At 45.4% G+C, this 105677-nt stretch overlaps 2 protein-coding genes and 2 long non-coding RNA genes across 7 annotated transcripts; 3 read left to right on the top strand and 1 right to left on the bottom strand.

Moving 5' to 3' along the window:
• Window positions 1-2302: 2302 nt before the first annotated feature.
• Window positions 2303-26606, top strand: LOC309351325 (uncharacterized protein; the record flags this gene model as incomplete). The annotated part of the gene is made up of 19 exons (XM_081878898.1): window positions 2303-2456; window positions 3500-3634; window positions 5177-5291; window positions 7100-7274; window positions 7829-7940; window positions 9257-9363; window positions 10591-10717; window positions 11672-11792; window positions 12182-12267; window positions 12515-12645; window positions 14199-14258; window positions 16322-16388; window positions 17244-17338; window positions 18761-18889; window positions 20769-20883; window positions 21661-21798; window positions 22755-22921; window positions 25417-25508; window positions 26091-26606. The coding sequence occupies 19 exons, from the start codon at window positions 2303-2305 to the stop codon at window positions 26284-26286; spliced, it is 2322 nt and encodes a 773-aa protein (XP_081735024.1). The 3' UTR covers window positions 26287-26606.
• Window positions 26607-28236: 1630 nt separating this feature from the next.
• LOC309351391 lies at window positions 28237-31958 on the top strand. Its single transcript, XR_014160817.1, has 3 exons — window positions 28237-29426; window positions 30913-31177; window positions 31263-31958. It is a non-coding gene; the product is annotated as an uncharacterized lncRNA (long non-coding RNA).
• Window positions 31959-33528: 1570 nt separating this feature from the next.
• Window positions 33529-102954, bottom strand: DENND2A (DENN domain containing 2A). Of its 4 annotated transcripts, none has more exons than XM_081878830.1 (20): window positions 102564-102954; window positions 74541-74639; window positions 71710-72909; window positions 69514-69641; window positions 68254-68375; window positions 61800-61997; window positions 60216-60312; window positions 59327-59377; window positions 57871-58067; window positions 56772-56885; window positions 55594-55659; window positions 53588-53665; window positions 52537-52677; window positions 52082-52230; window positions 40753-40930; window positions 39512-39553; window positions 37661-37778; window positions 36321-36560; window positions 35148-35234; window positions 33529-34256 (listed from the first exon to the last, which is right to left on the bottom strand). In XM_081878830.1, exons 2-20 carry the CDS (start codon window positions 74624-74626, stop codon window positions 34225-34227), a joined length of 3324 nt encoding a protein of 1107 aa, XP_081734956.1. In that variant the 5' UTR covers window positions 74627-74639; window positions 102564-102954; the 3' UTR covers window positions 33529-34224. The 4 variants fall into 4 exon arrangements, with proteins under 4 accessions (XP_081734956.1, XP_081734958.1, XP_081734957.1 ...); XM_081878832.1 differs by having other exon boundaries at window positions 57880-58067; window positions 102564-102952; XM_081878831.1 differs by having other exon boundaries at window positions 60216-60309; window positions 102564-102952.
• On the top strand, window positions 95790-98862 carry LOC309351399. Its single transcript, XR_014160826.1, has 3 exons — window positions 95790-95951; window positions 98048-98265; window positions 98612-98862. It is a non-coding gene; the product is annotated as an uncharacterized lncRNA (long non-coding RNA).
• Window positions 102955-105677: the final 2723 nt, after the last annotated feature.

The raw sequence follows: 105677 nt of genomic DNA, 5'->3' as shown, positions 1-105677 counted from the left end.
GCATTTTCACATTTAATGTCAAATTGATAGACTCAAACTTCTTAGTAAAATTCTTGCTTGCTTTTTTTTTAATTTTAAAAATATAATTTTACTTTTTTGTTTTCAAACATAAAATATACACCACCACTATAGCAAACTTATTTACAGTAAGAGGTCAGATACAAAACAAAAGCTAGGTCAAGATTATATAAGCAGTACATTGTTTGGTCATATTTTCAGTAAAAACAGTTCTTTTATTTTCATTAAAGAAGTTTCCTGGTAGCATAGAAAAGTAGCCTAAAGCATTGTCCCATTAGAGGCCATGCATGTTTAGAGGACACAATGCATTTTCATTATATGTTATATGTTTAATAAGGCAAAACCAAGTTGTTTTAATGCATTCTTAGAACATGGATTATGTAATGGTCCTTATTTGTTTTGTTTTATTTTTAATACTTTTGCAGGTAGCACTATTCCATCATGTTGACACCAGATTTTTCTAGTGTCTTGCAATGGTTTGGTGGGCAGCTTCCAAGAAGAATCTCAAGAAATATTTATGTAACTTTTCTTCCCCATTTCCATTGAAAATAGAAAGAAGTGTCTTTGTGCTATTTATCTTATTTTTCTGTTTTATTTTTCTTCTTTTAATAAGCTGTATAAGCCTCTAGGCAATGCACTTCACTAATTAAAGAAATCCCAAGATCTGGTACCTCGGGTTAAGTACTTAATTCGTTCCAGAGGTCCGCTCTTAACTTGAAACTGTTCTTAACCTGAAGCACCACTTTAGCTAATGGTGCCTCCTGCTGCTGCCGGAGCACGATTTCTGTTCTCATCCTGAAGCAAAGTTCTTAACCCAAGGTAATATTTCTGGGTTAGCGGAGTCTGTAACCTGAAGCGTATGTAACCTGAAACGTATGTAACCCAAGGTACCACTGTAAACAGATAATTCATACTAATAACTAAGCCAAGCTGCAAAAATAAATAAATAAAAGATTCGCAGCAGTAATGATCACAAGTCAGTAATTTCTTTGAAGTCTCTTTGTTGAAAAATGGCAACTTTCAGTTCAGCAGCAGAGTGTCCTGGGGTACCACAATGTTCTGTCCCTGGTTTCTGAATGTTGCCATTTTTTAATATATTTGTGCCCACTTATTCTTTCTCACACCGACCTGCTGTATAAGAAACACAGTAATGAGTGAGGGGAACAGCATAAAACACACACACACAGGTGAGTGATCCTTACATGTTTTCAAATACATGTTCATTTCAGTAACCCTTTACATGTTTAGGTGTGCTTAATGTGTGAGGAGATTCATCATTCACTCCATGGCTCCTCCATGTGTTGTCATCATTTGTTAGTATTTCACTTATCAGGCTCTATCACAATCAAAACTGGGCAATCTGCAGCCTTGTTCAATCCAAGAAACTGTTATTGTAACATTGGAGTCTTAATTTTCTGTTATAATACAGAATTTATTGACAATGGAGGGCAGCAATCCAGCGTGGCTGATTAATGTTAAAACGTACCCCACCTTTTTAAAGTTGCACAGCTAGGAAGAGAAGTATAACAACAGGAGAGTATAACTGGAGACCTAGAAACATTTGCAGATGTGAATTGTGTGTAAAATGGCTTCTGTCAATCCACTCCTCCCACTGTCACACTTATTCATTCACATCCATATAAGTACATCTACACTATTTGCATACAAAAGTTAATTCAAAGGTTACTCTCACCATTTAACACATACACACAGCCTAACAACTGAACAGTGCTTTGATGGCACAGCTTTCTACCTATTCTGAATTGTGACCCTTGAACACAACACAGCCCCATCTGTCCCTGAGACTTAGGCATGCACAGTTTGTTTGTTTTTTCATGAAACAAAACTGAGGAGTTCATAAACATTGCATAACAGCTCAGCAGCTGAGCAATGTTTAGGGGAAAGGGGCTCATTTCAATCAGAGCTAGTACAGCTGATAGCTATGGCAGTTTCAAAGAGTGCAGCCTGTGTTAATCTCAGATTCCACCCCCTCCCCTTTTGTCAAATTTACCTGATTTTGGGTGGCAAATGGCAAAACCAGTATTTTCCTGCTGTATTGCATGTTTTGTGCTCTTGCCTAAAACCACCATAGGAACTCTGAAATATTATCCAAAACTGGCTTTGACTTCTCCAGAGAGATACATGAAATCGACGGTGCTGAGCATGGAAAAGCACCAAAAGTCATGGAGATCACAGATGTTTTTTCCAATTTGACAACAGCCTTCCCTTTCCCAAGGCAGAGAGTGGTTCCAGAATGCCAGCTGCTTTATCCTGTTAATGATAAATGGACTTGCTTGGCGTGGAGTCCATGGCTGGAATGCAGGACAGCTGGAGCCAAGATCAGTCTGTTGCAATTCCCAACAGGCTCATCTTCTTGCAGCGCTGGTCATATGGAAAGTTCAGCCAGCATATGGTGGAAACAAGGAGCGCTCGTAGAGGTAAGGAACCAGACACATTGCCACCTTCTTCTGCTGTCAAAGGCCAATGCTAATTAAATACCAGATTGCTAAGAGGGTGGGAAGAATCAGAGGTGCAGCTGGGTGAAACCTGAAATAAAAATGAGGGTCCTATCATTAAGAATGCAGGGTTTGCTCAGGAGAGTAGCGTAAGTTAATTTTTAAGAATACATTGGTGACTCTTGCTTAGTTTCAACAAAGTGTAGACAGTTTTTAAAAGGACTCATAGTGAAACCAAACTGCATTTGCCTGAAAGGTAAACTTAGTTGATATTTAGTTTTTAGTATTTCACATCAGGGTGGCTAGCACACAAAATTTCCTGTGTGCAATGCCAGCAACAATTTGTATGCCTTTAAAACGATATACACAAATAGTATACTTGGTGCTGAGCTAACTAAGCTGAGCAGTATAAACCTCACCATGTAACTCAGTCCTTAACTCGAATGGAGAAATCACTCTAATTTTGGATAAATTGTTCTAGGAACTCTAATTATAGTGATCCTGTAATGCAAGGCCGAGAGCACTAAATTGTGTGGTTGGTCCTGGACTAGTTACCTGAATTTTTAGCTTGTGTCTTTTGTAATTCTATTATAGTTAGAAATGTAGGAAGCTGCCATACTCAGACCACTGACTGGCAGCAGCTTTTGAGGATTCTAGGTAGGAACCTCTCCCAGCCTTCCTACGAGATGCTGAGGGTAGGACCAGAGACCTTCTGCATGACAGGCAGATGCTCTTCCCGTGAGCTTCCATTTGGGCTGGAAAACTTTGAAAAAGGAAGTTTGAGGTTTAATCTGAGGTTCTCTGTTTCATTTCCATTCTCCCTTAGTTTCTCTTTTATCATGAATATTATGCAGTTTTATAAATTGATGGGTTTACTTGTGGTCTTTGACTACACATTCGAAGCCACTTTTGAGGGGCGTGATGTGATGATACAATGAAATAAATGCCTAAATAAATGATAAGGAAGGGACCGGCTTGCAAGTCAACGAAAGTCTGAGAACAGACACAAACCTTGCTCCTTTCAGACCCACTTTTTGACAGCGTTGGTCTTCATGAATTGGCCTTCAATCAAAGAATGATTTTGAAACCTGCCTTTACCTTGGGAGGCCGTGTGGCTTCAGTGGCTTGTCGTGTTCTCCAAATAAGAAGATACTTGAACAGTGAGTGTTTCTTGAAGAGATTGCATTCTCTTTTTTATGCCACCCTTGTGTGCGGTATTAAGGCTGGTTCATGCATACATGTACATCACCTGATAGCTCATTATCAGTCAGGGTTCCCTCAGACTGCCATTATTTTGCAGGGTGCATTCAAGTGCACACCGGAGCATTTAATTTGTGCATTTGTAGTGGATTGATGCTCTCTGTCACCCTAGTTCAGAGGCAGTGTTAGGGTAGCGCGACTAGTTTGGCCACATGGAGCACCGCACTGCAGGGAGCACCACAAGAGTGCTGCAGAACGGAGCACGAGAAGGGGAAGCATACGCCAAATTTTAGTGTTGCACAGGGTGCTGCTTGAATTTGAGAGCCCAAAGTCCGCCACTGTCCTAATGTAACAAATCTGCTTTCAAAACCCAGGCTTTTTGTAGTTCAGAATACACATCATGAGTAGTTGTATAGTTAGGTATTTTTAAATCTACTGCACTGGAGGGGGTTTGGATGAGACCACAGTGTCCCTCTGTCCCCCTCTGTTTGGCTGTGCTGGGCTCTGCCAGTGGAGTAGCTCTGCTGCCTCAGAAGCCCCAACTGCACCCGCACAAAACTGTTAGAATTGCTGATCTATGATTGCAGTCATAGGATTGTTGTCTTTCACATGAGGGTATATGTTTTGACTCCACAGAATGGGAAGTGGTGGAGACAGGATGTTTGTGTTACTGTGTTCCATGGAGTGGGACTATTGTCCTTTGTCCTTTTTCTCTTTGTGGTCTGATGCTAGAGAGAGAGGGGGGAACCATGTTGCAGTGCTCTGTGTGTGTTTATATGTAAATAAAGTAGATTAGCCAAAATGCTGAGTTGCTGAGGTCTGTTATGCAAAGCTGCGAAGACTCTGCAGATCCCTAAGTGTGCCGATGTCTGTTGGCATCAGTCGCTGTGATGTTTGGGCTGAAGAAAGCTAATGAAGCTCCTGAATGATCGACCAGGATGGAGGGAACATGCCAGTCGGGCGCGTGTCTCTGCCAGGGTCCTACTCCAGTGTAGGCTGAACTCCTGACAAAAACAACACATTGGCAGCAGCTGCCACTGAGGTTTCCCATAGGTGGTAGCTGGTGCATGTGTGCCCCCCCCCGTGGGGCATTTCAGGAGTGGGAGGAGGGCAGGGGGTGGATGGCCCCAATCTAGAGTTTTCTGCTATGGCAGCCTTGCGCAGGTCTAGTAAAAATACAAAATTTTCCACTCCTCCTCCACCTTGCCTTCTGTTTTGGATGGCGTGAGCGGTGGGGGCTACAGATGTGGCAGTGGTTCCCACATTCCATTGAGCCCAGCTGCTGTTCACCAGAGTTTGGACTGCACCCTTAATGGCCTTACAGGGGCTCCCTCTTTAAATGATCATGTGTGTCACTTCACTTACATTTCAAAATGCAAGCAAAGCCCTGCTGTATTTTGGAGCCCTTTTGCTCTTTGAGGCCCTGGACTCCTGCCCCAAAGTCCTGCCCTGATTGTCACACTTTCCCATTAGATATCGACAGTGTTTACATTTTGTTCTAGGCAGCGACTTCCGCATTCATCCTTTGGTGAGGGAGGCCCTGGACAGCAGGAGGCCTGTTGTTGCCTTGGAGAGCACCATCATTACACACGGCATGCCATATCCCCAGAATCTGAGGTAGGCAGAGACTCTAATTTTCTTGCACAGTGAAAGCTGCAAGCTGGACTAAGCCAGAGACTGATGCACACATTCACACACCTCTCCTGACATCTCATTGCTTGTTGATCTGCAGCTAAACTGAACTCATGAACTGCCTTCATTGAAAAGGACTATTTCTGGGGTCACCAGGTCAGGGGCATTGCTAGGTATTTAAAGGACTTGAAGCAGAGGCCACTGACACAAATCTACATAGAATTTGCATGTGCTAATTTAGGTAGATAGCCCTGGGAAGTTGAGGGGGTGGCTGAGTGGCAGGGGTCTTCGCCAGTAATGCATTTTGCATTGTACCCAGCCACTGGGTGAGTGGCTTTTGGGGAAAATTTTAAGAAAATGGAAGTGGCAGAAAATATGGGACCCACCACAAGAGCCCCCCCCCCCGGGCCACACCGTAACAATGCTGAGGTCATCAGGAAAAATGACAGCTCTGTCAATTACATTTGACCTTCAATGACTGCTTCAAAAGTTCTAGCTATTGCCTGAAGTTGCAGTCACCAAGTAATAAACATATGCATGAAGGTAGGATCCACTTAAGCCTGTTTCATATTCCTATAACCATACATTTTTGATGGTAGTGAAGCTTGATAAGCCTATCTGGGGCAGTCTTTGCACAGCAAATGAACAGATGGCACAGTCTCTTTAGGATTAAGGTACCACTGCAGATTGCAAGTGAGGGAATTGCATTCTTGAACACTCCTCTGGGTGGAGAAAGTTCATTGACATTAGAAAAGCAGCGCATCAGGGAATGTGTAGAATCTGAGGAAGGATACACCAAATGATTTATCTCTATGTAGATTGCCATTCAGAATAGATAAAACCAGGACATTTTTTCAGCCGGAGCTCACTAGAACCTAGTCCTGGCACCTCTCAGGTGGGCTCCATTGCCATCATAAGAGAACAGGGGAGGGGGTCATGGTGAGTTCCAGCACCTCTTTTTCTAGAAAAATAGCACTGGTCAATAACCTTGACATACTAGAGAATAGGTTTTATGTTGGCTAAAGGCAGGGCTATTAGGACAGTGGGGATCCCAGATTGCCACCTACATTTTTGAGCAGGGATTGGGGAACCTATGGCACTCTAGATGTTGATGGACTCCCATCAGCCTCTGTCAGCATTGCAGAATGGTCAGAGGTGATGGAAACTGTACTCCCAACAACATCTGAAAGGCCAAGGGGTTCCCCATACAGTGGTGCCTCGCAAGACGAAATTAATCCGTTCCGTGAGGCTCTTCGTATAGCGTTTTTTTCGTCTTGCGAAGGAAGCCCATTGATAGCTTAGCGGATTAGCGCTATTAGCGGTTTAGCGGCTTTTAGCGATTAGCTGAGAAGCGGCTTATCAGTGGATCAGCTGATAAGCGGCTTAGCAGCTTAGGGAAAGGGGCAAAAAAGGGGGGAAACCCGCAGGAACTCGCAAGACATTTCGTCTTGCAAAGCAAGCCCATAGGAAATTCGTTTTGCGAAGCACCTCCAAAACGGAAAACCCTTTCGTCTAGCGGGTTTTCTGTCTTGCGAGGCGTTCATCTTGCGGGGCACCACTGTATCTGATTTTTCCCTGTGCTGGCAATCTGGCCATAAATTGATAACACAAGAACCTCATTGCCATTAAAAACTAACCCAAGATTTGTTAGGCATCAGATTATGTAGCCACAGGGGAAGGAAATGAAATGTAAATAAGGGTGTGGTGAGGGATTGGGTGATGGAGTACAGTTTTTAATACCATGGCAACTTATTTTGCCTTCTTTTTCTTTTGCGTTGCTCGCAATGCACCAGCATGGCCAGAGAGGTAGAAGAAATAATAAGAGCAAATGGGTCTGTGCCAGCAACTATCGGCATTTTAAGTGGTCGCATCCACGTGGGCCTCCAGAATGAACAGCTTGAGACTTTGGCCAAGAGCAAAAACGCAATAAAGGTGTCTCGGAGAGATCTTCCCTACGTTCTCAGTCAGGTATTGGATTGAATTCTCGGGGGTGTGTGTTTTCTTTTATGTTCCCCTGGTTCAAATCTCTGTAGAGCACACATAATCTCTGAACATAACATAAGAACACGAGAAGAGCCTGCTGGATCAGTAGGACTGGAACCACGGCAAAGCAGTGCCACTTACCCCTAACTGAGACAACCACTCCAGAAGGATATAGTGCTTGATAGTATTGAAAGCTGCTGAGAGGTGGAGGAGAATTGACAGGTATATTTCCCCTGAATCTCTCCCAGCAGAGGACATCATGCAGGGTGACCAAAGCAGTTACTTGCGAGCCAGATGGGGTGACCTAGTAAACTTAATTAGGTCCAGGTTCTCCATCCCTGTAGCTTACAGTTCTTATGACCAGTGGCCATGGATAGCCTTGTCTCCATTAATTTGCCTAGTCTCCTTTTCGAGCCACCCAGGTTGGCTTACATTGCTGTATTTTGCCCAGTGGTGGAACGATGTGAGAGGGTTGGAATCTAAGCACTCCTTGCTGAGGGTCTTGTGCAATCTAGATTATGACTGGCTGTTCCACACAGGGCTTGTCTGGTGGTACAACTGTGGCTGGAACCATGATTGTGGCACACAAAGCAAAGATCCCTGTATTTGTGACGGGAGGAATTGGAGGGGTTCACCGCGGAGGAGAGAAGAGTAAGAGAATTAATTTTATAACTAGAAATTAAATTCCAAATGCTGTTTTAATTTTATAACCAGAGGTTGAATGCTAAATGCTGTGTGTGTGTGTGTGTGTGTGTGTGTGTGTGTGAGAGAGAGAGAGAGAGAGAGAGAGAGAGAATATTCTAGGCTTATAACCACCTATCATTTTATGGATTTCCTCTAGGAATGGAAAACTTGGGGCCTTTCAGATACTTTTGCATGCTAATTCCCATAAGCTCAGCCTACAAGGATGATGGGAGTTATAGTCCAGCAGCATCTGCAGGGCACCACATGGGCTACATCTGAGTTAATGGCATTTCTCCACATTCTTCCCTCCCTACCCTGCTTCCTCTCTGTTCTAGAGGTGAGAACCAGGACACCCTCCCCAATTCATATACAGCACAGTCTCAAAACTGATCCATCCCACACACCTTGTAGTTGCTACTTAGAAACACATCGAGTTAAACTCATTCACTCGTTTAGCGCTACAATCCTATACACACTTGCCATGGGGTACACTCAGTGTTTTTTTCCCTTAAAAATGTTTAGGGGTACTCTCATTTTGACTCAAGAAAATCACCATTTTATAGTTCAGACTGGGAAAAATAAATACAGTAAATGGACAAAAGTACAAAGATTCACAAAATGTTTAAGGGTGTGTGTACCCCTGCGTCCCCCCAGAAATAAGCAGTGGGTACAATTCACTGAAACCAACATGACTTATTTTGGAGTAGCCATGTATAGGATTAATCCAGGGCCAGCCAACTCATGAGGTGGGCTGAGGCAGCCACCTCAGGTAGCAGAAGCCCACGAGGCAGTGCCTCTGCAGGAATGCTGCCCACCCCACCCCACCCCCTCTGCCACCGATGGAGAAGCAGCAGTGCCGAGATCTCACCGAAATACCACAAAATCTCTTGAATTCTCATTTGGTCCATGAGATCTCGCCACTGCCGTTTTGTGGATGCTGCCAAACAACCCAGGTAAGGGAGGCTTCAGCAGGGACGGTGGCAGCGAAAGGGCAGGGTGGCACTTTCCTGTTTCACCTCTGGTGGCAACATGGAATGCACCACTCTTGGATTCTTCTGCTGAAGTTGCGTCTTGTTTGACCTTAGACCGTAGAAAGCCACAGCCAATTAGAGTGGATGGTAGTGGCAAGATGAGCCAATGGTCTGACTCATTATAAGGCAACTTCATATGTTACTTTAATACAGAATTATGATGGTTCCCACCCTACCAGTTTGCCCATTTTGGTGGCTATGAAATTTGGCAGGGCAACTGTCTTTTCAGTCTTTTCTCCCTATCCTTTTCAGCTTTGGATGTGAGTGCGGACCTGACAGAATTAGGCCGTACTCCAGTTGCCGTGATTTCGGCAGGTGTGAAGTCTATACTGGATATTGGCAGGACATTGGAATATCTGGTAAGGAGCCACAAATGCAGTGCAGAGGGAAGGAACAAGAGACAGGAGGCTGGTTAATCTGGCCTTTCTCAGTTCTGTCGTTCCAGCTTCCCGTAGAATTTACTCCCATATTTCAATGGATAGTTGTACTGTCATGGCTGTCCTGCTCAGAACTCTGATATTCTGAAGTAGGGATAGTGGAGAATTTGATAACGTTCACATTTAAAGGCAAGCCTCTGTAATTTATACTTTCCAAAGCGATGTGCAAACCAAAACACAGCCAGCTTTCAGAATTTTCACTTCTCCGAATTTTGCAATGCGGTTCTCTGGCCAAGTATTGTGTACAAAAAAGCATATGCTGGGGCAAAGTATGCATATGCTAGTGAAAATAACCTACAAAAATGTTAGGGGACATTGCTTTGCAAAAAATTCTATATTAGGCAAAATTGCATGTGAATGTAATTTGCACTAAAATGCTTAGTAACTTTTATGAGAACTTTAAATTGTGGAAAACTGATCTTAACATTGGGAAAAGGAGAAATTGAAACTGACAGATATGCCTATCCCTCTTTTGAGTGTAGTGGAGGTGAAGGAGGCAAATTATCTGTTTTTATGAATGTTTCTACGCAACCAAAGTATTAATCAAATTGATTTGAAACTGGCCTAAGTTCCTAACACAGAAACTTTCTCACCTAATTTATTTTTAAAGTAGTTGGGTGACTTGTGCACTCACAGTGGGCTGCAGTGAATACTTCCACGAGCCACAGGCAGCCCACATGCATTATAGAGATTATAGCAATTAAAATGTATATATTTTGAGGTTGTAGACACAGTTCAAAGACAAAACAAGAAAGAGATTTGCATCTAGTTCATGAGATCGGATTCTATCAAGTCCATGGAGCTGGAGGAAAGGGCATGTATTTTATCCTTTTGTGTGAGAGTGGTAAGGGTTTCCTGTTTGGGGAGGGGCTGTACCTCAGTGATACAGCTTGTGTCATGGGTGCAAAAGTCCCTAAGTCCTGACATCACCAGGCAGCAGGGCCCTCAGCTAGTCAATCTAAGAAAGACACCTGCCCATTGCAGCAGACAGTGAAGAGCTAGCTGGACCAATGGTCTGACCTGGGATCATGGAAATGTCATTTGATTCTGTTGAGTGGTAAGTGATTTGGTCCATAACCCAGAAAGATGGCTTTTGCTTTCATATCACATACAGTATTTTCACTTTGCCCCCGCTCTTCACCTCTGCAGGAGACTCAAGGTGTCTGTGTGGCCACCTTTGGAGACTCCAGAGAGTTCCCAGCCTTCTTCTGCCATCAGAGCGGCTTCCAGGCCCCATATCATGTGCAGAACGAGGAGGATGCTGCACAGCTGATTGGTGAGCTGTCTGTGGAACGCTGCGCTTTTTGAGAATGGAGTGTTTGAGTTCAAACCAATGAGTTTCTCAGTTTCCCTGAGGCTGCAGTTCATTGCCCACATAGTGGGGAACAAAGCCCATTGTAGTTGGGTTTACTTTTGAAGAAATGTGCATGGGATCAGGACAAATCTGTCCCACATGCTCCTTTCCATCCTTGGATATCTTCTCTTGTTTTCAGTATCCTGTTCTTAACAGCAGGGCTGGTGTTGAGGCTTGGAAGGTGCAGCAGCCCTGGCAACCTCTCACACCCCATGTGACAAGAGCCCCCCCTGGACCCAGGGCTTTTTTTCTGCTGAAAGAAGCTCAACAACTTAGGGTTGTCTGTCCAAAAGAGGTGGGGGTTCCTGCACCTCTTATTCTAGAAAAAAAAGCACTGCATGGACCTACTGAAGTTAGTGGTGGGTGGCCACCTTGTTTCAATCTGCTCTTTAGAGTGAATATGCCTGTTTCACTGTCTTGGCTCTGCGCGTGGATTGGAATGTAATGTAAGCGAAATAATTATTATCTATAATTATTTATTTTTAAAACATTCTGTTGTGACTTGGAGCTGCTAAGTAGCAGGATGCTGTACTGGTAAAATCTCTTTCAGAATGGTCGTCCAGGAAGTGACTGTATGTCATAACGTGCCACCTGTTTCCAGGGAAATTGTACAGAAAAAAAAGGATGGCTGCCCCCACGTATCTATGCACTCACTGGGGCTGATGGGAGTTGTAGTCCAAAACGTCTGGACGGCACCAAATTAGTGACGGCTGCATTAAACTTTGTTGGGTGCAAAGCAGTTGACATCAGAGGCTACTGGGATGAAGAAACAAATTGCAAGCACAGGCATATACATCTATAAGCGATGAAATTTGTGATGCCACCTTTGCCACCTGTTTCAGCAGAGAAACACAGTTAATGACCTTTCTTCCTCAGCCAGGTCCCTAAATTTGCAGTTGGCCAGTGGAGTGCTGATTGCAGTGCCCTGCCCTGAGGATCAAGCTGCTTCAGGACAGCTTATTGAAGAAGCAATCCAGCAGGCTTTGAGAGAGGCTCGGTAAGCTGCTGCTGCTGCTGTGAAATCCCATAACTTTTCTTAACACAAATGTTCTGGGTTTGTTTTGGGTTTCCATAGCCCTGCTAGAGCACCAGCCAGAGGGGGGCGGGCAGTTGTCCACAGATCCCTGCGGCTTCTTACACCCAAGCTCCAGCCAGTGGGTGCCCTCTAGGGGCAGGTTTTCTCCAGTCAAGTTCCTCCACTTAAAAGCCTGAGCTGAGCTCACCTTGGATAATCAATGCATATATTTATTAAGTTTGTAGCATAGATAGGGCTACCTGATGCATTTCCCCCTTTTTATGGATAGAAAGATGATTTATTTGTGCTCTTCTCATATACAAATATAAAATTACTGGTTCTCATCCAGATTGCTCTTCTTACATTTGCAGGGGAATAGGGATTACAGGAAAGGAGCTTACACCCTTCTTGCTGCAGAAGCTAAACAAGTTATCTCGTGGGGAGTCACTTAGATCCAGTATCCTTTCCTGAAAATGCTCACTTCTTACTTCCCCTCCTCAAAATCCAATTACATAATTCCCCCCCCCATGTTCTCCATACTTTCTGGGAATCTTACACTGCCCCAGAGCAACATTACATTGGCAGCATTTTGGGAAATTAAAATAGAGGGGGATCTTTGCACCAATTTCTTACACCTACTTTTCTTTTAGTTCTTGGGTTCTTCCGCTTTTATTTTCCTTTCATCATACCCTTCCCCATATCAGATATTGCCTTGATCAAGAACAACGCCAAGGTGGGCAGCCGCATAGCTGTGGCCCTGAACAAGATTCAAAGAGCCCAGGGCTGGGGAGACGACTTGGCTCAAAATGAAAATGTATCTCCTGTACCAAAACCAGTGAGTGGCCTGCTCCGTAAGGGTTGCCACTCTCTCAGAAAGAAACAGCTTGGCTGCTACAGCTCATTTGCACATCGCCTTAACCTTGCGGTCTTGGCCTCGGGCTCCTCCAGGCAATGTGATGATTGAGCATTCATCCAGATTTCTTTGCACAAGGCTTACCTGGTGGTTAGACTATGTTAAATGAGGGTCTTTAGGTCAGCCACCACTTTTGCCTTCTCTAAGACTAGCAGTGCTTCCCTGCAAAATATTTTTTCTCAAATGGAGATAATCTCAGTGTAGGTAAAACAACACAAAAAGTCACAAATGTGGAGCTGAAATGACGAGATCTTAAAAGTCATCTAGTCAAACTCCTCGCTGATGCCAGTTTATGATGTATGTACACCAATCGTGTATGAAAACAGAATGTCTCTTTTGTCACAATGATGCTTGCTTGGAAATGCAAATGTTGCAGTCATCGAACAAGAAGAGCAAAGAGGCATGACTCAAGGAAGTGCTTTTAAAAGCAGTAACTTTTAGGAATGCCTAATGCATTTTCAACCACAGGCCATCCACAGGGGCACTAACACAAACTAACACATCCTTTTTAAAATGGATACTCAAAAATAACTTCCAGCAAACATGCTGAGTTGTTTATCAGCTGTCTGATGTTGCATTGAATGTTGGACAGTGAATATCTTGAGAGTTTTTAAAAATGCAATTTGACAATCATTTTCTACTTTCTCTCTGGAGGTTGTTTATTTACAATTTGCATTAGGGCTTTGCATTTATTTACTTTTTTCAATACGTACTTTGTTTTACTGCTCCTAAGGAAAACCTTTTGGTTGAAATGCACTGACCATTCTTCTGCGGACAAAGTTGATTTATTTGCTCCCACTGCCTTTCAGGGAACCCTCTCAAGGTGGCCTATGGAAGACTTTTAAAATGCAACATAATGTGAGGCACATATAGATAACAAGGTGCCCCCATGTTATGGACTACAACTCCCACCAACCTTTACCATTGGTCATGTTGGCTGAGGCTGATGGAAGTTGTAGTCCACAATATATACAACAGATGCCACCACATTGTCTGTCCTTGCTGTGAATTTACTACTTTCAAGCATCTGCTTGAAACAGGCCTCCTCGTTCTCTTGTCTGATAACTGCACACCAAGCTTTCATTAATATGAGGGGCATATCTAGATCAGCTCCTGCGCAACTTCTGATCCACCAAGCCAAGTGTTGATCATTATTAGCCCACCAAGGACTCAATAACCCTCCTTTGTTTCTACTGCCTCGGTGGCACTGCAAAAACTGTGGTTGTCTTCTGCTTTGAGCAGGGCTGGGGAGACTGTGGCCCTCCAGATGGCGTTAGACCCCAGCACCCCTAAGAACCAATCCCCATGGCCAAAGGTCAGAGTTGATGGAAGCTGGTGTTCAACCATGTCTGGACAGCTGCAGGTTCCTCAGCCTTGGCTTTGTGGGCATGTCCTGGAAGACGGGCTCTGGAAGAGAGCTCTGCTGATGGCTTTCTCCCTCTCACCCATCCACCCACCTCTTGTTTTCCTTTCAGGTGGTCATTGGTGGCATCAACGTCGATTTCATAGCCAAGGCAAGAGATGCAACAATAGTGGTAATTGCACCTAGCAATATTTAAGCTGCATTTTCCTTACCCTAACCTGTTGCTGTAAAGCTCATCGGATGCAAGGAGCTCACATGTCACCTTTCCAGACTATTAGGAGGTATAAGGGCTGGCAGTCTGGAGGCAAGCAGGTACTACCCAGGCAGGTAACCAAGCCTAAAAGGTGTTAGGCAAGCAAACAGGTGTATAGGTGGTTAGAAATGGGCTGATCTGGCAGATAGAAATGGGCCGTCTGAGGATTTATACCAGGCATAGGCAAACTCAGCCCTCCAGATGTTTTGAGACTACAATTCCCATCATCCCTGACCACTGGTCCTGTTAGCTAGGGATGATGGGAGTTGTAGTCCCAAAAAAAAAATCTGGAGGGCCAAGTTTGCCTATGCCTGATTTATAGAGATGTTGATGATGTTGATGTGAAGGCTGAATTTGTGTCATCAGAGAAATGAAGGCGGGGGGAAGCAGTCTTCAGGGTGCAATAGAAAAGCCCTAGCTCACGGCTTTTCCCAGGTATGTCTGTCTGCCCCACGTGAACAGCTCATTAATTCATTTATTTAACAAGATTTATAACCCACCTAATCAACAAAAACCTCTAAGTGGTTTACATAAAACAATATGAAATATCCATGAGAAGCATACCATTAAAATATAACTTTAGAAACAGGTAGATCTAAGATTTATTGAAATATAAGTAAAACCAGCAGTTTTGGAACACATGCCTAACAAGTTGGTGTTTGGGAATATGTACTTGAGTGACACGTTGCTTAGACTAACCTTCACCAATCTGGTGCCCTCCAGTTGTTTTGGACTACATGGCCATGTTGGTGAGGACTGATGGGAATTGTAGTCCAAAACATCTGGTGGGCACCAGATTGGTGAAGGCTGGATTAGACTGGGAAACTGGTTCAGAGGCAAAAGGTTTACAGGATCAGGCAAAAGCCTATTGGTCCCTTTTTCCCCACCTGATTTGTGCTAAGCTGCAATACCACCCTTTGGCCACATGTAGCAGTGTCACTGTAATGCAGTAGTTTGTCGGGCAATTTACCACAGTGGTGCAGAGAGTAAGCTACTTGTTTCCTGCTGCCAGAGATGCCAGCGCCCTACAGGAGGAAAGAAGGGAGCATTCTTCCATAGGCAGGTTGCAGCAGCGGCAGCTTAACACTGCCTTGTGGTGCCTAGGTGTGGTACAACTTGCCTCCCAGCCACTTCTTCTGGGTCACAGGTGTTGCTATGATAAAAATGATGGTTGTCATCATCATACACATGGACCCATGAGCTAAGAGAAATAAAAACGTTCCATAATAAGTGATGAAAACTCTGCGGAGTGCGGAAAAAGAAGAGGGTTTAAAGCTGATAAATAGAGTTGTTCACCCTATGTCATCTAGTGGAACATTTGATGCCAAGTGATGCGACACACCTCTTTGGTAAAAGTGAGCAGAGTTCCCTAGCCAAATTTCTGGCCTCCTTTCTGATTAGCTGACAAGTGGATGAAGACAGAAATGGAAGAGTGCGATGGTTGTTTAATTAACAATTAACTAAGAAAACACTTCTTAATCCTTGGAGACAGAGAAGAAAAGTACAAACCATGATGAATGTTGGCCTAGTGGATGATTGGATTTTATAGATTTTCCATTTCTAGAAGAAATATGGGAACCTCAGCTGATGACAGAAATAAGTTTATTGTAAGGAATGGCTGTAGCCTAGCTCATTTTGGATGGGGAAGGACCATAGGTGATTGTCAGAGCACCTGCCTTGCATGCAGAAGTTTTGAGGCTCAATCCCTAGTGTCTTCTTATCGGGCTGGGAAAAGCTCCTTTCCGAAATCCTTAAGAGCTGCTGCCAGTCAGAGTAGACAATGCTAACTAGATGGATCAATAGTCTAAACTTGGCAGCTTCCTGTGTTCCAGTCCCATGAGATCACATAAAGTAGAATAGTCTCCAGAGAACTTGGGTTTAACTGGAGCCAGTGTTGACAGCAGTAGCTTTATAGTACCAGCTGGGAAAATCAAGGCATATCTAATTTTTGTCCTGTTCTGTTAATTTCTCTGCATTTGCAGGGCGGAGGACAGACAAATCCATCAATAGTGAGACAGTCGTTTGGTGGTGTGGGGAGAAATCTAGCAGGTAATTTATTCTAATTTTGCTCTCTGCAGGGAGATACTGGGTCCAGCATATTGCTATGCTCAGCCCCCACATCATTGAGCTAGGAAGTTCCAGGGTCTCAACTCTCCCCAGATTTGTTGGGAAGGAGGTCATTGGATGGGCTTGTTTGGTGCTTTTGATATTTGCTTTTTATTTACAAATAGACAGGTTGTGGGAACAGTCCATTGCTCCCAGATCTCTAGGGAGACAGCCAGCACCCCAAAACACTCTGTTCTGGCACTTCCACATGACCTGTTTATTGAACATTCATCCTCAATTGTTTGCAGGGAGATTAGACAATGTTGGATATTTAATGAGGTCCCATTCTGATTTGTTTGTGGGGAGGTTTGAAGATGTTGCATCAAACGAAGTGTTATCCCACACTTCACAGGGTGTGTTCTTTATTGCAAAAGGTCCAATCTTTTGGGGAAGTGGATTTGTTGCGCAAGACTCCCAACCAACAACATTTGTGCAACTTGAATTTGTCAGTATGCGCTTGAATCCCGCCAGAACATGATTCTGAGAGTGTTACGTCTCTCTTAGTCTCCCTCTCAAACTGCAACCTCTCCTCACATGCAGACCTAGATTGCATCATCCTCAGTAAGGAGTGGGAAAAGGGCATCTCTCAGGTATTTCCTAGCTGTTCAAAAGCCTGATTATTGATCCTGAGCTAGATGGATAGTTTGGCCTGGTAAAAGGCACTTTCCTATATAAATTAAAAAGAGTGCAGTAGATATTTCACTGACTGATGACCCCAGAATGCTTCTACCTTGATTTTCAGATTCTAGGGTAGTTGGCAGATAATCCAGCTTTGTTCCATTTCTCTTCCATTTTCAGATTGCTTAACTCGTCTTGGGAAGACCCCGTTCTTTATCTCCGTCATGGGGAAGGATGAGCATTCAGAGTCCGTCCTACGCTACTGCAAGCATATGGTAGCTCACAGCTTATGGTTATTCTAAACTAATCTGTAGCAGGGTGGCTGTTTTTCATACTGCAGATCACAAAATTTCATCATTCCAGTCCCAGATACCCACTCTCTGCTTACTATGAGATTCCTTGTGGGAGCTCTTCATTTTAGGGACACAGGAAGCTGCCTCATAACTAGTCAGAGGTGAGGTCCATATATAATAATAATAATAATAATAATGTTATTAATTATACCCCACCCATCTGGCTGGATTTCCATAGCCACTCTGTGCTGCTCAGTATTGCCTTGGTCCTGTATACCTGAAGGAGCGTCTCCACCCCCATCGTTCAGCCCGGACACTGAGATCCAGCACCGAGGGCCTTCTGGCGGTTCCCTCATTGTGAGAAGTAAAGTTACAGGCACCCAGACAGAGGGCCTTCTTGGTGGTGGCGCCCGCCCTGTGGAACGCCCTCCCATCAGATGTCAAGGAAATAAGCAGCTATCTTATTTTTAAAAGACATCTGAAGGCAGCCCTGTTTAGGGAAGTTTTCAATATTTAATGCTGTATTGTTTTTAACACTCGATTGGGAGCCGCCCAGTGGCTGGGGAAACTCAGCCAGATGGGCGGGGTATGAATTAATTCTTCTTCTTCTTCTTCTTCTTCTTCTTCTTCTTCTTCTTCTTCTTCTTCTTCTTCTTATATAACTAGAGATGCCAGGGATTGAAGCAGGGACCTTCTGCAGGCAAATCAGATGCTCTGCCACTGAGCTACAGCCTTTCCATAGCAGGGAAATTAGAGGAGGGGAATCTCAGATCCACCTGACCCTCCAAACTCTCCCCAGACTACATCTGCCTCGCTCCAGGTCACAGCCCTGAGTAAGCAAGGCCTGGCTGGAATGTGTCTTTGAACTCTGATAATGGCTCTTCCTTGTCTGGACGGAGGACCAAGAGTGGCTTGTGCACAGAAAGCAGCCTACTGTACAAAAGATGTAAATTTTACATTCCTTTTTCTGCCCACTGTTGTGTCAGTCTCCACCCACCACTGGAATGGGACCCTCAGAAGGATGTCCAAAAGGGAATGAGGCTCTCTGGCCTAGAATGATTCATCCGCCCCTCTTTTAAGCTAAAGAGAATGTGGAATTGAGGCAGCAGATTTAGAAGGCAGCAGAAATGAGCTGGGGAAAGTTGAGAGGCCTGCATGCTCCAGGGCCAGGGATATCAGTGAGACCCAGGTGCATCTGGGATGTGCCTACCTGTCCCAGTCTGCGCCTATGTGACGCTTCCTGGATTAACATTTGCTTTGTGGTGTTATTCCAGGTCTCCTTGAACTGGAGGCCAGATTCATCATGCAGATGAGGAAGCACATTCACTAGCTGGGCAGGCATTTTGCTCTGAATGAGCTGCAGAAAACAGAACACTAAATTTGTCTTTCTCCCCTTACCTTGAGGACATGAGAGGTGTCTTGCGACTGGAAGGGCACAACACAGCCACCTATTGTTCCGTGTTCACAAGCAGCGGAGAGCTCTCCCTGGGCTTGGGAGACATGGACATCCACCAGCAGATCACAGAGCAATACGTAAGACCCTTCTGCGTACGGCGTGAAATCTCAGTGCCTCTTTTCTGCTTATGGAGCCCTCTGCTTTCCTAAGGGGCAGAGGATATTTTCTCAGGGTACCTAGGAGGGAAACAAAGGGGAAATCCAGAACTGGGTAATTCTGGAAGGCGGCACTGTGATGGAGTGCTGAAAGCCACCTTTCTGCCACTGCCGCCTCCACCCACAACTCCTTCCAGACTCTGTGTTTTTGGACGTGCCGAGCTGTAGAAACACAGATAAACACAGCCTCCTTGGTGGCTGAGGCGTATTTTTGGGACACTTAATGGAAGGGGTGATTAGGAGTGATTCAGGTGCAACCCCACCCTTTCTCCCATTAATAAAAAAAAGCTTGTTGGAGGAAAAAACTCAAGTCTGCACTTAACAGCTGATACTGTTTGGTTAAGAAGGTATGAATGCCTACCAGTAATCCACTTATCAACAAGACCCTTAAAAGACTGGAGCTTAGCTCCTGGAAAGAAAAAAGTGGTCATTGTTCCCACCCTCTCTCCACCTTTTTCCGATCCCCATTTCATTTATTAAAGGAAGGAAAAAAGGAGGCACAGCTATTAAACGATATATGATTCCCTTGGATTCCCACAGAATAACACAGCAACAAAAGTGCCTCAGAATTTCTGCCGGCTTCTACCTGTTGATGGATGCTGCTTGCAGTGTCGCCTTCAGTGAATGCAAGAGGCTGCTGGAGCAGGAGCGGGGAGCCTGCTGGACTACAAATCCCATCAGCCTGAGCCAGTGTGGCCAGGGATGATAGGAATGGCAGTCCAGCAACCTCTGTTTGATCAGAGGTTTCCCACCCCTGACTAGGATGCTGGGCAAAACGTTAGGCTAGGTCTACACTAGTTAACTCGTATAGCAGGGTTGGGACTGCAATCCTATGCCTACTTACCAGGGGGCATATCCCATTGAAACCAACAGGCCTTACTTCTAAGTAACCATATGATTCTACTGCTTGTTTTAAAATAATGTGAATGCCTTGGATTTGTTGGATCCTGTTCATGTTTGTTGAGAACTAAGCCCCATTGGTTTCAGTGCGGAAGGCATCTGCCTAGACCAGGCTTCCTCAGCCTCGGCTCTCCAGATGTTTTGAGTCTACAGTTCATATCATCCCTGACCACTGGTCCTGCTAGCTAGGGATCATGGGAGTTGTAGGCCAAAAACATCTGGAGGGCCGAGGTTGAGGAAGCCTGGCCTAGACCTTGGAGACCTCCTTCTGAGGCTCTGCCAGATGACCTGGTCATGGAGCATCCTGAATTGCTTGTGCAAAGATGGCTCAATATCTGCTCCTTACTAAGCATCCTGATGTGTTTGCAGGTTGGCTATATGCCGTCACATCACCATCCCACATTTTTATAGTGTTTCCCCATCACTTTCCGATCCACAAAAAGTTCATTTTTGTCCTAGCTCCAGTCCCAGTGTGAGTAAGCTTTTTTTCAAGGCTTACAATGGCATAACTCAGGCTGCAGGTACAGATCATCCTAAGGCACTGCTGTAGAGTTCAAGAATGACATCAGGGTTCTTGAGACCAGGACTAAAGCTATGGAGATGATTCAGCAGCTGGTCCCACCCATCCCACCAGAATTTGAAGCTGAGTCGTGGCAACACTCACTTGTGGGACTCACTTTCCTTTGAGTTTGGTGCTCTTGGAGCTACATGCTTCTGCAAGGGACCTGGGTCTGTTGCTGATGGTGGATCTGCAGCAGAGTGGTGTCACTGGGCCAAGTGGCATATGCCCAGCCACAGAATTTCCTTCTTTTACTTTAGGAAAAGAGGAACATCTCATTCCTGGAATAAACATGGATTTCCAATTGCCAATATTGTCTGTCTCTCATGCAATTTCCTTCAGGTGTCCACGTTCAAGGAGACTCTGTGCTCAGCCCCACTTGTGTGCATTGATGGGAATGTGCCCGTGTCCACTATTCAGTATGTCTGTCAGATTGCCAGGGAACATCACCTAGCAGGTAAGAAGGGACACTCACAAAGCACAGCCTAAAATGCATTGTGTTAACAGAACATAGGAAGTGGCCTTATACAGAATCAGACCTTTTGTCTATCTACCTCAGTATTGTCCACACTGACTGGCAGTGGCTCTCGAGTTTCAAGCAGGGGCCTCTCTCAGCCCTATGTGGCAACATCATGGATATTACCTATGACCTTCTGCATGCAAAGCAGCTGCTCTGTCACTGAGCTACGTCCCTTTCCACCTTCTCCTAGTAAGGGAATGTTCCCGGCATCATCTCACTCTGGCTTATTTTGCTGCTTATTTCCAAACCGCAGAAAAACTATTACGCTCAACACCCTGTGTTCTGAGAGAGGGTGGCATATAAATAGAATCTTGATGACAAGGATATATATTTTTTCTTTGCATTTAGCTCTTGTACAGTAAATCAACATTTTAAGAATGCAATGTGATGAAATCTCAAGTGACTATGAACAGGGAATTAACCATTGTATTTGAATAGTGACATCTTTGAGTGTCAGTGGAGGGCTCATCTGGGCGTCCCTTTGTGCTGTGTTTCTAGGCACAGGTCTGGACTTTAAAGCTCCATGTCCAAGCTGGTTTTTTGTGTGTGCCCTGGTGCTTTTCTCAGCAGCCAACCAGATTTATAGCATTGGTGCTGCCCTGGACATTTTAATAGAAAGCAATGTCTGTAAACTAGACAGATGCATCATTGAATACACATGATTCACGTTTGTTGGGTCATTATCGACTAACCCCATTTGATGCTCTTCTGAAGTGTGTTACGAGCCGACAGATGTGGACAAGGCTTCTAAGCCATTCCTTTCAGAAAGCTGGAGAGCCCTGGCTTGCATATCTCCCAATCTACGGGAACTAAGAGCAATCAACCGGACCCTGGGACATCCTGTTTCGGCAGGTGAGGAACTGTTGAGAGTGGAGACTAGGAATCTTTTGTCCCCTCCATCAAAGCTAGGAATATACTGCATTTGCTTTATATACTGAGTCAGACTGTGGCCAAACTATCTTAGTATTGTTTGTCCCAGGTTGGGAACCTGCGTGCTTCAGGCCACACCTGCCATCAGCCCTGATCATTGGCCATGCTGGCTGGGGATGATGGGAATTGTAGTCCAGTAGCACTATGGGTTAAACCACAGAGCCTAGGGCTTGCTGATCAGAAGCTTGGCTGTTCGAATCGGGATGAGCTACAACTGCTCGGTCCCTGCTCCTGCCAACCTAGCTGTTCGAAAGCATGTCAAAGTGCAAGTAGATAAATAGGTACCACTCTGGCGGGAAGGTAAACGGCGTTTCCGTGCGCTGCTCTGGTTCGCCAGAAGCAGCTTAGTCATGCTGTACGCCGGCTCCCTCGGCCAGTAAAGCAAGATGAGCGCCGCAACCCGAGTCGGCCATGACTGGACCTAATGGTCAGGGGTCCCTTTACCTTTAACACCTGGAGGGCCACAGGTTCCCCATTATTGATGTAGAACCATGCAGTCTTACAAACACATCTGTCACTAGATCACCATCTGTCCACCACCACCATTAGTCCCTTCCAGCTGACTTTTCCTACCATGACCCTACCTAGGAAAAAGGTTCCCCACTTGTAGCCCAGAATGACAAGACAATGACAACAATTTTATGTATAAAAATACTTGTTTGCCGCCATTCCGTAAAATATATCAAAGCTGTTTACAGCAAAACTCTGTGATACAATGGCTCAGCACGTCTGGCTGTCAACCAGGAGGTTGGTGATTTGAGCCCAGCCAGGGATAGCTGTGGGCAGGATTCCTGCACTGCAGGACTAGATGACTCTAGGGGTCCCAACCCTATGGGTGGCACTGATGCTCTGTGAATAATTTTCCTTCATTCTTAAAGATATGCCATCTACATTGGAAGATGCTGTCAAAACCTCTCTGACCCTGGTCCGGCCCTTACTGGGAGAGTTGCATTGCGTAGTTGTGACACTTGGCCAACATGGTGTCCTGGTTTGTGGCCGGAACATGGATGGGAGGCTTTCTCTTCACCCTGGAACTTTCAACAAGGTAGGAGCACGAGGCAGCAAACTTGAAGGGATAAAAACAGTGAAGGCAGGAGGCGTGAGCTACAGGTAAAAGGTGCTTGACAGGCAGGGAAGTCTGATGCAAAATTCTACATCAAGCACAATTTCCCAGAGTTCCTTGGGAGGAAATCTTTGACAGTTAAGCATTAAAAATCTAGGGATATTGTGGCAACTTAAGCTGACGTTTAGCTCGCAGATTTAATATACAGAATAAGAGAACAAGAAGAACATACGTTTAGAGAAGACTGGAAAATGTTTATTGAATATATGGGGGGAAATTGTGTACACTTGAAAGCGTTGGCAGCATTAAGATAAATTCAGCAGTGTAAATAAGTTTTGATGTGATGTAATAATGGAGTGCTGAATGGTTTAGTATATGTAAAATATTCAGGGATTTATGATCGGCAAAATGAACCATGGAAGGAGAAGAAGGGAAGTCATTGATATTTTAAGGATGATTAAATGAGTATTCTAAATTGTAACACAGAAAATTTAATAAGAAATCTATCTATCTATCTATCTATCTATCTATCTATCTATCTATCTGAGGATAATGTCAGTGTAGGCAGAAATTTGACCCTGGGAGACGGAATTCAAATATTGCAGAAAAATGGAAGCTATTAAAAATGTTGTCCCATCCTCACTTTGGTTTTTGAGTTTTCAGTAGATTGTGTAGGCAAAGGGAAGTTTTTCTCCGTCTTTCATAACACTAGAACTCATGGACGTCCCATGAAGCTGAATGTGGGAAAATTCAGGACGGATAAAAGAATGGACTTCTTCCCACAGTGCATAGTTAAATCTATGGAGTTTGCTTCCAGACAAGGCAACGATGGCCACCAACTTGGATGGCTTTAAGGGAGGAGAATAAGACAAAGGCTATCACCGGCTACCAACCTACCGCAATACTGTGCCTCCACTGCTGGTCAGAGATGCCTCTGAATGCCAGCTGCTGGGAGTCACAAGTTGGAAAGAGCGCTGCTGTACTTGGGTCCTCCTCTCAGTCTTCCCACAGGCATCTAGCCTGGTTGCTGTGAGAACAGGATTCTGGATTAGAAGGACCATTGGTCTAATCTGGCAGGACTCAACCTTTGCGAACATGAGGACCAGTAACTTTCTCAGAAAAAAATGATAACCTGAAATTTTCAGAGTAGTCAATATTGCTGTTATGGAACAGTTTCAGTCCAAGAAAGCATTCATGAAGCAGAGTACATGTGTATACCCCTTAAAAAACAAATAAATCCAGAAATCCCACTTTTCAGCTATTTGGTGAACTTTTCAATCTTGTTATTTCCGTACTTTTTAGATCTGTTGTACTGACTCTGCTGTCAAGTTGATGATTTTATTCTGGACAAGATTTAATCTTTGTTTTATGGTTTTAATTGTTGACTTGCAAACCCCTGGAGAACTTTTGTTATTGTGTGGTACCCATCAAAATGTTTTGGGGGGGGCCGGAACTTAGCCATATTTGCAAATAGATTTCTGGATGTCCATTTGCAAGTATGGCATTTGAGAATGAATTTTCTTGGGTTATCACTCCTAAAATAGAAATCAGCTTCACCTGTGGAGGTACTCCTGACCTGATCCCTAGGGTAATAACTGCTTACTAGTATGACACAACACTTTATCAAGCAGAGCTTATTACCCGCTCTACTACTGTTACATTTCTATCTCATCTTTATTCCAAATAGCTCTAGGAAGTGTACATTTGTACCTTGGAAGCTGAACGGAATCCGTTCTGGAAATCCTTTCGGCTTCCAAAATGTTCCAAAACCAAAGTGCGGCTTCTGATTGCCTGCAGGAGCTTCCTGCAGCCAATTGGAAACTGTGGAAGCCCCATCGGACATTTGGCTTCCAAAAATAGTTCACAAACCGGAACAGTCACTTCCGGGTTTGCGGCGTTCAGGAGCCAAAACTTCGAGAACTAAGCTGTTCGAAAACCAAGGTACGACTGAACTTAGTTCTCATCTTCATTTTACCATGAAAACCATAGCTGTCAACTTTCAGATTTGAAAATAAGGGATCAGCAGCCTCACCTGTCCCGGGGACAGTCTACAGGATATCTAACAATCCAGGATAGCAGTGGGAAACGGCGCTGGAGTAAGGGAATTTCCTGCAAAAGAAGGGAAGGTTGACAGCTATGATCAAAACCCTGTGAGGTTGCATAGGCTGAGCAACCGTGAATGGCTCAAGGCCAGCCAGTGAGCTTCGTGACCCAGGTGGGGATTTGAACCCTGGACTTCCATGTCCTGGTCCCACACGCTAACCTCTTCACCGCACTGGCTTCTCCTGAAACGAATGAGAAGTTCCCTTCTCGTGCCAACTCCATGCGTAGTTCAGTTGGGTCTCTGGCTCCCCACCTCTAGGGTCTTTTCTACCTCTAGCATTCACCTGACAGTGTATAAAAGGAGCTGGCATTCGTCTTACACTTCTCCAGGTTCAGGGTGTCTCCCCCATTCTCTCTCCTATCTCACCTTACAGGCCACTGCTGCAGAAGAGCTGTGTGCTGTTCACTACCCAGCGATCCCTGTCCCCGCGGAGGAGATAGTCAATGTCTCTGGAGCAGGTGACAGGTATGTTGCCAGCTGCCCAGAGAGGTTCCTGCCATAGCATCAGGCTCCTCCACCTTCCTCTCCTTGGCCCCTGCCCCCCTGGTTGCTGTGACAACATAACAGTGCCTGCATGTACACGGCATTGCTAAGGAATCACTAGTCCAAATATTTATCCAGAGGTGGTGAGAGAAACGGGAAGGCTTATTGTGAGCTGTCATTTTCCTGAGCCTTTATATGAAAGAAAGAGAAATGGAGGCAATTAAGTCTCAACAAGACATTGACATCTTTGCTCCACGTGCCTCCAGACGCCGCAATTGTAAAAAGCACCTGGAGCCTCTTAGTGGGGCAGTCAGGCTTTGCTGAAATGGGAGCCTTCAAGACCTTGACGTCTCAAAAGGTTCTCCATCAACTACTCATGGTGGTGCCAGCACCACAGTCATCCTCTGATGCTAGGGAAATGTGGGTCTGGGAGAGGGACAAGGGGTTTATACTGGGGTGCAGGATGAGAACACTAAAATAAAACCACCATAAACGGTGAACTTCAGTTGCTGAAGAGCTTAGTCTTTTCCTTTGGTAAGCTGAGTTGGCCTCTTCTCTCTTCAGCTTAATGGCTGGAATCCTCGCTGGGCTGCTTGCTGGAGAAGACATAGATGATTGCGTCCGGATGGGCCTCTTGTCCGCCAGCTTCTCCCTCCGTTCGTATGAGCCAGTTTCTCCAGACATCAGTGCCACCAGCGTGAATGTGGCAAGGCTCAAGGCTCAGCAGTGGCCTGTGGCAAAGCGCTGGAAGTTGACTTAAGAGTCGGGCAGCCCCTTCTGCACCCTGAAATGGGCAGATGCACCAACATCTCTCTCTCCTACCTGGGCCTGCTTTTGAACTGAATTAAGGTGGGCTCCGTGATTGCATCAGGAGAAGAGGAAGGGAGGCTGGCTGGGTCTCGCCATCTTCCCTTTACCTCTTCACCATTCTTTATTGCTAGGCCCAGTGCTTTTTTTCTTAAAAAATGTTTAGGGGTACTCTCATTTTGACTCAAGAAAATCACCATTTTATAGTTCAAATTGGGAAAAATAATGTGGACAAAACTACAAAGATTCACAAAATGTTTAGGGGTATGTGTACCCCCAGAAAAAAAGCACTTGGCTAGGCCTATGACCTAAAAAATTTAAAAATGGAAACCCTGCACCAAGAAAAGTTGAATTATGCAACCTGTCCCCATGAAGAACTATTAGAAATAAAAAAAAATAATTAACAGATGGTGCAATGTTAGTAGTAGAAGATGCAAGAAGCTCATTTTGAAACTGAATGTAACGATTTTAATTTTACTTTTATTTTAATTTTACCTTCAAGCCAAAAGGCGGCATTTAGCCTGGTTACACAGTCGAGACACTGCTACCTCTATCATGTTACGTGACTCTGATTTATGTATGTGGGAGGTGGGCTCAAATGTGTTTTAACTCAATTAAGCGGTGGCGGACTTTGGGCTCCCAAATTTCAGCAGCACCCTGTGTGACGCCAAAATCCCCCCGTCTCTCATGCTCCGTTCTACAGCATCGTTGTGGAGACCCCTGTAGTGCAGCACCCAATGTGGCGACCTAATCGGTTGCCCTCCAACTCTGTACTTTATCACAGATATGCAGCATTTTGTTTTCTCCTATGACTCTCATCCGCCCTAGGCAGTGTGGCCATCAGTCAAGGATGGTGGGGGATGCAGTCCACAACATTTGGAACGTACCACATTGGCCACCCCTGCCTTAGGCTGTTTTCTGCAAGTGATGGTTTGAACCAATTTTCTCAAAGGTGGGGTGTGCCAACCAAATTGCATTCCCGGACTAGGAGCTCTTGTAGTGTCACAGAGGCTGCTGGGAACAGCAGTGTGGCAAAATGGACCCTAGTGTGGGCATTGCCCCAAGTTACATGTCACGGTGATGACTCAAGAGAGCAATAGGCATGTAGTGTCTCTGGTCCAATGCTTGCAGGTGGGGGAGGATTTGTTTAGCAGCACACAAGATGGCTCAAAGGAAACGTCCCACAAAAGGGCAGTTGTGGTTTTCCTCTCCAAGGTACTGTACCAGGCACAGTGGTAGGCTAAAACTCCAGGCCAGCCTCCTTTAGGGGGGCTGAAATACTTTCTGCCACCAAGCTTAGATCAGAGCTCAGTTTAGGGTAGTGCCTGTGATCTGAAGATGCTTCACAGCCAACATTCCTATCCAGTAGAACAAAATGAGCTGAAAATGCCAAGGAGGGGTGACAAACAGGACTGATCAATACATCTAAAATAAGGCATTGAGTGCAAGAAAGTACCTTTAATCTGTAAAGTAAAGGTAAAAAAGGTAAAGGACCCCTGGACGGTTAAGTCCAGTCAAAGGCGATTATGGGGTTGCGGCGCTCATCTCACTTTCAGGCTGAGGGAACTGGAGTTTGTCCACAGACAGCTTTAATCTGTGCACACAAGTGACAGACTTTTGCCCAGCCTGGGAAAGCTTTTTTTTAAAACCAGCACAGCTCACTCAGTACCTTGCAGCACCTGCTTAGCTAAAATAATAAAAATCAAATTGTTCCATGACCACAATGGGGAAAGGTGGCATTGAGCGGGAAGGACATGCTTGCGTTTGACAAAGGAGTTGGGTGTTGCTGCTGAGGGATGGGGGTGTAAAGGAAAGAGGGAGGGAGGATTTTCCAAGCAGAAGGCACAAGCTAGAATTTCAGTATCACAAAAAGGGGAAAAAGGGAGTGGGGTGGGGGGTTAAGCTGGGAATCCAGATGCATAAAAGGGCTCCCACTCTTCACGCAGAGACATCACCCACATGCATGTGTGGCTGGTTTTAATCTCTCCGGCAAGCTCCAAGGCAACAGCAGCCCTTTGCCCAGAGAGAAAACCCAGGCAGGAAGAGAGGATGAGGGTTTCCGCAGTGGCTACCTTTGCGGTGCTTTCCGTTCAGTTTTGCACCCTAGCTCAAGTCCATGGGAAATGGGCTGGGAAAGGGCTGGTGGACCCAGCAGGGGCTGGAGGAGCCAAGAAACCTCTCCACGCGCCCTGTGAAGGAGACAGAGAGGCGGAAGCCCAAAGGCTGCCTTCTGCCAGGTTGCGGAAGATGGACGGAGGAGCTGGAGCAGGTGGCAGAGCCCACAGCAGAGCGGCAAGCAAACCCCAACCAGGACATGTCAAACAGAAGGCCAGCGGCAAGAAGCAGGTTCCCCAGCTGTCCCCTCCGAGAAGTATGAGCCAAGGACTTCAGAACTACTTGAAAGGACATGGGAAATTTAACACGGATACGGTGAGTAAAAGCCCTCCTTATGGCAGTGGGGGCTAGGGCCCTCCAGATGTTGCTGAACTACGACTCCCATCGGGACAAGCAAGCATGGTGGATGGTCAGGGATGGTGGGCAAACAAGAGCTAGAGTCAAACAAGAGCTAGAGAGCCACAAGTTCTCCAACCCTGCCTTAGAGGTACAGAGAAAGCAGCCTTGAACAAAATCAGAGCACTGGGTCTGTCTGACGGGAAGTGGTTTCCAGTTCTGTCTTGAGATGCCAGGGACTGAACTTTAGGCCTTCTGTATGCAGATAATAAATGAATATATTGTTGGTTTTTGCCCTCTGCACCACCCAGAGGCTTTTGAACCATTAAGTGGTTCATAAAGACTTTTAAACAGACAAACAGACTTATCCAGGATCAAAGACAGTCGGTGTCTAAATTTCTGGGAATCACAGGCAGGCAGTGTGCTGCTGCAATGTGAGAAGATAGTGCTGGATGCAGCAGGCCAAGCTCTTCTTAATGCCTTTAGCACTGGTGCCTCTTTCCTTTCCTTCTCAGTATTCCTGTCCTGGGATTCAGTCAAAGGCCTGCAGAAAACCCTCAGACTGCGATGGCTGCCTGGGCCTCTATACCTGCAAACTGCCGAGAGGGAAGTGCGACCTGAAAGCAGTTTCCCGTGAAACAGGTAATACATAAAACACAGCAGAAAGCCTAAGACACTGGTGAATGGGGTGTGTGTGTGCTGCTGTTGGACATACTGAAATAAATATCCTTTGTGTGAAAGTTCCCAATAAAAGGTCAAGCTCTTATTGTGGAGCTAACTCTGTATCTGGGGCTGCACCACTTTAAGTGTTCCTGTGTGCAAGGGAAGTGTGTCATGTATTTTGAATCCTCCCTGCAAAAACAGAATAGAAAACTAAATAGCAGGGGGAAGGGTTCTAGCCAAGCATTCTCCTCCTTAAAATGTTGCTTTCTATATGCGGAGGGGACGCGGGTGGCGCTGTGGGTTAAACCACAGAGCCTAGGGCTTGCCGATCGCATGGTCGGTGGTTCAAATCCCTGCGACGGGGTGAGCTCCCATCGCTCAGTCCCTGCTCCTGCCAACCTAGCAGTTCGAAAGCATGTCAAAGTGCAAGTAGGTAAATAGGTACCGCTCCAATGGGGAGGTAAACGGTGTTTGTGTGCTTCTCTGGTTCGCCAGAAGCGGCTTAGTCATGCTGGCCACATGACCAATAAAGCGAGATGAGCGCCGCAACCCCAGGGTTGGCCACGACTGGACCTAATGGTCAGGGGTCCCTTTACCTTTATATGCAGAGGGTACAGATTTTTTAAATATACAGAGGAGCATTTCATCATGATAGATAAGAGTCTAGAAACTAGCTTATCAGTCACAGGAATAGATGCGGTTCTCAAATGATATTTTTGAAACAAGGACACCATGTGGCATCATCCACTGTTAGCCAGCAGGAGGCACTGCAGCCACAAAATAAGGAAACAGATTTAGGGTGTTCCCACTCACAATCTGCACATCTCTCTCCATGCCACACAAACCTTTTAAACCTTTTAAACATTGTTGCTATGGGGTCTGGCATTGGGCCCCATTGTACTAGAAATGAATGAAATGGGAAATGACAAGGTAGCATTACTGAGCCATACTGAAAGGTATGAATGAACGAATTGATTTATTTCAGTCACTGACCAGAGTGCATACTGAAAGGTAGTACTGAGGACAGGGATTGGGACGTAGGGCAGTAGAATCCTTGCAGGTTACTCCATTCAAGTCACACTCAGCTACAAAATGAATTGTGCTGGCTACCTACTATGTAGATGCAACCTGAATGTTAAGGAGGCAAACTATGGATCTGTTGTTGCACTTAATATCTCCACCACCAAGATTCAAGTATTAAGTCAGTTGTGATTTCCTACTGAATGCATTCAGATACCTCACTTTCAAAACTTCCTCTGTGTTCTTTGATAACACAGGTCTAACCTTTCGGCTCATCTGTGTGTGCTTTTTAAAAAAATTTTAAAGGTAGTAGTACATTGATAAATGAATATTTTATTTAATGGATACCTCAGATAATCCATGTCTGCTTGTAGGAAGATATTGAGGTTGGTGTCTCATCAAGGAGAGTTGCCTTGATGATTTGTCTGTCTGCTCTCTCCCACAGGTGGTTTCTTCCAGAATATCCAGAACAGATAAAAGACACTGAGTTCCTGTCAGACTTTTAAAAAAGGAGCTGCCAACAAACCCCAACAGGTGTTCATGCTTCTAAAGCTGTACAATTTGGGGGAGGGAGAGAGAGAGAATTTTTTAAAAACTGATTTTAAGTGGCATTCTGTTCAAACGTTGCAAGTTACGTTTGCTCACATTATCTAAACTGATACAATCTCTTAATAAAGGACTTTCAGTTTATTTTGACTGTTTTGATTTCGGTTACCCCATCAGCACTTCCCATGAGGAGGGACCTTCAACAGGTATCCCTTCTCAGCTTGAAGGTGAATGAGCAAAGAGATAGAGCTTTTTTGTCTTCACATTTTCTGAAGAAACCCAAGAACTATGGCTGCTGCTGCTGCAACTTGTCTCAAGGTCCAGGTCTACTCTGGCACAAGGGCACCAGTTGTGATCTTGCAGCTAGGCAGAAATCCTTGATATGTTCAAACTTTGGCAACAGGGTATAGGATCCTAAGTTTAGGCTACAACATGTAAGTCAGCACTGGCCTCTGTCCCAGAGCCCGGGTGTAAAAGGAAAAGGCACAAGGTGTGCATGGACCTATGCAAGCTTTAAAAAAGTCCTGGGGAATGGACCCTCAGAAGACAAACGGCTTGCAAAACATACAGGTTTCCCTACTGACACAGTGTGCCCCTAGGGAGGGACCATCGCTCACTGATAAGAGTCACCTGAATGCAGCAGGTCCCAGAGTCATTCCCTGGTATATCCACTTCAAAGGATTAAGTAGCAGGTAATAGGAGAGACCTTTTGCTTGCTGAGATGATGGAGAGCTTCTGCCAGTCACAGTAAACAGTACAGGGCTAGATGGGCAAGTAGTCTGACCTGGCAGAAGGCAAACTCCCAGTGTTCCCACGGCCAACTTTCATTCTCAGCACTGACAACAGACAGAAAGGCTGGGGGAAACACGACCTTCCGTTTTGAATCCGCCATGAGCAGGAAGATAAAATAGGAGCTTCCTTTTGATACAAAGTCGAGACGTGCTCTGGTGGAGATGTCAGGAAGCAAACCTCCGCCACATCTTATTTGTGTGAGAAATGCAAGAATAAGGTGGGGTGGGGAGAAGGAGCCTTAAGTAAAAATGGAAGCTAACAAAAATGGAGCCTTTCGTTGAATTTTTGGCAAAACCTCTGCCAACACAAAACAGAAGAGGTGGCTCCTCAAGCACCTTGAGTCAGATTTTAGGTCCCAAATTTTATTGTTGTAGAAAGCTGCTTTATATAAAGTTGGACCATTGGTCCATCTAGCTCAGTATGGTCTACATTGATTGGCAGCAGCCCTCCATGCAGGAGGAATTGAACCTGAAGCCCTCTGTGGGCAAAGGAACTGAGCTACAGGTTTCCCTCCTAGGGTACCATTACTATTTCCACAGCCAGTACTCCCCGATCCCCATTGTTAAGCACAGGTGTGATATAAGGTTCTGGCCTACTGATGAGTTTTCAGCATGACATCTTCCACCCAACAGAGTAACTGGAGGGGCCTCTTAACTAGGGCTGTCCATGAAAGTAGAAGACATAATGGAAAAGGTTCATCGCTCGGTGAGTGCATGAACAAATCACCACAGGTTTCAAATCGTCGATGCAATTTTTGTGCCACCACAAATGCAGCACTTTTCAGCAGAGTGGCTTCACACACTCAGCAGTCACTAAGCCAGAGCTTTCCAAACTTTTCATACGGGTGTCACACTTTTTAGAAAGAAGCATTTCGCGACATGGTAATTCAGTTTTACTAGCAAAATGGAGGTTAAACTAACCCCTTTCCAGCCCCCCCCCCCAGGAGGAGCGTTCATGTGACACACCTACACACTGCAGCTGACACACTAATGTGTCATGATACACACTTTGGAAAACTCTGCACTAAGCATAGGCAAGCTTAGAGAAACCAAATGATATGCAAGCCTGTGTTGAAAGATCCACATGAGAAAGCAACCGATTTACACTTTTTTGGCCACCAGGGGGCCTAAGACCCCATAACAACATCATCAATATTATTCTGATAACAGCTCCCAACGTTATCTCTTTGGACCAGCCCGGGCTGTTGTTGTTTTTATATATGGATGTTGCAGAACATTGCCATTGATGTAATCATAATGCATTAATGGCTTTATATGGAACTGTCTACACATCACTCCACTTATGATGCTTCCCCCACTGTTCCCACATTATTTCCACCTGGAGGGGCCACTTTTGCCGTACAAAGAAAACTGCAGAACATTTGTGATATGAAGAGTTGCATTTCAGCAGGCAACTATGGAACACGAGCTCTGTGGATCTGTCCTGAGATCTGCAAAGAAAGGGTGGTATGCATATTTAATAGATAATAACAACAACAAGCTCTGTCCTGAAACGTTTGCAGGGGCAAACTGAATTGAAAGCAGGATTGTGTAAAACAACCCCAAGTACCATCACAAGCCCAAATAGTCCTGAACGCACAATGAAAAGGACATCTGGAGGCTCTCCCTTTCATGCAAAACTGTTTGGAGCAGAGAGAAACGAAAGAGGAAAAGAACAAAGTCAGGTCAAAGCCACTTGTGAATGGTAAGAACGACTGGACACATTTTCTTTAACATCACTCACTTTTAATTACATCGCATCAGCCTCTCAGCTTACTCCGAGAAAGGATGCCCACTAGGAGGGACGGCAAATCTTCCATCCCATAGTGGTTGCTGGAGTGGGTATCAAATTCTCAGCAGCTTCAGTGGTTCCCCTGCCTCACCTTCCCTCTAACTGCCTCCTGCTTCGCCCCCTTTTCATCATATGGTCCCCGTCAGTATCTGAGAGTCCAGGTTAATGCAGCTTCCATCCAGCAACCTCCTTGCTGCCATTTGAGAGAGGAGCCCGGGGCAAGTGTCATTGGCTAATACTCTTCTTAACCTCAATATAAATAAAAAACAACATTTCAAAATGTTTAATAGCTAAGAAATAGGGAAAAAAACAAACCCCAAACCACCGTGAAATCTGCAAAGCGCCAATGGAGAGAGTCTCGAGAATGCTTTGTCCAGTGCATGTTCTTGGTAGAAGTGGAGAGTCCCCTCCCAGCAGCCTCTTCGTCTGTGTCCCCCTTAGCGCTATTCTAGGAGACCAGAGGCCAGCTCTTCATCTAAGCACAACTCCCGGACACCCTGCTTCCTGGTTTGGGCTTTCCCCTCCTTGGGAGCAGGCAAAATGGGAATGGGGAAAAAATTGGTCCATTTTCCGTCTGCTGAACTGTGAAAGAAATCACTTCTCCCTGCAACAGTGGCACTCTAAGGTCTCATTTCTTGTGGAGAAATTTCATTCTGCTACCTGGAAGGGATTGATGGGTGGGAGGCAAAAAACAAAGAAAGAAAGATATAGAAACCATGTGATTTTGGCACAATGGGATTGGATTAAAGTCCCCCCCGTCTCCAGAAAACAGATAAAAACCAACCTCACCACATTTCCCCACCTGCATTCTACACGGCCCAGTATTTATAAACAAGTGCAAGACCCAGGCTCCTCACTATACACACCATAAAGTTTGCAAAATGGCACGTTGCAAAGTTTACACAACATAGCAATGACATAAATCCCATCCAAAGACGGCTGATGACATTTATGGAGCCACAACGCAGATGGTAAAACATACAAAAAGTAGCAGCATGCTTTGCTTACAAGTTAACTGCATTTCCCCAGCAGCTGGGGATTTTGCTTTAAAAAGCCCAATATTCCCAGCAATGGAAGCAATACCTGACACAAGAAGCTCTCAATTATACCTGCAAAACAAGGAGATTTTGCCAGGCACGGGAAGAGACCCTTTCAAGTCTTTGCAACACTGCCGTATGGGAAGAAGCAGCTCCCTCTTCTACAGAACTATAAAAGAGGCAATAGCCTTCAAACTGGAAGGATAGCCATCCCTGATTTACATCTAATACCTGTAATCCCTCATCCTTAGTTAAAACATACCCGAAACACATTTCCTCACGTTCATCCCCTGTTACAGTAAACCTGTCCTCACCCATCAGAAATTACATTTAGAATGCAGTGTCCTTGGGGTAAGGATCTGCCCTTTTTCTTTTATTACTGTGCATAACATAAATACAGCAGTGATGGTGCTTATATTGCAAATAAACCCACACGCATTGTGATTTGACTTTAGGACACGTGATGGGATATAAAAGCACACTGCGATCCAAAGCAGCAGCCAGGATCTCTTACCTAACCCTTTCAGGAATTTATTGACTCCACTCTGCTCTCCACTGGGAAGGGTTTCTAGGTACTCTTGGGCACGTACCTCAAACAAACCTACAAAGGGGTGGGAAACAGAACGCAGAAAGAAAGAAAGAAAAACCTGGTGAGTTCCAGTTGCAGGTGCTGTGGGATGTAACATCACAAAAGCAGTCAAATACATCATTTCCTGTTTGCCCAGAGTGGACACACGGGGGAATGTTGCTCCAGCCAGGAGGACTTCCTGTCACACCTGGTCTGGAGCATCCTCCCCCTGCGTGTGACCAGGTAGATGGGCGTGACCCTGGCAGACCCTACAAGGGGTCATGCAGCCATCTTCCTCTTCTCTCTTTTGCTACTGCTCTTTTGCTGTGTGCTGGCTCTCAGCCAGCAGCACATGGGCTCATCCCTCACAAGAAGATGAACCCACACTTTTCTCTGTAACTAAAAGGAAAAGTCTGCCTTCAGGATCATACTGTGAACTGAATGTAAGCAAACCTTATCATTACTTTCTAAAAGAAGACTGCTGTGTCATTGTTGCTTTTAAAAGGGAACAAAAGGGGATTTACCAGGAACAATCCAATCTGGACAAGCCAGACTGGATTGCTTAACTCAAATGGTTCTAACAAATCTATCAACTAGCTTTCTGCTATATGCAAGGGATGTGCGCTGCTACTAGCTCACTAGCGTGAGTGAGGAAGGATAATATTTAATCAATATATCCTCTCCGGTTCGAATCCCCATGACAGGGTGAGCTCCCATTGCTCGGTCCCTGCTCCTGCCAACCTAGCAGTTCAAAAGCACGTCAAAGTGCAAGTAGATAAATAGGTACCGCTCCGGCGGGAAGGTAAACGGCGTTTCCGTGTGCTGCTCTGGTTCGCCAGAAGCAGCTTAGTCATGCTGGCCACATGACCCGGAAAAACTGTCTGCTGACAAACGTCGGCTTCCTTGGCCAGTAAAGCGAGATGAGCGCCGCAACCCTAGAGTCGTCCGCGACTGGACTTAACTGTCAGGGGTCCTTTACCTTTATACTATCTTCAACATTCCCACAGATGTCACCTGAACAGTTCTTACATGATGAAAGGGCCAAAGTAGAAAAACACCTGACGAAAAACACGCTTAATTAATCGCATGCCCCTTTCACCGTCCTCCTGCTTTCCTCACCTTTAGCACCCTGTTTCCGCAACTCTCGCTCCTGAATGAAGCCCCCAAACATTTGCGTCTCCATGAAGACCTCCAAGAAACGCCGGAGGCTCTTGGAAGAGACCGACTTCCGGAAGGCCTCCCGCTGCAGGGTCCTCTCTTCCCTCTCGGAGGGAGTCAGGAAGAGGGAGTAGTGCCCCACAATCTCCACAAAGAAGCGGACGAACGCTTCCGACACCACTTCGTTCAAGGGGCTGGACTCTGGATGGGGGAGGCATAAGTAGCAGGGAAAACACTGGTTAGCGGGAGACCTGGCCTTAACCTGTTCTCTTCCAGTCCCGTCCTTAGAACTCGCCGGTGTGTAGGTTTGGGATGGGAGGACCGTAGCTCAGTAGCAGAACACCTGCTCTGCACACAGGAAGACCCGAGTTCAATTCCTGGCATCTCCAGGAAGGCTTGGGAAAGGCTTCAGCCTGGAAGCCTACAAAGTTGCAGCCAGTGTTGTGGACACAGACACTTGGAAGCTGCTATATCTCGAGTCAGACCATTGTTCCATCTAGATTAGTACTGTCCACCCCAACTGGCAGCAGCTCTTTGGGATTCCGGACAGGGTCTCTCCCAGCCCTACCTAGAGTTGCTGGGGATTGAACCTAGGGCAGGTGCTCTCCCAGAGCTGTGGATCTTCCCCAACACTGAGCCAGGTGAACAAATTTTCTGACTTGACATAAGGAAGGTTTCATACACAGGTCCAGCCACACGGTTAAGCCCATCCTTGTGGCATCTCCACACCCACGCAGAGGGGCTATGAAGTGGACATCATGAAATATTTGGTATATTCTAGTCATCTCATATAAAAAAAGGATACCAGGCTCTGATCCGTCCAATCTCTCACAATGACAATAGAAATAAATAAATATACAAATGAAGGACCTACCCAAGTGATGCTGACACCATACACTACACAAACACTATGCAGAATATAGAACAAAGGAAGGCTACCCTCCCATCTCTCTCCTCTCTCTTTACCCCCAACTGCATGGTGTCAATGACGATAATGTCTCATACAGTATGTAAACAAACTGTGAAAATGACTATGAATCAAAAATGGAGATGCCTTGTTTATTTGTTTGTTTTGTAACACAAGAAAATCTTAAATAAAAGCTTTTTTTTTTTTAAAAAAAAAGGAGGATACTGAGAGTTGGGAAAGGGCAACCCACATGCTGAAGCACCTTCGCTCCGAGGAAAGGCTAATTTTTTTGCCTTTTTAATTTTTGGAAGGGAATGACACGGTAGAGGTTTATAAAAGCTCAGTGCGATTTTCCCCGGCGAAAAATAAAAAGGTGAGAGGCTTTAAACCTTACCTTGCTTGCCGTTGGGAGCGCCCTCTTCCTTGTCACTTGCCAGCTCGTTCCTTTGCTCCAGGATGTGTTCGAGCGCTGCTTGCAACTTCCGAGGTAAAATAGAGTCCTCATCTTCCATCTTAAAAAGAGAGAGGGCATGTGCTTAGGCATAGGGTGAGACCAAACTGCACACTCTGGGATAAAAGGTAAAGGTAAAGGGACCCCTGACCATTAGGTCCAGTCGCGGATGACTCCGGGGTTGCGGCGCTCATCTCGCTTTGCTGGCCAAGGGAGCAGCATACAGCTTCCAGGTCATGTGGCCAGAATGACTAAGCCGCTTCTGGCAAACCAGAGCAGCACACGGAAAGGCCGTTTACCTTCTGCTGGAGCGGTACCTATTTATCTACCCGCAATGGCGTGCTTTCGTACTGCTAGGTTGACAGGAGCAGGAACTGAGCAACCGGTACTCACCCCGTCACGAAGATTTGAACCGCCAACCTTCTGATCGGCAAGCCCTAGGCTCTGTGGTTTAACCCACAGCACCACCCGCTTCCCACACTCTGGGATAAACACTCTAAAAGCAAGCTTGGCCAGCCGGTGACCCTCCAGATGTTATTAGACCTCAACTCCCAAGACAGCATGGCCAATAGTCAAGGTAGCACACCAGCACCTAGAGGGTTAAAGGCTAGACCCCCTCTAAAGGATCCACTTTTAAGCCCTTGCAAATGGCCATTGCACACTGGAAGGTGGTGGTGTGGCAGCTGCTTCAGAGAGCTGTAGTGGAAACTTTGCAACGGTGCTGTCAAATCTGCCAAAGCTGAGCAGAGAACTAGCACATAGTACAGTCTTGGCATGGAGCAATGACTGAGGTGAGCCTTTTGCGATGGTCACCTGGCAGCCACAGATACTGGAAGGAGGAGAAGCACCTCCACACGGGGAAACAACAGAAAGTGGCACCAAAAAGTACAGATGTTGGGCCTTGCAAGAGACCGCTCTTGCACTCACTGCATTAACTATAGCTCATGGTCTGCATGCTGAGCAGATCTTGCTGCTGTGTGTCTTTGAAACAGAGACGGTATGCGTGCAAAGCGTGCTCTTCGCCTCTGAGGTACGTACCACCCCTAAAGAATGATGTAGGCAGGGACGTCCCAAAGCATTGGACTTAGGAAGCAAAAGTGTGTGTTGCCTGAATTCAAGGTGGGATGCCCACTGGCACAACCACCATCCCTCATTGCAGTCACCTTTCCTGTATCTTCACTTTTGTACTAATACATTCATGCATTTTTTTTGCTGCTTATGATATATCCACTTACCCTCCTTTGACCCCTGGTTAATAGGTCTGGCAGGTTTTAGAAGTTTCAAAAACCTGCAGAACCCTTTGACTAGAGGATGGAGGAAGACGTGAAGAAACATATGCACAAACACCATGGAAATCAAAGCCTCTTGCAAATGATTTCCAACTCTCTCAATGACCATTTGTCTTCAGGCTCCATTTACCATCACCCTCTTCAGTGCTACCTTTCTAGAAAAAGAGGTGCTGGAACTCACCATGAGCGCTTCCCTTGTTCTCTTATAATGGCAATGGCGCCCGTCTCAGTGCCAGAACTGAGTTCCGGTGAGTTATGGCTGAAAAAAGCGCTGATGAGCATCCAGCAATGAAACAGAGCAGACATCCTTGTTCTTATTCTCTCCTGTTCCTCCCTCCCTCAGACAGAACCAGTGTGGGGAACATTTGGCTCGCCAGAAGTTGCACTCAGGCCAATGACCATGCTTGCTAGGGCTGATGGGAGTGTAGTTTAGCAACACCTAGAGGGCCAAAGGTTCCCCACACCAGAGATTAAATGGACATGACTGGAAGCAAGTTGTTCTTACCTGCCTGAGAAACCGGTTATTCACAAGGTCAACCACAAGGACCTGCTCGGACAGAAATACACAGAAAGAAAAAGGGGAGAAGAACATTACTGGGAATGGTCATCAGCCTCCTTGGGAAAATGGTGGCCTTGTATATAGCTTTTTGGGGGGGAAGGCCCTGCCTTATTTATTTATCTGAAGCGTTTTTACTCTTCTCTTCGGCCCAGAAAGGCTCCCAAAGGCCTTGCCCTACCCCAATTCCACCGAGCCTCAAAGAGATATGAAAACCAGCCCAATCCCAGGGTGGTTTTTATGACTTTTACCACAAACCACAGAATGACAACTTTAAACATAGGGAAGCTGTTCCTCTTGAGTCTCTTACACACACTTTCCCCTCCTTTCCCTAAACCACACAAGTTATTCCACACAACAGGGAAGAAGCAATAATTGGGTGGGGAATCAGAGATAGGAGCATGCTCTTATCTAACACTTTTGAAAAAAGAGATATTCAATGCAAGTATGGTACCAGCAACTTATAGCCTGGAGGAGCACCCTTTGGACTTTAAAACAAAGATATTTTGGTGCTTGGAGGTAAAAACAACAACCCCAAATACTAAGGATGAGACAATTAAGCCAAAATAGATCCAAGTGTTACTGGGTTTGCAGATTTCCTGGTCTTATTCTGGCAACTCTTCTTTGTGGATCTCATTGTAGGGCTGCCTTTGTATAGGTTAGAGTTATCGCCCTGCCCATGTGGGGCTTCAACCCAGTACTGTGGCTGAAGTGCCCCACCCCAGTCTCTTCCCACTGGCTGTTGGGGGCAGCTCCATCCAGTCCTTGCGTTTACCATCACCCAAAGGAGAAAAGGGCCTCTTCTCTTCTGTCCCACACACCCAATCTCCAGCTCAGATGCTCTCTACATCTAAGTTAGAGGTAATGGATTCTAGATATCATATCGTCCCTAAGCCCACCTGCCCCGGATCATCTTCCATGCGGACGTACCATGGTTAAAACAAAAGCCACAGGGGCACTCTCAACGCCAACTGAAGAAAGATGCCAGCAAGTGTTTCACATCGCAGCCAGTTGGCCCTTTCTCCAGCCTAGCATGAATAAACCCTGCCATGAATAAACCCTGGCCCCAAAGCTCCTCCTCACACCCCCAAAACCTATGTCCTGTGAGGACGGTGCTCTCTTGAACCCAGCACTGTTGTATCAAACAATATCCATTCTGCCGCCCTCCCTTTCCCATACTCTGGCCTCACCTCTTCCACGGGCAGCTCCTTGAGGCGGGACAGCGAACTGGAGAGCAGGCCGATCAGAAAGGGGGTTGGCGAGCACACAATGTCAATCATCGAAGGGGGAAGCACAGGGATGTAGGTGTGCTGCCACGTGAAGGGGTAGAGAAGGGCCACCATGGCGTGGCAGCATTTCGACAAGGTGCTAGGAGGAGGAAACAGACGCAAGGGTCAGTCTGAAACTCTCAGGGCCTCTTTGAGATAAGAGACATAAATTAATAGATGGTAACTGAGAAGGTGAGGTGGGGGAAAGACAGCTGGCTGCACGCATTGACACCTGGCCAGGTTTTATTCCGGGACCATGCCAGGCTTCCCAAGAACCTAAGCTTAAAAGGAGAAATCAAATTAATAGTCCTCACGACTGCAAAGAGGCGAATTGGAATCTGTCCCCTGGAGATGATCAAAGTGCCTAGAGACAGTCAGTCAGGTTGTGTATCCGCAGCAGTGACCCAAGGAGGAATGACTGCTGGGAGGAGCACAGAGAGAAGAAACACTATGGTACATCTGCAGAAGCACAACTGGACACCTTCATCTGCCCCAGCTGCAACAAAACATGTCGCTCCTGCATCAGTCTCTACAGCCACAGCTGGTGCTGAAACCTTCCAACAGTTTGACCTCACCCCTAAAGGTGCACTCCTACACTGTCTCCCGAGACAGATGGAAGCCAACCATCTAGTAGTTCAAGGTCAGGCAGGTACATAGGAGCATTGTTGAGGTCATTCTTCTCCCCCCTACCGCCTCCATCCAAGTTTTTAGATCTGATGATTCCTCCTTCATCACTCACAGGTCTTTTCTCCCTTACTTCTGAAGGCATACAAATTTGCAAATTTGGTAAACCAATATTTTTGTGCGTGCAAATTTACCTTGCATGGTTTCTTTTGAACTCAAGAGACTGCCTTTCTCTTTAGATTGTGCAGATTTTAGATTGTGCACACCTGTTTGCCACATGGAACGTCCCCAACCCTGTCAAACATATAATGTGAGCTGCTTCCTTCAGTTTGAGTGGCCACAGATTAGCCTGGAGCTCTCTCTCAAAAGCGTGTTGTGGGGCTCGCATAGTTTTTGCACATGCTTCCCTCCATACAGGCACAGCCAGCGAATGGACTCCTGGAGTCATGGGATTAATGGAGAGTCTCTCTTTTCACACTGTGGTCTCTTAAATATGGGAAGGCGTGGAACAGTCCCAGAATTCTTCCTTTTTTCCTGCTAGCTAAGCAATCTGCTAGAAAAGCCAAGCATATACCTCGGCTGAGGTCATCTCTACATGGGAAGACGGCACCAGAAAGGAACAAAAAGAGAGAGGAAACTAAGGAGCAGACATACTGCTCAGGGCATAGTCAGACAGCAGGCTCTTCTCAGCTACCCTCATGCCTTCATGAGTGAGGGACCTAATAATTCAATCGGTCCATTACCTGCACCGACATGAGGACTCTGCCACTCCCATCAAGTGATAATCGCTAGTTCACATGGAAAAGCAGGATCAGCACAGGCATTACAGCAGTCGTGGCGTAAAACAGGCTTGGGGGACTTGCGGCCCTCCAAATATTATTGGACTACAACTCCCATCATCCCTGGCCATTGGCTGTGCTGGCCGGGCCAACTGAAGTTGGAGTCTAACAAAATTCTGGAGGACCACAGGTCCCCCGTACCTTAAGATCAGCCTTTCTCAACCTTTGGTCCCCAGGTGTTCTTGAACTACAACTCCCAATAATTCCTAAGGCACTGGCCATGCTGGCTAGGAATGATGGGAGTCGTAGTCCCAACAACATCTAGGACCCCAAGGTTGAGAAAGGCTGCCTTAGAGAGCAACAAACATGGAGGAACTTGCAGATTCATTCCTTGGCTTGGAATGCCCATTCGGGAAGCTCAAGTCTGGAAGCAAAGATGCCACTGTGGCCCTATGAGCTAGAACAGGGGTGAGGAGCCACAGGCCTGGAGGTCTGAAGTTCAAATGTAGGTAAAATGTGGTTCTCTAAGCCAGGGGTGGGGGCCCTTTTAAGCCCAGCAAGCCAGACTCATCTCCCCACACCCAGACAAAGTTCTACATAATGACACCAGATATCATTTTCAGAGTGCTATTTTGCCCAATGCTTTGAAAGAGGCCTCTGAAGAACTGACAGCCACCTGAATAGGCAAGACTGCAGGAGATGTGTGACCAGTCTCCCCGTGGCTTAGGCGAAACTCAGCCATGTGGGCTGGTGTGGGCATGTGCCCACATGTGTGCACTTTCCCTTTGGACTGCACTCCCCCCCAAAAAAAAAACACCTTTCAGGCTCTCTCATGCTTCTTGCCTTCCTACCAAGAGGAAGATGATACAGGATACCCATATCTGATCACATACCTACCGGCAGCTCCTAACAAACGATTGGGAAATGGAGGGAAAATAAAACGATGTAAATGCATGTGTATGTGTGCATGCGTGGAATTTGGGCGAAGGATGATGTTGCTTTCCAATAACGAGAAACGGATGCGACTACAAATGCCTCGCTGGCAGATGCAGATTTTCAAGGAAGATTCTGCCATGGAGCCTTCACTTCTGCGGCATTAAGCAGAATCAAGCAACGCTGTTTTCACATGAAAACAAAAGCCAAGCAGCACACACCACCCTCAGAGGCAGGTAAAGGCCACTGGTAACTCATCAGCTATGTAGGACTGCAAACTCCTTCGAGCATCTGGGGGAGGGCTGGTATGTTACTAAGCCATGCACATCACGTCATTGGGTTTTATGAGCCAAATCTTGAATGGGAGAGAGGGAGGGAGGGAGGGAGACCGTGCAGCCTGAAGGAATCATATGGCCAGGAAACCACTCACAGCTGGCTTGAGTTAAGCACCATGAGGGAATATACACTGAGCAAGAGAAGGAGAAGGAGAAGGGGAAGTGTGTGTGTGTGTGTGTAAAAATACCCCAGGCCTGGCAACAGCTTCTGCAGTTTTACAAGGGAAATGGAAAGGATGCTTGCTGAGTATGAACTTATTTTAAAAAAACCAAAATAGGACTGTTTATATTTAGTACACATGCTGAGTTGCAAGAAATTCCGGCTTCCCAGAAATCTTTCAAGTTCTCTTGCTTTTGTTTTTTAAAGGAGGTTTCTAGTCCTCATGACTGAAAATTAAATTGTTGAGAAGACACTGCAGGCACTCAAGGGTTTTGTAATCACACTGGCATAATTTGGGTACTCCACACATAGGGAAACAGACTTGTGCCCAATTGGCAGCAGTAAGGGAATGCTTGACCTGTTGCCCCTGAGCCTGGCTTCCCTAGGTGGGAAATCCTTTCCGGCCCCAAGGCCTGGATGAAGCAATAAATGCAATTGTGTCTTTCTGCAGTAGGCACACCCACACACAGTCTACTCTTATCCTGAATCCAGGCAAGCAAATTTCATCAGAGTTTGAGGGCACATTCCAGATAAGGCAAACACCCGAACAGACTGTGAAGCTGGGGCAGTGAAGAGTGTGGCCTGGACTGAAGAGTCTCTTGGGCCATGTTTGGCCCATGGTTCCCCACTCCTGGGCTACTTGCTGCTAAATTCAGCCTTGGGGATGAAGGAGAAATAGCACTTTGACAGAATGAGTCCCGCAGGGCACTTCTGAGTACGATTCTGCACCACTGAATCCTACAGAGATAGTGAGAGGCCAGGCAGAATGAGTTTTCTTCAAACCACCACGGCAATCAAGGAGGGATTGGGGAGGGAGAAGAAGAGGCTTACTCTCTCCACTCAATTGACTGTCGTTTCGTTTTCTTTTTGCAGGTGCCCACTTGCTCACTAGGAAACCTCTTCTGGGGGTCTGGCAGTAGGCATTGGCCTGTATCTCAAATAACTTTCCCTTCCTCTCCTCTCCAGCCCCTGAGGATCTGCTCCAGAGGATGCTCTGGTTGCTGCAGGAGATGAGGAAAGTCCCCCTGTGCAAACTGAAATCTGTTGCATGAGTGGAACAGGTACAACCCACTGTATGGACCATGCTAAGAGGATACAAAACAAAGCAGTAAAAACTTCTGAACGTAACAGTTGCATTTGAAACCTTTTTTTTTTAAAGTACAGTCGTACCTCTGAAGTTGAATGGAATCCGTTCCGGAAGTCCATTCAACTTCCAAAATGTTCAGAAACCAAGGTTTGGCTTCCAATTGGCTGCAGGAAGCTCCTGCAGCCAATCAGAACCCATGGAACCTGCGTCGGACGTTTGGGTTCCAAAGAATGTTTGCAAACCGAAACAGTCACTTCCGGGTTTGCGGTGTTCGGGAGCCAAAACGTTCAACTTGCAAGGTGCTCAGGCTCCAAGGTACGACTGTACTTTTATAATCCCCTGTATTTTGCAAAGATGTTAGCTGAACTGACCACTGAAACGGGACACAATTTTTAAAATTAAAACCAAACAGGTTCACTTGGCTTTTTCTTTCAGCCTCAAAGCAAGATTCACTGAGGACCTCACCCCGCTTGCCACTCTGACGCCTTTACTGATTATTTGATATCATCTTGTGGGCTCTCCTTCCTTGGAGGTTTTCAAGCAGAGGTTAGACAGCCATCTCTCCTGGATGCATGAGCTGAGAGTCCTGCATTGCAGGGGGTTGGCCTAGATGACCATTAGGGTCCCCCCTATTGGCTGTGTGATCTGCACCATCCTATTTGTGTCTTCTAAGAAGGAATTCCCACTGAATTCAGTGGGGCTTACTTCCAGGGAAGTGGATACAGGGTTGCAGCCAAAGAGAAGAGGAAGAAGAAGGAAAAAAAAGAACTACCTTGGCCTCCACAATTTATTTCAGTCACAAATTATTGGAATCTTTCCCTGCTCAGAGCTTGTGCATCATTTGCAAGTCTAACAGAAAGATTAATTTAATAGACTGGATTGGCTTTTTACAAAATTAAGTTATTTTCCCCGAGTTGAAAAGGGATGTTTACTATAGTTACTATGGTAAGGGGGAGGGGGAGGGGCAAAGGATCAAGACTTTCTTTCCTTTTCTGCTGGCAAGGTTTTCGGAGTGACAGATCTTTACAGAAAAGGATAGAAAAGGGGGAAAGAAAAACAGCGTTTGGCAGGAGGCCCTCAGGCAGCCAATTTTCGCAGGAGTGGAGAGATGTAACAAATCACACAAGTGCACCCCCCCTTTGCATTGTCCACACACGAGATGTGTGCAGATACACAAATGATTCACGCACCGAGGGCATCTGTATGATCAACTGCGGAGGAGCGTGATAAATACGATCTATCATATGCCTTTCTTCACCTGCACAGGCTCATTAAATAACCTCTGCTGAATTACATCGAGCATTCCAAACCTCTGAGCAACTTCAAGCAGCTGCCTTAGCTTAAAGAGAGAGAGACGGAGAGAAAAGTAAAACAAGAAACTTGCTGCACAGAGATCTTAAATTTCTTTCTTCAGAAATGTAAAACAACCCCCTCTTTCCCAAATAATCATCATCTGCGAATTTGTTACTTATGCTCTTGGACTGATGTGCCATCCTTCTCTCAAATCATCAAGGCCTTCAATAAACTATACAGTTTTAAACACAATAAAACAAGTACATAAAAATAAGCTGAATGCAGCAAATCTATAAAAACAAAATTAATATACACGGCAGAATAAAACAGATAATCTTTAAAAAAATTAATTGGGGGAGGGGCACATGATTTTGGCTGGTGCCAGAAATATTTCCGAGTGGATGCCAGCAAAACCTTTCTAGCGACTGAGATTAAGTGGGCTGCAGTCAGTGGAAGCTTATGCCTTAATAAAGATGTCAGCCTTTAAGGCATCTTTGGAAGACACCTGAAGCCAGCCCTGGATAGGGAAGTTGTTAACGTTTGATGCTTTATTATGCTTTCATATTTGTTGGAAGCCGTCCAGAGTGGCTAGGGCAACCCAGTCAGATGAGGGGTGTGTGTACAAATAATAATAAAAATATTGTAACAACAACAACAAGCCACAAAACTGTCCATCCCCTCCAGTCATGTGGCCAGCATGACTAAGCTGCTTCTGGCGAACCAGAGCAGCACACAGAAACGCCGTTTACCTTCCCACCAGAGTGGTACCTATTTATCTACTTGCACTTTGACGTGCTTTCGAACTGGGAGGAGCAGGGACTGAGCAACGGGAGCTCACCCCATCATGGGGATTCGAACCACAGACCTTCTGATCAGCAAGTCCTAGGCTCTGTGGTTTAACCCACAGCACCACCCGCATCCCTACTAGACCACACTAATTCTGATGTCCACCACTTCAATGATCTGCATTGTTGCATAATGTGGTTCATGAAGCTCCTCAAGCTCCTCTTTTAAATTCAAAATGAACTGCACCGGTCTGCAAGACCTCAAATGAAAACCAGCCCACTCCAGTCAGCCCTGAGTGTTCCTGCTAGATGCTGCCAACACGGAAAACTTTGCAAGTTTCCCCTCTGACTCTCAAGGCTAGAAGCTTGCTTAAGGGAAGCTGACATTGTAATGTTTTAACTATCTTCCATTTTATGTCTTTAATTCCCCCAAATCAAAGCCAGGTTTACTACTCGATATCTTTATTTTATATGAGTATATATATAAATATACCCTGTCCTTCTAATACAAACACATCACTCAAGGTGGCTTGCAGTAATTAAATTCACATCGTCATACCACAATGTCAAGCAAAACACAATGAAGACAAACTTCAGGTAAAACAAAACATGGAAACAGCATCTGCTTCCCAGAGCAAAAGCCTCCTGGAATTTTTTTTCTGCCCCTCCTTTCCATCACTGTTTATATTGTTTTCATTTCTGTGCCCCACACCCCTGCTGCCAGCCTGCTCAACTTCTCTCCCTCCAAACTCTCCACACCTGCATGAAATTAGACCGAGGGTCAGGTAGTTCAATGATACAACAGTAAATTGAGTACATGGATAAACTCTTGACAGTTTCTGGTGAATTTTTGAACAAAGCTGAAAGTGCTGATTTCAACTTTTTAAAGTCTTCGCTTTCTTGGCCGTCATCTCTCAGAAAGCTGCCTAGTCATTAAACTCCTAATGTGAGGTCTTTATTCAAGCCTTCCTGCCTCTGGAAGTAAGGCAGGTAGGTGGTGACCACAACAGGGCCTTCTCAGTGGTGGCACCCTGCATTTAGAATTCATTGCCCAGGCAGGTTCAGAGGCCAATGTCCTGGCTTCCTTTCTGGTTCCAACCAGATGAATCCCCCCCCCCCCAGCCATGGTCTTAGGAGATCTGTTAGTTTTACTACTTATTTTGTTTAATGCTTGCATATATATTTTTACTGTTCTGGTCCTTGTGTTAATATTGTTTACCTATGTTATATATAATTTAATTTGCTCTTTATGTATTGTAAATGTTGTTCAATCCTTCTGAAAGATGTTCCAAAAGCTGTGCCTGAAGGATGGCTAATACATACCTTAAAGTCAAATTCATGTCCTCAAGTTTGTGAAATTTAATTTACGTAGAGAGGAGGTGGGATATTTTCTTGGATGTAAAAATAAGCATCACATTTTGGGAAACAAATATAAGGCACAATCCTGTCTACAGTTAAGCATGATCCCTCCCCACCAAGTTCACCATTCCATTGTGTTTTGTGCTGGATAATATCCATGTTGTTCAAGACTGAAAAAAACACTTCAAAAAGTCATACATTCACATTTTTGCAAAACATTTGATGGAGTGAGATGGACAGCAGACAGGCAAGAAGAAAGAAGCAGAAGGGGGCAGTAACATGGCTGGGCCATAGAGACAAAGTCTCATTCAGAACATCTGAGCTTCTAACATTTTTTTCCACACAAAAAAGGAAGCCTTTTGCTTACATCCATGAGGCCTAGAAACTTCTCCCCTAACGTTCAAAGCAAAGATTCTCAGGATTCCAGGTCATATTGCATGCCGATGTACTCTGTCATTCTCTGCCCTATTTTCCCATAGCTTGCCTGAATGTTGTTCTGGTCCACCTTAAAAAAAAACAAAAAACCCACCCAAATGTGGCGGATGAATGAATTTTTGGCTCCCCTTAAGGCAGAGACCTCTACAGCTTTTCCCTTCCTTCTCTCAGCCCCATGGATGCAGCAGGACTTTCTGGGAATTGTGAAAACAGACAGGCTGTTGAAAGCTGATCTTGAGCTTATAAGCGTCATTACTCATCTGTTAAGTTTTGCCTTGCTGGCTTGAAGAGAGAACTCAACTCCCTCCATCCTCAAGTGTTTAAGAAATGGCCGCGTGCCAAGCACCAACTGAAGAAAATCTTAAAGAAATCTGCTCCCCTTCCCCCCCCCCCTCATAAAGTGTGGGCGGAAAAAGTTTTGCTTGGATCACTTGCAGACAATAAACTAACAGCCACCTAAGCTAGTGGTAAGAATGCTAAGAATTGCATTGCCACATTAGACGAAGGTCCATCAAATTCAGCGAATCTTCTCAAGCAGTGGCTAACTCTGAAAAGCTCACAAATAGGGCGCGAAAGGGGTGAGCATCTGATGCTACACGTCCCCAGGTTCTGGTACTTAGGGGTGTTACACTGGAGGCTTTTAAAATATGAAATTCTCTGTTAGTTGTTATGTTGAATAGCTGCTGACATTCCTATTCTCCTCAAATCTGTCTTAATACTTTAAAAAAACCCACACATTTAATTTTAGTTAAAGCCATATAAGCCTTCACACATAACCACTGGCAGTGTAATCTCAATTATCTCTCAACCATGATGCAGTACAGACACCACCAAGATGACATTTCAGTGATAAATAAGGGTTGGGGATGTGTCTGCCTGCAAGGCGAAAGCAATCTTGCTCCACATCCATCCACAGAAAGCTCGGCCAAGATGTCCCACACACCCATGCAGGTTATGCACAGCTGTGGGTGAACTGAAAGGCTTCCGGACAATTAAAAAAAGTATTATATTTGTGCAACGTATTGTCCTTTGAACAACCGGAAAATCAAAATCCCTGAGATATCCCTGAAATGGACTAGAAACCATAAAGTCGGGGGTGGTAACCTTTTTCTGTCTGAGGTCTCCATTACCTCATAGGCAACTGACCGGGGTGGCAGTGGGGGTGGATGGAGAGGACATCCGTGGTGGGTGGGACCTGAGGTTAAAGTGGGCGGGCCAACAGCTATAACCCCTAACCTTTCTAAGGTAGGGTACATTCCAGCCACGCAAGAAGCCACAGGTTCCTACACACATCTCTCTCTAGGAGCAAGCCAGCAGTAAATGACACCGTGCCAGTTATTAACAACAACAACAATTGTATAGTGGTACCCTCAGGTTACATACGCTTCAGGTTACAGACTCCACTAACCCAGAAATAGTACCTCAAGCCTTTCTTTTACACATACAGTGGTACCTCGGGTTACATACGCTTCAGGTTACATACGCTTCAAGTTACAGACTCCGCTAACCCAGAAATAGTGCTTCAGGTTAAGAACTTTGCTTCAGGATGAGAACAGAAATTGTGCTCTGGAGGCATGGTGGCGGTGGGAGGCCCCATTAGCTAAAGTGGTACCTCAGGTTAAGAACAGTTTCAGGTTAAGAACGGACCTCCGGAACGAATTAAGGTCTTAACCAGAGGTACCACTGCATACCGCCCTATACCTGCAGGTCTCAGGGCAGTTCACAGGATAAAACCACAATATAAAATCACAAAATACATAATCAAAATAAAAACAAGAACAACCCAATAACCCCCTCCACACACACTCATTTTAAAAGGGCATTGAATGTCAGTCAACCAAAGGCCTGGTTAAAGAGGAACGTTTTTGCCTGGCCAGTTGAGGTGATTAGCAAAAACAGTATCTGCACAGACATGGCTGAGAATCATGAACACAACAACTCATCCCCAGGACGTCTTGCCTCTGAGAAGCAGTTGCCGAGGCTGAAGATCCCTGCCTCCCCACAGCTGCCTAAGTCTCCTCCTCTCCAGGGGTTTCCCCAAGCAATCGGAGACTGCATCCATGCGCCACCTCTCCTTCCTCTTTTCATGCCTCTTCTCATAGCTGTCAACTTACAGATTTGAAAATAAGGGACCAGCAGCCTCAAAAATAAGGGATCAGCCGCCAAAATAAGGGATTTTGCTATTGTAAAGAGTTACATACATTGGTAGGATTGACAGATGCTGTCAATCTGGCATGAGGCGGTTGTGGCACCGTGGCGGCAGCTGAAGTGCCGCCCTTCTGCATCCCTCCCATTCCCCTCCTCTTCCTCCTCCCTCAGGCCGCCTCCTCAGCTGCCACCACCGCTGCCGCCTCCGGGCTCATGGGCGGCATGGGTGAGAGTCTCTCTCCCTCCCCTCCCCTCTCCCAGGCGGAGAAGGGCCGATGGAACTCCTTGCGCCAGCGCATGCTCTCTCTCGCGGCGGAGGACCCCGAGCCACTGCTTCCCTTCCGAGCCGGGCGAGCATGAAACCCGAGAAATTTAAGGGACATCATCAATAAGGGAGAGCAGTGGGACACGGCCCTGGGATAAGGGAGTTTCCCGCCAAATAAGAGACGGTTGACAGCTATGCCTCTCCTGGTTCTGGGAGATCAGGGGGGAGGGGAGCTTGCTGCAGCAGGAGGGGGAGACACCTGTGACTCTTCCCCAGCCTGACTCATCTCTGCCTCTTGGCCTCCCTCCTGCTTCAGCTTCAGCCTCTGATTCTGGACTTCTTTCTGAGACACACTGTCCCAGCTCACTGCCCCTCCAGCTTCCAACACCTCCTCTTCCCAGTCTTCTCCTTCTGACCACTCACTGTTGTCCTACCACCACTCCCCTGCCTCTGAGCCGCCTTCTCTTGGTGGATCCCCACTCCCACCATTCCTCCACATCCAACCAGCCCATAACACCAGGCAAGCAATTGGCAGCATCACAGTTCAGGGACACATTCCTGATTAGCAAAGGCACTCAAAGAAAGGTGCAGGGTAAAGGCTGATAAAAGGTGGAGCCTGGAGAGAAGGGGTCCCAGCTGGCCCACAAACCTGAGGTTTCCCACTCCTGCAATGAGCACACTTAATGGAGGTGGTATGGAAATACCTGCTCGTACAGAAAGGCCGCCTGAAATAAGGCAGCAATGGTAGTAGAGAGCAGTCAGCATGTGAACCCAGCTTGAGTTGGAGCCGATGGGAAAGAAATATGCACCCCAGAAATCTCAGCTGCAGAGGTATTGTTTTGCAGCTTCATTTCTCCCTCTTATGTCTGGAAAGATGGGAGTAAGCTGGCACTCTTGATATCTAGGCCACATTGGAATATTGGGTTCAAGAACGGAGATGTGAGAATGAATGAATGAATGGGCATCAGAAAGGGGGAAGCCAAGCAGAACAGATAGTAAATTTTCTATACAATGTGAGGCACAGAAAAAAGCAGCAAAAGCCTGTTACCTGAGTTTGTCTGCTATAAATATCACCCTCCTCTCTAGCAGCAGGGAAGCAAAGACTCTGCTTAAGTGCCGGATGCTGAGCGAGGAGAACAGGGACTCAAAGTCAACGTGCTCGAGCCTCGAGTCAAGTGGTCGGCGCAGCTCTATTACCTGAAAAGGATAAAGAATGCAGCTAATGCAGAGTCTGTTTTATGCATAAATAGTCCCAGGTTTAACTCCCAACATCTCCAGGTCCTCTCTCTGAAACACTGGAGGTCTGCTGCCAATCAGTGCAAACCATACTGAGCTTTGGTGGACCAATGGTCTGGCCTGGTATAAAGGCAGCTTCCTATGATGGCAAAAGTCTGGTGCCTAAAATCTCACCCGAGGTACTTAAGGAGCCATCTCTGCCTGTTAACATTGACTTCTCTTTGAACTACCACTCTACTTGCTGTCTCACTCTGGTTTTGAGCTTACTTCTGTCCCGGAGCCAGGTAGGAAGTTCTTGATGCTGATGGTTCGGCCCAGAGCTGGAAAAGGAGCCTCCATGACGCTTCTCATAAGGGGCTGTACCAAAGCAGGGGAAATCCCACGCCTTTTCTCAACCTCATCCAAGATCTAAAAAGGCAGAAAAGCTGGTAAGTATAACATCTTCTACAAAAGACATGTCCGTTTCATAAGAGTTCTCACTTCTCTTCCAGTTTTTCCTCTCTCTTTAGGATCCAACAAGACATTCTTTCTTTTAAAAAAATCTAACTTTGGGAGATTCTAATCCAATGATTTCTTGTTTTGTTTTTGTTTGCTTTTTTAAAGAGGAATAGAGGGGAGAGGATTCATAATATATTTCAAGAGCTGTCTCTTAGATATACTTAAGAATTAAACCACAAAAAAGCTGGTGGATCTTAAGAACTTTGGAAAAAGTCCTTACTTCATACCTGCTAATTAACTACAGCAAGGTTATCCACATAAGACTTAACAGACGTACAGTGGTACCTTGCTTCTCGAATGGCTTAGTTGTCGAACAACTTGGAACCCAAACGCTGCAAACCTGGAAGTAAGTGTTCCAGTTTGTAAACTTTTTTCGGAAGCCGAAGTGTTACAGTTCGGATTTGAGTGCCACGCTTCCTTTCCGAGTGCAACACTGAGGTCTGTCTGTGTTTGCTATTTATTTTAGGGGTTGTTTTTAAAAGTCTGGAATGGATTAATCCATTTTGCATTACTTTCTATGGGAAAGTAATGCCTTGGTTTTGGAACGCTTTGGTTTTGGAACAGATTTCCGGAATGGATTAAGTTTGAGAACCAAGGTACCACTGTACAGTACTTGTTTCTTTGCGAATTGAAGTCCAGGACCACTGGGCTATCGAGAGAGATAATCTAGATAAACGTTCTCATGGAATCAGAACACAGGTGAGGGCAAGTCTCTGTTCTCCACCCTGCTCTAAATGATGTCCCACAAGCATAAACCATCATCTTCATCCAGTGCCCCCTTTATGTATAGCCCACATCGTCCATCTCCTTCTCAATCTACCTTAGAAAAGAGGTTGAAACATCCAAGACGGCTCACAATGCAGTAAACTTCAGGAAGTCGCTTCCCTTTCCCACTGGGCTTTCAAGAGAGACAGAAAAAAACACACCCACACAGATGCACAGTAGTTAACAAGGAGAAACAAGGCGGTGTTCAGCACAGAAGTCAGTTTTCCCCAAACTAATTCCCCTTCTGAAAGCTTGAAAGTATGAAAAAAACATTATTCACGTTTTCTAGAAATCTCATTACTTCTCCAACTAAATGATACTCAATATTGAGAGTTCATAGCATCTTAAAGATATGTGGTTACTTGGGTCTGGTTGCAAAAAGGAAATTGTGGTACTGTGATGAAATACTGAAAGCTATAATAATAACAATAATAAAAGTGTGAGATAAACATATGAACAGTTTGTTCTGGACATTTCCTTATCATCACCAACACTAGATTTATAGCACAGTATCAAGCAGCAGGAGCAATTGGTGGTTTTGATACTTGGCTGGAACATAGTGTGTCTAGTTTAACCTAGGACGGAACAATTACAATGGGTTGTATCCAACCAAGTTCTTCTCAAGAGCTGACTCACTGAATTTAATGGACCTAAATTAGTCATGTCTATTAGTGCCAATAGCTGTACTCAAGAGTATGACTAACAATGAATAGGACCCTGTGTTTAATTGGTTCAATGAATCTGATGGCTTTGCTCAGCCCCCCCCCCAATAATCCAAAATTAGGGTGCAATTCAAACTCTTTTTGCATCAGGTTTCACAGCAGTTCTGGGGGTGGGGAGAAGCTGTGATGTGATTGTGTCAGACTGGACTGCAGCGGCAGCAACTGAAGGCTGGTACAGCAATCTGCTTCCTCCTCTTGCCTTCTAAATTGGCTGGTGTGCATGGCAGGGGCATGGGTGTGAGTGTTGCCCTGCTGCTCCATTGAGGCCATTGGGCAGAGGCTGAGGTGAGGATTGAACCTTGGAAGCTGATTCCAAGAAAGAAAAGAAAAAAACATATTCCATGCACCACGGATAAATCTGGAAAAATGGTTTCTGTTTTCTCAAAAAGGATTACACCCTAAAATATATAGATCAATTTCATTTTAGATTAAAAAGGAGGCAGATTCCAGGTACATTTGGTGGTAGTGTAAACTTATAAAAAGTTATTGTTTTTTAAAAAACTATGGTAATTTTAATGAAGGATGTTACTGGGTGTAAACTTCTGTGTGATCCAGAAGGATTTCTTTTGAGAGTCCTTGAAAATGCAGTCAGTGAAGTAACATTGGCTTGTTTCAAAGTAAACACTGCCAAGTTTGTTTGGGTTTGGATGCTACAATGAGCTGTGGCTAACCAAAAGTAGAAACAAGAGCTTCCCAACTCCTCCTTGCTGCACCAGGAAAGGAGAGGGCGGGGGGAATAAAGTAAAAAGGTAAAGGACCCCTAGATGATTAAGTCCAGTCAAAGGCGACTGTGGGGTGTGGCACTCATCTCACTTCAGGCCAAAGGAGCTGGCGTTTGTCCACAGATAGATTTCCAGGTCATGTGGCCAGCATGACTAAACGGCTTCTGGTGCAACATAACACCATGACAAAAGCCAGAGTGCACGGAAACGCCGTTTACCTTCCCGCTGCAGCGGAATCTATTTATCTACTCGCACTGGTGTGTTTTCAAACTGCTAGGTTGACAGAAGCTAGGACAGAGCAACAGGAGCTCAGCCCGTCGTGGAGATTCAAACCTCCAACCTTCTAATCGGCAAGCCCAAGAGGCTCAGTGGTTTAGACCACAGCGCCACCTGTGTCCCTAGCACTAGCCTGAGGGATGGTGGGGCTTGTCCCCATCAAAATAAACTTTGGCCTATTTTTACATCTAAACACAGCCATTCTGCGGGCAGATTTGTTCAGTTACCTTTTTCACTTTGGAAAAGAGGTGAGTGTTGACAACACAGAAGGGTTGCTACCTTTTTTGATACCATGCTGTTTTTAGAAGGGTTTTCTTTTTATTATTCTTAAAGATAGTTACCAGTAGCCTTCTGCAGTATCCAAACCTTCGACTGCCATCTTCACTAGTCAAGACAAATGAGAAAGTCTCACTGAAAGGAGAGAGATAAATAGAAGATAAAAATGACTTCTGCCTTGACAAGGCTTTCTTTTACACATACAGTGGTACCTCGGGTTACATACGCTTCAAGTTACAGACTCCGCTAACCCAGAAATAGTGCTTCAGGTTAAGAACTTTGCTTCAGGTTGAGAACAGAAATCGTGCTGCAGTGGCGCGGCAGCAGCGGGAGGCCCCATTAGCTAAAGTGGTGCTTCAGGTTAAGAACAATTTCAGGTTAAGTACAGACCTCCGGAACGAATTAAGTACTTAACCCGAGGTACCACTGTACTTTAGTAGGAGAGTTGGGAAACCTTTGGCCCTCCAGATGTTACCAAACTACAACTCCCATCGTCCTTAGCCCTGCTTGCTGGGGCTGATGGGAGTTATGGGAATTTCTGAAACTGCCCCTCAGATTGCTAGAAGGGAGCTCTATGTTTGAATGCTAGGTCGGTAAATGGAGTGTACTTGGGTATCTTGTCTTTCTTACAAGTCGGTTAGGGCAACATAAACAGGACCCAGCTTATCTTCACAACAACCCTATGAAGTAGGTGAGGCTGAAAGATCGAGACTGGTTCATAGACACCCAGCAATCATCAGGGATGAGTGGGGGATTTTAGTTTGGATCTCCAAGCCTGAAACTGTCACCCTGCAATGGGGAAATGATGGCTATCCAGAGGTCTCCATTGCCCATCAACCCCCAGCCAGCATGGCCAATAGCAAGAGATGATGGGAGTTGTAGTCTGGTGGCAACATCTAGAGGGCCACAGGTTCCCCATCCCTGCTCTAACCACTACACAACTCAGGGGATAAAGGTTCCAGGTTGGCCATTTCTACCATGCCCACCTGCAAGCTTCCTAAAGGTTGGCCACTTGCTTGTGCTAGATTAGGTGGTCTTCTAACCTGAATCTGGGACAAGACAATTGTTTTGGCTTTCTCTCGTTGGCCTTACATAAAGTGAGCTCGCTTCTCCAGCTGGTTTCTTCTGGTTGAGCCTCACTGTTCCCCACTGGGCAGCACTATTTTGGATGACGGGAAGGTGCTATTGGTGGGTGAGAGAGAGAGAGAGAGAGAGAGGAAGAAAAAAAAACCTATGATGCAACTTGCCTGCTAAACTGGCAGACGGGTGTCCAGTCTTTAGCGTCAGGGAAGCAAAACTGAGGGATGGCTTTTAGCTGGTCCTCTGCTTCCCTCATGAATTTGAAGGAACGTTCAAGCTAGTGGAAAAAGAAGAGAGATTAGTTTCAGATTAGTGAAGAAGAGAGTGAAACAGCTTGAACAACTGTCCTCTCTACCCAGCTCTGAGATGAAACAAAGAGGTGATGGCAGAGACTGAGCTTCTGCCTGGACAGCTGCTTATCTAGTGTACCTGACCTTTGTGTATTTTCCCCTCCAGCTGCCAACCAAACCTTATGGAGTCTTCCATGCAGTCAGCTTCAAAATGCATCAAGTTCCTTGGTGCCATCCCTACCACACCATCAGAGGTAATGCTAACATTTTAAAAGCCATACCTTCACAGTTAGGGTGCTTGGTGATCTAAGAACAGAGGGACCTGCCTTACACCAGGTAAAGACTGTTGATCCTCTGTGTCCAGTGCTGTTTTCCCTAAGAAGTACCAGATTTCTAAAGGCCTCAGTCAGAGGACTTTCCCATCACCTGTTACCTCGTTCTCTTTAACTGGAGGCAAAGGATTGAAACAAGGACCCAGGGCTGGATTTAGGTTTGATGAGGCCCTAAGCTACTGAAGGTAATGGGGCCCTTTATATGTCCAGCTGTCCTTGGTCAACAACAAATTGCCACTGTCTGTTGTGTTGAATATATGCTATATGGTAATTTATGGACTTAATAGGTATCTAAAGCCATTTGCACATAACAAAATATGTATTTTATCAAAGTAATTGTTGAACTTATCTTATATTTTGGAAATGTACATCCAGTTTTTTTCCTTTAAATTTTTTTGGGGGCCCCAAGAGAGTGGGGCCCTAAGCTACTGTATAGCTTGTTTAGCTTATAATCTGGCACTGCAAGGACCCATTACATGTGAAGTATGTGTGACTCTGTTGGATCATCCCCTCTTTGGATATTTCCAACCATATCTCTGAAGCAAGTACTTCTCACCCCAGGAAAAAGAAAATCCTTGTGGTTTCTCTGTCCGGCTACCAACTTGAGGTGACCAAAGTCTGCAAGAGCACCTTCACTCACATGGCCCACCTTTAATGGAAACTGCTGGGTGACTTCAGGGACATATGGGGCACAAGCCTGCTTCTTGTGCAACGAGACCACTACAAAGTACTCAAAGAGTTGCCTTTCTTGGTACTCGATGAGATCCCGCTCCAAGGTTTGGTATCTGGGGGCTTGTTTCAGGCGAGACTTCACATGGACCAGGCGCTGGCTGTGAGCTACACAAAGACAGGCAAAGGAAGTCAGGTCTGTGTCACTGTTTTGCATACTTAGTATTCCCATAATGCTTTGCAGTCCCTCCACCCCTTTTCTCAATGTATTCTCCATGATCCAAAGGGTTTGGTATTACTTCATGCCATGATGAGGACAGAAAAATGTCCAAACTATGCCACAGAACTGTAAAGTGACATTATATGGAGGGCAAAGATGAAATGTAATATTAGAAGTCATTGTACCATGAACTTTGTGGTACAACGGGAGAGAGAGAGAGAGAGAGAGAGAGAGAGAGAGAGAGAGAGCGCGAGCGCAAAGTGACATACAGTCGGAGGAGTCAAAGCATGTCAGGAGTTGAGCATGTATATATTTAACTGCATAATTCAAGATCATTTTCTGAAAAGAAAAATATAAAAGGCTAGAAATATTTTCTGTGTTGGTTTAATGGTACCATTAATTTTTAAAAATTGGTTGGACCCAAACTATGTTCATTGCAGTTAGTTGTTAATATTGCAATCAATGGGCCTTAATTACAACTTACTTTTCACATTGATTTCAGTGGGCCCTACATGCAAGTCACTTAGCCTGACCCAACCGATTAAGTCTACAAATTGTTAAATAAAACAGGTATATTAAACACCCCCACCCAAATGTGATTTCCCTACACTCTGATCCTTTGGCAGGCCCCTCGCCCACTTCATTACATGTGTGCGTGCACACAGAAAAGAAAATTAAGCCCAAATCCAAAATATTAAGGTGGAACCTTATTTCCACCTTATCAAGCTTGTAAACCTGAATGCATGCACTCAGGAGGGAGTAGAATCCAGGGAATATTCTAAGACTTATTTCTCAGTAGACCTGCACAGGGATGCACTACAAATAATAATAATAATAATAATAATAATAATAATAATAATAATAATAATATATTATTTATACCCCGCCCATCTGGCTGCCCCCCCCCCAGCCACTCTGGGCGGCTTCCAAAAGAATATTAAAATACTGTGATACATCAAACATGAGTTGCAAAGATAATGAGCTTCTCTGCAAACTGTGATTCTGGAGAGCAGCATCGGCTGTGTAGCTCTCAGAAACTAGGTAAATTGCATGTTCATTTTTACCGTATCTGAATGTCTATGCAAGCACAAAAAGAAATCTTGGTGCCTTTGGGAAAGAAAGAGTCTTGGGTGTAAATCATTCTTCAAACCCATAAGTTCCATTGCAAAAATCTCTCTCTCTTTTTCTCACACTCCTATTTTCTTACCTTTAAGCTTCTCTTCAGTGTCGCTGTCCGATTCGCTATTCTCATCTGTAACTAGCAGAAAATAGAGAGGAAGAGAATAAAGATCTTCTACACTTTACAAACAAAAACAGTAACTGCCTCCTAAATCAAAATGCAGATGTCCTTCAAGTCACTCATTTCCCTGAATTTTGTGGTGCAGCCCTCCCTCCAACCAAATAATGTGTACAAAACTGTGTAATATTAAAGTGTGCCTAAAGATGCACATAGAAGTGAAAATAACATACAGAAAAGCACATTAGGAGAAATGGCTCACAAAAAAAGGTGTATGCTAGGCAGTAATTGCACACAAAAATGTATATATTGAGAAAAATGTATATATATTGAAACAAATAAATAAAAAACTGATGCAGAAAAGTGCAGACCTGAAGTTACGATTAGAAAACTGAGAAACTGAAGGTGTGTTTGAGTGTTTGCCAGAACGGGCATACACTCAAAGTGTGGACTGGGGGGAGGGGGGGCTGGGACACTCCCACAAGCCCTGACCCCAACATCCTCACATGCATCACACCCCTTATTAGTTCCCAACCAGGGAGCTTCCACTTGCATTCACTTGAACACATGCCAACGCCTTGAGCACTCACGACCTTTGTTTATCCCCAATGCACATGGGCACTTATGTGCAGGCTGCCCCAGTCCACAGATACAGAGCTGGCAGGCTCAGTGCATGAATGCACCTTGAGAAATAAGACAGATTTGTTCATCCCTTTCAGCTATTTAATATTAGAAAGCATGCTGGCGGTGCGGGGGTGTGTATGTGTGGACAAGAACGAAACCACAATGAACCCCCAAACACAGTTCAAGCAAACACCCCAAAACTTCTCTGTCCCCTCCCTACAAACTTCCTCTTTACCTCTTCCTGAGCTGCTCTCTGTGGACTGTGACAACCTCTTGACTCGCTTCTTCCCTCTTCGCGCTTCATAGATGGCATTGATTTTTAACACCAGCTGCTTAACAAGGAGAAGAAAAGTCAGTGTTTTTCCGTCCACAAGTCAAGGTAACTGAAAATCCTTTCTCCCTTCCTGCTTCTTTCCTCGCAGTTATTTTCCTTTGGCCCTTTCTAGCCTTCTGCTCCAAGTATTCTTTCTCTTGGTGAGAATCTTCCACAATTCTGTATTTTTTATTTTGTTTTTTTAAAAAAAGTAGTGTGCAAGTTAAGCAAATCTTAGAAAAACATTTAATCCACACAGCTAATTTGTAAAATACCTTTAATCTGTAAAAACAAAACAAATTCCTTCCAGTAGCACCTTAAAGACCAACTAAGTCAGTTCTTGGTATGAGCTTTCGTGTGCATGCACACTTCTTCAGATAACAAATTTGGGATGTGAAAGTGACTCTCTCCGGTTTGGTGAAGGTAGGCTTACCAGGTGCATTTAACATGTATATTTTACCTTCCTGCACATACTATTTAATGTACATTTAACCTGTATAACTAATTTGGAATGTGCTATTACTTTGGAGGTATTTTTCTTCCAATTTAGACTTAAAGTAATGGATCAAGGGCTGTTATGGCTATCGGGTGGTTGCTTGAGAGCGATCAGGGAAGATGACTCACTGGTCTTTTCAAAAGCTTTATTATTGGTGCTAAAACCTTTACAAAGGCAGAGCGCCTCTATTCCATGTCTTGCTCACTCACTGGCAGAATCTGAGAGTGGGCGGTCCTTAAACCTTCCCCAGCAGAGTAATTTCTTGACCCCCCAGGCTATGCCTCCCCTCTCTGCGCGGAAGCCTACTGCGCAAGGAAGGTGTGGGTAACGGGGGACCTCTCTCCTCCCCACTTTGCTCAGGCAAGGTGTCCTGGCACCGCCTTGCATCCTCCGAGCCCTGCATCTCCTCCCCACTAGAGGTGTGGCTTCCTTCCTCCACTGAGGAAGTGCTGCTTCCCACGATCTTTGGGGGTTCTCTGTAATCCATCCGCCTTCTCCCCTCTTGCCCCTGAGCCGATGCCAGTTCCCTCGTTACACATCACAAACTTTGTTTCTTATCTTAGGGTCTGGTATGGGGAACTTGTGGCTCTCCAGATGTTGCCTGAGAACAATTCCCAACATCCCTGACCAATGGCCTTGCTGTCTGGAGTTGATATGAACTGGAGCCCACCAACATCTGGAGAGCCACCAGTTCTGCATCTTCTGGCTTAGGTACATCAGTCATACATCCTTTCACAAGACTGGCTCAACCCAAAGCAGGGAGGGGGAACATGCGATCCATTTTACATCCACAATAGGTGGTTATTTCAACTTCATCTCACAATGATCCATAAAGTTTTTGGCCGGGCCCGTACAGAGTGAACAGAAATTAAAATTCCAAGCCCTTCAGCATATCCTGTTAAGATTGATGGCATCATATTCATATGCTTATTCTCAGTCTTCACTATCTGCCTGTCCCTCCCCTAAAAAAACAACAACCGAGAGAGAGAGAGAATATCTGTGTGGGTTACCTTAGGAATTTTTCTCCTCCTCTTGCCATTTTGAGTATCACCCAAGGAGAAGAAAGTATCGTCAGGGCTACTAGGGGTGGAAGGGGGACTGATTCTGGAAGGAGAACATGTCCCGTCTCGGTTTGATTTCCGTATGTCTAATAACTTGAAACTCCGCCGTTCTGAATTCTGCCGAAAGAAGATGGGCTTGGAGAGCAGCTGCGGAGGCCAGACAGGAACAGGGGAAAAACAGGCGGCAGCATTTAATTGGAGATCCTGCATTTCTCCACGGCAAAAGTAACTCCCACCCCAAGCGGGCAAAGCAGAAACGTTAGTTACAATACTTCTTGGCAGATTATCTCTGGCCTAATAAATTTCAGCAGTTACTTTGATTTTCACAGGAAGGCCCAGCAAGATAATAGGAGAGGCTCTGATTCCGCATCGTGACAAACTCACAGCGGAGTCTCGTCCTCATAAGAAAAAGAACTCTTGTTGCTTGTGCAACCCAGGCTGGCAAGCCTTGTAGCAGCAGCAACAAAAAAGCCAGCAAAACCAAGCAACCAAAGACATTTGTATGGGAGAATGAAAGAGCTACTGTACCACATTGGACCAAAAGTAACACGGGCCAGTAGTCTGTCAGGCTGTGGCCGTTTAACAGTTGCTTCAGAGAAAAGTTTAAGCAGCCCTGAAGTTGCATATTTAGGGATTGGTACATTTCCTAACCCTGTCATTTAGCGATTGATTCTACCCAGTAATAATAGAGTGGTCTGGCACCTGTTCGTGGGTCTTCTGATGTTCAAGTCCTGGGTTTCGACATGGGAAACCCAACTGCGAATCCTGGCTTAGCCATGAAACTTACTCAGCGACCTTTGGAACTGTTGAAAGGTCGGTGTGAGCATAAATAAGCTCTCTGTGTACTGGTAACTGCTCCAGAAATTATTCCTTTCCATTCTCAAAACCCCAAACCCCGAGGGAACAGCCAGCCTCATCTTAATCTGGGGAACAGCAGGGGGAAGAATTATTATAAGATGACAGCCAAACTGGAAAAAACCCTCAATGAATGCGATTGGTACTTAGCTTGGTTTCTTTGTTAATGCAAACAAACAAAAAATAGACTACTTTTTCAACATTTTGGGGAAATAGCAATACCTTTTTGCAATAACAAGATTGTTTTGCAATCCAGCGGGTGACATTTCCAGACTAAAGAAAGGCAGTTCTTTGAAAACCTTTTGTATGGAATCATCTCTTCCCACTCCTTTGAACCGCATATCCATATAGTAAAGGGACCCCTGACCATTAGGTCCAGTCGTGGCCGACTCTGGGGTTGTGGGGCTCATCTTGCTTTACTGGCTGAGAGAGCCAGCGTACAGCTTCCGGGTCATGTGGCCAGCATGACTAAGCTGCTTCTGGCGAAGCAGAGAAGCGCACGGAAACACCGTTTACCTTCCTGCTGGAGCGGTACCTATTTATCTACTTGCACTTTGATGTGCTTTCAAACTGCTAGGTTGGCAGGAGCAGGGACTGAGCAACGGGAGCTCACCCCGTCACAAGCTGACCTTCTGATCGGCAAATCCTAGGCTCTGTGGTTTAACCCACAGCGCCACCCGTGTCCCACATATCCATATATGTAACAATTAATAGTACCAGTATTGCAATGCCTCTTTTTACAAGCTCGCAACAGAAATGGGCTCTCACCACTTCTCCCTGCTGGTTGTGCCTTCAGCCTCATCTTCAGTGCAAGAAGATTCCCCCCCCCCCCTTCAGTTAAAACACTTTGAAAAAGACTATGTGTCAGAGCTGCCCAAGGTCCCAGCTCACAAAGGACCAACGCCAGTTCTTGTTATATACAAAAGTCTTTATTGAAGTTCAGTTTCGATTTCAAAGCCGCGGCGTGCAGCTCTACGTCTCAATTCTAGACCGCTGAAGCTCCGTCTGAATCTCCTCCCCCCAGACACCAGTTTAAGACTCTAGCCTTGCTCCACCTCTTCCTTTGCTCTTTCCTCCTCTGGGTCCTCCTGTCCGCTGGGGTCTTGCCCTTTCTGGACTCTTCTGACGCTGAGTCCCCTGAGTCTTCCCCCTGCCTCCGGCAGGCTTTAGGACCTGGTTCCCAATCCGGGTTTTCTGCTGTCCCGCGCGCCTGTACATTTGAACTTGGCGCGCGCGCCCAGCCGGCCACCTTCCTTCTACCATTTCACTGCTCCTGTCACTGCTTCCCCCCTGGGGGGGGGGTAGCTGGACCTGACTTCCCCTCCGTTCCCTCACTCTCTGATGGAGGCGTGGCCACCCCTGACTCATCCTCTCTCCCTACTGGAGAAGGCGCTGGCCCTGACTCATGCGACTCTTCCCCCCCACTCCGCTCTGGTGGGGGAACTGGTCCTGATCTCCCGCTGCTGCTTTGGGAGTCCCCGCTAGCCCCTTGCTTCTGGTGTGTCCCCCCTGGGACCCCCCTTGCCCTGGCCATCGGCGCCCCCCTCTGGGAATCTTCTGAATCGCTGGAGAAGCTCATGGAATCTCTCGGGCCACTGTCATCCTCCCCTACGCTGCCCTCAGATTCTTCCCCTTCGCTCTCCGTTTCCTCTCTCCCCTGTGTCTCTGCTCCTGAGCCCCTGACACTATGAATGTCCGCTGCACTCTGTGCAGCACCTAGCACACTTTAGCAACATCAAACCATGTTGCAAGGCATCTGGCAACCCGCACCTCTCTATTTTGACTCATCCAGGGTCCAGTTTCTAAATCTGATCCCTGTGCCTGGGGTCTGGAGCTCCCTGAGTTAATGACACTGAGCTAGGTGCCATGGTCAGTTTCCTCAGCAGCTCACCCCCCACCCCAAGCCTGGCAGTGAGCTCAACAGAGTCTCTTCTCCAGACTTAACAAAGCCAGAGACTGTGATTGCCAGCTCATTCCCAAAGAGAAACAGAAAGCCTCTCCTCATGCAGCTAGGAAGGTCTGCATTTCCCTGTTCAACTCCTATATATCACCCACAGAACAGGTAGGAATTAGGCCATGTCCTAACACAGAGTTTGCTCCCTAGATGACAACAACTTATTGGGATGTGCTCCAAGACACTCCACCCAGGTGTGTCCTGTGTGCCCATATTTCCTGGACTCCCAGAAAAGCCAGTGCAATAGCACAGCTGCAGCAGAGCATGACTCTTTTGCTACTCAACAGTTCAAGGGCAGCTCCCAAGTGCCCTTATGCTGTCTGTACCAATGGAAGGTTTCCCACATTTTTGCTTCACTGTCGGTCATTCACTTTACTACTTTATGGCAAGGGCAGCCAGGCTTCAGCTTTGTGAAATCTACTTTTGCTTTTGTTTTTATAAGAAGCCAGAGATCCGCCAACCAGAGCCAGGAGCAAAAGACATGCACATAAAATTTTGAAATTATGAGCTTGGGAATTTGCCCTGAGTCCCAGAAGTGACCTTTGCTCACAGTCCTTCCACACAAAAATGATGACCCTCCCTTTCGGTATTTCAGCATGATAAAGGAAGGGGTAATTTGTGTCATTGCTATGGTTAAACAATGAGGTTGCAGAAATTCTCGCTTATCTGCTGTAAGTCACACCCTGATATCTACCAGTAGAACCCAATTCACCTTCTGCCCACTCCTCTTTTATGCCCATTATTTTGCCAATAGTTTTCCCAGTAGTGATGTTTTCCTAGTAGTGATGTATGGAAGTGAGAGCTGGACCATAAAGAAGGCTGATCGCCGAAGAATTGATGCTTTTGAATTATGGTGCTGGAGGAGACTCTTGAGAGTCCCATGGACTGCAAGAAGATCAAACCTGTCCATTCTTAAGGAAATCAACCCTGAGTGCTCACTGGAAGGACAGATCCTGAAGCTGTGGCTCCAATACTTTGGCCACCTCATGAGAAGACTCCCTGGAAAAGACCCTGATGTTGGGAAAGATTGAGGGCACGAGGAGAAGGGGGTGACAGAGGACAAGATGGTTGGACAGTGTTCTCAAAGCTACCAGCATGAGTTTGACCAAACTGCGCGAGGCAGTGGAAGACAGGAGTGCCTGGCGTGCTCTGGTCCATGGGGTCACGAAGAGTCGGACACGACTAAAGGACTAAACAACAACAATATTTTGCCAATACAGTGGTGCCCCGCAAGACGAATGCCTCACAAGACGGAAAACTCGCTAGACGAAAGAGTTTTCCGTTTTGGAGGTGCTTCGCAAAACAATTTTCCTATGGGCTTGCTTCGCAAGACGAAAATGTCTTGCGAGTTCCTGCAGGTTTTTTTCCTCCCCCCCCCTTTTCTAAGCCGCTAAGCCGCTTATCTGCTTATCCGCTAAGCTGATAAGCCGCTAAAAGCCGCTAAACCGCTAAGTCGCTAAGCCGTCAATGGGCTTGCTTCGCAAGACGAAAAAACCGCTAGATGAAGAGAATCGCAGAACGGATTCTTTTCGTCTTGCGAGGCACCACTATAGTTAAAAAAGAAAAAGAAAACAACCACCACCAATAACAACCCCAGGCTGTTGGTGAGGCAGGGTAGAAAAATTAAAGATGGCAGTGTCACAGGAGTAAGAATTGAGACAGCAGTAGAATTAGAACATAGAAATAGGATGATACCCACCAAAAGGGACAAAAAAAGGAGCAAACAACCCACAGCTTTGTAACAAAGTGCTTACAAGCCTAGAGATCCCTAGAGAACAACTCCAGGCACGCCTGGAGGATGCGGACCATTTGGATCCCTTCCAGTCGGGATTCAGGCCTCATCATGGGACTGAAACTGCCTTGGTCGCGCTGGTTGATGATCTCCGGCGAGTTAGGGACAAAGGTGAGAGCTGTTTCCTAGTTCTGCTGGATCTCTCAGCGGCGTTTGATACCATCGACCATAACATCCTTCTGGACCGTCTTGAGGGGCTGGGAGCTGGGGGCACTGTCATACAGTGGTTCCGCTCCTTCCTCCTGGGCCGTGTTCAGAAAGTGGTGGTGGGGGATGAGTGTTCAGACCCCTGGGCCCTCACTTGTGGGGTGCCTCAGGGTTCCGTCCTCTCCCCCATGCTTTTTAACATCTATATGAAGCCGCTGGGAGAGATCATCAGGGGGTTTGGACTGGGTGTCCATCAATATTCAGATGATACCCAGCTCTACCTCTCTTTCAAATCAGAACCAGTGAAGGCGGTGAAGGTCCTGTGTGAGTGCCTGGAGGCGGTTGGAGGATGGATGGCGGCTAATGGATTGAGGTTGAATCCTGACAAGACAGAAGTACTGTTTTTGGGGGACAGGGGGCGGGCTGGTGTGGAGGACTCCCTGGTCCTGAATGGGGTAACTGTGCCCCTGAAGGACCAGGTGCGCAGCCTGGGAGTCATTTTGGACTCACAGCTGTCCATGGAGGCGCAGGTCAATTCTGTATCCAGGGCAGCTGTCTACCAACTCCACCTGGTACGCAGGCTGAGACCCTACCTGCCTGCGGACTGTCTCACCAGAGTGGTGCATGCTCTAGTTATCTCCCGCTTGGACTACTGCAATGCGCTCTACGTGGGGCTACCTTTGAAGGTGACTCGGAAACTACAACTAATCCAGAATGCGGCCGCTAGACTGGTGACTGGGGGCAGCCGCCGAGACCACATAACACCGGTCTTGAAAGACCTACATTGGCTCCCAGTACGTTTCCGAGCACAATTCAAAGTGCTGGTGTTGACCTTTAAAGCCCTAAACGGCCTCGGCCCAGTATACCTGAAGGAGCGTCTCCACCCCCATCGTTCTGCCCGGACGCTGAGGTCCAGCGCCGAGGGCCTTCTGGCGGTTCCCTCATTACGAGAAGCAAAGCTACAGGGAACCAGGCAGAGGGCCTTCTCGGTAGTGGCACCCGCCTTGTGGAACGCCCTCCCATCAGATGTCAAAGCGATAAATAACTACCTGACATTCAGAAGACATCTTAAGGCAGCCCTGTTCAGGGAAGTTTTTAATCTGTGATATTTTAGTGTATTTCTGGTTTTTATGGAAGCCGCCCAGAGTGGCTGGGGAAACCCAGCCAGATGGGCGGGGTACAAATAATAAATTATTATTATAATTATTATTATTATCGATGATAGGCAGCTTATAGCCAAAGAAAAATGCCGACAGGTTGTGTCCCATTTTCCTAGCACCATTCCTTCCCAACCACATTAACACAGTCTCTTATATGATCTCGTAGTGTTCTTGCAGGCCTTTGGCTGTGGGCTGCTAAGGGTTGCCAATTAAACCCCACAGTGAGACGGAATCCAGAATGCACCATCCCAGAACCCATCAGGATTCAAGAGACATAGAATTCTCTCTCTCTCTCAACATCGCAGAACTTGTTGGGCATGAAGTAAACTACACCAGGGAGTTAATCCAAGACAGGAAACCACATCAGAGGGCGAATCAGTAATCTTGTTTCCTGCAGGGCATCCATTTTCTTACCACTCTGCCTTCACAATGCCAGCCAAAACATATAACTTTGGGGCACTGGGTTTTCAAGTCACACAGGTTAGACCAGGATACCTTTGTGGGTGTGCCAGGGACCGAAGACGAAGGAGACGCTTGGAAGTTCAGGACGCATTTCTTCCCCAAGCAGCGGCTATTTGTCTCAATATCTTCATAGGGGTTCTCTTTTGCTGGCGGATCTGGAATAGGAAGCCAGAGGCAGCAGATAATCAGCACACAACATTGTGAGCCTTTCAGCAGCTCAAGAAGAACTTGGGTGCTGCCTTTACCAGATCAGCGCTTTTAAGAGTGAGGTCCAGCTAGTCTTTTCCCGCCCACTACGGGCAACCGGAAGATTTATCGTTGGACGGTTTAGGTAAAGGTAAAGGGACCTTTGGGTCCAGTCGTGAACCAGAGCAGCACACGGAAACGTCGTTTGTTGGACGGTTTAGCATGTTGCAAAGTATGTTTAGGGAAGTTTTAAATATTTAATGCTGTATTGTTTTTAACACTTGATTGGAAGCCGCCCAGAGGGGCTGGGGAAACTCAGCCAGATGGGTGGGGTATAAATAAATTATTATTATTATTATTATTATTATTATTATTATTGAAGCTTCTCCCCCGCCATTGCTTAAACTCTATGCATGGAAAATCTTCACCTGCTGAATTTGTGTATGTTGAGCAACTGTACAAACATCCTGGAAGCATTGAAGTCCAGTGCTTCAATATACTATGGCCACAATCCAACACACAGAGTCAAGTGTGCTTAAGTCTATTAATATCCACTCCTCTGCCTTGGATTGTGGCTTGTACTTCATATGCAAGACAAACATTAACAATTCACTCAAACCCCATTAACTATTCCCCAACAGCCTCAGATCTAATGAATCACTTTTGGATCATCTTTTAGCTGGGGAGTAACATAAACATCCAACATAATCTATGCCATGTGTGTGCGTGCATATACCCTTTTAGATATCTTATGTACACACAATGTTATAATTGTCAGTATATATTCTTCTGCTCTTACTACTTTTCTGTTACTAGTCGAAATATAGTGCCCGTGTTGTAATCTTGTAATAAACATTATTTCTGCTGGCAAGGCAATTCTGAGCATCAACAGGAACCCCGTCTCGTCCCCCCACCCCAACCCCCCACTCATAACACACACAACTACTTCTAACAGAACACTGCCCTAAATTCTGGCTGCTCTAAAATAGACTTTAACATAAAGTTAGGAGATCAAATGAACTGAGATTTAACTACTTAGGTCTTAAATATCAGGCTGCCCGTCACTCAAAGTTGGCCATCACCTGCCTCTGCTACCCAAATGCCTACCTAAAATATCTTCATAGACGTTTTCCTCTGATAAAGTGCGCGTGAGGGCCAGCTTGGTCTGGGCATACCAATCTACCCGGCCATTCTCGGAAGAGGACTGCAACAAATCTTCAAACTCATAGGACTTCCTGTGGCATTTGTGGGGTAGAGAGAGAAGCACAGCTTTTAACAAGTTGACATATGAAATACTATTTACAGGTTTAGTCAGCAGGGTAGGAACTGCATCTTCACACATTTGTCTCATGTTAAAGATCCCCCCCCCCTAGATACTGTAGATCTCAATTCTGTGATCTTAAATTGTTATAAACTGTTTTCAACATTGTGTTTTAACTGTTGCAACCTGTCCTAGGATGAAGGGTGGGTTGATAATTATGAGCCACCCATGATCCCCACATCTCTCCATTCTTATATCCTGGCACATCTTTCCTCCTTCAGCTCCACCACTCAAAGATCTCTTGTTCACCCAAAAGATTCTGCCCCTTCTCCCTTGCTCTTCTATGCACTTGGAACTGCCTCTCAGAACACCTGCATGATGCCACCTCTTTCCATTCCTTCAAGTCACTTCCCCAAATCTAAATGTGTCTTGAAGCCTTTGGTACATTAGTCTGCAGACTCACTGAAATACATCCACTTGGTTTATCTATTTACTCTGCCTCCCATTTCTTCCCTCTCTGTTGCCTCCTAGGCACCAACATTTAGACTGCTAACTCCTCAGGGAAGGGACCCATCCACTTGGTACTTTAGTGAAATACCATGTATGTTGATGGGCAAGCTAACATAAAATGAACATAGGTCAATTTGATGCACTTGAGTCTGCTCCGTGCTTTAGTCGTGATGCAGGCCAATACTGGATCAGGAAAGGTCAGGGAGGAGCTTGCATCTCTTTACAAAAACCTGCTTAACTGTTGGAGAGCCATGGAGTTAAATGGTTCCTTACTTCTGGGAGTGGCCTAATTTAGAGGCCCTTAACCCTTCTGGACTGAAGGCAAAATTACAGATTCCAACATCGACCATCATGTTAACTATAGCCCTTTTGTTGCACATAATAGGTAATAGAATATAATCATAGAATTTGAAAGGACCTCAAGGATCATCTAGTTCAACCCCTTGCAATGCCCAGTGTGGGGCTCAAATCCAGGGCCCTGAGATTAAGTCTCAGGCTCTACTGACTGAGTTACCCACTATAAATAGCCCTTCCCTTGCCAACTTCCCTCTCCCATCTCACGCTGAAAATCACCCTCTCCCCCAATGAACTGGTTTCAGCAGGATCTGTGTCTGCAAGTTACACTGAGATCTGGGGTTTTGGTGGTGGGAGCAAGGAGGGAGCAGCTAGAAAAGGAAGGGTTATGCAACACATCTCCAGCACTTAAGGGGGTGAAGTTCACATATAGGCTGGATCTCAGATAGGCAGAGAGAGGCCTCTGCACAGTTCTGCTAAGAAAGGTGTAGGGTTCTTTTGGTCCTAGAAGTTGCTGAACTACAACTCCCATCAGCCCCAGCAAGTGTGTGAGCTGCAGCTCAGCAACCTCTAGATGAGCAAAGGTTTCCCATACCTGGCCTAAATCCTCGGGCAGCCTCTGCCAGTCAAGATATACAATGCCAGGCTAGATAATCACCTTGGGTTTGGAGGCATTGGACTAACCCTGTTGCCCTCTAGGTCTTGTTGGAATGAAACCCCTATTGTTGCTGACTATTGGGGCTGGTGGAAGCTGGGAGTCCAACAACATCTGGAGGGTCACAGATCAGCCACCGCTGCTTGAGAAGTTCATATGCATGAAACTTCAAAGAGGGGAAAATGCACTGAGTCCTCTCTTTCCATCAGTTTACAAACAAAAGCAGAGTGTGTGCCACTCAGTCTCTTGCCAAACTCTCCCTCAAAGCAAACTAGCAATTCACCATATAAACTGGTTCTCCAATTTATGCTCCATTTCCCTCCCCCATGTATGTTTTCCAGCACACAGTGAAGTCTAGCAGAAAATCAGTCTTGGCATGTAGCAAGCCAATTCTGATCAGAACTGAACCCCAAGCTTTTTGGCTGCATCGAGCCACATCAAAATGCTGGCCGTTATCAAATGAGGAAAACATGATCCACACATACCTGGCCAACAGTTTGAAAGGAATCAACACATATTGGATGTAGGAGTTATATGAAGAATTCCATATTCAGCAGTTTAAAACAAAAAGTAGGAATGATACCTGTGATCCGTGTTCGCCTTATGCTTCCCATTCCTCAGTCTTCTGCTGACGGCCGAAGGAGGGGGTGAAGAAGGGAGGGGAGGAGGTGGAATAGAAGGCAGAGGGGGCAAATTCCGCTTATTCCTAACTGGCGGAATCCACCCCTCTTCGCCCTCGTGCTTGAAAGTCCGCCGAGGCTTGGGCAGCGGATTGATAAAAGGCTTCTTATCAAGCAATCCTGGCTCTGTGTAGACATTTTCCTCATTCCCGGGCTTGCATTTTGCACGGGACGCTTTCACCTCTTCCAGAGTCCCAAAGATAGGCTCACCAGCTTCGGAGTCCCAGCTGAGAAGCCGTTTCCCGAGCTCCGTCCGGCTTTCCTGGCCTTCAGAGGGACTCTGCCCCTCGTCCGCCTTCTCTTGCAGGCAGTGCGGGGAATAGTAAGTACCTGGCAACTGGGGCTGCAGCTCTGCCGATGCTCCTCCCTTCAAGGCCTGCTCCAGCTTCTTGACCTGACTCAGGACAGACACGTTCTCCTTCTGCACCTCTTTCTTACCTTCCTTCAACTCGGTGCTCCTGCCAGTGTTGGAAGCAGGTTCTTCTTCCTTGAGCTTCATGTCTGCTTTCCTCTCCCCAACACATTTCAGCACCCCGATTCTCCTCTCGTTCTCTTTGCTTGCGCCTTTGCATTCCAGCTGCCAGTTTACAAGCCTCTTGGCATCCATGTCTCTCACTGCTGCATTTTCCCTGGTCATCTTCTCCACCGCGCCCAAAAACGAACTGAGCTCCTCTTTAACTCCTTGCTCTTCCTCCTTCCATGCCAACGCAGGAGACAGAGCTTCCTTCTTGCCTTCCCACTCCGAAATCTTGTCCTTGATGCTCGAAGGCTTGCTTTTCAAACTTGCTTTCCCAACAGCCCGCAGGCTTGGAGCACCTCCCAGTTGCTTCCTTATAATCTTGCTGCTTTCTCGGATGTTTAGTTCTACAGAAGGGTCGCCAATGATCATCTTGGGACTGAGCATGTTCTGCTGAATGCAGTCTATCCTCGGATCCAACATCAAGTTCTCCAGTGCCTTCAGTGCGCTCTCTACCACAGGAGATGGCTCTGCTTTCTGTACCAGTTTGGGCGTGATGGTAACAGTCTCTGAGAACTTCCTCTTTGAAGGCCTGCACCAAAGTTCTGCCTTTGTGGTTGTATTGTTTAGACTTTTAAACCTGCTCCTATGAACAGAAGGTAGAAAAATTGGCAGAGGAACTTTACCTCCACATTCCTCGCTCTCTGTTTGGTCATAGTATAACTCTTAACCTTCCTGAAATCTTCATAGGTTTGCTCTCCTCTCTCTGCCTTTACTTTTCCCTTGAAAGACTTGTACTTGTGTACCCCCACCCCCTTTCCTCACTAAAACAACCTTCGTCGACCAGGCATCCTCCAAATGTTTTGGACAACAACTCCCATTAGCCCAAGCCAGCACAGCTGTGCTGCCTGAAGGTGATGAGGGTTGCAAAAGTACAAAACATCTGGACAGTGCCAGGCTGCAGTAAATCCAGCTGCATCTCTACCTCACTCATCTAAAAATCTTAATCATCCAATTTCATTCTGCATCTCCCTCCCCTTATCTCTGCACTAATGTGAGCCTGTGTTTTGAGACTTTAAGTGGGTTCTTCAGATCAACAGAATCCCATTTTGTGTAGCGCATGTTCAAAACCTTTCCACAAGCTTACTAAAAAAAAAAAAAAGGTATTGCTATAGCAGTACACTGTGTGCAGCTAGCTTAAGGGGTAAAGGTAAAGGTAAAGGGACCCCTGACCATTAGGTCCAGTCATGGCCGACTCTGGAGTTGCGGCGCTCATCTTGCTTTACTGGCCGAGGGAGCCGGTGTACAGCTTCCGGGTCATGTGGCCAGCATGACTAAGCCGCTTCTGGCGAACCAGAGCAGCACGGAAACGACGTTTACCTTCCCGCCAGAGTGGTACCTATTTATCTACTTGCACTTCATTTCGAACTGCTAGGTTGGGAGGAGCAGGGACCGAGCAACGGGAGCTCACCCCGTCGCGGGGATTCAAACCACGGACCTTCCGATCGGCAAGCCCTAGGCTCTGTGGTTTAACCCACAGTGCCACCCGCATCCCTAGCTTAAGGGGTACAGCAGGCCATATACACATTATGAACCAGCTGCTTCCTCTCTCCCAGCTATTCCTGCCACGTATTTTACTTATAAAAAACCTTACTACCCAACTTTTCATCTCCATAGTGGTATCTCCAGGGCTATTTACAGTGGCAATAAGACAATAAACATGGGGAGCAGCTACCATCACTGACAGATACTAAAATTAACCTCCACCCACTTTATAAACAGAAGTCAAGTCAACAGAAAATGTCACCGAAAAGTGCATGTAATTAAAAAAACCAAAACATTTGACATCTAGCACACCTACGAAGGAGGGATGCAGCAAAGCAGAAGGGCCAAAGCTCAGTGGTAGGACATTCGCTTTGTAAGGAAAAGATCTCTGGTCCAATTGCCAGCATCTGTAGATACAACAACCTGCCGTGACAATTGCAGAAGTGGCTATGCAAAGTTTTTCATGTTCTACCCCAGTTCAAAACTTCACCCTGAGTTTTCTTCATGCAAAGCAGATGTGTTACCACTGAGCTAAGTGCAGAGGTCTTGCTCCCAGCTACGTGTATTTAGGCTCACACTGCTTGTCTCCAGTTCAGAAAAGCTGGGAAGTGAGGGGCAACTACTCAAACTGTTCTCATTTCAGAAGCACAATTTAGAACCAAAGAGATGTCATCATTTCTTTCCTTACACTCCTTGGAAGTCACTTTGAAAGGGACGTTAAAAATTACCCACCTCTCAATAGCGTTGCAAACACTAGTCTTAGGCTTGATGCTCACGCTGGCGACTGTGTTCGCTGTCATTGTGTCAGCACATGGCATGGCTGCAGTCTACCTAGGAGGAGGAAAAAAATCAGAAAAACACATCAAGTACAGTCATAATGGGTCTATGGACTGCAATAAAGTTGTGTGTGTGTGTGTAAATAAAAAAACAAACAATACAGCGCCATGCATTCCAAATTCTAGCATAATAGGACAATGGATTCTTACTCTGGTCCTTATTGCTAACATTAAAAAAAAAAATTTATTTTTTTAATACCATGAAGAAATATCATTTTGGGTCACTATTTCCATGAGGGCTAAATATCACACCTGTAGTCCAATAGCACACATTATAAGTCTCTCCAGTGTTTGGGCAATGTCAGTCTGGCTGCAATGAACAAGTGGCCAGTAAATAGTTTAGCTTTTATTTTTTATTTCAGTGCTTTTAGCTTGCTCGGGCAAAGGGAAGCAAATCTTTCAGTAAATGGAAAGCCAGATGATGATCCCAGTCAAAGCCACTAAATGAACAAGCTTTTGTTGAAAACTTTAAAATAAGCTAAATTTAAAAGATAGAAGTAGTTGTAGCACTAAAGCAACAACGCAATTCTTCCAGGGATAAATCCAGAACTCCTTACCCGGAGGAGTCTACATATTCTTCACATGCTGCCAACATTTGCATAGCTTGCCTTGCCAAGTAAACCCATTAAAATACCGTAGACTCAAGGAATACTATCTGTCCAAGCAGTAGTATGCATTCAAACCACAGCAATGCTTTGACATCCTCTGACATCCAAATGTCGCTCTCAACATAAATATAGCTCCTGAAGCCTTTCTGCTTTGATGGCTGAAAGTGGGACACAAGTGCATTTTAGTGAATGAGTCAGGAGGGGATGGAAAAAGCTGCAGGGCTCACATTTAACTTTAGTTGGTTGCCCCACGTTTTTCTTTGATTGGAAGTAGTGCAGAGAGTGAGCACACCGATTTAAAAACCCACCGAATTTTTTAAATGCCTTTTAAAAAAATGTTCATACAAAATGCTCTGAGCACTGTTGGATTAGGCCCAGGGAAGCAAAATAAAAGTCCAGATGTTTGCTTCCACTTAAAAATCATAAGCAGGAGAAATACAGTCATACCTCAGGTTGAAGTAGCTTTGGGATAAGTATTTTCGGGTTGCGCGCTGCGGCGACCCAGAAGTAATGGAGCACGTTACTTCCGGGTTTCGCTGCTCGCGCATGCGCAGATGGTCAAAATGACGTCACAAGCATGCGCAGAAGCGCCGAATCGCGACCCGCACACACGCAGACACGGGTTGCGTTCGCTTCTGGATGTGAATGGGGCTCCAGAACGGATCCTGTTCACATCAAGAGGTACCACTGTAAAATAATTCATTACATTTCTATTTGTCTTTCCTCCAAGGAGCTCAAGATGACACACGTGGTTCTCTTCCTCTCACCCACTTTATTGCCACAACATCCCTGCAAGGGAGGTTTGGCTGAGAGTGACTGGCCCGATAGTAACATAGCGTGCTTAATGGCAAAAGTTTTGAACCCGGGTCTCTCCCATCCTGGTGCAACCCTCTAACCATTATGCAACACTTGCTCATATGGACACCATAAGAGGAAGGCACAGGTCCCCAAGCCATTGAAAGTAACATTTAAAAACTCTTAAAACAGCAGGGGTAGCTGCGGCATTGCCTGCCTCTAATTGCAACGCAAACCGTAACCATTTGGTGCTCAAGGCTTTGGTGCAAATGTGCTCCACTCCATAGAGCTGAAGCAAACCAATTCTCTAAGCCAGGGCTCCCCACTCCAGGTATACAAAAAGATCGTGCTTTGGAAGTGCAGCACCACAAGTGGGAGGACAGCCTTCTGGTGACCTGCCGCCAACTAGGAGGAATTAACACACATTTAATCACACAGCAGACTGATCAGGCAGAAAGGCTCCTAATGAGCCAAACACATTCCCAGGGCAACAGAGCATCAGCCACAGGGCTGTTCAGGCCAAGAATGAATATTGCCTCTAAGAAGGATCTTCTAATGAAGGGCTGCTCAGGTCACTGTTCATTTTTCTTTCCAAAGCAATTTCAGAGAAGTGTTGTTGTTGTTGTTGTTTTTGGGGGGGTGTCCTGCAGGTGAGTGTGCTTCTGTACTATATTCAATGCAATTGTGGGGAAAGGAGAATTTACTTGCTTTGAAAAGTAGCTCTGGGCCTTTAAGAAGCCCCTCTCCTCTCTCCCACCCCCTGCTCTCTCATTACTTCTGAAGACAGCATTATACAAAGCCAGTGAGCTAAAGAAAAAAGAAAAAAAGTTTTCCATGGTGTGGGGGGGGGGAGCGCATTGTCTCTTACACAATACTTCTTGAAGAAGAGAAGGAAAGAAAATAATAACCCAAAGCCTCTGGAGTCTGTCCACTTGGGAATTTGTTAGAAGCAATGGACAGAGCCTGGCAGGAAAAAAAGAAGTATAGTTAGCAGTTCTTCTCACTTACGTGTATACAACAGAAATAGCAGCTTCATTTATGGGAGTCCAAGATTTGGGATGGGGGTTGGGGAAGGGGATAAGAAGAAAATGAAATTTGAGGGATGTAACTCAGTTGGTTATGTGGTCTAAACCACTGAGCCTCTTGAGCTTGCCTGTCAGAAGGTCAGTGGTTCGAATCCCCGCGATGGGTGAGCTCCTGTTGCTCTGTCCCAGCTTCTGCCCATCCTAGCAGTTCAAAAGCACACCAGTGCAAGTAGATAAATAGGTACTGCTGTGGCAGGAAGGTAAACAGTGTTTCCGCGTGCTCTGGTTTCCGTCATGGTGTTCCATTGCACCAGAAGCGGTTTAGTCATGCTGGACACATGACCCGGAAAGCTGTTTGTGGACAAACGCCGGCTCCCTTGGCCTGAAAGCGAGATGAGCACTGCCACTGGCGGATGAAGGGGGGGCGGTCCATCCTGAGTGCCATCGGGGAGTGCCATCACGGTCGACCCCATCCCCAGAATGCTCGGCATTCGCTGCTGGGACACTGACCACTCATGCCCCAGAATGCTCACCACTTGACACATGCCACCCCCCCCCCCGCAGGTGGCACACCCCACCCCCTGGGATGCGCGCCAGCCATGCCCCCAGATGTACGCCATTCCCAGTGCTTCGCCACTGAGCACTGCAACCCCATAGTCGCCTTTGACTGGACTTAACCATCCAGGGGTCATTTACCTTTACACTGACTGTCAGCAGTTCTATAGGTTTCACGCAGCAGGCATTCCCAACCCTATCTGGAAATGCCAGGGATTGAACCTGGGACTTCTGAATACAAAGCAGATGCTCTACAACTGGGCTATGACACTGGGCACCAGATCAACGTAACAATAACTTAACACTTGTGTGGTGTATTTTCAAGCATTCAGCATGTTTCACGTACGTTGTCTTGTTGTAATCTTTACAACAACCCTGCAAGGCAAGTTAATATTATTATCTCCCAGTGTAACAAATGGAGGTGGTTAAGACTGAGAGGGGAATGGTATGCCTAAAGCCACTTAGGGATCACACACTAGAGGTCAGCTCTGAATCAGGGACTTCCTAATTGACAGCTCAGTTTCTCCGGCCACTATATTAGCCCCATCAAGCAAAGGAGGATCAGAGCAGATTATTCTCACCCATTCAAAGGCCCAGTCTACTTGGAACCTCTGTTGCCTAGATGAACTGAAAGAAAGGGAAGTTGGGAAGAAGAGAGGAAGAACTGCCTGACGGTAAGAGCTCTTCAACCATGGAACGGGCTACCATGGAACGAGAGATGGTGGACTCTCCTTCATTGGAGGCTTTTAAACAGAGGTTGGACGGCCATCCGTCAGGGGTTCTTCAGCTGTAGTTTCTGCATTGCAGGGGGCTGGTCCAGATGGCTCTTGGGATACATTCCAACTCTACAATTCTATGATTCTACATAAGGTACAACAAGCACCTGGGACATAGCAACACCCATGGAGCAGTCTGCAAACAATGAATGACCATCTCCAAACTGAAAGAGGCAGCTTTCCGTTTTGTTCAATTTCTGTCATGATGCCAGAGAAACTCCTCTGTGCATGTAAGTGGTGTATGATTCACTTCCTTGTGGAGTGAACCCACTTGGAGAGGATATAAGAATGAAGCTACTACACCTGAGGGACCGATGACATGGCTCTCTCTCCCCCCCCCCCCATCTGACCCATCTTCAAACAGTTGATAGTCTGCTGGGAGAAAGGCAGGGCCCACAATATTTCTTCATTCACACTCCACATACTCTCCAACAGTATGAGAGCACACTACAGGGTAGCAGCTCCCAAACTGCTTTGTTCTCATGTGTGAAAAGGGATTATCAGTGGGATGGTGCGTTTTAACATTACGTTTTAGAAATGCAAGGAAAATTATGAGAAAACGTTTCTTGTTAGTATGAAGTGTGATGGGACTTCACGTTCCATCACTGTAATGGGGGGTGACTGCCCATTCCCCCACTAGATACTCTTCATTAACTTCTCCATCTCTCCAGATGTTTTGGACTACCACTCATCCTTAACTACCCGCCAGGCTGGGAATTGTAGTCCAAAGCATCCAGAGGGCACCAGTTTGGGGAAGGCAGCCCTAAAACCTCAACCAATGGGATAAGGTATTTGCTATGCACAAGGCATAATTTCCACCAGCTCTTTAGCACTGGACCTAGCATCATTTTGAGAGCGCATGTGCTTCTGTTGTTTTTGGATAGAGCTCAAGCTCCGAAACAAGACCAAGGGCCTTCAAGTAACAAATCTTCCGAAGGAGACTGAGGGTTTGGCAGGGCGGGGAAAGAAGGAGAACTCTGACCAGGGCAGAAGGAGAAAGGCAGAGACACCCATCATCCTGGGGAGATCTAGAAACAGCAGGAGCGGAGTTTGGCCTTGTGGTTAACTTTCATGGGCCATAAACTGGCAATGGGAGAGGGCAGGATGTCAAGTCCCAGCTGGAGGCCCCTCGGCATTACAATGACCTTAGGAGTGCCCAAAGCATTCTTGGGAGGGATGTGGAAGAGGACAAAGCAGCCATCTGATACTGTCACACAATTGTCCAGAAGGGGATGGGAGGAAGAGGGCAGGAGAAGAAATGAGATCGCTTATCTATAGGGTGGATGGTGGAAAGGATGAAAAAAAAAAAATCCTTAGAACAGCAAGCTGCTGGACACTCTCTCACACATGCACACAAGGCTACAGATTCCCAGGGCCATGTGACCGGGAGCTTCCTCTTGCCAGGCCAAGTTAGACCCCGCTGTGACCCTTCTCTTCCACACATTAGTTCCTGCCCGTTTCTGTGCTTCCGAAGAGGCGTTTGTTTACTGTCCTATCATAGGCATGCAGGAAGTGGCCTTGAAATGAGCTGTAATCATCTTTCACCAGCAGCCGCTCTTTGGCTCCTTTTCTAATTTCAGTTCCCCCTTCCTTCCTTTCTTCCTATCCCGACATACGCAACACACACACACACACACCACCCCCGCAATCCACAGGAGCCACTGAAAAAAGAAAGTCAAACCACACAGGGTTTTCCCCTAATCGGGAGGCTATGTCAAAAAGAAGCTCTAAGACTCCAAGGTCAGATCTGCACCAGAAACACTTGCAACAGGTTGCTATCAAGATGGACAACTGGACTTTTGGGGAACCAGGACAGGACAAGTGAATGCCTGCAATTCATTAGGCAGGAATCTGTGTACATCAAATTGCACCAGGTTTCTCAGAAATCAAATGTGGCTCGATATTGGGGGAAGCAGCTCTCTCTTCTTCTATTTGTGCAAAGTAATCCAAATCCAAAGTAACGCTAGGAACAATTCAAAGGAAATTCTGTGTGGATTCTGCACTTAAATTTTCAGTCAAGCCAGTGCAGTTACATGTTCTGAACTTAAGTTCATATAAGGATTCCCCCTCTCCCAAGTTAATAGGACAGGGAAGTAGGGACAGAAATTCATAATGAAAGGAACACACCCGCATAATACGCAAAAGTCCAAATACAAAGCAGATTTTCAGAAATGAAGCGACACTCTTACATGCTGTTCATCTTCCAACCTCAAATTACAGCAGCTTATTCTTTCATTCTAGATGGTTTGATCTAAATGGTCAACACAGTATTCACTGCAGAAATCTTCCTCTCCTCCTCTTCCTCCATATTTATACTAATAAAAGCTGTTCTCCATACGTGGTCATGCATTTCACATGCACACAATAATCCTTATAAAAAATGATCAGTTAGACAAGCCAGTAGTGTGTGACTGAGCTAAAGAAAGACATGAGTCACTAGATAAATAGTAGTAAAGACACCTGGAAGATTGCAGGTTTTAAGTTTTCCCCATCTTACAAAACACAGGTTTTTACTGGTGTCATAGTTACAACAGCACAGCATACTGACAGTTAGTTGAGAATGCAAATAGTTTTACTAAACAATTATATAATCAACAAATTGAGAGGTAAGAATACCAAGAGGTTAGGGTACATATCTTCAAAGTATAACCAAAATGTTACTGAAACTGAATGTGAATTACAGTATATGAATGGAGCATTCTGCTATCCATGTGTGTGTCATTCAGTACCTTTGTTAAAGGTGTGCATGTTCTCCTTGGGAATAAAACCATTGAACACAGTGGGACCTACTTCTAAGTAAATATGCGAAAGATTGTTTTGCAGTTTGATTGCTCTTGTACAAATGGTTAGATTGGTGGCCTGATTCAGTGTAGGGATGCTATTGTAGACATGCCTTGGTGTTCAAAGCAAGCATCCTCCTAGCAATTACTTCGCTGCACCATTAACTATTTCCAAGCATTGCCATTAAAATTAATATCCAGGTGAAGTCTTACTTAGAAATAGTTTGTTTTCATTAATGATAGCATCATCTCCCTCCATTAGGCGCTATCTCTGCAACATTTTATAAAACTATGCCCATTTCCCCAGCTGTCCCCCCACCCAAAAAATGAAAAATGCTCCAAACCACTATTGCTGTATCTCCCCACAATCTTGCATTTTTGGGGGGAGGGGCAGCAGCTACAGCCATACTTAGCATGTTAGATAAAGCCATGATGCAACATAGATTGTATAACGGCATTAAGGTTTATCCTTATTCTCTTACCCAATTCCTTGTTTGAATTTTTCCTGTTTTACAGCTGCACTATGCAGCCTCTCAATTAAACCTTCCAAGAACTCTTTTGTGTGAAATATAACTAATTTATTCACCTTTGGATTACATTAGAGCCATTTATTTGGGAATTTTCAAAAGCCAACATAGAAGACCCCACACACCTTCAAAAAGATGGCATCGTTCCTAGTTTTACTCCTTGTTAAGTGTCAAATTGATGCCACTCACTTGCTAAGAAAACAGCATCTTCTTCCTCAGTCATAAGTGGATGTGTGTTTAGATATCTAAACACAGCCACGGGCTTAGATAATACATTATTTAGGTTTGAGCCACTTCAAAATGCTTAAAGAAAGACACACTGTGTCACCGTTTAGGATTCCTAGAGGGAATTTAAACAAAGCAAAACAAAACAAAGCTTCAAGGTTATCAGACTACGCAAAACACAAAAAGTGACATTCGAGACAACAATAAGTTCATATGTAGAAGACGGATGTGCAGAAGACAAAACGCTAACAGGAAAACCAGGAGTGGTGCTCAGCTCTCATCTGGGAAGAACATAGCCCTAAACTCCTTCCACCCCATCCTTTTCTCTATTTACAGCATTTCCTGTGACAAGGAAGCAGAGACACAAAAGCCCTGCTATGGCCTGTGTGCAGAAGCTGGGTCCCCCATTCTTCCACACAGGTCAGAAAGATTCATTTCCTCCGGGATCTCAGCAAAAAAGAAGCTTGACCTACATTGTATAGAATCAGAAAAGATGGAGAGGAAGTTCCCCAAATAAGCAAATAATGTTCTAGCAAACTAGTGGCAGGATTTAGGGTTGGGGGGCGAAAGAAAACACACAGCATCTGTTCAAATAACGTATTTGTGTAAAGGTTGGAACTTGCTGATGAAGTGCTATATAAAAGTCCCAAAGTTTCTGGGTTCCAATTCACATTGGCCCCAACAAGCATGCGCAATAGTCAGAGATGATGGGAGCTGGGAGTCTGTGGCATCTGGAGGGCACCATGTTGGCAGAAGGATAGCCAAGTATACATGGGGGGGGGGGGGAGAGAAATACCCACTCTTATTTATCCAGTTCTGTAAAGATGATGCACTGTAAAGGGTTAGTGACATATATCACAGCCAAATATCACAGTCAAATATAATACAGTGGTACCTCGGGTTAAGTACTTAATTCGTTCCAGAGGTCCGTTCTTAACCTGAAACTGTTCTTAACCTGAAGCACCACTTTAGCTAATGGGGCCTCCTGCTGCCACTGTGCCATCGCTGCACGATTTCTGTTCTCATCCTGAAGCAAAGTTCTTAACCTGAGGTACTATTTCTGGGTTAGTGGAGACTGTAACCTGAAGCGTAGGTAACCTGAGGTACCACTGTATTTCAAAAGGGTACAACATGTGAACGCAGTGCATATATGACTCCCATTTCTTTATGAACTAAATACAAGGCCTAATGAAGAATGGATCGCACCATATAAATCAGTGTAGTGGGAACTCAAAAGCCATCCAATTCCCTGAATCTAGGCAGAATCTCCAGAACACGAACATGAATTCTTTCAGGTAGGAACATCAGCCTACCTGAAACCCACCTCTTCCATGAGGTATTTGACTTGGTCTCAGTTCACATCCCATAGTAAACAAAGCTAAGCACAGAGCTGCATTTGCGGCACATTAATCTCTAATCCTGGTTATCTTGTCCATTCTTTCCCTCTCTCTGGTGCTTTGTTAACCTTGTCTTGCCCCCCTTCCTACTTTCCCCTCCTCAAACGTCTCTTTCTCTGTTGAAATTTAGATTGTAAGATAGATCCTCAGGGCAGTGGATTGTCTTTTGCTACTCTTATAAGGTACTAATGTACTGATGGAACTACGTAGATAGACAAATGCAGTGGCCATAATTCTGTGGTACAGCACATATTTGTATATACAGGCAACAACGAATTGATACGCGTCCAACTGAAGCAAGACTGCGCATGCGGGGATCATGCCAAATTAAGAAGTGACTTTAAAAATGGCAAAAATAGCCCTAAAAGAGTCCAGAAAGGGCAAAAAAGACACAAAAGCAGCACCTAACAATCCTACAAGCCTTTGCAAATGCAATCCCAGGAGTCCTTGTACTGACTGTTGAGGCCTGTGGAGAGTTGGGAGTTTGAGCAAGGAGGTTTGGAGGGAGTGGCTGTGGTGGAGTTTGGCATCTGGTAAGTGCTGCTGGTTTTAAAAGGGTTTTTTAAAGGGTTTCAGGAGGTTTAGAGGGTGTTTGCAGGCTTTTCCAATGGTGTTTCAAATATGCGAGATTGCATGTAAACTTGTGGTGCCTTGGAACGTAACCCCGTGCAAATGGGGAGTTGTCTGTTCAGCCCCAGCATCCTCACTTAAAAATTAGTTTAGGAAAAGACGTCTGCCTGAGATATTTACAATATCAGCACTGCTGATCCTAGAAGATGCTTTCATGCTAAGACCAATAGTCAGATCCGGCATATGGTAGCTTTGTATGTTCACACACAAAAAAACAAATCAATATGATAGTGTGGTCAAAGGAGAAAACTGTAAGAAAGGAACACTTTATAGAAAACTTTATTAATATGTGGGTATGTTGAGACATTTGAGAGTATGGTTTCCGTCACAGAGAGAGAACCAACTGGGAAATCTACTAAGATAAAGAACACCTGCTGGCATAGTAAGAACCTCGCAATTATAAATGCAAACTCCATTACTAGAGACACCTGAAAGATAATGGAGAAAGTCAGGAATACGCTAGGTCTAAGTTTCCCATCTCTTGCTGCACTTTTTTATAACGTGAAGACAGAGGTGAGAGAGCTTATGATTGTAAGACAAAACGAAAAAGCTAAGTCGTTATCAGCAGGCAAAGGGGCACTTTTAAAGGTCTGCCTTTTTTTGTTCACCCCAGCAGGCAAAGGGGCACTTTTAAAGGTCTGCCTTTTTTGTTCACCCCTGCAACATCACAGCTGAACCGAGGCCCCTTTGGAAAATGAGAAGCAGCACTGGTGCATGCGCATGCATTCAGATACCGAGTGTGTCAGCATTGTGCTATAGCTGCCTCTAGTCACAGTCGGCCATCTGCTACTACGGCCAAAGGGAGCACGTTCCCCGCTTTGCTTTTCCAAAGGAATGTAGCTCTGAGAAGCACCATTCCTCCTGAACTAGGGAGGGAAATTTGAGAGTGCCGAGTCCTGCCAGGGGAAAGGAAGTGTGGGGGAGGGAGCACACTGTGATACCGCAGTTAACTGGGTCATTGTACTGATGGCCAATAAGACAAAAGCAAAACACAGCAGCCTAAAAAGAGCGTGCTAGAGGAGGAGAGAGAGAGAGGTCTTTCCTCCTCCTTTCACGCATCTCTCTCTTTTAGCCTCCCCCATGCATACGTGTGCCCACACAGTGTCATAGATTCACAGAGCTATTCTCCAAAACAAAACCAATACAGGATAAGGAACTGAAGACCCCAGCAATGAAGATGCAAAGCCCTTGAAATCTGCAAATGCAGTTTTTGGAAGCAAAGAACGGTATGGCCTGGAGATAAAGAGGTTTTTGGTTTTAAGCCTCTGAAATGTATGTATGTTTTAAAACACCACAGTGAGGGGAACAGGAAGGTCCTACATCTGGTATGCTATTTTTCAGAAGCCTCTTATTTTCCACCTTTGCAGAACTGCAGGGATATTTCTGTACTTCCAAGATATCATAGCATCCAAAAAAGAAAGTGCTTTGACCATCCCATGATGATCAGGATTGAGGTCTATTTCACATGTCATGGATCTATCAAATTATGGCTTATAAGCCTGCTGGCTTCCAGAGAGGGGTCCGTACCCACTCTACTCCTCCCTGGACCTTTTCAGTCAGAGCGGCGCAGCTGCTAAGATGAGGCTTGGGATCATGTGCTGTCTGAAGCCGGAATCGCGGTTTAACAGCATCCCTCCCCCTTTACAAGGATCTGTAACCACAGGACAAACCTTGGCCACAGATTAGAGTTTAGGAGGAGACCTTAACCACAATTGCAGCTTTGGACAGCAAGTGAACCCAAGCTGCACTGTGCTTTAAAGGAATGGGGAAGGAACAAAGGGGTGTGTGAGCTCCTCTCTGGGAGCTGTAGAACATTTGAATGGCTCCAGCAAGTCATTCTTTGGCTTACTGCTATGAGTGTGAAGTCATTAACGTGGCTAATGTTTTGCCATTGGGGCATGGCTGCTTGTATCTGCCATACCCCACCCAACAAATTCCAGGAGGCTTCATAAGGGAGCTGCCAATGGAAGAATTGCAAGGCAGTTCTTCACTTTTGAGTTTAGATAAAAGGATGTGTGTGCATTTTTAGTTAACCACTGGAATTAGCTTTACTTAGGGATATTAACAGAACTATTGGCAAGCTTTATCCTCAATAATTTTCTTTGATCTGCTTTAAATGAATTATTACTTACTGATGGGTGTCATATTATAGTGACAATACAATACAATACAATGAATACAGTATTTCGTCATCATCCACCCTTCACCAGCTGTTATCAGGGCAGGTTATATAACAATTTCAAATTCATAATTAAAAACAGTTTTAATGTTTTATATCCATGAGATTAGGGTGGGTCCTGAAAACACAGTATCTCAGGTGCCAAAGCCCATGGTAAAGAGCCAAAAGCTCTATGTTGAAGAAGCCAGACACCCCTCTATGGGGAGGGAATTCCACAACTTAGGGACTGACACAGAGAATTCCTTCTCCTAGGCCGCGCCACCACCTCCGCTGAACTTCTGAGGGAGGTGGAACTACCAAGAGGGTCCACTCTGCTGATCTTAACGCCTGGGGTGGTCTGTAGGGAAAGAGTTGGTTTTTCAGATATGTTGGTGCATTTAGACTGTTATTTTTGCAAACTGTTGTGAGCACAACTCTGTAGAAAATGCAGTAAATAAATAAACCTATCACCATCATGGAAAGACAAACACCACTATCCTAAATGTGTGTGTGTGTGTGTGTGTGTGTGTGTGTGTGTGTGTAGGTAGGTATTAGTAGATACAGTGGTACCTCGGGTTAAGAACTTAATTCGTTCCAGAGGTCCGTTCTTAACCTGAAACTGTTCTTAACCTGAAGCACCACTTTAGCTAATGGGGCCTCCCGCTGCCGCTGTGCTGCCGCCACACGATTTCTGTTCTCATCCTGAAGCAAAGTTCTTAACCCGAGGTAATATTTCTGGGTTAGTGGAGTCTGTAACTTGAAGCCTATGTAACCCGAGGTACCACTGTACAAAGTTCTTTTCTTACTAAAAGTTATACAGTGGTACCTCGGTTTAAGAACAGTCCGGTTTAAGAACAATTTGGTTTACAAACTCCACAAAACCGGAAATAGTGTCCTGGTTTGAGAACTTTACCTCGGTCTAAGAACAGAATCTGAATGGTGGAAGGGCACTAAATGGCAGGAGGCCTCATTTGGGAAAGCACGCCTCAGTTTAAGAACGGTTTCTGTTTAAGAACGGACTTCTGGAATGGATTAAGTTCGTAAACCGAGGTACCACTGTACTTGGAAACTTGGGGGAAAGGTGGCGATTGGTATTTAAGAGAAAGAGATTACCACACATAAAATAAAATTACAGGAACATAAGAGCAGCCCTGCTGGATCCGGACAGTGGCCCATCTAGTCCTGCCAAGAGGATGCCCATGGGAAGCCTACAAGCAGGGCCTGAGCACAAGGGCACTCTGCACCCCACCCTCTTGTGGTTTCCAGCAACTGGTACTCAGAAGCATCACTGCCTCCAACTCTGGAGATAGAACAAAGCCAATTGTGAGCAAGGTAGCAAGGGACAGAGAGTGGGGCGGGGGGTGGGGCGGGTAAGCACAATATGCAGAACAGAGCCTCTACATCCAGGCATGTAAAGAATTTAGAATCCCACAAATATTAACTTCCCCAAATATCTACAGACACATAAAAATGGAACTGAACGTATGTCAGAGAGAATAACTAAGACCTATCTATTTAGGAAACTGCTGCTGGTCTCCCATTCCTAATCAGTACATTCCCTCCAGCCAATAATACAGAAAGAAAACACATCCATGAAAACAAATAGAAATCAGGAAAGAAAACCGAAAAATGAACCGTTTTGCTACCACATGCAACATTTTTATTATTATTTTATTTTTTAAAAAAAACATTACTAAAGTGTTTAAAAATGCAAACAAATAAAATCAACAAATTTATTTCAATGGCCCAAGTATCTTATGAGCAACCAAGCCAGCTGAATATGCTCGGGAATAGACAAGAGAACAAAGGTTTTCTCTTCCCTCACTGGTGGTTCCCCCCGCCCCCATCCGTGGACAGATTAAAGGTCAGATAATACTTAAGGCACACAGACTTATCCATTCACTCACTCAATCATTTTACTAAATTTTACTAAATTTACTCCAAGGAGCTATTCAAGTTAGTGCACATAGTCCCTTGCTCCAATTTTATCCTCACACAGTAAGGTAGGCTGAGACAGTGACACTTGGCAAGCTTCATGGCTAAGTCCAGGTCTCCCTGGCCTAAGTTCAACACTTGAACCACAAAACCAAATAGGTAACTAAGGCCACATCTCAATGATATTTCAGGAGGTGATCTGCCATTTTGCTAAGAGGCTGTGACAGGTCCCATCAGCACACAGCCCAATACCCAAGAGGAAATGTGGACTCTTGTTTAAAAGTATTATGTATGTGTGTCCACCATCAGCCTCATGCTATTTCCCCTGATTTAAGTCATCCTCTCCATTTAGGGGGGAAAGATGCAGGCTTTCATTGGTTTATAATGATCATTGACTATGTGAGTGTTTGGATTCACCTCGATTTTAAGATGATGGTTCCCTTTCAGGATACCTCACCCTCCAAAGAAAGGAAAATTCCAACAAATGAGCAGGAATTCCTCCGGCTAGGAACTGGAACATTTCTAGCACCTTATAAAGTAATAGTTACAGATAGGTAGCCGTGTTGGTCTGCCATAGTCAAAACAAAACAAATTCCTTCCAGTAGCACCTTAAAGACCAACTAAGTCAGTTCTTGGTATGAGCTTTCGAAGAAGTGTGCATGCACACGAAAGCTCATACCAAGAACTGACTTAGTTGGTCTTTAAGGTGCCACTGGAAGGAATTTGTTTTGTTTTGACTTATAAAGTAATGTTTGGCTGAGGCTGGCTATTAAAGAAGCTGCTAAGAAACACCAGTATTGTCCTGTGAAGTTTTCATCATTCTGCTCCATAAATGAAAAAAAAAAAACAACCTGGATTTTGTTCCCTTTTTTTAAAAAAAAGGAGGAGGAATCCCAAGAGGCTGATTACCCAGAGGACTTCCACCCTTCCTGCTTCGTTATATTGTGTATACACAGAGGCGTGCACTGCATACTCCTCTCTTGGCTGCTACAAAACTATTGCTTGGCGAGAAACCAGCTGAACATCTGCAAAGGAGAGGGAGGGTCTACCCTCCTCTTCTCTTCCAGAACAACCTTAGCACTTGTACCTTGGTACGAGCTTTGTATCCCCCTAACACAGAAGCCACACCCTAGGCCTACGCAACCATCCTGTTATGCTCATCCTCACCACCCACAATTCCTGCCCAGCTGAAAGCCTTTTCAAGTTATCAGAATGTAATTGCAACCATTTCACTTATTAAGGCTGGGTGTTTAGTCTTCATCCACCCTGCTGAACATGTAACAAAGCCATGTCTTCAACTTTGACTCCTCACTCACCATATCAAGTCCACTGCCAAGTCATATTACCCTCTCTTTACAAAAATATGAACACTCTCGGCAAAAAACCAAGTTCACACCCTGATCGCCTCTCACCTGGACTAGAATAGCCTCCTCTTTTATTGTCTCACCTCAACCCAGCGTTCTGTTTACCCTACTCCATTTCCAGCTCCATCCTCTGTTAACTCCTGTATGTTGATTTGAAATGGTATACAGCTCAGGGCATGGAACTTTGAAAAGCGCCATCATCCCATATTAATAGTATTAAGTATTCCTCCTGCCATATGCATTTTACTTCTTCGTCAGAAATTGCATTCATGTTCCAATCTGATTTATTAATGGACTAGATTTTCTTAATTGGATGGTACCATTTGGATAATAACATCACAGCTTACCTATTTTGTGTGTCCCACTAAACACACAACATTCCGATTACTCTCCCTCCCCCCAAAAAAGGAAAATAAAGAAAGGGAAAGGAAAGGAAAGCAAAACCACTTTAAGTGGGTCGTGAGGGTCTAATCCTTTTCACTGCCCATTGGTTTCTGTACTCCCAAATTATGCTCCTACTTGCCAACCCACTCCTCCATCCTGGGTTTTTAGACATCTGCTTACTCTAAACAAAAATAACAGTCTTTGTCAGGGGTTTGCTAGAAGCATGCAACATGTCTTTGTATGTTAAATGTTTTGTTAGGTCCTTAGAAATGTCTTTCAAGCTAGCTCAAAACTGCAACTGGTGCCCTTTCCACCTCTCTTGGCACTCATTATTTCCCCTTAAGCCAAACTCCAGACTGGCTTTGCATGTAGACTACAAATGTTTGCAACAGCTTTATGGCACTTTTGCCCCATCAGGCAACATCAAGCCTATAAGGGAAAGACAGACACCTTGGATGAAAATGAAAAAAGCATCTCTCTTTTTTCAAAAACAACAACAACACAACAATATCTCAGGCGTGTGTTATTGTGATACATTAAGGATAATCAGCAGATTTTAAATGGTTTTCTTTTCAAGAGATGTGTTCTTTTCCCTTTAAATTTTAATCTTAATTGCTAGTTGGGTGCCTCTTGCAGAGTTCAAAGGCTACTCAACAAGTCAGTTACAACTAACACCTGAACTCTCGCCAGGCCTCCGGGCTTTGATCTAGCAGCTCAATTTTTGCAAAGCTTGTCCTAATTGCAAACATTATTGCCTAGGGAGTGTAACCAACAGCTGCATCTGCACAGGCACCCTGTAGCTGCCAGCAACATCCCTCAACTGCTAGCCGGGGCCAGGGGAGTAGGGAACAGGCCACTATTCATGTCCTTACTGACCACAGCTGCCAAGTGACACCTGAAAAAGGACAAGGTGGTGTTTGCCCTGTGCGGACGCTGACATAAATAATTACAGTGGTGCCTCGCAAGACGAAATTAATCCGTTCCACGAGTCTCTTCGTCTAGCGGTTTTTTCGTCTTGCGAAGCAAGCCCATTGACGGCTTAGCGGATTAGCGCTGTTAGCGGCTTAGCGGCTTTTAGCGGCTTATCGGCTTATCGGATAAGCAGATAAGCGGCTTAGCGGTTTAGAAAAAAGGGGGGAAAGGAAAAAAACCCTGCAGGAACTCGCAAGACATTTTCGTCTTGCGAAGCAAGCCCATAGGAAATTCATTTTGCGAAGCACCTCCAAAACGGAAAACCCTTTCGTCTAGCGGGTTTTCCGTCTTGCGAGGCATTCGTCTTGCGGGGCACCACTGTACAACAGGCTGCTCAAACAGACATGTGCAGGTGGGTGCACCTGCACTGGTCAAAACGGAGGCACTGGCTGGGAATTTCAACGGCCACTATGCTGCTGCTGCTTGCTAAACAATAACTTTAGATGATACCACCAGAAAGAAAAAGAAAAGAGGATGCTGCTGCTCAAAACCAGAAGTGGATGAGCCCTAATAGGAGCAACTTCCCTCCTAAAGAGGTGCTATGGGCCTGCCAGCACTCTCTTATTCCAGCATGCTATCAGGCTGATGTAATCATTGCTATATGCAAGCCTATTCATCCTCAGTCCTGGCAGAGGAGCAGCGCAATTATCGCTTTTGCCTGAGCTGCTTGCAGTAATGCAGTTTGTCAGCCAAAATTGTAGGAAGGAAATGGTGAGGTTAACTCTGATGATTTCATGGCTTTGTAAATGCAGTTCATTAAAAAGGCACACAACTGAGAAGATAAGGAATATACGCCTAAGCCAGGCCAATGCTTCATCTAGCCCAGCGCTATCAATCCTAACTAACCTTGGCTTCAGGCATGCATTAGTTGCAGGAAAGCATGATCTCATGGAACTCACCAAATCTTTGACAGATGGAGGGCTGGTTCACAGACATGTATGCTCCAGTTACCCCTATTTATCAGAGGCAGTCACAACATCCTGGATCTTGTACCTGGTAAATCTGTCCCCATTTTTGCCTTTGGAGGGGCATGTTAAAATTCTGTTAGTTGAGCTAGATTTATCATTCCTTAGAGGTCCAGCTCCTGAAGAGAAATCTTGGATCCAGATCCACCTTATCTCTAGTGTGCATACCTGCAGATACATACACATCTATGCTAAGGCACCATGTAGTGCACAGCCTGCGATTTCACATGGCAACAAAGATCATATTGAACTGTTCAGCAAAGGCAATTATGCTTTCCTAGTACAGTCGTACCTTGGTTGTCAAATGGAATCCGTTCCAGAAGTCCGTTCCACTTCTGAAAACGTTCGAAAACCAAGGTGCAGCTTCCGGTTGGCTGCAGGAGCTTCCTGCACTCAATTGGAAGCTGCGGAAGCCACGCTGGACGTTCGGGTTCCAAAGAACTTTCACAAACCGGAACACTCATTTCCAGGTTTGCAACGTTCAGGAGCTAAAACATTCAATTCGTAAGGTGTTTGAGAACCAAGGTACGACTGTACATGTCTCTAACCAAAAGAACAGGCACTGTCATAGCTTATCACTTGAAAAGTAAATAAACTGTTCATCATGATGGGAACTAGCCTAGCCTCCCCGTCTTTTCTCCTCTGGTGTGACTGTGATGAGGTGATCAGGAGCCTTTGCTTCCCATTTTGATTAACCACAGTTTAGTGATACATTGGACGCGGGTGGCGCTGTGGGTTAAACCACAGGGCCTAGGGCTTGCTGATCAGAAGGTCGGCGGTTCGAATCCCCGTGACGGGGTGAACTCCCATTGCTCGGTCCCTGCTCCTGCCAACCTAGCAGTTCGAAAGGACCTCAAAGTGCAAGTAGATAAATAGGTACCACTCCGGCGGGAAGGTAAACGGCGTTTCCATGTGCTGCTCTGGTTCACCACAAGCGGCTTAGTCGTGCTGGCTACATGACCCGGAAGCTGTACGCCGGCTCCCTCAGCCAATAAAGCGAGATGAGCACCGCAACCCCAGAGTCGGTCACGACTGGACCTAATGGTCAGGGGTCCCTTTACCTTTACCTAGTGATACATTGGAGCCCTAAACTGTGAAGAAATCCTAACCACTGTTTGCTGAAACAAGCCAGCTTCATCAATCACATATTGAAGTTGACTTGTTTCAAACAAACCATAGTTAAGATTATCCACATTTTGGGGAGGTCATACAAATATGAGAAGCTGCAGTCAAACAAAAAAGGAAGCAAACCTTTTGAACTGCTCCTCTCAGCCATGCTGGAAGTGGAGAAGGAGGGGGGGAAATGTGCAGGCCTGTGGAAGGGAGGCTGGCTGGGCTTGTTCCCATTGCGATAAACCATGGCTGAATCATGACTTATGAACACAGTCATAGGAACTGCATATGTTTCCTGCTCCCTCAATTAGATCCTGGGTTTGGAAGGATTAATGCTCCATCTTCCAAAAGTAGCCCACTTAGAATTACCCACGTGTGAGTGCTCTAGGACCTAGAGCATTCCCCGCATGAACTACAGTACAGTTTCAAAGCTCAACCTGGCCAGATATTCACTTGCTTTTTGTTTTTCCACCGCCTCATCCCCATTTTCTCTTGTTGTGGGCCTCTTTCCTCACACCCACTCTCCTCCTGTCATGTGAACAGAGTTTCCAGCATGGTTGGCCAGTAGCCAACGCACAAGAAGAGAGAAGAAATCATTCGGGGAAAGCAATTTTCTGCTCCTTTCCATCACATAAACGTCACCCCCTCCCCTCTCCCCAGCTTGCAAGACTACTGCAGAGCAAGAACTTTTACAGCTGTTTGGATAGCCTGGAAATCTCTTGCTCCAAGCAAAGCAGCAGTGAGCTCAGCCCTTCAGTGTTTGGTGAACAAAGCAGCATGTTCGCTGCATCACCACTTCCTTTTCTCAGGCCTATCCAATCAGTCCCAAGTCGTTCCCCCACAGTGGCGCACAAATCTCATGCATCTGTTCGCATCAACCCCATTCCTGCCTTATGCACCCACAAGTAGAGATGGCTCAACGTTCCACTGTGGCCACATTTCACCTTACTGGGCCTCAGCAGAATCTGCGCACCTTCCAGGAATCTTCCACACTACGACCCTGACTGTCCTTATTCCAAGACCAAGCTGCATGAAGAACAGTCACTTGTCAATCAAGTCGCCCATTGATACAACTGCAGCTGAACAGGATTTCCTGGGACTGTGCCATCGCAGTGGCTGAAAGACTGCTATCACTGGAGTTGCCATCAGAAAGTTGCATCTATTGTCTATGAAGATCTCCGTTGGCATGATATTGTTCACCATTATCAGGACACATATCACATGAACCATCTTCCCCGCTCCAGAAACTCTTCCACACAAAATAAATAGCCCATGCACTGAGCACCGCACAGATATCTCCAAATCAATCCTATCGCTTAAATTTGCACATTTGTAGAGGAGTCAACTGCAGCTGGTCCCACTTCACTGTCTTATAATTTCTAAGCTGCAACCAAGCTATCAGTATTCAGACATGAAAAGCCTAAATTGACTATTTATAATGTTGGAGTGTGTGTGTGTGTGTGTGTGTGTGTGTGTGTGTGTGCGCGCGCGCACACACACATGGAGGAAAGGTTGTCATTTTCATTCCTTACGTTTCACTTTTCTAAAAAAAAAGCGTTGAAGAGCATTCACAATCGCTCTCTCTTTTTTAGAGGGAGAATAACCTAACCTGTGTCTTGAGCTATGTCAAGAGGCTTTTTGAAGCGTATTCTATAAACGTCCGCGGTCTAGCTCTCGGCATCATTTATGAAACAGTGCTTCTGAAAAACCACTTGAGTTCGTACTTCAAGTGACAGCGACACCTAAGTTAAGTTTACTTAATTAAATTCACCGTAGTTCACTTAGCATGAAACTTGCATGAGCAAGCAAAAGGAAGAGGGTTTATTTTGATTTATTTGCTCTCCTTGGTTCCTCCTTATCTGAGCCAAGGACAATGGGATAGTCGTAACAGTTAAGGCACAACCCTGTTCTTTTCAGTACCCTGTTCTCAGAGTGGCCAACCAGATGCCTGTGGGAAACCTGGAAGCAGGACCCGAGTACAGTGGTACCTCAGGTTAAGTACTTAATTCGTTCCGGAGGTCCGTTCTTAACCTGAAACTGTTCTTAACCTGAATCACCACTTTAACTAATGGGGCCTCCTGCTGCTGCTGCTGCGCCGCCGGAGCACGATTTCTGTTCTCATCCTGAAGCAAAGTTCTTAACCAGAGGTACTATTTCTGGGTTAACCGAGTCTGTAACCTGAAGCGTATGTAACCCGAGGTACCACTGTACAAGAACACACTCTCCTCTGTTTCCAGCTACTGGTATTCAGATGCAGTACTGCCTCCAACTGTGGAGGAGGAGAGCAGCCATCATGGCTAGCAGCCTTTGATAGGCCTCTCCTCCAGGAATTTGTCTAACCCTCTTTTAAAGCCATCTTCTTAGGCTGAGGGTTATCACTGCCTCATGGAGGAGCAAGTTCCATAGTTTATCTATGCGCTGCATGAGGTTGGACTTAGTTTTTTCTGTCCTGGCTCTTCCAACATTCAGCTTCACTGCAGGCCCGTGAGTTCCATGAGAGATGGAGAAAAACCTTTCTCTACCCACTTTCTCCATGCCATGCAAAAATTGTTAAACTTCTATCACTTCTTCTACTTGCCTTTTCTCTAAACTAAAAAGTCGCAAGCACCGTAACCTTTTTTCATGGCTCTATCGCCTTGATTGCGCGGGTTGCCCTTTTCTGACCTTACAATATCCTTTTTGAGGTGATTACCTTGCTGGTGTAACTCTACAATGGAAACTAATAAAGGGGAAAGAGGGTGGGAGCCAGATCAGTGTTTGTAGGCGACTAATCAGCTGCTCAGTCTCCCTCTGCTTAGCCTTTGTTCACAACCACATTTCCCAATAGGAAAATTTCATTGCTAGCGGCTGAAGTGGTTGTCTACATGCATTTTTGCAAGCTCCCACATGCTGGGTGGGTGAGGCTTCGGAGAGGTTGAAACTCAGCTCTCAAAGTAAATCGATGGGGAGAGATGTAGCGTGTGCAAGGAAAAATTCCATTCAGAGGAGTAATAGTCTAACACACAATTTCCTCCTACCTTTGGAACCGGTTGCTCCTCTTAGATTCTGATCAGTCAGTGGAAATCCAGGCAACAGGAGATGGAACGTTTTTCACTCAAGTGAGTATACACAGGGAACTCAATCAGGAAATACTTGTTTTTCTTGCTATGAGATTGATCTTCACACCTGTATCTTGGTCTGAAGCTGAAATGGGGGAAGGCTGCTATCTAATATTGTTTCTTGTTTTTGAAAATCTAAAGAGATAAGCAACTACCTGACATTTAGAAGGCATCTGAAGGCAGTCCTGTTTAGGGAAGTTTTTAAGGAATGATGTTTTAATGTATTTTTAATCTCTGTTGGAAACCGCCCAGAGTGGCCTGGGAGGCCCAGCCAGATAGGCGGGGTACAAATGATAAATTACTATTATATTATTATTACAAAGCATAAAATGTACTCTACTACACCAGAGAAGGAGGAACATGGAAGGGCCATGACTCAGTGGTAGAAATTCATTTCGTTTAAAATCACGACATGTCTAAGCTTGGCACCCAAAGACAACAGAACAACACAGGTGCTAGATGAATGTTATTGAGGAAGGAATTCTGCAACAAGTGGGGAATCACCAATGAGAAAGAGTCCTACTTCTGAGTAAACATGCACAAGATTCTGCTGTAAGGCTGCAATCCTGTGAACACTTACTTGGGAACAACTCACAAAGTATGTAACACACTACAAAACTTCTGTCCAATCCAATTACAGGAGATACAAATAGATAAAATGAGTGCCAATATAGGTGCAGGAATATGCCAGCTTTCAGATTTCAGACCTGTACAGCATAATCCAATGTGTGTTTCCTCAGAAGTAAGCTTAATGGTATTTGATGGAGCTTACATCTATTTTTGGGACGCGGGTGGCGCTGTGGGTTAAACCACAGAGCCTAGGACTTGCTGATCAGAAAGTCGGTGGTTCAAATCCCCGCAACGGGGTGAGCTCCCGTTGCTCGGTCCCTGCTCCTGCCAACCTAGCAGTTCGAAAGCACATCAAAGTGCAAGTAGATAAATAGGTACGCTCCAGCAGGAAGGTAAACGGTGTTTCCGTTCACTGCTCTGGTTCGCCAGAAGCAGCTTAGTCATGCTGGCCACATGACCTAGAAGCTGTATGCCAGCTCTCTCGGCCAATAAAGCGAGATGAGCGCCGCAACCCCAGAGGCGGTCAGGACTGGACCTAATGGTCAGGGGTCCCTTTACATCTATTTCACAATGCAGTCTTTGAAACTGAAAATTGTATACTTTTGCAGTCACCTAAGCAGGTCTATTAAAGTCTTTATAAATAATAAAATTATCTCCCTTCCTTTGAAACCAGCACAGAAATGGAATACAATGTATGTATCTTCTGTGTGTTTTTGTCATCAATAGCCAAAGGTTTTAAACAAAAGCTCAAGTAATAAACACAAAATAGTAAATAAGCAATAAGGGTTGGCAGGTCCTGAAAAAGTAGCTGGTTCCACGCCAACTTGCAATTGTGTTACTTCATCAGTTGCTAAATTCCTTGGCGGTTCAAGGAAAGCAGCCACAAAGTTTTACTAGGACAATAAAAACAAAACCGTCCCAAGCACACTCAGTAACCCTCACACAGCAAAAGAGCCACATGGACTTACCACAGGAGTATAAACAAAGATTTGTTAACCTGTCATTGGCCAGTACCAAAGTGTAGCACTTTTTTGTGGTTTATCACCCTGGCACAGAAACTTTCAAGGTATATCTATAGCGCACTAGAGACTTAAACTGGTTCAAAAAGTCAATCTGTCTCCCAAGGGAACACTGGGAACTGGAATTCTGTTGATCTCTAACAGAAACTTTCAGCATGCTCACCAAATAAGAACCAGGATTCTTGGGGAGGGAAAAGGAGACAGTACAACAGTATCCACCACCATTCCATCCTGTAAATCAGGGGCGAGGCACCTCAGTCCCAGGGGCCAAATGCAGCTTCCAGGCCTCTATCTGGCCCTCGGGAATCTCTACAGGCCGTCTGAAGGCCAGACCACCCGCTGGCCCTGCTCTGCACCTGCAAATGCTTTGGGATAATGATGCCTTTTGCTTTAAAGTTAATTTTCTCTTACTTACAGAGATTGCACATTGAACCAAGACTAAAACTTGTTAGGTATTTTGCATTAATACTGCCTGGAAAAATCACTGCCCTCTCCATTTTTTCTTAGCAAAGTGGTCTAGATGTCACACTGGAAAAGCCAAAACGCCACCCACAAATTGGCAGAGAGGAATTGCTACATTGCCGCAAGCAGCTGGGTCTTGCCCAGGGCAGTGTGCTCCTTCAACGGACCTTGCCAAACAAGGGAGCAGGCAACCATGAATAAAAGCTTTGGTCTCTGAAAAATACAGTGCCAGATCTTAGGCCACCAAGGAAGCATCACAGAAGGTTTGTTCCATCAATCGCTTCCACGGGGCACTTTCTGCAACAGATTGCAAGGGAGGCAAGGTGCGGCGAGGGTTCGGCTACCATAATCAGTTCACTCCTTTTGTTGTAGATGCCTCCGCAGTTTATATGTGAATGGGAAAGACATATTAATAAAAGGAGCATGGCTCTGCCCAGTCATATCTTGTTTAACTCTTAATACCTACAGAAAAAGTACAGGGAATGGTTTAAGCGTCTGTGATGCCATTAAAGAAAAGCAGATTTTATCCTGGTAAGTGCCTAGACAGGAGGCAGTCCTTCCTCACCATGGAGTTTCTAAAACAAGCAATGCCAATGTGATGTCTTCCAGATGTTGTTGGACTTCAACTACCAACATCCCCAACCAGCATGGCCAAAGGTAGAAATATATAGAGGACAAGATTCATGGGAGCTGCAGCCCCACAACATCTGAAGAATGTAATAGCGGCCACCCTCCTGCTGCAAAAGCATTGCAGCAAACTAGTGATGCTACCTAAAAGAATGTTTCTGACTATTCATTGCACCACATAAAATAAAGGCTCAACAATGGCTGGAAGCACACCCAACTTTATCCTGGCACCTGTCTTCCCTAGGCCTACTAATATGTGGGCAGTTTCACCAGGGTTACAAGCAAGGAGTTGATGCTGGACCAACACATCAGTGTCAAAAGCATGACAATAGCAACTCTCCTGGGTTCTTAATCCACCCAAGCCAATGCAAGGACAAGGCAGCTAGTTAATGGCCATCATTTAAAGGGCACCATTAGCTGGGAAGGTTATTGGGCTTACCAACTGCAACCAAATTCCAAGTGCCACGGAAAGTATTTCATAGCATATACCCCATGTTGAAACAACTATTGCAGGTTATTCAGAACACACACACAGAGGAGTTTCTTCTTTTTCCTTAAATTTGTACAGCACATTGATATTTTAAAAAGTAATAGTAACTAAGTTCAGTCACACCCATCAATTATCTAGTGCCACCAATGAGAAACAATGTTCATTTCCAGCTTGCCAAAAAGCACCAAGCATGTATGTTAAGATTAAGGGAATATGATATTGTGTTGACTTTGGATTGAAGTTTATACTATGGGAAGGATGAAAATCAGCCACTACTACAGCCCTCAGCTCCGAGAGACCCCCTGCCCCACCCCAAAACAAAATTATTACTACTTTCCCTCTCTATAATTTGGGCAGAAAAAAATGTCTGTCTCAGTTGTTCCACTTTGGAATCTGGTGCTGGAAATTTAAAGCTTCTCAAAAAAATATGGAACATTTCATAGCTACATCCAAGACGAAGCTCTGTTGTGATGCAAGCACCACTGTCGCAATTTTCTAGACAATGGAAATGTGCCATTTGCTACTATATACATGTGTAATATTTTTTTGGAGTGGGTAAAATACTTGACAGCCATACAATCCCACTCCCCTCTATGGTAGTCAATTGATCCCATACTATGGTTGGATCTAAAGGCCAGAGATTACTCTAAACACCGAGTCACTTGGGGGCAGAAGATCCGAGGTATGCCTCCATGGTGGCAATTGTATAATTTATTTAAAAAATTAACATCATGATATTTTGCTGCCCTTTAAAACAACACAGCACAAAACCTGCTTGAGGCAGGTCACCTCACATTGTCCAATGGTAGGAATGGCCATGGATGAACTTGGAGACTTTACATTTGTGTAAAATTAGAGCACTGTTCACTGAACTACAGCAGGTTCTGGTGAAGTTGTTAGAAAAAACGGGTGTATTTGTGGGGGGGAATGGAGGGGAAGAGATTGGATGGATGGGCTTAAGGAAGTTAAAATGGCATTGTACAAACCTTTCATCAATCCCAGGCTGTAACTTTGCTTTCCAAGTGAATTGAGAAATTTGGGGGTTATTACAAAACCATTCCATTTTTTAAAACCTAGAATCATAGAATAGAATCATAGAATCATAGAGTTGGAAGAGACCACAAGGGCCATCGAGTCCAACCCCCTGCCAAGCAGGAAACACCATCAGAGCACTCCTGACATATGGTTGACAAGCCTCTGCTTAAAGACCTCCAAAGAAGGAGACTCCACCACACTCCTTGGCAGCAAATTCCACTGTTGAACAGCTCTTACTGTCAGGAAGTTCTTCCTAATGCTTAGGTGGAATCTTCTTTCTTGTAGTTTGGAACCATTGCTCCGTGTCCGCTTCTCTGGAGCAGCAGAAAACAACCTTTCTCCCTCCTCTATGTGACATCCTTTTATATATTTGAACATGGCTATCATATCACCCCTTAACCTCCTCTTCTCCAGGCTAAACATGCCCAGCTCCCTTAGCCGTTCCTCATAAGGCATCGTTTCCAGGCCTTTGACCATTTTGGTTGCCCTCCTCTGGACACGTTCCAGTTTGTCAGTGTCCTTCTTGAACTGTGGTGCCCAGAACTGGACACAGTACTCCAGGTGAGGTCTGACCAGAGCAGAATACAGTGGCACTATTACTTCCCTTGATCTAGATGCAATACTCCTATTGATGCAGCCCAGAATTGCATTGGCTTTTTTAGCTGCCGCGTCACACTGTTGGCTCATGTCAAGTTTGTGGTCAACCAAGACTCCTAGATCCTTTTCACATGTACTGCTCTCAAGCCAGGTGTCACCCATCTTGTATTTGTGCCTCTCATTTTTTTTGCCCAAGTGCAATACTTTACATTTCTCCCTGTTAAAATTCATCTTGTTTGTTTTGGCCCAGTTCTCTAATCTGTCAAGGTCATTTTGAAGTGTGATCCTGTCCTCTGGGGTGTTAGCCACCCCTCCCAGTTTGGTGTCATCTGCAAATTTGATCAGGATGCCCTTGAGTCCATCATCCAAGTCATTGATAAAGATGTTGAATAAGACCGGGCCCAAGACAGAACCCTGTGGCACCCCACTAGTCACTCTTCTCCAGGATGAAGAGGAACCATTGATGAGCACCCTTTGGGTTCGGTCAGTCAGCCAGTTACAAATCCACTGAGTGGTAGCATAGACAAGTCCGCATTTTACCAGCTTCTTCCTAGTGAATTCCACTTGAGGTTTTTTCCTGCGGCCTCCCCATTATTTTTTTACAATCTTTTTAAAACAACAACAGTTATCCCTATTTTTTAGAGCAGGCTTGTGAAGACCTTCACCAAGCCTCTCTCTTTTTAACAAGATGAATGGAGAGAAGATGGATTATTTCCATGCAAAGATTTACAGTACTCATCACTTCAGTTTACCTTCCATAGAAAGAGAAAAAACCTTACAGAACAGTGTGATATGAAACTCCTAATTGGACTCAATTCTCTAAATAGGGTTTAAAAGTTAATACTGCACAGTAAAACTAAATCACACTGCAGTAAGATTGAACAGACCTGGAATCAGCTAGGCTGAACCCCTTTTATCTGCTGCTCCTGAAAACGGAAAGGCAAACTCAGCAGCTTTTATGCCAGAAAGTTTTATCTGCATTCCTAAAAGCACCGAAAATGTGGGCGAAAAGGGAGGAGGGTTCCCCACGCCCACTGGTGTGACCCACATAATTCCTTTTAGCCAAGCCTGTGGATTTGGTAAGACTTTCCCTTCTTTGATATTGGGGGGGGGGAGGGATCCAACAAGATTCTGTGGCATTTTGAAACCCGTGCTTGAGGTAGCCATTTCCATGACGATTCACAGCTTTTCGCAATAAGTCACCCTTTCTCCACTGTGGAAACGTCTCCCGCCCTCAAGCGAATCAGAATACCCCCAGTTCTCCATAAACCCCAACGGATAACCCTGCAGATCAGTTCCAGACGATCCCGCCACTAGGAATTCACGCACAGATTTCCATAGGGCAGCCCGACCTGCTCTCCTCCTTTTCGATCCTCCTCTTCTAAGCCAAAAGCCGAGAGACCATTAGTCCACTACGGGCAGCAGCGGTGCAGTTAGGCACTACTTTTTTAAAAAAAAACAAACTCTGGCTTTAAGGATCTTCGCAAAAAGGGGTGTTCTTCGGATGCTCACATGCATTTCTTCACGTACTGTACTGTAGTTCCCCATGGGGTCCGCCAGCCCAGCTACGGAGAGTGGGGAGCAGTCCCTTCCTGCTGGTCACCTCCCCACCGCAGCCAAAAGCGACCCGGTCATTTTGCACAAACAGATCCCTTCTCTTCCCCCCCCCCCCGCAAACTTCGAAGGGATCCCAAGACAGAGCCTTCCCCAACCTCCCCCTCCCACCACAAGCTGTAGGATTTGGCACATGAAGCCAGACCCCCCCCCAAAAAAAAATAAGAGGCAGAACCGCCCCCCCCCCCGCCTGCCTACCTTGCTCAATGGCAGTAGCCGGCCTGTCCCCCCATCTGCCTTCTGTTCTCATCTTGGGAAACTCCAGCCTGGCAACTCCAAGAGCAGCAGCGACCGAAGCAGCCTCTGCTTGCATAGTTCCCTTTGCTCTGCTCTGCTCGCCCCCGCCGTGGTTCCTCCCTTTTGTTAACAGAGCCCCCTCACGGATTTTCAAAGGATTTCCTTTGAAATCTCTCTTTGCAACTCCGCCTGCTCCATTAGAAGGATCAGCTTCTTCCACGGCGAAATCTTCCCAAGTTTCCCTTTCCCTCCTCTTGCTGTCGCTGCTGCAATTCTCTCCCCCCTAAAAAAATACCCATCAGCTGCTTTTCTCCCCGCCCCCCATCCCGTCCGCTTCTTTTCCTGACTTTATGGCGCTCTCTCTCTTCCTTCCCCCTCCAAAGCCTAATACCACCCCCTTTCTTCCCCCCTCCCCCTCTTTTCTTTTCTCCTCCTCCTGTGTCTTTCTTCCCACCCTTCCCTAGCCTGACCCATCCTGACTCTTTCCCAGTGAGCTAATCTGCAGCTGGCTGAAGAGCAGGCCGCATTGCCATGGCAACCCAAAATACTAGAGGATTGACGGGGTGGGGAGGGCCGCAAACAGGACCTGCTTGGGGACAACATTTGGGGGTCAGGGTGTGGTGGGGAACTACAGAAGGGGGCTATCCGTTTCAATTCCTCCACTTCTGTCATAAAAAAAAATCATAAAAAAACAATTTATTATTATTATTATCACGTTTCAAGTGCATCCCAAGCCAAAGTTGCTTTGCAAAGTTGCTCAGAGGACTTTTATCAAAATTAATGTTTCCGCTCCTGCTAAAGATCCGTGCCTGAGAACACTTATTCTCAAATTATTTACCTTGAAAATGATGTGGCCACATATATAGCCGTAAACACACACCCCTGGGCATAAGAGGAGTGAAATAATTCATTTCTTCAGGAACTGTTTATGTATGGCATAAGGACTGTGGCTCCACAGAAATGGAAGCATGCCCAGATTTCTTGGGGTGGGGGTGGGGAGATGAGGGGCACCTCGCCCTGGAGATATTGGGGAATTGCACCGGTGGTTTACTGGGAAGAGATCTTAAAAGCGGTGCACTCTTGATATATTCCAGGTCCCTTCCTGGATAAACATATCAGATTGCCATTTGCCAAGCTGTAATTTATCACAAGGTACATATAACCATTTGGAAAGCTGGTGGTGATATCCTGCCAAGCAGCGAGACGGCATCCCCATATTTTTGATTAGGTGAATACAGGCAGTTAGAAAACACTACAATTAATGTGGTTCCATTACAAAATGTGTTAAGTGGTTTTCTCACTGTCTCTGGCAGCACAGACACCATGCATTTAAAACACATTTGCCACCCGTCCCACAATGAATCCTGGGAACTGTAGCTAGTAAAAGGGATTGGGAATTGTAGCTCTTGCGGGATAAACTCCAGTTCTAAGGATTTGGGGGTGGGGCTTTAAATACACAGCACCTCGTCTCTCTCACATACTCCATCTCTCTGGTTATAATTTCCACTAGGGTATTCATCTATAAAATCATTTACATGTCACATTTGGGGTCATAGCCTACCATACAATGTCATAAAAACTAACATTGCAATGGGTAGCCATGTTGGCCTAACTGGGGATAGAACAGATGCAAAAGGTCCCAGGTGTCTGAGACAAACTCCTGCTTGAAACAACCACTGCCAGTCCGTGTCAACAATCCTAAATTCAATGGGCCAATGACAGCTTCCTAGGTTCCTATTGCAGTCAAGAAGGTTTGGGGGTGGGGAAGTGTCTTGTAGTACCTTGAAGTCTTAAATTTATTATGGCACAACCTTTCAGAAAATGAAATTATTCAAGAACCAGTAGGGTAACTTTTCACCTCCAAGTGCCCTTTGTTGCCAACTTGAACAACTGAACTTCAGAAGGAATTGGCACTGACCTAAAAACTCCACATATATACCAAGCTGACAAAATGACAAGATAGTGTGCAAGTTGACCACCCGCCCTTTGCCCTTTGCCCCTACCTTTGGATATCATATTGTTTTACATTTTTCATTGAACGTAACCAAAAGACTTTATAATCTGAGAGGGGGGGGAGGGAGGGAGGGAGATTGCACATTCTTTGTAGTTCCTGGAAATCTTTTAATACAAATTATTTCAAAAAAATAAAAGCAAGACTCCAATATGAAAGTGCCAAATTATCAGTAAATTCTTATCAGTAAATTCAGTTCTGAAAGCTGTGGCTTGAATTGTACTGTTTCCGGCCTCATTGATTCAATTTAATTAATTAGTTAACCAATTAACTAATTTTAGCAATGTTAAAGGTGTTTTTCTTCTCACCAAATATTGCTGCTGATTGTCCTTTTAAAATCGCTATATCAGACTGTAATATTTGCTTTGCGTTTCCATGTGATCTCACTGTTTATATATATTTCTCTCTCTCTATGCTCATGTGTAGCTGTTTCCTGACACCTGGGAGTAGTACTTAATGAACTGGATGCTAATTTAGAAAACCTCTTGCCATAATAAATTTGTCAAATCTTTAAAGTGTCACAACACTCATTTTAATTTTTTCCCTGCATTTGGTTATGTGTTCTTTACCACGTATTTGTGGATTCAGAAGAAGGATCTGTTTGACATTCTGAGCAGTCGCCGAGTATACATTCAAATACAATTTCATGAACAGCGTAAATTCATCCATTTTTCACATCAGCACCTGTTTAATGGATTCACTCCCCACCCCTTGCTTCAGTTTCCCTTAATTAGCACAATTCATTCACATGCACATACCACCCCCTTACCAGAGACTTATTTCTAATTGATCAGAAATACAAATAGTACAATGCATCAGGCTCTTTTCTAAATCAAGGCTTCTGGTATGGAAACAATTGACGCTGCCCTAAACTGATTTTCACAAACTGAAGATAAAGCACCAATGCTGTTACTATACTTCTGCTGGGGCTTAATGACATATCAAACCCTACATAAGGTTCTATGATCGCCATCTACTGGAACTAGTCAGAACTCCAGGATACAGGGTGCTTTCAGCCTATCACTCTTCTGCAGGAGAGATTCTAGCTTATAGTAGAACTTTAG

Source organism: Podarcis erhardii (genome assembly GCF_964252035.2).
Source record: "Podarcis erhardii genome assembly, chromosome: 10".
NCBI classification, from domain to species: Eukaryota; Metazoa; Chordata; class Lepidosauria; order Squamata; family Lacertidae; genus Podarcis; species Podarcis erhardii.
Note: the sequence above shows the minus strand (reverse complement) of the source record. Positions and strands in the feature narration are given on the sequence as shown.

Excerpts from the sequence above, each read along its gene's own strand:
- DENND2A (XM_081878830.1), bottom strand. The coding sequence starts at position 74,626 with ATGCCATGTGCTGACACAATGACAGCGAACACAGTCGCCAGCGTGAGC. Across the intron at positions 61,998-68,253 it reads TCCCTGGCACACCCACAAAG|CTGCTCTCCAAGCCCATCTT; the intron begins GTATCCTGGTCT and ends TGGCCTCCGCAG. Across the intron at positions 53,666-55,593 it reads GATACTGCAGAAGGCTACTG|CCCAGTGGGAAAGGGAAGCG; the intron begins GTAACTATCTTT and ends CTCTCTTGAAAG.